At 44.7% G+C, this 144,179-nt stretch overlaps 1 protein-coding gene across 1 annotated transcript; it reads right to left on the minus strand.

Moving 5' to 3' along the window:
• Positions 1-15,174: 15,174 nt before the first annotated feature.
• On the minus strand, positions 15,175-110,531 carry SERTM1 (serine rich and transmembrane domain containing 1). Its single transcript, XM_073662556.1, has 3 exons — positions 110,394-110,531; positions 110,102-110,265; positions 15,175-15,847 (listed from the first exon to the last, which is right to left on the minus strand). Exon 3 carries the CDS (start codon positions 15,722-15,724, stop codon positions 15,389-15,391), a length of 336 nt encoding a protein of 111 aa, XP_073518657.1. The 5' UTR covers positions 15,725-15,847; positions 110,102-110,265; positions 110,394-110,531; the 3' UTR covers positions 15,175-15,388.
• Between the last annotated feature and the right edge of the window lie 33,648 nt (positions 110,532-144,179).

The raw sequence follows: 144,179 nt of genomic DNA on the forward strand, positions 1-144,179 counted from the left end.
TATGGACGGTGAATAACCAAAGAACTCTCCATTGTAAATAGTTGCACTTGTTAAAGTGCCCCTTCTTGTTTTGTGCCACATTAAAAGACCACTGAACAAAAACCCGTTTGAGGTGGCCAAAGACGTGGTCCAACACCTGGATCATCTATGCCCTGCAGCCACCCCAGGGCCTACATAGAGGGTTTTCGGACGGGTCCTCAAATTGCACTGTGCTCAGTGGAATGGACACCTGGTTGCAGATTATGCTGTAACCTGTTAAAGACTGTAATGTTTATAATTTTCTATATGCCTTGTTGTTGTTATTTGTTACTTTTGGAAAAATATTCTCAGTCCCGGAGTACTGAAGTTAACTAGGGGGGAAAGTGGCACCCCAGAGGGTCCGGTAGCCACAGTGGTATTGCCTCCTTCAAAAGAGGTACTGCCATGCCTGGAAGCAAGCAGGGGTCCTTTTAGTCAGGTACACTACACATGCAACACTTTCCTGGCTCCAGACCAGCAACGGGAGTCCCCTCCACTTGGCAACTGGGATCTGGAGGCGGGGTTAGTTAGTCTCAGTGTGAGGAGTTGAGTTTAGGACATTGAGGAGAGAGGAGCTAGGGACTGGAGCTGAGGAAGCTCGTCCTAGCTGAAATACACAGAGGACCGGACACCGGAGTCCGAGGCTGTGGGAGCACTGCAGGCTCAGCAGCAGATACTGTAGGGCAGGAGATTGCAGGTCTCCTGGCCCCATCAGACGCCCGGAGGCTCAGCAGCACAGAGGGACCAGCACCGCCACGGAGGAGCGACGCATGCACAAGGCCCGGGCTGCCAGCCATACGGGTGAGCACAGAACGTCACACTCAGGGACATGGGCTACAACTGAGCTACAAGTAGTAAAGCCAAAGAGTATAGTGAGAAGGGCAGGCCTACAACTCCATCTGGCAAGGAGGACTCTATGTTTGCTTCCAGGCTGACCGGACTCTTAATTCTAGCTAGTACTCCAGTCCAGGCTTGTCTAATTGTCATCAGTAAAGACCCTGGGACTGCACTATACTGACTCTGTGGTTATTACTGACACCCTGCACAACCACCATCATCCACACACTGCCCTGAAGCTAACTCTTCCTGTGGGGAGTTATACCACCCTTGCTGCAAAACCACCAGCTTCAGAGGACTGTTCCGCAGCGGCGGTCTCCATTGGCCTCATTCCACAGGTGGCGTAGTCGGACATTAACACCTATACATATAAATTCCCCTTGGATTGACTGCCCTGGGTCACGGACCGGGTCACCGCCACAGTGACTACAACCCCCAGCATCTACCGGCCCGGCACCGGGTACCTATATTTATGGTTCTAGGTTAGGGCTTATACTGCATATAAGAGACTATGTATGTAAGGGCTCATATTGTATATAGGGAGGCTTTTTTGGGGCTCACGCTGTGTATAGGGGGCTATGTGGGGACTCATACTATATATTAGAGGTTATGTGGAGGCTCATACTATATAGTTGTGCTCAAAAGTTTACATACTCTGGCAGAATTGTTCCTTTCTTGGCCTTGTTTCAGAGAATATGAATGATAACAAAAAAAAACTTTTTCTCCACTCATGGTTATTGGTTGGGTGAAGCCATTTATTGTCAAACTACTGTGTTTTCTCTTTTTAAATCTTAATGACAATCAAAAACATCCAAATGACCCTGATCAAAAATTTACATACCCCAGTTCTTGATACCGTGTATTGCTCCCTCTAACATCAATAACAGCTTGAAGTCTTTTGTGGTAGTTGTGGATGAGGTTCTTTATTTTCTCAGATGGTAAAGTTGCCCATTCTTCTTGGCCAAAAGCCTCCAGCTCCTGTAAATTCCATGAACTGCGCTCTTGAGATCTCCCCAGAGTGGCTCAATGATATTGAGGTCAGGAGACTGAGATGGCCACTCCAGAACCTTCACTTTGTTCTGCTGTAGCCAATGACAGGTCGACTTGGCCTTGTGTTTTGGATCGTTGTCATGTTCGGACGTCCAAGTACGTTCCATCTGTAGCTTCCGGGCTGATGAGTGCAAATTTGCCTCCAGTATTTGCTGATAACATGCTGCATTCATCTTTCCTTCAACTTTTACCAAATTTCCTGTGGCTTTGTAACTCTCACATCCCCAAAACATCAGCAATCCTCCTCCGTGCTTAAGGCTGTGTGCCCACTATGCGTTTTTTAAGCATTTTCGCAGCAGAAACGCTTAAAAAACGCTTGGTAGAAGGTCTGCCATGTTCCCCAATGAAAATCCGCATGTGCTATGCACATGCTGCGTAAATTTCCATTGCGGATTATCATTGCGGAAAAATACGCAGCACTACCAATTATTTTGCGGAAGCGCGGCGTGTTCGTCGCCATTGACTTGCATTGGAACGCATCTGTACATGTGGATTCTATGCATTTCAATGTGCGGATGGTACCCGGGTTTGGAGAAGAGGAGACTCTCCTCCAGACCCGGGTACCATAGTACCCGTAAAAAAAAGAATAAAATAAAAATATACATTATACTTACCTTATACTTACCTTCTGATGGCCCCCGGTGTCTTTATCCGATGCGTCCTGGCTTGCCGGCAGCTCGCGGTGGACTCAAGTACCTGCCATGACGTCATTTAGTCATGTGATGGGTCACACGACTGCTGACGTCTGCAGATCCTTTAGTGTACTGCGAGCTGCCAGCAAGCCAAGACAAGGACACCGGGGGCCATCAGAAGGTAAGTATAATATTTATTTTTTATTTTTTACCATTCTTTCGGTCACACTATATAAATCCATGCCGGTTGATGCTAAAATCGCTTGGAAAGCGCTTGACAACCTGAATGCGGAAATGCATGTGAAGAACGCTTCACATCCGCTTGCCCCTGGCAGGAAAAACGCATGTACAATCCGCATGCGTTTTTTCTGCCAGGGAGATGCAGAAACGCTCAGGAAAATATCCGCAGCATTTCTGCATCGTGGGCACATAGCCTTATTGTAGAAATGGTGTTCCTTTCATCATAGGCCTTGTTGACCTCTCTCCAAATGTAACGTTCATGGTTGTGGCCAAAAAGTTATATTTTGGTCTCATCACTCCAAATGACCTTGTTCTAGAAGTTTTGAGGCTTGTCTCTGTGCTGTTTGGCATATTGTAGGTGAGATACTTTGTGGCATTTGTGCAGTAATGGCTTTCTTCTGATGACTCGACCATTTTTCTTCACGTGCCTCCTTATTGTGCATCTTGAAACAACCACACTGCTAGTTTTCAGAGTCCTGAATTTCAGCTGATGTTATTTGTGGGTTTTTCTTTGCATCCTGAACTATTTTCCTGGCAGTTGTGGCCGAAATCCTTGTTGGTCTACCTGACCGTGGTTTGGTTTTTACAGAGCCAAAGATTTTCCATTTGTTAATCACAGTATGAACGCTGCTGACTGGCATTATCAATTCCTTGGATATTTTTTTGTATCCCTTTCCTGTGTTATACAGTTCAACTACCTTTTAATGTAGATCTGTTGACAATTGTTACACGCACGCGACCTAAGTTCAGAAAGGGGTGAGACCGGTTACATGAATTCGTTGGAATCCTGGGGGAACCGTTACTCCGGGCGACCATAGGCTGCAGCTTCTATCAGGAACACGACAGATTCAATTGCTGACCAGACACATTTGACAAGAGTCCTCATAAACGGTAGAACAGTAACATTTAATGAGGCACGGTCAGTGCAATGTAAATGTCTCTTTGAGCAACAGGCTCCAGTAATAACAGTACAGTCTCCTTTGCAGCACAGCAGTACATAGTCTATTATCCAGTAGCACAGTACAGCACAGTTTTAATGCATACACAACCACAGGCTTTTCCTTCACAAGGAATCAATTGTACACAGCATTCTTTATCCTGCATGGAGATGGAGGGGGGGGAGGGTTTGATGAGGGAGATAATCTCCGACAGGCTTCCTTCCAGTCCTTGCCTTCTTGCCCGATAATACTCTACACTGTTAGCTCAGGGAGTCTAACTGACCTTTGTTTAGCTTCCCTCCTTATCTGAATTCTGTTCCCCTGCCTTCTGTGAGATTCAGATAACAAGCCACCTTTCTCTTAGGCTCCAGCCAGAACTGTAAACAACTTCCCTGTGGGACTCTGCTAAAACACTCCCTCTCTCCTGTGACTGTGTTAACCCCTCTAGTTGCTAGATGCTTTTAAAGCAACAGCACTACTTCTGCATGTCACACAATTCTTTTGCTTTCCCCATGACTCACAATCCAGAAACGTCAGTGGCTTGATGAAAGATGCAAGAGTCTGTCTGGATCCCAGAAACTCAGTCAGCTTTTATGCACACACACTGACTACAAGCAAACAGGTCACATGTGAGGCTGTTACCTTTAGAAGTCATTCAAACCCATTTGTGTCAAATTCTGTGCATGTTATCAGGCCAAAATCACCAGGGTATGTGAACTTTTGGGTCATTTGGATGTTTTTGGTTGTCATTAAGATTTAAAAAGAGAAAACACAGTAGTTTGACAATAAATGGCTTCACCCAACCAATAACCATCAGTGGAGAAAATTTTTTTTTGTTATCATTCATATTCTCTGAAACAAGGCCAAGAAAGGAAAATTTCTGCCGGGGTATGTAAACTTTGGAGCACAACTGTATATATGGGGCTCATAATGTATATAGGGAGCTATGTAGAGGCTCATACTGTATATAGGGGCTATGTGGGGGCTTATACAGTATATAGGGGGCTATATGGGGGCTCATACTGTATACAGGGGGCTATGTTGAGGCTCATACTGTTTATAGGTGGCTATGTGAGGGCTCATACTGTATATAGGGGGACTATGTGGGACTCATACTGTATATAGGGGCTATGTGAAGGCTCAAACTATATACTGTATAGGGGGACTGTGTGTGGGTCAATACTGTACATAGGAGGGCTTTGTGGGACTCATACTGTATATAGGGGGACTGTGTGTGAACTTATATTTTACATAGGGGGCTGTGTGTGGGCTCATACCGTATAAAGGATGGTGTCAGCATACTTAATTCTGCTCAATATTAAGTGATACAATTGATATTAATATAAAATAATAATTAATATGTTATTAGGTTTAATTAATCAGCATATTAGTTCGGCCTCAAAAACAGTCACAGTCTCTCATGTAGCCCCTCTAGGAAAGTAATCGCCTACCCCTGCTTTATAGTATATATGCTTTCCTATTATATATCCTATTCTAAGCAATCCTATAGGTCACATATTTGCTGATTTCCCACCGTTGGCTCTGTAAACTTTTATCCTTACAACATATAAATTGCATATAAATGAGATAGTCAGCAATGGATATATTGCATCTTTAAAGGATATGCTTAAAATAAAGATTGAACTTTCAGAGAGTATTTTTGCTTTTCATCCCCTCATGTTTCTGTGCACTGCCCATGAGAGCACTAACATTATATGATGGTTTATTTTATCAAGCAATTTCTGCTACTTTTATTGGCAACTTTAGTGCTTCCTTAGAAAGGCATCAACTTTTATGCTGGCATACAATTTATTGGCTCAGGCAAATATTATGCTTCTGAAGAACATCAAGGCCATTTCTCTATAGCAATCCGGAAAGTCTAAATATATAGGAAGTTTTAACAAATAATAAACAGGAATCTTCCCTGTTGCTATCCCCTACCATACTCTCATGTTCTCCAGCAGGCATCAAATATCTGCACATTATTCTGAACACTAATTGCCCTGATTTTATGCTTTCCAGTATCCTTACTCTTACGGACTCTCCAATGTCCATTTCTTGGGGTACCTTATTATGGAGTAATGTGAATGCAGCTTGAAGAAAGGTAGAATAGCCATAATTCTTCATCCTTAACGGGATAATCTCAAGTGCTTTAATGGTTAAAACGGCAAAGTGTTTATAACAGAAAGCAGCTAAAGAGCTTGTTAGCGCTACTCTGAAGCTGGCTGGATCAAAGCCACTGCTCCTCCAATGCTGCAGAGACAAAGTTGCTTCTGCTTGCAGCACTGGAAAGTGCATAGTTCAGACCAGTGGTGTCGCAATGCCACTAGTCCAAACTGTCAATCATTAACAAACCAAACAAAATGCCCCCAGTCCCTTTGTGCACTTTTGAAAAGCAAGATAAGGCAACCCCTCTATAGTAAAAGTATGGGGAATTTATCAAGACAGGCATTTTACATGCTAGTCTATAATCAACAGCCGGCTGGAGTACAGTAAGCTCCGTTCACTTTATTAAGAGGTGCATGCCATAATAAATTTACTTTTTGAAGCACCAGAAAGTGAAATCTGCTTTAGCTTTCTGATTTACGGGACTGATTTTTTTTTGCCTTTTAATTTCATTGTTATATTTTGATAACGTGTTACATATTTTGTATTATTCCGTAGGGTGATGTACTACTGTACACAACTGCACCATGATGATATGTCATAGTATCTGTCAGCAGTATAGAGGACGTACTGGCTGTGAACTACAGCAGGAGTTGCCGACATCATTGTAGATCCTAGAAGCTGGCTTGATATTCATGAAGTGTAGCTTGTCTGAAGGTTAGGGTGGCTTGTTCATCACAAGAGAGCGTGGGTTTGAGAGCTAAGTGACTGGCAAGTAACCTGTGGAGACACTGTATAGTGAGTCACTTAAAGGGGTTTTCCGACTTTGGGGTGCAAGTCTGCAGTCACGTTATGTGATTACAGACTTGTGAATCGTCACAGTGCGCACACTGCATGCTATGAGGATTCTTCAGTTCTGATGCTGAAAGCAGGAGGTCAGGTGACTGCAAAAATGTGATTTGCATACTTCTGGCCACATTCCTACAGTGTCCATTTTAGGACATGGTCAGATATCAAAATCAAACATCAGAATGATGTTAGTTTGAGGCTAAATACCCTGTCTGAGAACTGATTTTGATAAGTGATCCTGACAAGTGATTCTGACTAGTGATGAGCGAGTATGTTTTGTTAACCCTTTCGCTGAGTATGCTCGGGCGAGCTTCGAGTAGTTACAGCTGCTCGGTGTTATGTTTGAATCACTCCCGGGTGCATGATTTGGGACTGTTTGACAGTTTTAATACATGTGAGGAATGTCTATTTCTTACACAAGTGTCTGAATCACTTGTCAGGATGACTTGTCAGAATCACTCATCAAAATCAGTTCTCAGACAGGGTATTTAGCCTCAAACTGACATCATTCTGATGTTTGATTTTGATATCTGATCATGTCCTAAAATGGACCCTGTAGGCCAGAGCTGCCATCAAGAAATTGTCTATCAAGGCTTGCAGAAAGTCATTGGAGCAGACATTAGGCTGACTGGGAAAACTGTAGTGGGCTGGGATAATGTAGCGGTCAGTATGGGATAGCTTGCAGGACTATATGTGGGTTGTCCTGTAGGTGGAATGGACTGAACGTGCTATCAACTTTAGTAGATTCTTCTGCGGAGTCTTCTGGGTCTTTGAGAGAGATGTCAGCCATAGGGAGCGAACATGGGTTGAGTTGTAGTAATAATAACCATGGGATGGCAACAGCTGGGTGTATTAAGAACTGTGGGATATTAGCCTGAAAGAGGCCAGCAACCTGTATATGTAGCAGAATACGGGCTGCCCTGAGGCATGTGAGGACTTGATGGTTCGGTCCTGTGGTATAGCATCAGGAACTGGGCTCTAAGGCTTCTTTCACAAGTCCTGATACTTCCGGTACTGGAAAAAACAGTATTGGAGATATCCGTGTCCGGATGTGGGATACGTGTGGCAACCATGTGCCACCCATTTGCCACATAAGTATAACACTTATTGGCGCCTGGGAAACAGCGGAACAGTTTGCGCTGTTCTCTGGCGCTGGGTGCTGGAGGCAGCTCTCATCATTTTCCCCTGCTCGCGCTGAGATCAGCGTGAGCAGGGGACAATATTGAGAGTTGTATTCATCCCCCGCTGTCTACATAGAGTGTAAAATTAAGAATAAAATAAAAAACACATTATACTCACCTTCACACCTAATCCCCTGAATCCATTGTTCTCTGTAAAAAAAACAAAAATAAAAAACAACAATCTCCCTCAACTGTCCATCGTAGCCCAAGCCGTAATCCATCTGTGTGACATTTGCTTATCAGCATGAGCGGTGACAAGAGGCGACCACTCACGCTGAAAAGCAGGGCAGAATGACTCTCTGCAGCAAGTGGGTCCCTGAACTGCGATGATCTCAGTGAGGTCACCGCAGTTCACGGGCCCGGTCGCTCCAGTAAGTCATTCTACCCTGTTCTTCAGCCTGAACGTTTTTTGGCCGCTGCGGTGTGCAAAAAAAGGATATGTCAGCTTGTTTTGTCCACGGACACACGGTCCATAGAAACACACTGACATGTGCGCAGATGAATGGGTCTACTTGTGTAAGTGTCTCCAGTACGTGTGAAAACTGTCACCACACGTACTTCAGACACTGAGTTGTGAAGGAGGCCTAAGGAACATGGCTGGGTGTGGAGACTAAGCCTAATGTTTAACTGCCAGAAGTTAAGAGAAGCGAGTTGCTATTTAGTTGTTACTGTGTGAAGTTTCAGTACACAATGTAAGGAGAAATCAGTAGAGGATTGTATGAAGTCATCAATAACCAGTTCTGAATTGACCCATAAAGGGATTTTCTGAGTTTAACATAAGCTTAAATATGCAAATCACATACTTGTGGTCACAAAACAATGACTCAAGCTGGAAATAGAGGGGAATCCTGACCGTGGGCGTATTGCCACCTGTTACGATTTGTGAAGTTGCATAGAGTGACTACAAAAAGTTATGTTTAGCTTAGAAAACCCTTTTAGCGGTTGTCATTCAGTTCTAGAATATTTAGGTGTTTTCAGCTGCAAGTGTGAACAGCAACCTTCAGATGTATGAGTCCACCTACAGTGGCATGTATTGATCCCGTGTATCGCATCCCAAAGTGTGAACAGAAACCATTAAGCATGTGGTGACATTGTTACTTAAAGAAAAGTCAAATCTTCCTGATAAATCAACTCTGGCCTGCAACCACCTCAAGGTTTTAGGGCCATAGCAGCTGCTTTTGGGATTAGAAGCTGGAGGGGCTCAAAGAAATGTGGCACTGCGCCAGCCCCAAAAGAGAAGCAACTGCACGACCACGGAGTTAAAGCAGATCTATCACTGTAATATTTGTAAGGGCAGCATATGGGAGCAGAATTGGTTTAAAAAAATTTAATTCTTGTTACTGATGGGAGTCCCAATGGTTTGACCCCCAAAAATCTACTACTACTTATTACCTATACTAAGAATAAGGGAAAACTAGTAAAAACTTTATAACTCGAATATTTTCATCTCTCGCTGTATGTACATATGAAGCTTGACTAGGGGAAGAAGCACTAAGTCCTTTAACTTGATTAACAAGCACTCACACCATTACCGATAAATCATTCAGATATCCATCCTTTTATTAACAAGATCCTGCACTGATCATACAGATATCTGTAGAATACACGAGAGCGCCCTCTAGTCTCTATATGGTGGCATGACTTTCTTGGGGGTTTAGATCGGCTCGTACTCTAGTCTAAACCACCCCTTGTATCAATGTGTCATATAGTAACTTGTAGAAAATTGGCAAAAACATTTTGAAAACTTTGTATAATTGTGTCATATAGTAAGTTATAGAAAATTGGAAAAAATGTCGTAGACCTCTAAAAAGCCTGTGTTGCCTATTATTTAGATCCCCTATGTGGATGCTATTTTGTGCAGAGGATCTGATATATGACACTACTATCAGTACTTGCTGCCCGCTGAAGTATAACTAATTATGCTACTGTTTTTGCTACTAGAGTTCAGCTTGCTGTCAACAATGTGTGAAGTGACCAACCCTCATTTTGGTATAAGTCTCTAGTTTTTCCGTTTTAAGACTGTATCAAAGTTTTTTTCAATTTTTTTTCAATGACATCAATGACTCTTCAAAAACAATGCACCTGTCTAGTCCAGTAAGGTTTGGAGCTGCTGGTGATGAGATGTTGCTCCATATATTCCGCATAGACAATCCTCTTTCAAGTGTGTACCGGCCAACTTCAAAACAGACTGCCGTTGCCTTTTGAGAGTTTAATAAAAAATCAATAGCTGTCTCCGAGACGGCCCTGTGTGCTCAGTGTGGACAACGCATTCGTCTAACTCAGACACTTCTCTATTTATTTCCAGATAGGACATTATGTCAGGAAGGTTTTAATGACTATATCATAAAAAATGAGACAGTAAAATAACTAAACTTTCCGTAGACTGATGTTTTAGACTGGTTGGCAAGATTTTCAGTCACCTACTAATATTTTTATTTATTCAAAGTATCAAGAAGATGAATTCCATGCTCCATATGTGGTGGAGCTGAACAGGAGGCAGGCTGCTCTGTCCAGAGATATTTGCTTTCATCATTTTCTAGGACATGTACTTCTTAAAGGGAATAAGTCCCCAGGTTTTTGACACCTAATCTAACAGCAGCATAATGTAGAGACAGAGACCCTGATTCCAGTGATGTGTCACTTACTGGGCTGCTTAGTATAGTTTTGATAAAATCACAGTTTTATGAGCAGGAGATTATCACTAGAGGACTATTAAACTTGCTGCCAGGTAGTTCTCCATATTCATGAGATCTGCCCCCGCCACTGATTGGCAGCTTTCTCTGTACACTGTGCAGAGGTAGAACTCTGCCAATTAGTAGTGTGGGCGGGATTATACAGATCTCAACCTTCAGAGAACTGCTAGATCTGCAGCAGATAAAACAGTGATTTTATCAAAATGACAAGTAGCCCAGTAAGTGACACATCTTTGGAATAATTGTTCTGCCCCTTCATCAAGCTGCTCTCAGATGAGGGAGCAAAAACCTACTGATAAATTCCCTTTAAATTGAGTGAAATGCTTGTTCGTCAGAGGAAATGATTTTTAAGTCTGATTAAACATAGTCGTTCTCGGCAGCATATTGTCTTGTGTTAACATGTGCTGCCGAGAACCATGACAGTGTATGCGCAGAGAACAATTGTATTACTGACTGCTTTGTGCACATCGGCCAGTGTAACCACACCATTAAAGACTAGTTGTAAGTCATATATTAACAAATTGGAAATGTGATCTCTCCAAATCATTGTTAATAAATTGTTTGGGGTTTTTTGCGGAAGAGGAGGTGATTATGTTTTTACTATTTGCGTGTATGTATTTTTTATTTCAATAAAATGTATTAAAATTAATAAAACAGAAAATATTCTAGATTCTGCTTATTTACTAGAATTGTACCACTTTACTTTGCAAAAAACTTGATGCATGTTAAGATATCAGAGACTTTTCCTTTACTTTGCAGAGATAAACTTCACTGTGGGTGGAGTATAGCATCTGTGTTGTCACCCATACACAGCTCACAGAGGGAAGAGAAGGTCCTGCTCTCCTGTCTGTCTGCGCCCCCAGACGAAGCAACAGCATAAAGGATATTACACAGCATAGAGAAAAATGATGCTGTAAACCTGGCACTGGGTTGAGATAAGGTTGCTCTTGGGTGAGTCTGTGATTGGAGTAAGATTTCTGGTGTAATCAACACCCCAGCTTGCCATGTCAATGCATGTCAAAATTACTCATTACTTTATGGATAGAGTTTCTAGTATTCAGTCTGACACTAAAAAAAATAACATCAATGGCAATATTTAAACCTTAAAGCACCACTCCAGCATTTCTTTTTTTTATTTCAATGCTGGAGTGGTGCTAAGTTCCCTGCCCCTAGTAAAATACCAACTGCCGTCTTCAGATCTTCCTGGCACCACTTCGGTCCCCTGTCGCCATCTTGTGACTGCAACTTTTGACTGACCTGAAGTCACAGATAGCAGTCACAAGCTCTCAGTGTAAGTCTATGACAGCCTCATTCTGACCTCGTTCTGGCTCTCATAGACTTCCACTGAGTAGTGTTCCAGCAGGTCACAACTTGCAGCTGGTAAGTATAAGACTAGGGGCAAGGAACTTAGATCACTGACACCACACCAGCGCTGGAGTGGTGTTTTAACTCTTTGGTAAAAATTTGATCTGCTAAGTGAACAAAATACAAAACAATCTTCCAGTGTCTCTGCAGAACAATATGCAGCCTGGACCCAGGTCCGGCATCACTCTTGCAGAAGTTTCCTGACTTGCTTGTTCCGGCAATCAAGAATATAGTTAATGGTTCTGTGCAATGTGGGATCTTCCCCGAACTACTGAAAGAATCAGTCATCACATTCCTTTTTCAGGAGCTCTTCATGGATCCAGATGCTATTGTCAAAATGACGGAAAGATTAAGTGCAACACGAAGGGGAGAGGGGGAGGAAGCCCAAACACTAGGGGAAGGGGGAGCGGAGACCCCTAGGCAGATCTAATATCACCCTGCCTACCCTATTGTCCCTATATAGGTTCCACACCTATCGGCGAGCAGGAACTTAAGCCCTGAATCTCCCTAGAGCTTGGCCCTAGATAGCGAGGGGACAGGGTGAGCACAAGTCAAGCCCCATTAAAAACTAAAGAAAACAAGGTAGACAAACAAAGGGGATACACTTAGCTTGAGCAGAAACCAAAGGGAAAATACCAACTGTCCTCCTAGTGCACCAAAGAAGAAACTAGCCGACTGCTAGTGCTCCAAGCCTACACAGAAGTACATAGAACTATCACCGACGACTCTCTGGAGAAACTGAGACTATTTAACTACCCAGCAAGGGTGTGTCAATCAGCAGCAGAAGGTGGAGGTTGCTGCTGGGTCCTAAAGGAAGAAGGATAAAACTATACTCCAGAGATGAGGGAATCAAGAAGATGTCTGCAATGCCAAGCGCAGTGACCTTCTACAGCCAGCTCCAGAGTGACTGTCTGTCACACCTGACACACCCGTGACAGCTATGAATAGTTACAGACCTGTCTCTAACCTACCCTTTTTGGGGAAAGTCATACTAGATACCTATCCAAATAGATAACCGACAGTCTGTATTGAGAAAAATAAAATATAGCACTAAATCAGCATGTATAAGAGTACTAAATGATCTACTCATGGCAAGAAACAGGGGTTAATGCATTATCCCAATTCATCAAGACCAGCGATTTTCTCGCCGGGTGTGTTGAAGTCAGATGCTCCTGATTCATTATGAGGTACAATAATGTAATATGCGCAACTGATAAGTGGTGTGCTCCTCCCTGACTGGAGTAAGATTTCTGGCGTAAGGAACGCCACAGCTCCTCATGAATTAGACAAGCTTCGCTTATTTTGGCGGAGCTGGGAAAAACTGGCGTGAAAATACAAAAAGTTGCAAAATTTTTGCCCAACTCTGAGTTGTGCAAAAAATGTGCAACTTTTCAAAGGAATTTACTTCGGAATTCTGGTGAAATTGCTTTGCTGAATCGGGGCTAATGGTTCTCTTTCTTCCCTGATTTTTTGTGCGGAATGACAAAATTATAAAGTTCTTTATGGAAAAATAGTATGGGTAAGTCTGAACAGGACAATATTTGTAGAGTTAATTGAAATGTACACATCATAGGAGTTGTTGGTAACCTTTTACATTTTTTAAACACATTGCTGTTAAAAATGTAGTCCCTAAGTTGAGCGTTTAGGGACCACATGTCCTCAAAATTGGAACAGTGAAGGTAAAGATATACATTCTCCATGGTAACCTTGAAGGATCAGGATAATACAAGTGCTATTTATGGCAGACTTTATTCTCTGAATGCTTTATAACAAGGGCTGTCACTAAGGCTGTCAGTATGCTGCTCACAGAATACAGACTGACATCGCAGGTGCCTGTGTTCAATTGCTGCTCAACTGCATGTATATAATCTGATCAATCCATCTTGCAGCATAGGGAGTGATTTCAGTGACAGCAATATATTATGGAAAGACTCATATTGCATTCTTTGCAGAGTTTGCTCACTTTCTAACCAAATTTCTAAAATTTTCTAAACTGTTGTGCTCTAACACACGTATCAGCAATATAAACATTGGCGGAAGTCAAAGTGCTCAAGATAGTAGCAGTCATGTGATTTACCCTAGACGCTGCTTCCCCGGTTCCAACCCACACTTGCGCCACTAATATTTTGCTAAAAAGTGGCCAACCTCTTTAATGTCATATCTAAAATGGCTTCGTATTGGAGCTTCACTTTAACCCCATCCCACCAAAGTCATTCTTCATTTTTGCTCTTTCGTTTTATTCCTCCCCTTTTTCCAAGAGCCATAACTTTTTAATTTTTCCATAAACATAACCATGTGAGCGCTTGTTTTTGCGTAGCAAGCTGGAGCTTTTATTGATACCATCTTCAGGTTCATACAACACTTTGATTACTTTTTTATTGTTTCTTTTTTATTGCAGCAACAAAGAAAGCTGCAATTATAGAGTTTTGATTTTATTTTTTTAACAGCATTTACCATACAGGTTAATTTGAAAATGTGATAGATTGGTCTTTTATGGATACAACAGTACCAAATATATATTTCCTTGTTTATAAACTTGGAAAAAGAGTGGTGATTCAAGCTGTTATATTTTTTAGGGGTTTTTTTTAAACTTTTTTTTTTTTACTTTATTTTTATTCTAGGTGACTTGAACTTGGGATTGTCTGATTGCTTTTTCTGTATATTGCAGTACTGCAGTTTATAGTGAAATTGACGTTCTCTATAAAGTCCAGCCATAAGAGGACTTGGGTAGCAGTAACAGTGGCCTTCAGCAGGGTATCATGACAAACAATTGGCTCCTTGCGATTGTGTTCAGGTGGGCTATAGGACACGCATTGGCAAACAGTCCATTTATATACTGTTTGACAGTGGCATTTAAATGGGTAAACAGCAGCAATTGGAGCTAGCTCCGGTCGCTGCTGTTACAGGCAAATGCTGGCTGTATAACACATCCGTCATGTAGGTGTGGGTTTGTATACACATTGAGATTTTCTACATTGGATTTGTATCTTCTCATTTCATGTTTGCGTAGATTTCCACTAATTATTCCTGCCCCTGCTCACAGTACAACATACTGATGGGTTAATTAATATTTGCTAATTGTAAATTTTTACAGTATTTACAGGTATGGGCAACAAGTTTTCCAGTTGTAGATCCTTGTAAAGATGCAGACGTGCACAGTATACAAACTACCAAGCTGTAAAAGGCTGAGGTTGGTGTTTAGATTAAGGGATCTATAGTACAAGCGGCTTTGATCTCTGTGAGAGTCCTGATTAGAGGCATTACATTTGCTTTATGGGTTTATTTAACAAGAGAAACATTCAAGTAGTCTGAAATTGGGCACAAAGCAGATGAAACGGATGAATGACAAAAGCAAAATTGAGTTAAAAAGTAGCATGATTTCAAACAGAATAAGAGATGACTACTCGGTTTCAAAGGTGTGAGCTACATGCAATATTTCCAGGTTTTTCTGTCTTTAGTAATTCTCTTTGATCACTTTCCTACGAAGAAAGGTTAGAAAAAGAAGACCTCTGGGAAGATATGCTACAAACTTCTAAATTAGTGAAGGAGCTCCCAGCATCACTTGTATATTCTGGGTATGAGGATGTAGAGGAGATAATATTTTTGAGTCTCTGTAGAGCAATGATCAGCAGCAAGAGAAGGAAAGCCAGGAGGCTAAGAAAGATGGACACATACACATAAACGTTTGATAAGCGGTTGGTTGCTGATGATGATGAAGAATCCACTGATGTTGAAAGAGAGGTCGGGAACAGTTCCAAAAAAGTTCCATTCCCAGCTTCTTCTGGTAAAGCGACTGAAGGACCAAGACCTGACATTTTGGTTTCAGCAGTGTGGTCCACCTTTTAAAGACCTATAATGGGATCAGTTTATGACATCTTGGAAAAACACTAGTAATATCCTTTCTTTGAATTCTTTCCAGACTTCTGCAGAAGGTCGATCTGAAATAGATAAGTAAAAGTAATTTCAAAATGCAAAAGTAAAAGTTATTAATTGTACTAGTAACTTAAAGAGGACCTGTCACCAGGACAAAATTGGGCAGTTTTTGGTCTTACTTTGCACCCATGAGTATTCCATTTTTTTTAAATTCACCCAATGGTTCCAGAGATATGGGCCTTTTTATTGAGTGCTAATTTTTATGTTTTTAACCAGGGGGTGTTATAGCATTCTATGGAGGCATTTCTTTAGGCTTGTTCTGCATTATTACCCCATGAGCCACATGCCCTTGGTAAAGACCACAAAAATTAGCACTAAATAAAAAGGCCCATACCTCGGGAACCACATGGTGGATTAAAAAAAAAAAAAAACGGATTACTCAGAGGAGGACCAGGTATAAAATCTGAGCAAAAAACGGTCCTCTTTAAAGCGAATCTGTTATCAGAAAATGATCTAAAATAATTATTTGTTATATACATTTTGCAATATTTCATATTTTTGAAACCATTTGGTGTTTTTTTATTTTTCTTGACACTATATTTAATTTTTTTTAAAACAGTGCAATAACTTCATGTAACATTTTTAATGGAGATGGCTTCAGTTTGTGCTAAGGACATTGAAAGGAAGAGTGCACATATCACAGAGCATGCACACAACAGTCTGCAGTAGAAAAAGTTAATGTTATTCTTATGTCTAGGTGTCTATGTGTAAATCTCAGTCAAGAGCTCGGACAGGCTGCTTACCCCATAATCATATGAAGAAAATTAAAATTCTATATACAAAGTGTATATATATATATATATATATATATATATATATATATATATATAATAAAAGCATATAATAAAAGGTTTCAGTATGTAAGAGTGAGCTGTGTGGACATTGCTGCTTTATCAGCCTCCGGCCACCAGAGGTCCCTGTTGCCGCTAAGAGAAAGGAATTTTTTGGTGAACTTATTGGTGTGAGTCAGCAAAAAGAGGAGCTAGAGAAGAAAGAGGAGAGAGATGGTGGAGCTGCACTCCCAAGAGGTTGGTGTGTGCAGCATGCTGAGATCGTGATAGAGCTTTGCCTGAAGGAGAATCTTTTCCTGTGACTCTGGCCAGAGAGAAGGAGCTACCTTTAAGGGACAACCGTTATTGGATGCAGAGCTGGATTCCTCCCCCGGGCATCTGAGAGATGTGAAGGATCCTCTGCTAGCCTTACAGACTAAAACCGCGCTCCTGTGATAAGTGCAGGACCCTCTCCTCAGACTCCAGCTTCATCAGAGACCAGTTACCGGCCGGTAAGATCTGAGCTCAGATATCACCACAGGATCCTGTTGGTACATGCAAATAGCAGGAATAGTTTGGCGCCAAACACCAATTCTCAAAAACATTGGTTGTAGGTTGGTCTTGGGTGAACCTTAGTTAGAGACTCCCCCCTGTGGTGAGATGGTGTATAGTTAGTATAACTGTATTGTAAACATAGAGATTGGTTAAGTTTGTTAACTCTTGCGCTACACCACTGTACGGGCTGCCTTGAGCACCCATCCGTTTACATCATTCCTTTGGGCAACGCTCGGTTACTGCATTAGGTGGAACCACTGGGTAGGCAAGTTCTGTATAGTATAGTTCTGTTGTTAGTACATCCAGGGCCTGCTGGTTGCGTAGCGCAAGGGCCCTAACTATATTAAGCTAGGTGTGTGTGAGATTTATTGTTGTTCCTTATTTGCATTGCTGGGGTAACCCCGTTCCAGTCTTTAGTAAAAAGGTGTTACCCCCAACAAATTGACTCTAGTATCCTTTGTCCTCGGTCCGCTATGCTCTGTGAAAGACCCCCACGGTACTCGGTCTACAAGTATATAGTTGTTTCTTTTTTATTATTATTTAGCAAGTGGATATGTTTCTTGGCATTGTAAAAAGAATACAAGAATCAGTTAATATAGAAGAAATGTTTTCAGATGGTAAATATTTTTGTAGATCTGTTCTGTAGACTGAAATTTCATGTCCATTTTTCTTTACAGGATTCAAAGAGTGCTAAATCATCCAAACCAAAACAGACTCAATCTGAAGAGTTTCGGTCAATAAGCTTTATGTTCCGATGTATAAAAAGAACAATACCGGCATCATTGCAACTGGCTCCCTATCACAAAACAAGGTCAAGGAGCCAAAACAAGCCTTGGTTCAGGAACAGAGATTATATTTCAAAGTAATAATGGGAAATCTCAGACAAATCCCAAGATTCAAGACTTTATTAGAAAAATAGATGAAAAGTAGAAAAGTAAACCCTTGTTTTGTTTTTTTTTACAGTGCCTTTCCTATTAGAAAAATGTGCAGTGCAGCTTAGAAAGGACCTGTCACCAGGTCAAATGTGGCCAATTTCTGCTCTTATTTTATTTCTGATTTTTTTCTTTTAATTGGCAAATTGGTTCCAGAGATATTCACTTTTTTATTCGGTGCTTACTTTTATAGTATTTATCAATGGGGCTGTGCCTACAGGTTAATAAAGCAGCCCGTAGACCCCCCCCCCAGAGAATGCTATGAGCAACACCCCCTTGTATCTCTGGAGTCATATGGTGGATTTAAAAAATAAAAACTGGATTACTTAGTGGATCAGCGGGAACAAAATAAGAGCAAAAACTGGCCACTTTTAACAAGGTGACAGGTTCTCTTTAGAGGGAGTCTGTCAGCACTAAATGACTGTTCAAACTAAGCACAGGTGCTCAGTGCTGCCTTGGCAAAGCCAAACAGTTCAGTGTATCTTGTCACCTTCTTGTTATCAATATATTTCCACCCTCCTCTTCCTTGATTGACTGCTGTTGGCTTTACATGAGCCAGCGGATAATAGAGATAGATGGAAAACAAGTAAATTGGAAAGTGCACTGAACAGTTTGTGTGCAGCAAGGGTGCTCTGAGTGCATGTGCTTGGTTTGAACAGTCATTGTGTGCTGATAGACCCAATTTAATGACTGTAGTAGCTTGATTATCCTCTTGGCAGATACCTAAATATCATGTATTAATGGAATTATATGAACTTTTGAGTTTTCACACGTGCTTATATCAAATGGTCAAACTAGTAAAAAATTAGCTTATACTTAAATCCAAAGTAGCCACTTCATTATCACAAGTAGGGTTCAGTCACACTGGTGTATAACTCGGACAAGTGCAATCCAATAAAAAATCGGACTGCACTCGAACCAATGTTATTCAATAAGGCAGTGCAGATCTGCGTATTTTTTCTCAGCTGTATTTGGCGCGAGAAAAAAATCAATGTCATATGGACGATAGGAATGGTATGGTATGACTTTTACTGATACATTGCAATTCTGTAGCATAGGAAACTGTAAATAGTCCTGTAAGTGAATAATAGTGGCTGAGTAAAAAAAAACAGATTGCATACGGACAACACGTGGATGACAAGTGAGAAAAAAATCGTCCCACTGTCCTGGATTAGAATGGGACCGATTTTTTTTTTTTATACGCAAGTGTGAGCGAACCCGTACGCTGATAAACTGCAGTTTAAGGCTGCGTGCCCACGTAGCGTTTTTCAAGCGTTTATGCTGCGAATTTCCGCAGCATAAACGCTTGTGAAACGCTAGGTAATCCGCACCCCATGGCCCCAAGGGGATTCTGCATGTTCTATGCACATGCTGCGGATTTTTCCGCAGCGTTTATGCTGCGTACAAAAATCCGCAGCATGTCATTTAATTTTGCGGTAGCGCAGCGGAACTCCCGCCATTGACTTGCATTGAGACGCATAGAAACCGCGACTGTACATTTCTACAAGTGGCTTCTATGCGTCTCTATGTGCGGATGGTACCCAGTTCTGGAGGAGAGGAGACTCTCCTCCAGACCCGGGTACCATTCTACCTGTAAAAAAAGAATAAAATAACAAATAAAGTTTATACTCACCTGTCCGGCGGCTTCTCTCTGAATGCCGGCATCGCTTGAGGACCTGCGGTGACGTCACAGTCATGTGACCGCAGGCCCTTCACCGCTCTGTCTCGCGATATGCCGGCAGCCGGGAACCAGACAGGAACGAGCGCTGCAGCCACGCCGGGGCCTCGGGGGTGAGTATAGCTTTATTTGTTTTCATTTTTACGTTTAACACTATATAAATCCATGCTGTTTGCATGGATTTATATAGTGTGACCTAGTTGTCAAGCACTTTCCAAGTGATGCTATCGCCTGGAAAGCGCTTGTCAATCTGCATGCGGAAACGCATGTGAATCCGCATGTGGATCCGCATGTATTCTGCAGGAAAAACGCATGCACAATCTGCATGCGTTTTTTCTGCCAGGGAGATGCAGAAATGCTGCAGAAATTTTCTGCTTCATTTCTGCATCGTGGGCACATAGCCTAAAGGGAATTTATCAGATCATTTTCAGTGATGTTACTAATGTACTCCTAGCATTTTGGTAGCCTTTTCTGAACATGTAATTTTTATTATTGTACTCAGTCTTTTGCGTTAGACGCTTTAGTGCCGCAGATCTATCTAGTCCGCTCATTATAAGTCGCATGCTTTCTAGTCCTCCATGTGGTACTGAGTGTGGAGGAGGGATACTTTTCACAGTTGATAATTAGTGTTGAGCGAGTATGTTCTATTAACCTTTTCGCTGAGTATGCTCGGGCCGAGCTCCGAGTAGTTACAGCTGCTCGGTGATATGCTTGAATCGCTCCCGTGTGCATGATTTGCAACTGTTTGACAGCTTTATTACATGTGAGGTATGTCTATTTCTTACACATTCCTCACATGTAATAAAGCTGTCAAACAGTTGCAAATCATGCACACGGGAGCGATTCAAGCATATCACCGAGCAGCTGTAAATACTCGGAGCTCGGCCCGAGCATACTCGGACAGAACATACTCGCTCAACCCTATTGATAATCTAAAGTTACACATAGTGCTACGCATGCGCTGTGTGATTTTCTCGTGCAAACACCCACACTATGTTTCTGCATGTGCTTCTCCCCTTGACACTTTAGAACTGGAAGTATTCGGATGTACAGCACTGATGGGCAGTGTATATGCAGCAGCACGCTGAAACCAGTGTCCACAGAAGGGCACCTTACAGCTCAAGCGGGGGACCATTGAAATGTGAGCAAATGCAAGATTTCCTGCCCAACACCTGACGTCAGGAGACAGCCAGCAATCAGTCAAAAGAGGGATGCAGGCCTAAGTATGTAAATTACCTGGGAGGAAGCGTTCAACCCTTGATTTGCATATTTCCAAAATCATGGATTCCTCAGGAATAATGCTAATAGAAAAATATGAATGCATTTATCTTTCAATTACCTACATGAGCATGCAAACGGTTAAGGGGAGTTACACTTGCAGACAGATTCCCTTTAAGGCTATGTTCCCACATATTGTGTTTTTTTCAGTCAGAAATCTGCAGAAAAACTGATCTCTGGCAGGAAATCAGCTGTGTGAAAAACACAGGTTTTGCTGCTTTTTTTGGTGCGTTTTTGATGCGTTTTTTTCACTGTTCTTCAGTCTCTATTTATGCACATACATAATGTTCTGTGAAGAAAAATCTCATTTGGATTTTGTATTGGGGGAGGTAAATTGTTCAGTAATAGTTTTGACACTATTGAGTTTGTGTAACACTATTTACTTTCACACTATGGGGTCTGCCATTCAGGCATTGTTCAATTTCACACCTGCTTGGGCCACAGGTATTGATCAACCTCACATGTAGGTCAGCTAATGTATACAGTGTACACATCACTAATTTAATTAAACTCTCCAAAAACAAACAATCGTCTCAGTGACCAAGATAAGATGGTTAATCAATCACAAAATAGAACCCCATTCTATTTTGCCATCAAAAACGCTGAAATAATTTACCTGCGTTTTTTGGTGCGTTTTTTGAGCATTTTTTTTTCACCACCCATTACTTCCCATGGGTGAAAAAACGCTTAAAAAAACACTGAAAGAAGTGACATGTTCTATTTTCCAAAAACCCAACCAAGTCAGAAAATACGCAGAAAAAAAAACACAAGATGTGTGAACAGAGAATTCTGGTTTCTCATAGACTTTGCTGGTACTTCAAAACGCAACTGAAAATTTGCGTAAAAATCTGCAACAAAATACACAGCAAGACCCAACGTGTGGGAACATAGCCTTAAGCAGTCCACCATTCAGATAACAATTTCAAATGATATCATATAATGTGAACAGTTTAAATGGAGCTTATTGTTTAACATTCTTGGTGCCTTTTCTGAGTAGTAGTGTGGTATCCCAGTACCCGATCTACTGCTGCTGAGTGAAACAGTAGTCGTGTTCCAGTGTGCCAGACCTACTTTGGGCACTGCAAGTTAGAAGATGTAATAAATTGAGTGTTGTAATGTAAATTGAACTTTGCTGCCATCTACTGGTCAATGTATGCGTATGAAAGTTAGGTGTTTACTCACAAAAAGCTACCATAGAAACGGCTGGGAGGAGACTCCCAGCTCCGTGTCCACACTTCCTGTGAGCTGGTACAAATTAGTCTAGTTCAAAGCAGAGAAAGGAAGATCCACTTCTTCCTGAATCTATTCCAGTCCACGCTGAGTGGACATCATCCTCCACATAGTCACCTCCACAAAGGAGTGAAGTCTCAAACAACCAGGAAAGAGAAGAATGAATAAGGGCTTTCATGCATACTGGTTCCAGCCCAAATCAGTTCTACCGAGCCTTCCACGCCACAAACTTTGTCTGACCTACCCCCTGCAATAGGGAATGGTAGAGAGAGAGACTGTACCCTGTTTCCGCCTTCAGTAAAGTATTATGTTTACATGTTCACAGGTGTGTCTGGCTGCTTGTAATTTCACAAACATCATGGGCGCTCCAACACCTGCACCCAGGCACCACCTCTACAGGAGCGCCCACAAGGGGGTCTTATACCATCTTCATAAGTGCCAACTTGATAATTGTTGTGGACACGAGGGGAACTGTTTAGGGGTCCAGCAACCCAGGTCAGCTGCTGTGAAATTAAAATCTGCTGCCAGTGGAGCTACATGTCCCAACTAGCCCCTCAGTAACATCTGACACCTGCCCCATGGCTCACCGCAGTAGGCCCCAACGATATCATGTGTGCAGTGCGCTACAATGGTGCCTACTAATCTGAAGTGGCGCCAGGGATGTTGCAGGTAGTAGAATGTTTTGCAATGCTTTGGTCCATGGACTACCAACGTGGCCACTGGACCAGAATCCTGTGAATCTTTGATGTATCCTCAACATTGAAATTGCAACACCAAAAACGAAAATTCATGGGATTATTAAAATCACCGGATCAAAGGACATTGTGACAGGGTCACTGGCGATGTATGTGAGGGGAGATATGTGTTACAGTGGTTGCTATCTTCCGTGATGTGAAACCCAGAAGCTTTTCTCCAGCATGTTAGGTGCTGAAGAGGTTAATCAGCCATGTTTGGGTTTCGTTTTTTGTGAGTAGGTGTGAGATGGGTGAGACGCCTACTCACCATATCTACACCTCAAGGGTGTGGCTGCAGAAGTGAAATCTCCAGCTACTCTGTTATGTGTTTGGAGACCAGGAAGTCTCCTGTGTGGAACTTCAGTAGGAGCTGAAGTGTGTTGCAACCTAAGTGGGCGAATCCCGCGTGCATATGGTCTATGCTATCATTTATCTTTTGCTTTGCCGTTTTTCTGGAAAGGCCATGTTTATGCTGTTTTCTGGTTTATCAAAATAAAAAAAGCCACGGACTTTGACCTCAATTGTTCCTGTGTCTACCTCTGAGAGCAGATTAGGGAGTCAACCTACCACAGTTGGTGGAGAATGCGGGCATCGATCCAGGAACACGTGTAGCTGCGAGAGGAAATGGTATATGTTCTGGGTGAAGGCCACCACCAGCAAGGAATGTCCAGCAGCATGGAGGATGTAATTAAGCACCTGGTCCAGCCAACAGGCTGTTGCTACAGCAAATCCAATAGCACCAGCAGGAGCAGTGGCAGCAGATGCAGCTCCTGGCGACCGCCATCCAGGGCAGGATGAGCTCCCCACCCCCAAGTCTGGCTGATGATTCCCACGTCCGGAAGGTGATAAGATGGGCCATGCAGAAGATGACCCCTAGGGATGATTTGGAAGCCGTTCTTACAGTTTTCGAAAGGGTGGCTGATTGGGAGAAAAGTTCTGCCAGAGCAGTGGGCAGAGGTGCTGGTGCCTTATTTGATGGGCGAACTCTAAAAGGTGCTGATATCTCCTTATTTCTAAACTCCCTCCTGATGGACTGACTACTTCACTGAGATATTTATCTCCATACAACCTATATCTGCAGATACACTGATGAAGGTCCTTTTGGACCGAAATGTTTTTTCTCTGTACATACTCATCATCATTAAATTGATCAAGAAATTGCAATATCTTTGAGTGCCAAGTTTTCTTCTTCATACCAATCCAACTGAGGGTCACGCAAAGGCTGTTGTTAAGGACGTGTTCTGTTGATGATGTCACAATCCTGAACACATAGCCGCTCGGTGTCATATGTCCCCCGAATCGATGGACTGCAGCCTAGGCCGATGTTGTTCCTATTATCCCAATTTCACCTGTAGTGTGGACTGCCAACCCGGCGAGGGGCCGCAGGTGTACGCCATGTCCATTAATGGGTAGATGGTGCTTGGACTGTTGGACTCGGGGAGTCTGGTGACTCTAATCAGTGCTACCCTTCCCCACCAGTTGATCCCTGCAAAAACCATAGGTGTTCACTGTGTACACGAAGACACCAAGGACTACCCTGTGGCCAGAGTAACCGTGGGAACAGACTGTGGTGCAGAGTCCCATGAGGTTGGGGTAGTTAAGGACTTGATACATCCCATCATATTGGGGAGGGATTTTCCTTATTTTGGGACTTGTGAAAAAAGGTGGCCGTGTCTCAGACAAAAGCCAGATCCCTTCGGAAGAAACCCCACTAAAATCAAAGGTGGAGGAGTTCCCCCTGTGTGTCCTTGCTGGGAAGAGGACGAGACGTTGACCGAGGAGGCCAACCTCCCTGAATTAGAAGTGTCCGGAGAGAACTTTGGGACTTCTCAAGTTCGGAACCTGACCTTAAAGGGGGTGTTTGACAATGTTACTGTTTGTAATGGGGTTGCTCAACAGCCGGGAGCAGACACCAAATTTCCCCACTTTGCCATTAATGGGGACTTGTTGTATTGGCTAACCAAACTGGGGGGTGGTGAGATAGTGGAGCAGTTGTTAGTTCCAGGACTCTACCGGCAGAGAGTTTAAGACATGGCCCATTCACATGTAGAGAAAACTTAGGAGAGAATAATGCGGAGGTTCTATTGGCCCGGATGTTACCGGGAGATCCAAAATTATAGTAGGTCCTCCCCCACCTTCCAGATAACCGCTCCATCTTCTCACTTCCACAGTCCCTTAGTCCTGTTACCTGTGATAGAGGTCCCATTTGAGAGGATTACCATGGCCCTAGTGGGTCCCTTAGTTAAATCGGCATGGTGACACCAATACATTCTAGTGGTCATGGACTATGCAACCCGGTACCCAGAAGCAGCACCACTAAGGACCTCATCAGCTAAAGTATAGCCAGGGAACTTGTCCATACTTTTGCCAGGACGGCCTGCCAAAGGAGATATTGATGGATCAAGGAACCCCCTCCATGAGCGAGGTGAAGGAGCTGTGTAAGGTGGTCCAGATTGCCCAGCTCCGAACCTCAGTTTACCATCCATAGACGAACGGCCTAGTGGAGCACTTTAATAAGACCTTAAAGGCGATGCTCAAGAAGGTCATTGAGAAGGATGGTCTAGACTGGGACTATCTACTTCCGTTCTTGCTCTTCTCGGTCAGGAAAGTTCCTCAGGCCTCTACTATCTTCTCCCAGTTCGAGCTTATATATAGTCGACATCCTCGAGGGCTCCTAGATATCGTCAAGAAAACCTGGGAAGCTGAGGGTACATGACGCGCCCCCTGGGCGGTGGGGTACTCGGTGCCGGGCCGGTCGGTGCAGGGGATGTCACAGTGGCAGTGACCCGGTCCATGACCCAGGGCGGTCAATAAAAGGGGATTATAGTTTTTATAGTTTAATGTTCATGATGCCACCTGTGGTATGCGGCTATATGGGGCCACCGCTGCGGTGCAGATCCTCTGGAGCTGATGGTGACGCAGTAGAGTTGGGACAGCTCTCCACAGGCGGAGCTTAGCTCCAGGGCAGGAAATGGTGATGTTATAGATGTTGCTAGGCAGTGTAGTGCAGGGGATGTCGCAGATAATAACCAGTCCACAACTTAATGGAGGTTTCCTCTTATCTTTACTTGCGGTGGTTAGGCAGACCGGGGCACGCGTACTAGGTGGTAGTAGAGGTCCGGGCGGCCTGGAAGCAAGTTGGGAATCCACCTTGCCAGGTGAAGTAGTAGGCCTTCCCTTTGCGCTAATCTCATTTTCCCTGCTGCTTATAGCTGTGCTGTGGCCCTCGTCCCTGAGTAAAACATCTTTGTGCTCACCCATATGGCAGGCTGCTCGGGCCTTCCTGGAGTGTCGCTCCCACGTGGCGGTGCTGGGCCCTATGTTCTGCTGAGCCTCCGGGCGTCTTATGGGGCCAGGAGACCTCTTGTCTCCTGCCCTCCGGTTTCTGCTGCTGGGCCTTCAGTGCCCCACAACCTCGGAGTCCGGTGTCCAGTTCTTCTGCGCTGCTTCTGCGGAGCTCCTGCTGCTTTCACTGTTCACACTCTGACAGCACCACACTGAACTGAACTGAACTCACACCCAAGATGGCTTCCCGTTTTTATATCCTCCTTCTCAAGTGCTCCCCTGAACTGCTTCGTTCACCCACACCCACTACATGGTTCCCCCTCTCTTGGTTCTGTCCACTCCAGCCAGGGGCAGGGCTCAGCAGCGCAGCAGTGCATCTTGCCCCTCCTGCTGGTCTGGAGTGGTGTAGTGTTGGGTGCAGGTATTTGGGTCCCGAGCAGTACTCCATCCTTACCTGATAGTGGGATACTACACCTCTGGGTGAGATGCAGTACCTCCGTGGCAACTGAACCCGCAGGGGCGCCACATACCCCCCTGGTAATACACAGCACGTCCCCGGGCTGGAACAATGTAAAACACAAAGTATTTTAAAGATATGCAAATTCTTTTAGAATGCATTCACATAGAAGAATATTCAAAACTTTTTCTTCCCTTTATGGGAGGCACATTTTCTTAAACGTTACAGGTTTCTTATTAACTTACTAACATTATAAAACCTTCTTCCAATAAAACATTTTCCATATAAAACATTTTCAATAGACTACAGTGAAATCTATAGCCGGGTGTCCATTTCACTGAACAAGGTTCAATCTGATGAACATGAGGGACCCGTCCGAAAACCCTCAACGTAGGCCCTGGGCGTGGCTGCAGGGCATAGGTGATCCAGCTGTTGGACCACGTCTTCGGCCACGCCAAATGGGTTTTTGTTCTGTGGTCTTTTCTAATATAAAACCAATAAGAGGCTCTTTAATAAGTGCAAACTATATACAGTTTAAAAGTTTTTGGGCTGCTCACAGTCCTCAGCCTGTCAGTTCTTATACCCTTACCGGGTAACTAGGTAAACACACAATAAGTACACATAAGTTCTTCAAACACACTAACTGATTCAATACCCTTCCGGGTAACTATTTACAGTACAGTTTCATTAAATGGATTGCTCAATAGTGGTGCTCCCTCCTGGGAGACACCTGTTTGCTGTAGGCTGGCCCAGCCGGGTCATCAGCCTTGGACTGCAGGGGCATGTCCTCCTCCTCCTCCACTACTCGGTGTACACGGAGAGCATACCAGCCCTGCTTCCCTCTGTGCTGGGTATAAGTGACTCGATCACCGGGGTACAAATCTCGATCGGGATTTCCCTGTTGGAGATGGGACTCCATGTCCCGCCGGTTGACAAAAAGGTCGGTGCCATGCTGTGACTCGCGGATGAACCCCCATGCTCCATCTAAGTCGAACTTGAGCACCACTCCTTTGGCACGTGGCTCGGGCTCGGCCGGCTTTGCCTTGCTGGCCCGGGCCTTCTCCTCCATGTTTTGGGCCTCCATTCTCTCCTAGCGCACCTGCCTGATGCGCCGCTCCTTCTCTAGCTACAGGAGCTCCCGCCGGCAATGCTCTTCTCGGCGTGCAGCCTCCTTACGGGTCTCCCGGGGAAAACCCATGAGGTCCCCCCCCCAGGTTATCCCACAGGAATTGGTCTCCTTCTTCCCCATGGGCGACTGACGACACGTGAGCGGGCAATAAAGGGAGGCTCTGATCTTCCACCTCCGCGGACCAGTCCCAGACCGTGCGTCCGTGCATCCATTCGGGTGTGGGGGCAGGTGGCTCTAGCAGGGGACCTAGGAGCAGGTCTGCGTCACCAGCGCCCGGGGTAGATGGTTCTGGGCCTAGGAGCAGATCTGGGGCGTGGGCGCCCGGGGACGGAGGTTCCTGCAGGGGGACCAGGGACGGAGCAGCGCCAGCCGTGTCTGGGACAGGGATGTCACTCCTACCTGCTTCCGCGACCGCTTCAGCTCGGCCTCACACCTCCCCGTCCATGCGCAGCTCTGCCAGGGCTGGGGCGCTGCCGGTCACATGCAGCGCCGACTGTTGCCTGGTCAGCATTTTCTTCAAAAGCTCCACTCTCCAGGTGGCAATTGCTGCTTGTTGGGCCTCCTCCATTCTCCTGCCCAGCTCCTGCACTTCATCTCGGAGGAATCCAGTATCCTCCAGGGACAGTTTCATCAGGATCCCCTCCAGGGTGAGGGGTGATGCGCTCCCTTGCAGGTCACAAGACGGAGCTTCAGGCTGTCCTCTCTCCATCTTGCCTGCCGGGTGCGGTCTGTCTAGACTGCTGGAGACTCCGCCCTGTCTCCAAGGTTTCTTCTCTCCTCTCCCCTTTCTGTGGCGGTCCCATCGCTGCTTGCTGTCGGCCAAACCCGGAGGCGGCTTCCCCAGACTGATGGACAGATCCAGGTATATGGCCACAGGCGCATGAGGCGGGTCGCGCTTTGGGAGCCATTCTGGGACCCGGCCCACGATGGGAAGTTCCTTGTTGTCCTTGATCACGCACATAATGGCGCCCATTCTTCTCGGGCGGGCACCACATTCAGTATACAACACAGTCTCTAGGCGCACAATACCCGGTGATAATGGGTGGGTTCATATCCTGTTCGTGACACCAAGTTGACGCGCCCCCTGGGCGGTTGGGTACTCGGTGCCGGGCCGGTCGGTGCAGGGGATGTCACAGTGGCATTGACCCGGTCCGTGACCCAGGGTGGTCAATAAAAGGGGATCATAGTTTTTATAATTTAATGTTCGTGATGCCACCTGTGGTATCCAGCTATATGGGGCCGCCGCTGCGGTGCAGATCCTCTGGAGCTGATGGTGACGCAGCAGAGTTGGGACAGCTCTCCACAGGCAAAGCCTAGCTCCAGGGCAGGAAATGGTGATGTTATAGATGTTGCTAGGCAGTGTAGTGCAGGGGATGGCGCAGATAATAACCAGTCCACAACTTAATGGCGGTTTCCTCTTATCTTTACTTGCGGTGGTTAGGCAGACCGGGGCACTGGTACTAGCTGGTAGTAGAGGTCCGGGCTGCCTGCAAGCATGTTGGGAATCCACCTTGCCAGGTGAAGTAGTAGGCCTTCCCTTTGTGCTAATCTCTTTGGCCCTGCTGCTTATAGCTGTGCTGTGGCCCTCGTCCCTGAGTAAAACATTTTTGTGCTCACCCGTATGGCAGGCAGCTCGGGCCTTCCTGGAGTGTCGCTCCCATGTGACGGTGCTGGGCCCTATGTGCTGCTGAGCCTCCGGGCGTCTGATGGGGCCAGGAGACCTGCAGTCTCCTGCCCTCCGGTTTCTGCTGCTGGGCCTTCAATACCCCACAACCTCGGACTCCGGTGTCCGGTTCTTCTGCGCTCCTCTCTGGGGTGAGCTGCCATGCTGCTCCACTCCCCAGGTCTTTCCTTTTCGCTGTCCTGACTTCAACTCCTCTCTTCAGTCAGTCTCACCTGCTGGGCCTCTCTCACTCAGGCCCGCTCCTCCTGAGCTGAGCTCCTGCGGAGCTCCTGTTCCTTTCACTGTCCACACTCTGACTGCACCGCACTGAACTGAACTGAACTCACACCCAAGATGGCTTCCCGTTTTTATATCCTGCTTCTCAAGTGTTCCCCTGAACTGCTTCCTCCACCCACACCCACTACATGGTTCCATCTCTCTTGGTTCCCCCCACTCCAGCCAGGGGCGGGGCTCAGCAGCGCAGCAGTGCATCTTACCCCCCCTGCTGGTCTGGAGTGGTGTAGTGTTGGATGCAGGTATTTGGGTCCCGGGCAGTACTCCATCCTTACCTGATAGTGGGATACTACATCTCTGGGTGAGATGCAGTACCTCTGTGGCGACTGAACCCGCAGGGGCGCCACATACACCCCACCGGAGCATCATACAGCATGTCACCCAGATGCTGGAGAGAATGGCAAAAGTGATGCCTATCGTGAAGGTGCATCTCCTCCAGGCACAGGAGGCACAGGAAAAGGTGTATAATCGATCAGCGAGGCTGAGGCAGTTCCAGCCTGGGGACCGTGTTCTGGTGCTTATCCCCACAGTCAAGAGAAAGTTATTGGCCAAGTGGCAAGGCCCGTATAAGGTGGTGGAGAAACTCAGCAAAATGAATTACAAAGTCCACCAGCCAGGTCGAAGAAAGCCGCACCAGGTATATCACATGAACTTGCTCAAGCCGTGGCAAGATCACTAAACGCTGGGAGTTCCTTGCCTGGAAGCCTTCCCGAAGCAAAATTGGATGATGTCACAATAGCAGAGACTCTATCGCTGGCCCAGAAGCAAGTGTCGAGAACTACTGCAACAGAACCGTGACCTGTTCTCGGAGTTGCCAGTGCGTACACAGGTGTTGGAGCATGATGTGCTGATAAAGCCGCATATAAGCCATATAGGACTCCTGAAGCATGCTGTGAGGTGATCTCAACTGAGGTGAATAGAGGAGTCAAAGATTGGATGGTCAAGTCCCATCATTCTTGTGCCAAAGCCCGACGGGAAGTGGAGATTTTGCAATGACTACTGCAAGCCTAATGAAGTGTCCAAGTGTGATGCACACCCGATGCCCCGCTTCGATGAACTTATTGAAAGACTTGGACCTGCGAAGTACATTACCACACTCGACCTGACGAAGGGCTACTGGCAGATCCCATGTCCTACAGGGCCAGGGAAAAAAAAGGTTTCTCGACTCCTGATGGTTGTTTTCAATACACTAGAATGCCTTTCAGACTGCAAGGGGCCCCAGCCACTTTCCAGAGGGCCATGTATAGGAACCTAGCTCCACATAAGAAGTATGCCACAGTCTACCTTGATGACATTGTGGTCTTTAGCCCAGACTGGGGTAGTCATCTACCAAAGGTACAGGCGATTCTGATCACAGTGCCCCAGAGAATAATTTGCTTTGTGAATAAAAAGTCCCCCATACTGCAATGCAGACTACAAATGTGCACCCTTTATTAATATATAATTAGCCATTATACAACTCACCATTCAAAATATACACTGCTCAAAAAAATAAAAGGAACAATTAAACAAAAGAATATAACTCCAAGTAAATCCAACTTTTTTTAAATCAAACTGTCCACTTAGGAAGCAACACTGATTGACAATCAATTTCACATGATGTTGTGCAAATGGAATAGACAATAGATGGGAATTATTGGCAATTATCAAGACACCCTCAATAAAAGAGTGGTTCTGCAGGTGGGGACCACAGACCACATCTCAGTACCAATGCTTTCTGGCTGAAGTTTTGGTCACTTTTGAATGTTGGTTGTTCTTTCACACTCGTGGTAGCATGAGATGGACTCTGCAACCCACAGAAGTTGCTCGGGTAGTGCAGCTCATCCAGGATGGCACATCAATGCGAGCTGTGGCAAGAAGGTTTGCTGTGTCTGTCAGCGTAGTGTCCAGAGGCTGGAGGCGCTACCTAGAGACAGGCCAGTACACCAGGAGACGTGGAGGGGGCCGTAGGAGGGCAACAACTCAGCAGCAGGACCGCTACCTCTGCCTTTATGCAAGGAGGAACAGGAGGAGCACTGCCAGAGCCCTGCAAAATGACCTCCAGCAGGCCACAAATGTGCATGTGTCTGCACAAACGGTTAGAAACTGACTTCATGAGGGTGGTATGAGGGCCCAACGTCCACAGATGGGGGTTGTGCTCACAGCCCAACACCGTGCAAAGCGTTTGGCATTTGCCACAGAACCCCAGGATTGGCAAAGTCGCCACTGGCGCCCTGTGCTCTTCACAAATGAAAGCAGGTTCACACTGAGCACATGTGACAGACGTGACAGAGTCTGGAGATGCCGTGGAGAGCGATCTGCCTGCAACATCCTTCAGCATGACCGGTTTGGCAGTGGGTCAGTAATGGTGTGGGGTGGCATTTCTTTGGAGAGCCGCACAGCCCTCCATGTGCTCGCCAGAGGTAGCCTGACTGCCATTAGGTACCGAGATGAGATCCTCAGACCCCTTGTGAGACCTTATGCTGGTGCTGGTGGCCCTGGGTTCCTCCTAATGCAGGACAATGCCAGACCTCATGTGGCTGGAGTGTGTCAGCAGTTCCTGCAAGATGAAGGCATTGAAGCTATGGACTGGCCCGCCCGTTTCCCAGACCTGAATCTGATTGAGCACATCTGGGACATCATGTCTCGCTCCATCCACCAACTTCACGTTGCACCACAGACTGTCCAGGAGTTGGCGGATGCTTTAGTCCAGGTCTGGAAGGAGATCCCACAGGAGACCATCCGCAACCTCATCAGGAGCATGCCCAGGCATTGTAGGGAGGTCATACAGGCATGTGGAGGCCACACACAATACTGAACCTCATTTTGACTTGTTTTAAGGACATTACATCAAAGTTGGATCAGCCTGTAGTGTGTTTTTCCACTTTAATTTTGGGGGTGACTCCAAATCCAAGCCTCCATTGGTTAATAAATTTGATTTCCATTGATGATTTTTGTGTGATTGAGTTGTCAGCACATTCAACTTTATACAGAACAAAGTATTCAGTGAGAATATTTCATTCATTCAGATGTAGGATGTGTTATTTGAGTGTTCCTTTTATTTTTTTGAGCATTATATATATATATATATATATATATATATCTATATATATATATATAGATATATATATATATACATATGTAGGTTCGTTATCCACCGTACTCGTTCCCTCAGTTCATTACCAGTCACTCTTCTGTGTCCTCAAACCCCACCATGCTTCTCCCGCTCCCCCACTTCATTATATTTACAGTCCTCTCTCACAATTTATTATAATTACATGTCCTCTCTGCATCACCCTGATGAATGAAAGCATAGATATGTTCATTTTATCCCATAGCCCCGTCTCCAGTAAGGCTGATAGGCATGATTTTAACACTACTAACCTGAAAATTAACCCAATACCTTCAGTTAAATAATATTTCTGGACATTACCGGTTGCCTTTAAATTTTAAATCATCATTTACATTCTTTACCTTGGCGTAACAGTGAATTTGAAGCCACTTTTCCTACCAATAATTTTCTCTTTTTTTATCGGCATGCCATTTTGTATTTTATTTGTTTTTTATACTTTATTTGAAATGTATATATTTGGTATCAGTTTTGCATGCCCTGACATCCTCAGAAATAATTCCAGAGCTATTTGTCTTTCATTCCACAGGTCTCTCCAAGTTCACTGACTGCTGAATTTCCTCATTACAAACAGCCCCATCTCATTGCTTATTGCGTCTTCATGCAGCCTAAAGGCCAAACTCATCTTTTGCAATTGTCACTCGAACAAATTAAGTATTCAGCGTGAAGGCTCCGTGGGTTCTGTGCGTGTGCACTGAATTCTAACCTCTCACTTTACAGTCAGCATAAAGTATAACAAATTTACAAATATTTGTTGGGATTGGTATATTAGTATGCCGTGCTACAAAAGCTATGTGCAGCTCACAGAGCACAACTAGGGCAGTAAAAAAGAAACATAGTAGACCCAGGTCTGCATAGAATTTTTAGTAGGGGCGTACATAGAAATCATGGGGTCTCATAGCAGATGTCCTAATTGCACTCCCCAAAGAAAAAAATATTCGGGGGGGGGTCACAGAAAAGCATTTCTCACAACTATGCAACCCTTACAAAATAAATTGGCTCCTTCTGGAGCCCTTTAGTGTTCTCATGCACTAAAATACCCCTTTTATTGCTCTCATAAAGTATGATGCCAACAAACGTGCCCCCCCAAACACAGTATGATATCCCCAAAGTGAATTCCACCACAGTACCCTCCATGCACTCAATATGATGACCCCACAGTACACCCCCTCACAGAGTATGATACCCCCACAGTGACCCCAACCCAATATGATGCCCTAACAGTGACCCCCAGCACATTATGATGGTCTCCACAGTCCCCCACACAAAGTATGAAGGCACCCAAACACATTAGGCTGGCCTTCACATAGTCCTCCCACACTGTATGAGGTCCCTTATGCACAATATGATGGCCCCCACACAGCCTTCTAAACAGTATGATTGCCCTCCATACAGGATAATGGCCCCCACACAGAATAATGGACCTCACCCCAAAAATCCTCCAAACAGTATAAAGCCCCCCCGCATAGTCCTCCAAAGAGTACGATGCCCCCCACATAGCCCTCCAAACAGTATACTATCCCCCACATAGCCCTTCAAACAATATAATAGCCACCACATAGCCCTCCAAATATAGTTGCCCCAACATAGCCCTCCACACAATATAATGTCCCCCACAAAGTACTCATTGATTTTAAAAAAGAAATACTCACCTCTCCCTGTTCCCCTGCTGCTCCAGTCTTTGCAGAGTGTATTTTGAAGCTCTGCATAGTGGGCGCAATGTAGTGATGTCAGACTCAGATTCAGAATGCAGATATAGTTGACAGTATGATGCCAAGTGAGGTCCCAGTGCCAGCACTGGCACCGGGCCCCCATCAACTCACGGGTCCCATAGTGGCCACGTGGTCTGCCACTGTTAGCAGTATGCTACTGTCCAATAGTCTTCTGGCTTGTCCAGGTGATATAGTAAACTGCAGACAGACAGCAATGTTCTTTTGGTAAGTAGTAGCTTTCGCCATACAATCCTGCCATGCACAACAATGTTCAGTGTCTTCCTGATGTTGGATTCAGGATCTTTAACATTAGTTAATGTGAGAAATGCCTTTAGTTGCTTAGAAGTTACCTTGGGTTCCTTTGTGATTTCGCGGATTGTTTTATGACTTGCCTTTGAAGTGATCTATGTTGGTCAACCACTCCTGAGGAGGGTAATAATAGTCGTAATTTTCCTCCATTTGTACAAAATCCATCTGTCTGTGGGTTGGTGGAGTCCAAACTTTTTATCAATGGTTTCGTAACCTTTTCCAGACTGATGAGCATCAACAGCTCTTCTTCTGAGGTCCTTAGAAATAACCTTTGTTCCTGTCATAATACATTTCCACAAACGTGTGGTGAAGATCAGACTTTGATAGGTCTGTGTACTAAAATAAAACAGGTTGCCCACTCATACCTGATTGTCATCCCATTGATTGAAACACTAAGTTCTAATTTTACCTTCAAGTTATCTGCTAATTCTAGTTTGTCATACTTTATACTTTTGCCACTCACAGACATGTGACATTGTCAATTTTTATATATGAGGAAAATGATCCAAAGTCTTAATATTTTTATTCAGTTATTATGTTTGGTTCTTTTTATCTACTTTTAGGACTTGAGTGAAAATCTGATGTAGTATCTCTCTCTCTATCTATCTATCTATCTATCTATCTATCTATCTATCTATCTATCTATCTATCTATCTGCCATTGTACATTCTGAGCTTACTGACATTTTGTTGACATTTATTTAAAATTAACGTTTTTAACGTCCATTTGCATAAAACATACAATTTGCATGTCTGAATGTTAAATACCAGATATTATAATTAGCTTATTTAGTTATTCTGCAGCTAATGAACTAATGAATGTGTGCACCCCAGATATTATTGAATAATAAGCTTTTAATCACTATTGTGACTATAAAACACACAACTGACTGTTTCAGATGTATTGTTAAATAACCTAAACTTAAGAAATGCTACTTGTTTTCTTTGATTTGAGAAATATTTATGCTTTTAAGTTTTTTGCAGCTAGTCTTCCAAAAAAAAGTGAATTAATCTTCATGAAGTTTCCCCATTGCCCAGTAGATGGCAGTACAACCTGTATTCACACATGACCATATTGCTTTTCAGGTTTGGGGTGAAAATTGATTTGTTTGGCAAATAGTGATATATAAACAAAATAAACATCTCTGTCTGGAGATGAGTTTTCCCCTTTTTACTCCAAATTCCACATCCTCTCCCTTCCAGTGAAGAGAGATTCTCGCGTTTTTATGACTTCTCAGAAAATCTTGCATAGCTATTCATGCTCAGATTACACCCACAATTTAAAAATGGCTAGAGCTGTGTAAAAAGTCACAAACTTTGCAGGGGAAAAAAAGATGTACAACAAAATTCATGACTTTTTGATTTCTAAAAATTGGAGCAAAAGACATAATACATCCCCCTACAGTAACCAGATAACTGCCATTAGTAAAGGCTTTCAGGGACCATTTCACGCCGTGATTTACATTGTATACATAATATTGCCATACTGTTATCATACACAACTTATGAGAAATATCATATAACACATATAGTATGTATACATATAATGATATCATTGAATAAGAAACATTGGAAAATGTTTATTTCCCTTGCAGCATTTTACAAGAAGGTAAAATGCGCAAATGGTGCCTAACTGACCATAATGGTGCACCATAAATGTGTCATATCTGGCAACACATATAAACACATTTCACAATATACATTGGGGAAAATAAGTATTTGATACACTGCCGATTTTGCAAGTTTTCCCACCTACAAAGAATGGTACTCTTCACCTGTGAGAAACAGAATCTAAAAATAAAAAAACAGAAAATTACATTGGGATTATCATTTGCTTGGGGTCCCATTGCTGCCCTCCTTACACTCACCAATCACAGAAATGGGGCACTGAAATGCCACATTGGATTGGAACAGTGGCCATTAGAGATGATCAAATCTTGTTAAATTTGAATTTGCCAGGCTCGACAAATTTCTCACAAAAATTTGATTTGCAGTGAATTGATTTGCAGCGAGTTGCAATATTGCAAAGCCTCCAATTTCCCTGAAAAGATATATGTAACACTCTAAGTGCGCACTACTCTCTCAAAAAACGATGAACAACCACTCAATCATTTTAAAATTATTCATTTAATAAATATACACATATAGATCAAAAAGACATAATTACAGGAAAACAGACTCCGGGATATATAGTATATACTCCTTGAGAAAGCCATCCGGCGAAACGGCGTTGGAGGTGGTGGGGCATAGCCATATGGTATTTATATTGAATGTATTCCCTTCTATGTGTTTACTCTAGCACTTTTTGATGCATCCTTTAGCACTTTAATATATATATTTTCCACTGTGATTTAATTATCTATTTTTTGGGTTGCTATTATATGTATCTGTTTGCACTATGCACTTTAACACATAGTCTGGATTTGTTATTTATGATTTTCCCCTACATTGATTTATGCCCCACAACAAATTTATTTATTGGGTATTTATTATACAATGTATCCCGGAGTCTGTTTTCCTGTAATTATGTTTTTTTGATCTATATGTGTATATTTATTAAATGAATAATTTTAAAATGATTGAGTGGTTGTTCATCGTTTTTTGAGAGAGTAGTATATTAAAGACTAATGAATTACCTGGTGTAATATATTGTGCCATATTTTGGTTAGTTGTGTTGCTGACTCTAAGTGCGCAGTCAGACGGCCATATTACTCGCACGAGGATCACATCACAATCCTCGGACTGGCCGTCCGCTCTCCTGACCTGAGCGTGACTGCTGCATAGAAATACATTCTGTCACGCTCAGGTCAGGAGAGCCGACGGCCAGTCCGAGGATTGTGATGTGATCCTCGTGCGATTAATATGGCCATCTGATTATGCCCTAACACAAACAGTCTTAGTAATGTCAAAGTGATCTCACCATAGAAATGGATGGCAGTAACCAATAGCGTAATTATTAACACAGCACACTGACAGATTTTTAATAGTTTTTAAAATTATAGAACGGTCAAAAAATTATCCCTCTTAGTTATTTGTGATCAGGCAGACTGTTGACTAAAACTGATGGTGGCGCTGAAAGAGGTAACATCATCTTTCTTTGATTGCCATGAGTGATATGCCAATTTGCATATACACTGCTCAAAAAAATAAAGGGAACACTCAAATAACACATCCTAGATCTGAATGAATGAAATATTCTCATTGAATACTTTGTTCTGTACAAAGTTGAATGTGCTGACAACAAAATCACACAAAAGTCATCAATGGAAATCAAATTTATTAACCAATGGAGGCCTGGATTTGGAGTCACCCCCAAAATAAAGTGGAAAAACACACTACAGGCTGATCCTGTTAGAACCTTGCTCTTAGGTTTTTTTTTCCTTTGCTGGTCACATGACCTTGTTGGCCTATTTAATCCTGCTCCGCCCTTCTGGCTTTGCTGGACTTCATTGTATATCTACTTTCTAGCTAGCCTGTGCTCTGTGTCTTGCTCTGTTAGCTTGCTTGGTCTACTGACCTCTATGTTCTATATATTTTGTTTGTTCGTCTGTCTGCTACTATTTCTGTTAGGAGGTGTCCCATATTCCTCCCAGTCCTTAGTACTTTTAGGGATTCCTTCCCCACATCTATAGGTCTCCGTACAGACTAGCTTAGGACTTTAGCAGGTCTGATCGCAGGATCAGGTCCCCTGTTACATCGTAGGGATTAAGCTGAGTTCTATCGTAGGGACAGATCTCCTCTCTTTCCTTAGCTCTGGTAGCAGAACATAACAGTAAGTCCAGCCAGCAAATTCTCTAAGGAAAGATTTTTCTGTTCCATCATGGTGTCGGTTCAGGATTTGGTTCATCGCCTGCAGGGACTCTCTCTGGAGGTGGCCGAGCTCCGTCAGCACGTGAGTAACTGTCCTGGAGCACATTTCTTGGAGCCTAAGGTATGTTTGCCGGATTTATTTTTTGGTGAACACCGAGAATTTTTTTCATTCAAAAATGCTTGCTTATTGTATTTTCGTTTGAGACCTAAGTCCTCTGGGGATGAATCCCAGCGCGTAGGGTTCATAATGTCACTTTTGCGCAAAGAGCCTCAGGAGTGGGCCTTTTCTTTGCAACCTAGTGATACATGCTTCAGATCAGTGGATAGTTTTTTTTCTGCTTTGGGACTATTATATGATGATCCTGACCGTGTCGCATCAGCTGAGACTGAGTTGAGACGTTTAAAACAGGGATCAGGTAATGTGGAAAAATATTGTACTCATTTCCGTCGTTGGTCTACTCAAACAGGGTGGAACGATTCTGCTCTGAAAAGTCTATTTCTTGCTGGGCTCAGTGAAAGGGTTAAAGACCTGCTAATTGCTTATCCTACACCTGAAGATTTGCAACAGGCTATGCAATTAGCTATACGGGTGGATAGGAGACTGCGTGCTAGGGTTAATGAGAGCAAATCCTCTGCTATGTCAGTTTCTGGTTATGAGAATGTGTGTACTAACAGTGGTGAACCGATGGAGATTGGATCGGTGGCACCTCGCTCTCAAGAAAAAGACCGTCGATTTTCTGAAGGCTTGTGTTTCTATTGCGGAAAATCTGGTCATTTGATTAAAGGCTGTGAGCTTCGTATGAAGAAAGAAAAAAAAATGGTCAGTCACGCCCGTATTGCCTGTTTAAATTCCAAGGGTATATTTTTAGCTGCTTGTACGATTGCTCAGAAAAAATTAATGGAATTTTGGGTGTTTGTTGATTGCGGGTCTACTCTGAATGTAATTGATGGGGGATTCGTGGAAAGACTCAATTTAAAACCTGAACCTTTATCATCCCCCATTGCTGTGGTTTCTGTGGATGGTTCCCCTTTGAAGAATATTACTCTCAAGGTCTGTGAATTTCCTCTCACTATTAATGGTGTTCACCATGAGAAATTGGATTTGGTAGTGTTGAATAACTTGCCTTCTCCAGTAATATTGGGATTGCCCTGGTTAAAATTTCACAATCCTGTACTGGATTGGTCTACCAGTGAAATTAAATCCTGGAGCCATAAATGTTATGACAAGTGTTGTAACGGGCGTATTGCAGCTTTGGATAGGGGAGAATTGCCTGTTCCTATTCAGGATTTTTGGAGAGTTTTTTCTGAGAAGGAATCGCAGGTTTTGCCTCCCCATAGAGACTATGATTGTTCTATTGAATTTGTCCCTGGAGCGACTCTTCCTAAAAGTCGTTTATTTAACCTTACTATTCCTGAGAGGAAGGCTTTGGAGGAATACATACAGACAAGTTTGGCCGCCGGTCTGGATTTTCGTGAGATTAACAAAATTACTGTACGCAATCCTTACCCACTGCCATTGATTCCTGATCTGTTTAACCAGTTAATGGGGGCCAAGTGGTTCTCTAAAATTGACCTTAAGGGGGCATACAATCTGTTGCGCATGAAGGAGGATGACGAATGGAAGACTGCTTTTAACACTCCTGTGGGTCATTTTGAGAATCTGGTTATGCCTTTTGGTCTTAATAATGCTCCTGCATTTTTTCAGAATCTGATTAATGACATCCTTAGACCTTTGATCGGCAAAAATGTGGTTGTGTATTTGGATGACATTTTGATTTATTCGCCGGATCTGGAGTCTCATTGGCGGAGCGTGCGTGAGGTATTACAGTTATTAATGGACAATTCGCTTTTTGCTAAGCTGGAGAAATGTGAGTTCGCTGTACAGAGAATTAGTTTTTTGGGCTACATTATCTCCAGCAAAGGTTTTGAGATGGATCCGGTTAAGGTTCAGGCTGTGCAGGAATGGCCTAGGCCTATTGGTTTGAAATCGATACAGAGGTTTTTGGGTTTCGCCAATTACTACAGAAAATTCATAAAAATTTTTTCTAGTATTGTCAAACCTCTGACTGATCTCACCAGGAAAGGTGCTGATACGGTTCAGTGGTCTTCTGAGGCCATTGAAGCTTTTGTGTATCTCAAGGAGAGGTTCACCTCTGCTCCCATCCTTATGCAGCCTGATGTGACTAGGCCGTTTTTGGTTGAGGTTGATGCTTCCTCTGTGGGGGTTGGCGCAGTATTGTCTCAGGATAACGGGGATGGATTACATCCCTGTGCCTTTTTTTCAAAAAAATTTTCGGAGACTGAACTGAATTACGATATTGGTAATCGGGAATTATTGGCTATTAAACTCGCATTTGAACACTGGCGCCACTTCTTGGAAGGTGCGGAATTTCCCGTTCAGGTTCTTACGGATCATAAAAATCTGATATATCTTGATGCTGCCAAGCGCCTGAATGCCCGTCAGGCTAGGTGGGCACTGTTTTTCTCGCGGTTTAATTTCTCCGTTACTTACATCCCTGGTACTAAGAATGTTAAGGCGGATGCCTTGTCTCGCAGTTTTTCTCCCATAGTCGGTGCTGAGAAAGAGGAGAACATTTTACAAGAAGGTGTTGTGATAGCTGCTTTGGACTCCGTTTTGGAAAATGAGATTCTTAAAGCACAGGAGAATGCCCCTTCTAACACTCCTCATGGGAGGTTGTTTGTGCCTGGGACCTTTAGGAGAGATTTGTTTGTTGAGTGTCACGAATCTCGGTTGGCAGGTCATCCCGGAATCTCTGAGACCAAGAGACTGGTGGGTCGCAGTTTTTGGTGGCCTGGATGGCAGAAGGAAGTCATTAAGTGGGTGCGTCAATGTACTATATGTGCTAGATCTAAGTCCTCACATACTCCTGCTGCGGGGTTGCTTTGTCCTTTGGAGGTTCCCAGTGCTCCTTGGACACATTTGGCTATGGACTTTATAACTGACCTTCCCCCCTCTGAGGGTTTTACTGTCATCTGGGTGGTCGTGGACCGTTTTAGCAAGATGTGTCACTTGGTTCCCTTTGTCAAACTGCCCTGCGCTAAAACTCTCGCTAAGGCCTTTGTCAAGGAAATTGTCAGACTTCATGGCGTTCCTACTGACATTGTTTCTGATAGGGGTCCTCAGTTCGTGGCTCGTTTTTGGCGTGCCTTTTGTGACAGGTTGGGAGTTCATTTATCGTTCTCGTCCGGATATCATCCTGAATCTAATGGCCAGACAGAAAGGAAAAACCAGGATGTTGAGCAGTTCTTGCGTTGTTTTGTGGCAGACAATCAAGAGGGGTGGTCTGAGTTTCTGCCACTTGCTGAATTTGCTCTGAACAATCATACATCTTCTTCTGCTGGTTGTTCGCCTTTTTTTTGTTGTTCTGGGAGACATCCGTCGTTTGGGTCGTTCTCCAAGTTGGGATCTGCCGTGCCTGAGGAGGAGAATTTTTCCGGTGATTTGGAGAGAGTTTGGACGGATGTGCGTGGTAATCTTCAGGAGGCCAACAGAAAATCTAAGGACTACTTTGATAGGAAACGACAGGAGGTTTTGTTCGCTGTTGGTGACATGGTTTGGTTGTCCTCTAGGAATCTGCGGTTGAGGATTCCTTCTAAGAAATTGGGTCCCAAGTTTGTAGGGCCCTTTAAGGTGCTTCAGGTTGTCAACCAATCTGCTGTTAGGTTGGAGGTTCCTACCTCCTGGAGAATTAATCCGGTATTTCATGTCTCTCTGTTGAAAAAAGCTGTTGTATCGGATTGTGACGCCTCTGCCTCTGTTCCTCCGGTGGTGGAGGACGGGGAATATGAAATTTCTCGCATCCTTAACTCTAGACGGTATAGAGGTAGTTTGCAGTATCTTGTGGCCTGGAAAGGTTTCGGTCCCGAGGATAACTCTTGGGTGAGGTCGGATGATGTTTCCGCGTCCAGACTTATCAGAGCGTTTCACAGGAGATTTCCTGATAAGCCTGGTCCTAGGGGATCCGGAGGATCCTCTTAGAAGGGGGGGTACTGTTAGAACCTTGCTCTTAGGTTTTTTTTCCTTTGCTGGTCACATGACCTTGTTGGCCTATTTAATCCTGCTCCGCCCTTCTGGCTTTGCTGGACTTCATTGTATATCTACTTTCTAGCTAGCCTGTGCTCTGTGTCTTGCTCTGTTAGCTTGCTTGGTCTACTGACCTCTATGTTCTATATATTTTGTTTGTTCGTCTGTCTGCTACTATTTCTGTTAGGAGGTGTCCCATATTCCTCCCAGTCCTTAGTACTTGTAGGGATTCCTTCCCCACATCTATAGGTCTCCGTACAGACTAGCTTAGGACTTTAGCAGGTCTGATCGCAGGATCAGGTCCCCTGTTACATCGTAGGGATTAAGCTGAGTTCTATCGTAGGGACAGATCTCCTCTCTTTCCTTAGCTCTGGTAGCAGAACATAACAGATCCAACTTTGATGTAATGTCCTTAAAACAAGTCAAAATGAGGCTCAGTATTATGTGAGGCCTCCACGTGCCTGTATGACCTCCCTACAATGCCTTGGCTTGCTCCTGATGAGGTTGTGGACGGTCTCCTGTGGGATCTCCTCCCAGACCTGGACTAAAGCATCCGCCAACTCCTGGACAGTCAGTGGTGCAACGTGACATTGGTGGATGGAGCGAGACATGATGTCCAATATGTGCTCAATCGGATTCAGGTCTGGGGAATGGGCAGGCCCGTCCATAGCTTCAATGCCTTCATCTTGCAGAAACCGCTGACACACTCCAGCCACATGAGGTCTGGCATTGTCATGCATTAGGCGGAACGCAGGGCCAACCGCACCAGCATATGGTCTCACAAGGGGTCTGAGGATCTCATCTTGGTACCTAATGGCAGTCAGGCTACCTCTGGCGAGCACATGGAGAGCCGTGCGGCCCTCCAAAGAAATGCCACCCCACACCATTACTGACCCACTGCCAAACCGTTCATGCTGAAGGATGTTTCAGGCAGCAGATCGCTCTCCACAGCGTCTCCAGACTCTGTCACGTCTTTCACATGTGCTCAGTGTGAACCTGCTTTCATCTGTGAAGAACCCAGGGCGCCAGTGGCGACTTTGCCAATCCTGGTGTTCTGTGGCAAATGCAAAGCGTCCTGCATGGTGTTAGGCTGTGAGCACAACCCCCATCTGTGGACGTAGGGCCCTCATACCACCATCATGGAGTCGGTTTCTAACCATTTGTGCAGACACATGCACATTTGTGGCCTGCTGGAGGTCATTTTGCAGGGCTCTGGCAGTGCTCCTCCTGTTCCTCCTTGCACAAAGGTGGAGGTAGTGGTCCTGCTGCTGGGTTGTTGCCCTCCTACAGCCCCTTTCACATCTCCTGGTGTACTGGACTGTCTCTTGGTATTGCCTCCAGCCTCTGGACACTACGCTGACAGACACAGCAAACCTTCTTGCCACAGCTCTCATTTATGTGCCATCCTGGATGAGCTGCACTACCTGAGCAACTTCTGTGGGTTGTAGAGTCCGTCTCATGCTACCACAAGCACAACCAACATTCAAAAGTAACTAAAACATCAGCCAGAAACATTGGTATTGAGATGTGGTCTGTGGTCCCCACTGTTATGATCTGCAACGAGTACTAAGGAAATATAGAGGAAAGCTGTCCCTACAGTAAGACAAAGCTGAATCCCTACGATGTAGCGGGCTGACTGTTCCTAGCGAACAGACCCGCCTAAGTCCTCAGCTAGTCTGAACGAAGACCTACAGCATAAGGGGAGGGGTCCCTAAAAGAACTAAGGACTGGGACAAAAAATGGGACACCTCCTAAACAGAGAAGTTGTTGAAGAACACAAAAAAACAAACTGACAAAAAGGTACTAGAGGTCCCAGAAGGACCAAGCGAGCTGACAGAGAAAGGCACCGAAGCACCTGACTAGAGAAACAGTCAAACACTGAAGTCCAGCACAGCCAAAAGGGCGGAGCTGGAATATAAAGGCAGATGGTCACGTGACCGCAAAACACAAGATGGAAAAAACAAACAGGAGGGTTCTAACAGTACCCCCTCTTTTATGAGGATCCTCCGGATCCTCCAGGCCCCGGCCTATCCGGAAACCTCTTGTGGAAAGCTTTAACAAGCCTAGGAGCAGAGACCTCATCCGTCCTTACCCAGGAGTTGTCTTCGGGACCGAAACCCTTCCAGGAGACAAGATACTGTAATCTCCCTCTATGCCATCTAGAATTCAAGATACGAGAAATTTCATATTCGCCGTCTTCCACCACAGGAGGAACTGTGACAGTGGCGTCCCTATCTGATACATCAGCCTTTTTCAACAAGGAAACATGAAACACAGGATTAATCTTCCAGGAAGTAGGGACATCCAACCTAACAGCAGATGGGTTAACAACCTGAAGCACTTTAAATGGACCCACAAACTTAGGACCCAGTTTTTTAGAGGGAATCCACAACTGCAGGTTCTTTGAGGACAAGCAAACCATGTCACCCACAGTAAACAAAACTTCCTTACGTTTCCTGTCAAAATACTTCTTGGACTTCTTGTTAGCCTCTTAAAGGTTGCAACGTACATTAGTCCAAACTCCCTCCAAATCACCGTAAAAATTCTCCTCCTCCAGCACCGCCCACCGCAAATTTGGAGAACGAACCAAAAGACGGATGTCTCCCAGTACAACAAAAAAAAAGGAGAACACCCAGCAGAGGAGGATGTATGATTGTTGAGAGCAAATTCTGCGAGAGGCAGAAACTCAGACCACACCTCTTGATTGTCCGCCACAAAACAACGCAAAAACTGTTCAACATCCTGGTTCTTTCTTTCAGTCTGTCCATTAGACTCAGGATGATAACCAGACGAAAATGACAAATGGACTCCCAACCTGTCACAAAAAGCACGCCAAAAGCGAGCCACAAACTGAGGTCCTCTATCAGAAACAATATCCGTGGGAATGCCATGGAGCTTGACAATCTCCTTAACAAACGCCTTAGCGAGTGTCTTGGCGCAGGGCAACTTAATGAATGGAACCAAATGACACATCTTACTAAAACGGTCCATGACCACCCAGATGACTGTAAAACCCTCGGACACAGGAAGATCAGTAATAAAATCCATTGTGAGATGCGTCCAAGGCGCACTAGGAGCCTCCAGAGGGCAAAGCAACCCCGCAGCAGGAGTATGTGAAGCCTTTGACCTAGCACACACAGTACATTGACGCACCCACTTGATGACTTTCTTCTGCCATCCAGGCCACCGAAAACTGTGACATATATGTCTCTTAGTCTCTGAAATTCCTGGATGCCAACCAAGACTCATGGCACTCCACAAACAAATCTCACCTAAAGGCTCTAGGCACGAACAACCTCCCATGGGGAGTGTTAGATGGAGCATCATCTTGAGCTTTCAGAATCCCATTTTCCAAAACGGAGTCCAATGCCGCCACCACACCTCCTTTCTGTAAAATGCTCTCCTCCTCCTCGGCAACGACCATAGGAGAGAAGCTGCGAGATAAAGCATCGGCTTTAACATTCTTAGTACCAGGGATATAGGTAACAGAAAAATGAAACCGAGAAAAAAAAAGTGCCCACCTAGCTTGACGGGCATTCAAGCGTTTGGCAGCATCCAGATAGATCAAATTCTTATGATCTGTAAAAACCTGAATAGCAAATCTAGCGCCTTCCAAAAAATGACGCCAATGTTCAAACGCAAGTTTAATAGCCAGCAACTCCTGATTCCCAACATCAAAATTCAGTTTGGTTTCCGAAAAAATTTTTGAAAAGAAGGCACAAGGATGTACTCCATCCCTGTTCTCCTGATACAAAACTGCTCCGACCCCCACCGATGAAGCATCGACCTCGACCAAAAAAGGCTTGGTCTCATCAGGCTGCATAATGATAGGGGCAGAACTGAACCTCTCTTTGAGATACTCAAACGCTTCAATGGCCTCAGTAGTCCACTGGACCGTATTTGCACCTTTCCTGGTGAGATCGGTCAGAGGCTTAACAATTATAGAAAAATTCTTAATGAATTTCCTGTAATAATTGGCAAAACCCCAAAATCTCTGTATAGATTTCAAACCATTAGGCCTAGGCCATTCCTGCACAGCCTGAACCTTCACCGGGTCCATCTCAAAGCCCTCGCTGGAGACAATGTAGCCCAAAAAACGAATTTTCTGCACAGCGAACTCACATTTCTCCAGCTTAGCAAAGAGTGAATTATCACTCTATAACTGCAAAACTTCACGTACACTCTGCCAATGGGACTCTAAATCTGGTGAATAAATCAAAATGGCATCCAAATACACAACCACATTCTTACCAATCAAAGGTCTCAGGATGTCATTAATAAGGTTCTGAAAAAATGCAGGTGCATTGGTAAGACCAAAAGGCATCACCAGATTCTCAAAATGACCTACCGGAGTGTTAAAAGCAGTTTTCCATTCATCACCCTCCTTCACTCGTAACAAATTGTATGCCCCCAGGAGATCAATTTTAGAGAACCACTTGGTCCCCACCAACTGGTTAAACAAGTCAGGAATTAACGGCAATGGGTAGGAATTGCGTACGGTAATCTGATTAATTTCACGAAAATCCAGACATGGACGTAAACCCCCGTCCTTTTTTTTAACAAAGAAAAATCCAACTGCCACAGGCGACTTAGAAGGTCTAATGTGACCAGTAGCCAGGCTAGTCTGTATGTACTCCTCCAAGGCCTTTCTTTCAGGAATAGTCAGATTAAACAAGCGACTCTTGGGAAGAGTAGCTTCAGGAACAAACTCAATGGTGCAATCATAATCGCTATGAGGAGGTAAAACTTGCGACTCCTCCTCTGAAAAAACCCTCCAAAAATCTTGAATAGGTACAGGTAATTCCCCTTTTTCCACAGCCGCAATGCGACCATTACAACATTTATCATAGCACTTTGGACTCCAAGACTTAATCACATTAGTAGACCAGTCCAGTAAAGGATTGTGCAGTTTTAACCAAGGCAAACCTAAAACGACCGGAGAGGGTAAATTATCTAATACAACCAAGTCCAAAATTTCTTGGTAAACTCCATTGATAGTGAGGGGAAATGCAGCAACCTTGTGAGTAATACATTTCAAGGGAGTGTGATCAATTGCAATCACAGAAATAGGTGATGACAAAGGTTTAGATTTCAATTTAAGGTTTTCCAAAAACCCTTTATCAATCACATTAAGTGTTGAACCACAATCCACAAATACCTGAAATTCAATCAAATTTTCCTGCAAAGTAGTACTCCCAGAAAGAAATACTCCTGCAGAGCGTAAACAAGCTATACGGGCGTAACTGACTTTTTTTCTTTCTTTACTTAATCGAAGCTCACAATACTTAATCAAATGGTCAGCTTTACCACAATAAAGACACAATCCCTCGGCGAACCTCCGGTCTCTTTTCTGAGAGCGAAGTGACATTGCCCCAACCTCCATCGGTTCTCCGCCGTCAGAGCAGATTTTCTGGGGACTAGGACCTGACATTACAGGAGTCTTTACCATATTCACCCTGGACCTCAGTCTCCTGTCCATTTGAACAGCTAATTGCATGGCATCCTGCAGAGTCTCAGGTGCGGGGAATGCAATTAGCAGATCCTTAACTCTTTCACTCAGACCAGCAAGAAATAAACATTTAAGCGCAGGATCATTCCATTTGACTTCTGGAGCCCATCTCCTGAAGTGTGTGCAATAATTTTCAACATCACCTGACCCCTGATTCAAACGCCCGAGTTCTGCCTCTGCAGATGAGATTCTATCAGAATCATCATATAATAGCCCCATAGCAGAAAAAAATTCTTCTACAGACCGTAAACACGGATCATTAGGTTGGAGAGAAAAGGCCCACCCCTGTGGTTCATTGCGTAAAAGTGACATAATAAAACCAATGCGCTGTGATTCATTCCCAGAGGACCTTGGTCTCAAATGAAAATCTAACAAACAAGCATTTTTAAAGAAAAAAAAAGCTTGCTGTTTACCATAAAAAACATCAGGCAGTCCTACCTTGGGTTCCACAAAATGAGCTCCAGAACAGCTACTCACTAGTGTTGAGCCACCCCCGTAGTGTTCGAGTTCGGTTCGGTTCGTCGAACAGCCGTGTGTTCGCCGAACTGTTCGTCGAACACCTTCGAACACCGTTAAAACCAATGGCAGGCGAACAAAAACACATAGAAACACATAGAAAACACCTTCAAAGGTGTCCAAAAGCTGACAAACTGCTCAGAATACATAACTAACACATGGAAAAGTGACAAGTACATATAGTCATGCGAAAAGAAAAGAGGTGGAGGAGTAAAAGGAGGGGGAGACACAGATATAGGCATGTCATGGCCTTCTAAAATCCAAAAAGTGAGAAGCCGACACGGCCAGTCCGTTCCTGCCCGTGCCACCTCTGTGTCGCCGGGTTTGTACCAGAGCCGCGGTGGACCATGACGGCCAGCCCCCCTCTCCCAATACTGGTGCCTGTCCGCTGGTGGGTCGAGCGAGCCCCCCTGTGGTGGAGGCAGCTCTAAGCTTTTTAATTTAAATTGTCTCTCTAATTTTAATGAATACACTTTAAATCCTTTTTTACAAGGATCTATTGGAGGGCAAGTCTCATGCCAGCAATAGCGTAATTCCAGCTCCAGTAGCGTCCACTAAAGCTGCTGCAGTTAAAAAGCTTTTATAAAGATCGAGCTCAGCTGTCCACCGCAAGGTGTCCTACCGCCAGTCCCAGCCCCTATGCCTTGGGGTGCCTCCTGATGCTCTTCACTGAGTATCCTGTGATCCCGAAGCATTTCCTTTGAAAAAATTGAGTGTCCAAACTACAGGTGGTGTAGCTTGCTTAACAGCCGGGATAATCCGCTGACTAGCATACACTGCTACTAGGCACAAAGTATTTCCTGGGATAGATGCAGTTAAAAATTTGTAATTAGATACTCTCGTTGGATGCTGAGAAAGCATTCCATAGAGTCTCCTGGCACGCCATATATTATTCTCTTAAAAAGCTTGGGGTAGGGGTCTAGGGGACCATTTTATAGCCAAAATCACGGCCCTGTATCGCAATACGTCACCTAGGCTGAAGATAAATGGAACTGTAGCACCCTGAGGGCTCGGTTGCTACAGACGTATTGCACCTCACCCAGAGGTGTGATATCTCACTCTCAGGTAAGGATGGAGTGTGGATCAGGACCCGACACCTGCATGCATTACACCACATTGCCGTGGGGCAGGGCGACCAATATGCCCCTGAGATGGGCACGACAGTCCTTTTCACTGGCTGGAGTGGGGGGAGGGACACTGAGGAAGGGGAACCCTGTAGTGCAGGAGCAGGGAGGAAGCAGTTCCTGGGTGCATTGAGAAGGGAGTATAAAAGGTGGGCACCATCTTAGTTCAGTGCAGAGAAGTCTGAGCAGAAGTGACAGGGAGCAGGGGCTCTGCATGAGCTCTGCTCCGGAAGCGGGCCTAGTAACAGAGGCCCAGGCCTGGAAGAGGGAGAAAGAAGGAAGAGGAGCGGAGAAGGCTCCAGGAACGAGGAACAAAGGGATCCCAGGGGTGAGGACGGGCGAGTCGCCACCGGACGCCCGAATCCACCTGCGTGGAGGGGTCAGGCCAAAGGGGGAGACTGGTCCCCGAAACTAGTGGAGGCGGGAAATGACCCTCAGCTAGAAACCGGAGGCTGTGACATTTTATGTGGCGCAGCCCCTCGCTACACCTGCTAGGAAGGCACCACATAGGGTCAACTGTGAGTAATGGCCCTGGACTGCATCACTGACTCCGTGTCGTTACTGCTGCTGCCCTGCACCATCACCCCTATCCTCCGCATACACTGCCCTGAGGCTATACTCCTCCCGTGGGGAGTTATGCTACGCTCTGCTGCACCCACAACACCAGCCTCAGCGGTCTGCCCTGCAGCGACGGTTCACTCTGACCGCAATCCACGGGTGGCGTAGTCGGACATTTAAACATCAAAACCACATAAATAGTTCCTCCACTGGTTTGACCGCCCTGAACCACGGAACCGGGTCACCGCCACGGAGACTACAACCACCAACATCCACCAAAAAGGGTCCGGCTCCGGGTGTCTCAAGGCCCAGGGTGCGCGTCAGAACATTTTCATCACCTTTCATAATCACCAATGGGACAAGGCAGGGATGTCCTCTGTCCCCTCTCTTATACATCCTAGTGATGGAGCACCTGCTCTCATCAATTCGCCATAACCCCAATATTAGGTGTATTGAGGTGGGAGGCACCGAGTACAAGTGCTCTCTATTTGCTGATGATGTCCTAGTATATATCACTCAATCACATATATCCATCCCTGCTGTTATGGCTGAAATAGATCACTTTGTTACATGGTCAAATTTTAAAATCAATGCAGCGAAGTCTGAGGCCCTCGATGTCTCCCTCCCCAAATCCATACAGGATTCCATCCAGTCCAACTTTCCCTTTGCCTGGCCCTCACAGGGTATCAAATACTTAGGAATTCCTATTCATAGAGACCTCTCCCGTCTATATTATCTTAATTTTGGGCCCTTTATTGAACAACTCCATACAGACAACGGTTGGCAAGTTAGAACTGTAAGATTCACTACGTGAACCACTGGTGTTTTGTGGAAAAGCACATGTACACTGTGTTCCAAATTATTATGCAAAAAGTGCTTAGGAGTGATAAGGGAAGAATTTGTTTGTTTGTCAGTTAAACTCATTGATGGTGATGTGTGTCAGGGCTCTTTATACCACTGTAAGCAATTGCAGACACCTGTGCTAATTTGTTTGGCAGGTGTGTCCAATGAAAGTCAAGACTACTTAAGAAGGCTGTCCCACATTATTAAGCAGCCTACATTTTCTGCCAAAATGGGAAAGAAAAAGGATGTGTCGGCTGCTGAGAAGCAACAAATTGTGGAGTGTTTAGGTCAAGGCATGACTACAATCAACATTGTGCGATGATCAGGATGAAGTGTCTTGGCAATCAAGAAGTATGTAGCTGATTCACAGTACACACGTGTGCGTGCTGATAAGGGCAAATTGAGGACTCTTTCCTACAGGCAATTACGTCAGGTTAAAAGAGCAGCGGCAAAAAAGCCTTGTCATAGCAGCAGACAAGTTTTTGAAGCTGCTGGTGCCTCCAACGTCCCCCGAACAACAAGATGCAGGGTCCTTCAGAGGTTTGCAGCTGTGCGTACGCCATCCTGTCGACCTCCTCTATCCACTGCACACAAGCAGAAACGGCTCCAGTGGGCCAAACAATACATGAAGACTGACTTCAAAACTGTTTTGTTCACGGATGAGTGCCGTGCAACGCTCGATGGTCCAGATGGATGGAGTGGAGGATGGCTGGTTGATGGACACCCCACGCAAACACGGCTACAGCGCCAACAAGGAGGAGGTGGAGTAATGTTTTGGACTGGAATCATGGGGAGAGAGATTGTCAGCCCCTTTAGGATCCCTGAAGGGGTAAATATGAACTCCATAATGTATGTGGAGTTTCTCAAACAGCACTTCCTGCCATGGTTCAAGAAGAAGAACCGTGTATTCCACAGTAACATCATTTTCATGCATGATAATGCACCGTCTCATGCTGCACATAACACATCTGCATCTGTGGCTGATATGGGCATAAAAGGGGACAAACTTATGGTGTGACCCCCATGCTCCCCTGACCTCTACCCCATTCAGAACCTCTGGAGCATCATCAAAAGGAGTGTCTATGATGGCGGGAGGCAGTTCACATCTAAGCAACAGCTCTGGGAGGGTATTCTGTCCTCATGCAAAAAGTTGAAGCAGAAACCATCCAAAACCTGACAAATTCAATGGACGAGAGAGTTCAGAAGCTCCTTTCGAACAAGGGGTCCTATGTGCAAATGTAACATAGCCTAGAATAAAGTTTTGAGTTGAAAACTGTTTGATTTCAGTTTCTAATAACAAGCTAATGCTTATAATTTCAAAAATGACCATTTTTTTGGTCTTTATTAAAATGAAAAGGTTGATCGAAAAGTTTGGGCTATCTAAGAGTGTGGCAACCCAGTAGTCATGATTACTTCGAATTCTGACAATATGAGGGTCATGCTGCAGGTAGTGCAGCAAGAAGGCACTTATGTGTCTTGCGCATCTCGGAGCCCCAAAATTATTTTCCGGGCTAGATGCAGCTAAAAATTATTATTAATTTTAAATCTGGTGGAGCTTAGTATAGATGGCCTAATAGAATCAGTACTGCACACTGCTACAAAGCCCAAATTATTTTCCAGCCAAGATACAGATAAACATGATTAGTAATTTTAAATCTGGTGGAATTTAGTATAGATGGCCTAATAGAATCAGTAATGCACACTGCTACAAAGCTCAAATTATTTTCCAGCCAAGATACAGATAAACATGATTAGTAATTTGAAAGCTTAAAATGGTTGGTGAGGTGATTTTAACCAATCATCAAGCTTTTACTCTCCCCAGGATGACACAGGGGTAGAAAAGTCGTTTCGGATCCATGATTTGTTCATCTTTATGAACGTGAGTCTGTCTACATTATCAGTGGAGAGCCGCGTGCGCTTATCTGTCAGCACACCACCAGCAGCGCTGAACACACGTTCAGACAGAACGCTGGCTGTGGGGCATGACAAGATCTCCAAGGCGTAAGTGGCGAGCTCCGGCCATTTATCCAGATTGGAAGCCCAAAAAGAGCAAGGGTCCAGTGACACAGTCATGGCTTCAATGTTTACTTGGAGATACTCCTGTACCATCGTCTCTAGGCGTTGACTATGTGTCAGACTTCTTGTCTCCTGTGGCCTTGCAAAGGATGGGCTAAAAAAGTGGTGAAATGATTCCGCAAAATTGATGTTACCAGCAGATACTGTGTTTCTGTTACGGTTTGAGTGCTGAACACTCGACGGTCCCACGGTTGGCAAGTTGGAACTGTGAGATTCACTACGTGCACCACTGGTGTTTTGTGGAAAAGCACATGTAAGATTCTGCAACAGTCTCTGCTAATACTCCTGCATGCGTGCATCCCTTTCTATTGCAGGAATAATTTCTGCAAATTTACTTCTGTACCGGGGATCTAACAGTGTGGCAACCCAGTAGTCAGGATTATTTCTAATTCTCACAATTCGAGGGTCATGTTGCAGGTAGTGCAGCAAGAAGGCACTCATGTGTGTTGCGCATCCAGGAGCACCAAGTCCCTGTTGTGTTGGTGGCGAGGTAACAATCATGCTTCCTTCCTCTGTCCTCTCCCCCCAACCTCGCACAACAGAAATGTGATCAAGGTCTCCCTCATCTGATGAGTCTTCCATCAGTTCGTCCTCCACTTCTTCCTGGGCTCCTGCACCTTCCTCACTAGTTTGGCTGCTACCATGCGCCCTGGTAAAACCATCTCCCCCACCCTCACATGCCTGCCGCCTTGGTGCTGCCGACCGTCTGGACCTTGCAGATGTTAGCCCTTCCGCATACAACTCCTCCTCCTCTACTTCCTCCACCTCCTCTTGTGCCACCACCTGACTCCGAATTCTGTTTAACATGTGCTCCAGCATGTAAATCACCGGAATAGTCATGCTGATAATGGCATCGTCAGCACTAAACATCTTCGTCGCCATTTCAAAACTGTGCAGAAGGGTGCATAGGTCCCTGATCTGAGACCACTCCTCCAGCGTGATTTGCCCCACCTCTGGATCTCGTTGGCCCAGGCTATACATCAGAACGTATTGCACCAGGGCTTGTCGGTGCTGCCACAGTCGCTGCAACATGTGCAGAGTTGAATTCCACCGGGTAGGCACATCGCATTTTAGCCGGTGAAGTGGCAGGCCCAATGACTTCTGTAGAGAATGAGATGTAAGTCGCTGAGCTGCGGGATGCGAACGGCGGAAGTGAGCACACAGTGACCGTGCCCTCTGCAGAAGGCCATCTAGTCCGGGATAGTGGGCTAAAAATTGCTGGACAACCAGGTTCAACACGTGAGCCATACAAGGCACGTGTGTGACATTGCCCCGGCGAAGGGCCGCACCCAGGTTTGCAGCATTGTTGCACACGGCCTTCCCTGGTTTCAGGTCCAGTGGAGACAACCATTCATGAAATTGGTTCTCCAGAGCTGACCACAACTCCTCAGCTGTGTGACTCACATTCCCCAGACATTTCAAAGTAAAAACCGCCTGATGACATTGAGCCCTACTGCCAGCATAGTAAGGAAGTGTGCAGGATCCCTTCTGCGCAGTTAGAAAGCTTGTGGCATGAACAGACAGGCTTTTGGTGCAGGTGGAGGACCGAGAGGTGGTTGAGGAGGCAGAAGCAGTGGAGGAACTTTGAGATAAAGAGGATTGACGCACAACTCGTGGGGACGGCAAGACTTGGACAGCAGCCCCTTGTCCTGCTGTCACCATAGTTACCCAGTGCCCAGTCAGTGACATGTAACGCCCCTGTCCATGCCTATTCGTCCAAGTGTCTGTCGTGAAAGGTACCCTGTCGCACAGAGTTTCTCAAAGAAGCGGTGATGTTGTGTGCGACATGCTGGTGGAGCGCAGGCACACCTTTCTTTGAGAAGCAGTGCCGACTGGGCATCTGGTACCGGGGCACTGCGACGGACATAAGGTCTCGAAAATCCTCTGTGTCCACCAGGCGGAAAGGCAGCATTTCTGTAGCCAAGAGCTTGCAGATGGTGAAATTCAACCTCTTAGCTTTCTCATGGCTAGGAGGAAATGGTCTTTTACTTGTCCACATCTGAGGGACCGAGGGCTGGCTGTTGTGCTTAGACAGGGTTGATAAGGGTGTCCCCGGCAAACTGCCGGTCTGTGAGGAAGATGCAGGCGGATATGTTAGGTTGCCTTGATCCAAAGGTGGTGCTATCGATGTCGGACAGCGCTCGACACCAGCTGGTGTTACCACCTCCAAAGAAAATGATGACCTGCCAATCACGCTGGCTGTTGCGGGTAAACAGGTGGCAGGTCTGCGTCCCAAAACAGGTGTGACTGCTGTCCCCCCAGTCACAGAGGATGAAGAGGCCGCAGATGCACAAGATGGGGCAGACGGTGGTTGGCCCGGCCGGCTAGGCCGCATTGTAGCACAGTGAGCTTCCCACTGCAACTTATGCTTCATGTCCATGTGCCGGTTCATGCATGAAGTACTCAAACTATGTATTTTTTGGCCTCTACTTAGCTTTTGTTGACAAATGTTACAGATAACACGAGTTGGGTCATCTTTATCGATCTGAAAAAATGCCCAGGCTATGCAAGGCTTAGCACCCATGCGACCTGAAGAGCCACCACGACTTGTGGTCAGAGGCAGAGTTGTGTTTGAGGATGCAGTTGTTGACATGCTTCCAGTACTACGTCTCTGTCCAGGAAGGCGCAACCTGACCTCGTCGTCACTAGCATCCTCCTCCACCTCCTCTGCTGACCTCATCTCTTGGCTGACTGTGGGTTGACAGTAAGTGGGATCTCCAACCTCATCATCATCACCCTGTGTGTTATCACACCCGTCGTCCTCAGAGCCAACCTGTTCCTGCCCTGACAAAAAACTAAAGTTGTCGCTCCAATCAGGTATTTGAGTCTCATCATCGTCTTCCTCATTGTCTCCACCAACAGGAGTTACAGTTTGGGAATGAGGGTCTACGTTATGGTCAGAACCTTCCTCGTCTGGATTCACAGAAGCGCTGGAGCCGACTTCTGTTTCCCAGGCTATAGTATGAGTAAACAGCTCTGCAGACTCAACCATCTGTTCTACCTCATACTCAGATGGGCAGCTGGAGATTTGGGAGCTGTGAGGAAGCAAGTGCGATTGGGGTGACACCTCTGAGGACTGGAGTATTTGTGATGTTGAAGTTGATGTGGAGGAGAGCCCACTTAAAGGAGCACTTGATATCCGTTGAAGCACCTGCTGTTTTTGTGTCTCATCTGGAATTTGTAGCAATTGGCGTGGCCGTAAGAAAGGGATCTTATCACATTGTCCGCTAAAAGAAGTAGACATTTTAGTTTGGCTGAAAGATGGTCTTTCTTCTGCAGATGTTACTGTTGCTTTAACACCTAGCCCACGGACACAACCTTTTTTCCCCTTCCCAACACGCCTATTCCCCTTTCCACCAGCAGCAGGCCCTTTTCCACTCATTTTGGTGGTTAACTAATTCACAACTCTGGAGTTGTTTGCACAAAAAAACAATGGATGGGAACCGAGCAGAGCTGAGTGGCCAGACTGTGTTATTAGGCCAAAACTATTGTCTGGGTTAGATGCAGAAAAAAATTATATTCAATTTGCAACCTGATGGAGGTCAGTATAGATGGACTAATAGAACAAGTCCCACACACTGCTAGAAGCCCAAATATTTTTTCAGAGCTAGATGCAGATAAAAATTATTTTTAATTTGCAACCTGATGGAGGTCAGTATAGATGGACTAATAGAACAAGTTCCACACACTGCTAGAAGGCCAAATATTTTTTCAGAGCTAGATGCAGAAAAAAATTATATTCAATTTGCAACCTTATGGAGGTCAGTATAGATGAACTAATAGAACAAGTCCCACACACTGCTAGAAGGCCAAATATTTTTTCAGAGCTAGATGCAGAAAAAAATTATATTCAATTTGCAACCTGATGGAGGTCAGTATAGATGGACTAATAGAACAAGTCCCACACACTGCTAGAAGGCCAAATATTTTTTCAGAGCTAGATGCAGATAAAAATTATTTTTAATTTGCAACCTGATGGAGGTCAGTATAGATGGACTAATAGAACAAGTCCCACACACTGCTAGAAGGCCAAATATTTTTTCAGAGCTAGATGCAGATAAAAATTATTTTTAATTTGCAACCTGATGGAGGTCAGTATAGAAGGACTAATAGAACAAGTCCCACACACTGCTAGAAGGCCAAATATTTTTTCAGAGCTAGATGCAGAAAAAAATGATATTCAATTTGCAACCTGATGGAGGTCAGTATAGATGGACTAATAGAACAAGTCCCACACACTGCTAGAAGGCCAAATATTTTTTGAGAGCTAGATGCACAAAAAAATTATATTCAATTTGCAACCTGATGGATGTCAGTATAGATGGACTAATAGAACAAGTCCCACACACTGCTAGAAGGCCAAATATTTTTTAAGAGCTAGATGCAGATAAAAATTATATTCAATTTGCAACCTGATGGAGGTCAGTATAGATGGACTAATAGAATGATGCTATGCCCAAAAGGTTTTACTTCACTAGGTGCAGTAAAAAAATTGGTATTCTATACACAGGTGGTATAGCTTGCAACACAGATAGGCTACTCCACTGACTAACACACTCTGCAATAGGCCAAAAAGGATTAGCTTTGCTAGATTTAGCCAAATGCTGTGAAAAAAACTTGGACAGCACTGGCACAGACCTGCCTGGCAAAAACTGATAGGAACTGATCTAACTTAGTCCTGAAAAGGACTGCAATTACAATTAGTCTTTACTCCCAACCAATCTATTTAAGAGCACAGACCTGCCTGTTAAAAGTTGTAGGAAATGCTGTAAACTAGTCCTTAAAAGGACTGCAATCACAACTATTCCCTACTCCCAAGCTATCTGTAGATTTGTGCGAAAATTGGCTTTAAATTAACAAGGTATAGCGCACACAGCAACAGCGGTGCCGTCTAACACGCAGCTGCAGCAGTGAGAAAATGGTGGCGATGGGGAAAATGGCTGGGTCTTATAGGGCAAGGACATGTGGCATACACTGCCAATGACACATGCCCTTGCTTGTGTGAAAAAAAGCACTTCGCTCCGTGTGTGCGCTGCTGATAGGCTGACAGACTGCACCTCCCCACTGTAAATGCGGGAAAGAGAAAAAAAAAAGGAGATCTTCATTGTTCCTGCAGAGATCCATCCCCTGCCCCTCCCTCCGCCCCACTGTACACTCAAACTGCGTATTAACATTAATTTTCAGCATTACTGAGAAAAAATCCAGTTATGATTTTGGTGCACGAACAGTTATCGAACATAACCTCGAACAGCCACATTTTTTTCAAATCGTTTGTATTGCCGAATGGCTCGAACACCGCCCAAAACAGCTCGAATTTGAGATTGGCGAACAGTTCGAGTCGAACAAAGCTCATCTCTACTACTCACGTGTTGCTGTAGCTCGGCCACCTCCAGAGACAATCCCTGCAAGCGTTGAGCCAAATCCTGGATGGAAACCAGACTGATCCTCGAATTTCTTTCCTTTTAGTTTTTTGGGCTGGACTTACTGTTATGATCTGCAACAAGTACTAAGGAAAGATAGAGGAAAGCTGTCCCTACAGTAAGACAAAGCTGAATTCCTACGATGTAGTGGGCTGACTGTTCCTAGTGAACAGAAATGCCTAAGTCCTCGGCTAGTCTGAACGAAGACCTATAGCATAAGGGGAGGGGTCCCTAAAAGAACTAAGGACAAAAAATGGGACACCTCCTAAGCAGAGAAGTTGTTGCAGAACACAAAAAGACAAACTGACAAAAAGGTACTAGAGGTCCCAGAAGGACCAAGCAAACTGACAGAGAAAGGCACCGAAGCACCTGGCTAGAGAAACAGTCAAACACTGAAGTCCAGCACAGCCAAAAGGGCGGAGCTGGAATATAAAGGCAGATGGTCTCGTGACAGCAAAACACAAGATGGAAAAAACAAACAGGAGGGTTCTAACACCCACCTGCAGAACCACTCCTTTATTGAGTGTGTCTTGATAATTACCAATAATTTCCATCTATTGTCTATTCCATTTGCACAACAGCATGTGAAATTGATTGTCAATCAGTGTTGCTTCCTAAGTGGACAGTTTGATTTCACAGAAGTTTGATTTACTTGGAGTTATATTCTGTTGTTTAAGTGTTCCCTTTATTTTTTTGAGCAGTGTATATTCCATAACACACTCCACTGCCTCCCCACTTATATGCTTGTCAGAGACAAAGAAGGTTAATTCTGACTTTTTATGTGGTCACAATATTTGATAATATATTATGTTTTTATGAATACCAATTGTTATTTTGAAAATAAATGTCTTTTATATTTGTTGATGATTTTAATGTGCTTTTAACAAGTGAGATTTTTCACAAGGTGTGCAGGAGTGTTCCCACTTGTAGGAGGTGTTTATATCGCATCAAGATTCCATTTTCATTTGAAGTTATGAGTAAGAAGTATGGCTTCGAAACTCATCAACCATAACAGTCTCAACAGTCTCTGTGGGACTTTTTCCTCTGTCTGTGATCTTGTCATTTTTTTTATACGTTTTAGTGGATTAAAATAAAGAGTGTTTTTTACCAAATTGCTGGATCGCCTGCTGTCTCGGATTGCCTTTGGATTGATTTGGTAGTATTACTGCCCAGATGGCTGGTGCCAGTGGTGGTAGTGCTTCTGCCACTGTTAGCGGTTTCCATATTCTTAACCATGGCATGTTTTTTTTTGTTCTTTATCATTACCCCATCCATTGCTACTTTTTTTTATACATAACATTATAATTTGCTTTAGACAATCTTTTCAACCCCAAGTATTCAACTTTTCCCAAAAAGGGCATAACAAGAAATGTTAGGTAGGTAGATAGGTACATGATTGTTTTGTGGCTTGCTGCTTTACAGTGCATTAAGAATGAAGAAAAAATGTATAATTGTAAATGAAATTCAGCAGGAAAAAGGCCAACCTTCAAGGTCGTAATAACCATAGTAGCAGTGGTTGCGATCCTGACCTGGCTCTTGGGGTGTGGGGACCCATTAAACCAGAGAGCCACTAGCTCCCTGCTCCACACTTTCTCTACAGTTGCAGGCTTATCAGAGGCCCACAGCTGCAGAGCACGTTGGCTTCATGAAGTAAGCAGCCTATGATGCCAGCTTGACATAACTGCAGTACCTGAGCCATGATGAGGGCATTTTTTCTAGGTGGGGGCCACATAGGGGGCAATATTAATTTACGAGGGTCACATAGGAAGACATTATGACTACTATAATTAGCCGCATAGGAGGGCATTATTACCATATGTAGCCACATATGGGGGCAACATTACTAAATGGGGCCACAAAGGGGGGCATTATTAATGTATGAGGCCACATGGGGGAGTAATTAATGCAAGAGGCCACAAAGAGGAATATTACTACTATATTGGGGCCACAAAGACCACAAAGAAGGACCTTGCACCTGAATGGGGATATTATAGGTGTACAACGCTAAAGCATGGTTGTCATGATGGGTGCACTTCTCCTGTATTTAGGCATAAAAGTGACATAAGCATTACTAATGTATGGGGGAAACATAGGGGAAAGTTACTACTATATTATATTTTCGGAAACTGTTATTAAGGAACAAAAAGAAGGTAGTGTTAGGCTGCCTGCCCATGATGTGGATTTAATGCATTTCCGCAGCTGCATTTCCGCCGTGAAAACGCATTAAAAACGCATTTTAAGATGTCTGCCATGTTTCCCAATGATAATCTGCATGTGCTGTGCAATGCGCGGATGGTACCCGGGTCTGGAGAAGAGGAGACTCTCCTCCAGACCCGGGTACCATAGTACCTGTAGTTAAAAAAGAATTAAAATTAAAAAATATATATATACTTACCTTCTGATGGCCCCCTGTCTGCTCCCGGTGGCGCTGCTGGTTCTTCGGCTGCTCACGGTGATGTAAAAGGACCTTTCATGACGTCATTTAGTCATGTGACAGGTCACGTGACCGCTGACGTCGGCGGTCATGTGACCTGTCACATGACTAAATGACGTCATGGAAGGTCCTTTTACACCACCGAGAACAGCCGAAGACACCGGACGCACCGGAAAAGGAGACCGAGGGCCATTGGAAGGTGAGTATAATGTTTTTTTTTATTTTTCAACATTTTTATTCTTTTTTTTACTATTGATGCTGCATTTGCAGCATTGTAACTTGGTCACACAGCATAAATCCATGCCGGTTGCATAGATTTATATAGCGGGACTAAGTTGTCAAGCACTTTTCCAAGTGATGCTAAAATCGCTTGGAAAAGCGCTTAACAACCCGCATGCGAAATCGCAAGTTCAAAACGCTTCACAAACGCTTCTACCTGGCAGAAAAAATGCATGTAAAATCCGCATGCGTTTTTTCTGCCAGGGAGAAGCATAAACGCTCCGCAGCATTTCTGCATCGTGGGCACTTAGCCTTATTGTGGAATTGTGGGGAGGGTGCTCTAGAAACGCTCAACCATAGATGTCTGTGTGTTAGATTTTTCAAAAACGAGTCATGGCTGGAAGAGGTCATATTGGTCTTCACCGGATGGAGAAAACCGAAAATGAACTACTTCAATTGGAGATGTCACTTGTGAGTATTAGGAGTTATCTCTACTGTATATACAGTGTATATATTCTACTATACAGTTATTGTATGGGAGTATTATTAGTATTAATACTGTTTTTTTTATTATTAATAATCAGTATGGTGGTATTATTTGGTCACCATCTCCTCCTCTCCTCCTAACATATGGTCATGGTGTGGCAGCATTATATGTTTTTTTGTATGTGGTATTATTGGTATATTGGTCTTGAGATAGTAGACTTTGTTCATAAATAGTATGTAATTATTCATTGTTTTTTGTTAACTATTTCATTATATTATTTAGAAGTATTACTTAGAAAATAATTTTATTCCTGTCAGATGTATAAATTGTACTGTATTTGTATTTGTATTTTTATTTTTTAGAAGCGGCTAACAAATACTCTGTCAACACTACCGTGGCCCACGTGTCTGAGCAACATACTGTTGGGGGTGACAACCGGGTCCAAATGTTGCCCTAGGGCTCATAGAGATCTAGTTAAGCCACTGTCAGCTACACCATATGGGCAGGGTCACACGACCATAGATTCTCTCATTTGAGAGAATCTAGTCAATTATGCAAATGACCCTCTGATCGAACTCTGGTGAGAGTTTGATTAGAGTGTTAGCATAGTGTGATCCGATTTTCTCGCATGAGTGCATCAGAGCACACTGTAAGGAGCAGGTGGAGAACAAAATTTCTCTATCTTCTCCATTGTGTCAATGCGTGGCAATCGGACTGCACTCGGATGTTATCCGAGTGTAGCCCGATGTTTTCCATGCACTCATTGACTGAATATCAGATCAAACTCGGACATGCTGTGATTTTTTTTCCTCAGACTGGCTCAATCAGAAGGAAAAAATCAGACATGTGCGCTGCCTCATAGAATAACATTGGTCCGGGTGTGATCCAATGTTTTGTTGGATCACACTTGGACCAAAAATACGGTTGTGTGCAACTGGCCTACCACTGATCAGTCACACATGAGTCTGGCACCTTTCCAGTATCTTTCTCCTGCTGTCAATTGAATCTCTGTGTTAGGCCACATTCACACGTTCAGTATTTGGTCAGTATTTTACATCAGTATTTATAAGCTAAAAAAAGATGAGGAACAATCAGAGGAAAAGTATAATAGAAACACGTCACCACTTCTGTATTTATCACCCACTCCTGGTTTTGGCTTACATATACTGATGTAAAATACTGACCAAATACTGAACATGTGAAGGTGGCCTTAATTGCACAATACTACTCTCATCTACTTCACTGCTGAAGTTATGTAACACATTACTGTCTCGAGTATTTCTCCATTGTTATATGGCTTTCTCTTTCTGCCTCTATTGCTGAGCTTGCGCTCTAACGTCCTCTCACTATCATAAATCACCCTAAAATGGATGCCGCATTCCTTTTTATTATTACATTTTTTTTCAAAGGGTAAAAGTACAACAAAACATTATCATTATAAGAGAGAAAAACAACATCTTTAGAATATCAGTGTATAGCCCAGATATACACAATAGACATTTTTAAACAACTGATTATTATTCATTAATAATAATGCATAAATAGGTAAATCAGAAAGTAATCAACAAGAAAAAGAACAAGTGAGAGGGGGGGGGTTGGTAGATTAAAGGCGGGGGGGAGGGGGGGTTGGTAGAGCTAGGGCAGGGGGAGGGGAAAAAACAAACAAAAAAAAACACGGAAAAGGGCATGAAAAGAAAGACATGGAAAGAGAGAGAGAGAGAGAAAAAAAGGAAAAGAAGAAAAAAAAGGGGGTACAGTTTTGGGCGGAATAGTTAGGTTTTCAGATGTATGTTAGGTGGGTTAGATTTAGATATTAGGAAATGTGCTAATAAGTGAGTTATCTTTTGTGTCAGTATGTGAGCCTAAGACCAGGCGTTATTATTTCCTGGTAGTCTTAACGTTCTCGTAATTAGACCAATGACTTTCAACTTTGTCTCTGGTTAGGGGAGGAATATAACAGTTGCATCCTCAGCTATGAGCATTTTTGAAAAAAGAGGCGCCAGGGGGACCATATCTCCGTAAAGAGAGAGTGTTTCCTAATCTCCCAGGCGGTTAATTCTTCTAGTCTATATATCTGCTCCACCTTCTGTTCCCATTGGTGTAAGGTAGGGGGTAGGTTTGATTTTCACATTGTGGGTATTAACAATCTAGCAGGAGCCAAGAGATGTCTTAGTAGAGAGATTTCTTTCCTGGAAAGATCACCTGGAAACAGATGGAGCAGACATATCTCTGGTAATACAGGTAAATTAATTTTAAGAACCTGGGAAACAACCTTGAGGACATCCGTCCAGTATTTTTGGATAACATTACAAGACCACCAAAGATGAAAATACGTGCCGGGTTCTGAGAGGCATCTCCAGCATCTATGGTCATATGAGTTGTCAAATTTGTTGAGTTTAATCGGCATCATATGCCATCTTCTGAGAGTTTTGTAGCCACTTTCTTGTAATCTGACACATTTAGATGAGAGTTTTGGGGCGAGCAGAATTTTTTTCATTTGCAATTTCAGAAAATGTTTTACCCAAATCTTTTTCCCACTTCATAATAAAGGGGTGCTTTTTTGGTATTTTAAGGGAGGCAATCTATTTGTAGGAAGTAGCTACGATCTTCTTTTGTGGCTTAACTTGAGCTAGTAGTGTCACAAACCATGTAATTTGTCTATTAATATCTTCTTTTAGTAAGATATGTTTGTAATAAAGTAAAAAACGGTGTTACAGAAGGGGGTTTAGGTTCTCGACATTCAGGCTTTCTTTTAATTCTTTAAACAAGGGTATCAGCCCTGTATCCGTAAGGGTCTGTAGCATGGCATCGGACTCTCATATCGCTTGGGGTATTGCTTCGGTTAGTTCTGGTGTATTAGATAGGAAAAGACCCCTGATTCGCATCATCGGTGAGGGGAAGGGAGCACATGTTTCTCTAATGTGTTTTAGTGACCAAATTTTGGCGTGACTGGAGTGAAAGGGTTCGATATTTGAAAATTAAACGATTTCTCTGGTTTGGAGAATATAATTTGTTTTAGAGAGAAGGAGACATTTTCCTCCTCTATTTGGACCCATAACTTATTTTCTGGTCTCCTTATCCAATCAACTATTCTTTGCAAGTGTATGGCTTGTTGATAGTGTAGTGGTGATGGAAAATCAATGCCTCCGTTTTGATGGGATAAGATAAGCACCTGCTGTGAGATTCTAGGTTTTTGCTTGTTCCAGATGAATTGTGAAAGAATTCTTCCAGATTCCTTGAAAAAGGAGCCAGGGAGGTGTATAGGGAGGGACTGTAATAAGTACGTGATTTTTGGCCATATTATACACTTCATGAGGTTTTTCCTACCCAACCAGGATAAATAGGGAGCATTCCAAGAGGACAATTGTTCAGAAATTTTAGATAGTAAGGGTGGAAAATTGTCTTTGTATAAATCCTTAAAGTTAGGAGAGATTACAATACTTAGGAATCGGATTGAAGGAGACCATTTGAAGGGGGAGTTTTGGATTATTTTTGCTTTTACATGTTTTGTGATGTTAATGTCTAAGGCTTGAGACTTGTCCATGTTAATTTTGAAATTGGATATATCTCTAAACCTATCCAGTATATCAAATATGATTGGCAGGGCTTTTTGGGGATTGGTAATAAACAGCAGCAGGTTGTCCGCGTAAGCTGCAGTTTTATGTTCCCTCCCTCCACACTTCACACCCTCAAATCCCATCTCCTCCCTTAATTTATGTAGCAGAATTTCCATTGTGAGAATAAAGAGAAGGGGTGAGAGGGGGCATCCTTGTCTGGTGCCATTAGTGATGTTCAATGGTGGAGACAGCGAACCATTGACCAGGACTCTAGCAGACGGGCCCGCGTACATTGAGAAAACAGCAGCAATAAACGGTTCAGGAAAATGAAAAGCTCTCATAGCTTCTTGAATAAATATCCAATCGACCCTGTCAAAAGCCTATTCGGCATCGGTACTAAGTAGCATGAGTGACGCAGAGGTAGACTGCGCATAGTGTATTAACTGGATAGCTTTATAGACATTGTCTTTGCCTTCTCTGTTGGGTACAAAACCCACCTGGTCAGGATGAATAATATTGGGCAAAATTTTCCTTAGCCTTGAAGCCAATATTTTTGCGTATAATTTGAGATCTGTATTGAGGAGGGAGATGGGTCTATAATTACTACATAAAGAAGGATCCTTATTTTCTTTTGGGATTATTGTAATGGTGGCTGTCAGAGCTTGAGTATGTAACGGGGTACCTTTCAGGGCTTCGTTATATAATTTTGTCAGGTAAGGTAGTAATTTTTCCTTACAGGTTTCATAATAAAAGGGGGTGAGGCAGTCATGACCCTGGAACTTATTTTTTGGGGATGAAGATATGGCTTCTGAAATGTCTTGTTCCGAGATGGGTGTGTTTAAAGTTTTAGCTTTATCTTCTGAGAGAGTGGAAAGAGAGATGTTTTTCAGAAAAGAAGCTATGTTCTGTTTTTTTGAACTGTTAGTAGAGTCTGAAGACTGTGGGCCAAGATTATATAATCCTTCATAGAACTTTTTAAGCTCAAGGGCTATATCCTTTGTTTTATATAAGGTGACATTTCTACTGTTCTTAATTCGGTTGATAAAGGATCTTATCTTATTGCGTTTTAGTTGGGTTGTCATAAACTTAGTAGGCTTATCTCCGTGAGCATAATATTTAAATTTTGTGTGAAGATAATTATTTGCAGATTGTATGTTCAGGAGGTTGCACAACTTTGTTCGTAATGCAGTTAGTTGGGATAAATGGTCAGGGTCTAGATTTTTTTATGTAGTGTTTCTAGTTTATTTATTTCTTCTAGAAATGATGACGTTTCTTTTTCTCTTTTTTTTGATAAGCAGAAATTGCTATGATCTCTCCTCGTGTATATGGTTTGTGGGCTTCCCAAAGAGTTTGGGGCGAAACTTCGCCGTTGTCATTATGCCGAAAGTATTCAGACAGTTTGTCTTTTATCCTGGATAGATTTTTGTCAGATTTTAGTATAATATCATTCAATCTCCAATTATTTTCTGTTTTTGAGATAGAGGGGACAGTGAACGTAATCTCAATCGGAGAATGGTCCGAAAATATATGGGTTTTAATTTTTGGGTTTATACAGTATTTTATATATGGTGTTTGGAGCATTAAGTAATCTATCCTTTGATATGTTTTATGTGGGGCCAAGAAGTGTGTGTAATCTCTTTCTTTAGGGTGTGCTAGTCTCCAAACGTCAAGCAGTTGGGCAGTTTGTAATCTCTTTTTAAGTTTTATAAGTGATTTGCGTGATATAACAGATTTACCTGTAGAAGTGTCTATTTCGGGCTCTAGCGCAACGTTGAAATCTCCCCCAAGAATCAACATTCCCTCCGAGAACTCAATAAGAAGTTCCAGAGTGGCGATCAGCCAAGTGACTTGGTTCGTATTCGGTGCATATATATTACCTAACGTGACACATGTGTTCCCCAAGGGCCCTTTGACAAAAATGATTCTCCCCTCTTCATCAGCGTAACTGTCTGTTAGTGTAAAGGGTATTTGCGAATTTATGCCAATACTTACTCCCTTTGAGTTCCCAGATGAGGATGGACTGTGAAACCAGGGGGAGAAGAAAGTCCTGGAGAGATTAGGAATATGCGATTTCCTGAAATGCGTCTCCTGGAGGAGACAAATGTCAATTCTCTCCTTTTTAAGATATTTGAAAATCTGTCCTCTTTTTGAGGGAGAGTTTAAGCCTCTAACGTTGTATGAAATGAGTTTGACATGGGCCATATTAGGGGGGTGGGGGGGTTGTACGGACAACTCTATTAATATGCTCACTGATACAGAAGGGTTGGCAGGATTTACTCTGAAGACTCTGATAACCCATAGTGATTGGGAGTGGGGGTACGGGTGGAGATTTAAACAAGAAAACCTTTAGATGGGGGAGGGAAAACAAAGTGTTGGCTAAAAAATTGGTAAAGTATATGAGAGCAAGGTATTTATATGGATGTAACAGGCATCCTAAAACGGAATCAAACAACATTTAAATTTGGTGAACAAGAGGTAACATTATTAGGTAGAACTCTGCTTTATGCAAAGATAAAGACTACAAGGGAAGAATACAAGGGAAGAAGAGGATTTTCTAAGAAAACCCTTTCCTCTATTTCTTAATCTCGTAACTTGTCAAATCTATTACAAAAACAAGCAAAAAGAGAAGAAAAATAAAAACAGATTTAACATCCTTCTCAGTGTAGAGACTGCACACTATATAGTTAAAGTTAAAGCTAATTAAAGATGATAATACGAATATTAAACAAGAATTGTTATGATCTGCTACAAGAACTAAGGAAAGAAAGGGAATCTGTCCCTACAATAAGACTGAGCTGATTCCCTACGTTGCAGCGGGCGACCTGTTCCTTGTGAACAGACCCCTCCTTCGTCCTCAGCTAGTCTGAACACAGACCTATAGAATAAAGGGAGGGGTCCCTAAAAGAACTAAGGACTGGGACAAAATTGGACACCTCCTAGCAGATGTTGTAGCGGAGCAAAAGACAAACAAACAAAAAGTACTTAGAGGTCCAAAGGACCAAACGAACTAGAGAGATAGGTACAAAAGCACCTGGCTAGATAGAGAGTCAAATAACACTGAAGTCCAGCAAAGCCAGAAGGGCGGAGCTGGAATAAATAGGCAGCAGGTCACATGACCAAAGCAGAAAAAAACTAACAGGAGAGTTCTAACAAGAAACAGTGTTAGAATTCGATGTACAAATTCCTATGGTGTGAGTCTGAATGTCTCTACTAATGAAAAGGTAGTAATATGAATCAAGTACAATTTATGTATGGATACATGAATTCAGGTTTAGTCCGGGAATATCCGTTTTGGTGTAAGTTTGCCGATTTTTTTCTTTTGTCTTCCCGCTTTGTTTGAAGGGACCGTTTCCCAGGGTGTTGGCGGAGTAATCAGCAAGGTGGTAGTTAAGTCCTGAACAGTAGACCAGTCTTCTATTTGTAGATCTGGGAGGTCAAGTATGGTCAAGATAGATTGGAGATCATGTTTGGAACGAATTTGGTGCCTTTGACTTACAATTGAGAAGGCAATCCCGAAAGGAAAAAGCCATGAATATATAATCTTTTTTTTCCCTTAGTATCTCAGTGAGCGGTTTCATAATTCTCTTCTTTTGTAACGTATGAGGAGATATGTCCTGGAAAATATTAATTCTGAAATCTTCAAAAAATAACCTCTCGCTGTTTCTGGTTGTTTTGAGAATGTCCTCTTTGGTTCTGAAGTTCAGTAATCGGCAGATAATGTCTCTGGGCGGTTCTGAGGGCTTCGGTTTTCTTCTAAGCGCCCTATGTGCCCTTTCAATAGTAATTTCGCCTTGGTAGTTGGCCCCTAGAATTGAGATGAACAGGTTTTTAACTGTGGTGAGCAGGGTTTCCGCCGGGACCGATTCTGGCCGGCCTCTTATTCTGAGGTTATTACGGCGGCTTCTATTTTCCTGGTCCTCTAGGGCATCAAAGGCTAAGTTAAGGTGTTGTTGGCATTTTTGAAAGTTCTCAATTACTGCAGAAGAGAAATTACAGAGAGATTCCTGAGTGCTTTCCAGAGATTCGACTCTTCTGCCGATCTTACACAGATCTTGTTTAATGTCTCGAACATCTTTTACAAGTGGTTCTAAGGCATTTTTAAGCGATCTTTGTGTAAAGGAACGGGAAACTGGTGGCTGGTCTCCGGACATATCCTCTTGATCACTTTCATCTGTATCTTTCATAAGCGCGTTTGGACTTTCTGCAGCTCCTCTATTTAGGGCATTTTTGCTAGAAGGAAGTTGTTGTGTGGATTTTTTTATATATTTGTCCATTTCTCCACTATTTGAGAACTTCTGGGCGATAGAAGTGTCTTTCGATGGACCCCCACCTATCTTGACCATTTTGGTATATAGAAGAGATAATTATACTCAGTTCAAATGTATGCTGTCCTTCCCCTTCTTCCCTACAGTATTAAGTGTTATTTTTTCAGAGTGTCTACCATTTTGGTAGTTTTACATTATATTTGATATTTTGTCCATCAGTTAATGTTGTTGAAGATATATAGCAGGTGCAGGATTAATTGGGCACTGTATTTCAGAGCTTATGAACACTGTTGTAGTGTATGAAAAAAGCCACCAGATGTCGCCCTGCACCTGTGCAACGTGTTTTGATAGATAAATTGCGGACAAAGTCTGTTTACTCTTTCTCTTTTTTTTTTTTTATAACAATAGTGTTGAGTAGAGAGAGTCAGAAGTTAGGGATTAATCCCCAATACAGTCAAGACACTTGTTCACTGTTTATCTTTTATGAGGGAAAGATTGCTGTCTGGTTGTTTCTCTCCTTTAAAGCAAAAAAAAAATCTTCAACCCCACAGTTTCAAGGGATCAGTAGAGAAAAATAAGCCCCTCTCATTCTCTCCTATCTCTTTATTGGGGTCCAAGAGGTGCAAAAAGAAAAGAGAAAGAGAAAGGGGACTCCAAGGAGGTAGAGGAGCAGGGTTTCTCTCAGGACTGTCTCTCTATACCGCGGTCCTCTGTTCTATATGAGACCTCTTGTGAGGGGGAGTAAAATGGCCGCCGGGGCGATCGGTGTTATAGATCCCTCCGCCACCTGGTAGCTCGTACCTCTCTCACTCACCGGGGCCTTCTGGTCTTTTTGGTCCTTCCACGGGTCCCCGGGTACGGTATCTCCCGTAATCAAAAGCAGGGAGCCTCCAATCGATTCCCACTGGAGGCCCGTCTTGTGCCAGACACAGAAGAGGGGAGAAAGGGGGAGAAGGACACCGCAGGCAGGAAAGATGGCTGCCGTCGTCTCCAGACACAGCAGTACTGGAGGTGAGTGACTCTCTCCTCTTCGTCCCACTGAGCCTCCGGCAATGTCCAGCAGCCGTGCGGGCCGACGTCTGCGCCTCCTCGCTTACTTCTCTGGTTTTGCGGCCACAGGATAAGGTGAGAGAGGGGAGGTGGGGAAGGGGGGGAGCGGAGCGGAGGGGAAAATGGCCGCCGGAGCACGCGTCTGTGTTCTTCACTCCCCTCATGCATCCGGTCTCCGCACCTCCACCGTGGAGCCCTCTTCCCCAGGAACCAGGGTGCAGTGGTCCCGCTCCGGCGATGATCCGGGGAGGCAGAGGGAGAAAGCCTCCGTGGAGAGGAGAGACGGCCGAGGCTCTGTATGTCCTGCAGCTCCGACGGTTCAAATCAGCACCGGATGCTGCATTCCTTGTCTCTACTTTTATACAGACTGATAGTCTCTTCTGATTAGTTGCGCTATTCCATGTGATGTGATAGCTGCTAGGCATTATGGGAAAGCCTGTGCGGTTGTCAAGGCAGCCTTTTGTGTAATCTTATGAAATGTGAAAAATTTAATCTCAAATTGTTCAAGACCTGCAAATTTAATAAAATTCGGCAGGAATTTGAAACTCATTGAATCGATTCGATCATATCTAATGGCCGCGAATGCGTACAACCACTTCATTCATTGTCAATAGTACTCAGCTATTCCCAGCAGCTCCATAGATATTTATAGTGTGTAAGCTTGGCTACCGGTCCATTCCAATGGGGCATTTGAGAGCTCCATTCTCAGGATCAGTTGGGGGCCATGTTGGGTATAATCCAATAAATTGGTTCTATATTACAATTACTGCTTAGGTAACTGAGCATATATAGGCCCCAATCAACCAATAACTCATATTATAAGATGCCCATGATATCTATGTAAGTCTCATACTGTAAACTGGCAGCTGGATGTACTTAAAAATCAAAATAAAATTTTCTTCATTCATTGCAACACAAATCTTAAATAAAAATGTAAATATACAAGTGGATATAATCTGGCAGTTTTCGAGCAAAGGTGCGTTTAGTATGGTAGGGTGGTGATATATGATGATATTTATGCTTCTGACAAGTAGATTCCCTTTGGAATTCATCATAAATGATTAATTAAAAGATGTGCAGAAAGACAATCTTACCTCAGCTTGCTCCAGAGAACATGGTAGTCAGAACAGGTCTGAATGAAAATGGTTCTGCTACTGAATGTAAACTCTGCTCCTGACAAGAAGGTTGTAAATTGATGTAGAATTGATAATTGCAGATAAAATAAGAAATAAAATAGATTTAACATTAATAGGATTCGTGCCTTAGATTGTGTCATTCCTTCTAAGGTGAGGTTCAGATGGCCATATTGAAAAGTGAGGGAGTCACACATATTGCGGATATGACTGGTTCCGTGTACAGCTCCATGTGCTCTTCCACATGGCAGATGAGTGCCAGATCGGCCATCCATTACATACACTATGGTAATACTGTGATTCATTTTTTTTACATCATTCTGCGGGGGAAATAATACCATGTAAGACACGGTGTGGGGACATCATTCTGAGTGGTTGGCTGTGTGGGTACATAATACTGTGTAAAGGAGCTGTGTGGGGGATATAATGCTGAGTAGGTGGCTATGTGGGTACATAATACTGTGTTAAGGGGCTATGTGGAGGTATCATTCTGAGTGGGTGGCTGTGTGGGGGACATAACTAGCTCACCCCGAAGAAGCAGTTACCGGACACCGGGTCCGAAGCTTGCTGGGATCTCCACGACCCAGTAAGATAAACCGGAATCCCTGGAGAATTACAGGTCCCAGGATCGCTAAAGTGCTGATACGTACCAGAACCAGGAGACACATAGGCCCCGTAGGTCGGGAGCGTCCACTCCAAGAGAAGGCTCTACCACAAGGTCAGCCAGCGCAGGACAGAGACAAAGTTAGACCTAGCTCCAGGCAGGTCAGAAACTTATTACGCAGCAGCAAGAACCAGGAGGCCCAAAACCCGCTCATTGGGGAGGATCCGGACATACACCCTTCACCCTACAGTGCTCCGGGACGTGCCTGAATTAGCATCAGTAAAAGGTACTGAAGTGACTATTGTGTCTGTCCCTGTTCTTGCTCTGACCCGGCGGGGTCTCTTCATCCTGCTTTCCCCATCCATACACTGCCCTGAGGCCTAGCTCCACCTGTGGGGAGCTATACCATCAAGCTGCCCTATCATCAGCCTCAGTGGACTGCGCAGCGCTGGTGATCCTCACCAGAAGCCACAGATGGCGTCACGAACTCTTTTATAAACTCAACCAAAAACACCAACCCTTTTACAGGAGAGGCCCAGGGTACGGGCCCGGGAGCCGACCACCGCGACATCCCTAAAGGCCAGGCTAAAGGCCCGGGTACCGAGTCATCCCCATTCCTCTGGGCTAGTCACACACTAACTACTGTGCGCCCTTGTGCGGTCTGTCGTGCACAGAGACTAAATAAACAATTGTCTATTGCTGGAGGTCACCATAGATTGCAGATGCAGAAGTCACCCTGCAGAAAAAAATAAAACCAAAATACTAAAAATCCTATAAAGCTATTGTAAGGTAGATTCAACAGATTGTACAGCAACAATGCTACTGGATCCCCAGCTAATTAAATCCACAGGGTCCATAATGCAGGTTCAGGCACAAAAATATCATCTAATCAATGTGGATGAAAAGAATTTAAACAGCCTCCTGTATATTATCCATATGTCCTAAGACCACATACGAAAGGCATCCAGGATTTCATCAGATACCGTACCAGACGATACAATAGATGTGAAACATATCATAGCAACAATATTTTCACTGGATCTACAGGATAGTGTAAATTTTTTGCTTATTTTCAATAATACACGGTTATAACATGAATAAGAACATGACATCTGAAAAGACAAAAAGAAACATGACGTATGAAAAAAGAATTTTTTGGGAATTGTATTAAATTAAATGGGAGAAATAAAAGATTCCCACAATACAATACTCAAATATACCAGAATAGCATCTACTAAAGAACTAAACTAGAAGCTAGTTGAAGGGACTTTTGTATAGAGTAGCTATAGCATAAAGACAGTGGTGTACATAGAAATAGTGGGGTCCCTTAGCAAGAGTCTGTTTTGGGCCACCTTACAGAAAAAATAAGGAATATGCTGTGTCACGGCACATAGGCACAGAAGGGCATACCTGATAACATTTAAACACGGAGAGAGACATGTATTGTTGCATGTACACAGAAATAATGCCCCTTCTGAAGCCCCTTAGTGTTCTCACTGACTACCATACCCTTTTTATAGCCCCCATACAGTACAATAAATGCCCCCCACACAATATGATGCCGTACAGTGAATTCCCCCACACAATTTGTCTCCACAGTACCCCCACATGTGCGATATGATGATATAAAAAAAGGAAATCACCACAGTATGATGCCACTAAAGTGCCCCCCGACAGTATAATACCCGCACAGTGACCCCCCAAAAGTATAATGTCCCACAGAGATCCTTCCCCACAGTATGATCCCCCCCCAGTCCTTCCAAACAGTAATATGACCCTACAGTACCCCAAACAGAATGATGGCCCCACAGTCAGCCCACACAGTGTGATATCCTCCAGTCTGCTCACACTGTAGGATCGCTAGACAGTCCCCGAACACAGTATTGTAGTCTTACAGGCCCTAACACAGTCTGATGGCCCCACAGTTCTCCCACACAATATGATTGCGCCCACAGATGGCCTTTACAGACACCCACCCTGCACAGTATAAAGCACCCACAGATCTCCACACAGTATAATGCCCCCTCAATCCACCACTGCATCTAGCCCCGCAGCCCTCCACCCAGTATGGTGCCCACATAGCCCCCCCCTCACAAACACAGTAAATTGCCTCCACAGCTTCCATGCAGTATAATGGCCAGCACAGCCCTACATTTGACAGCCATCACAGCCCCGACTGAAAATGATGGCTCCAAAGCCCCCCATGTATTATGATGGCCACCACTGCCCACTCACACAGTATGGTGGCCCTTACAGCCCCAACACACAATGTGAATTCCCCACACTCCCCACAGACACAGTATGATGCCCACCACATCCAACCCACACAATATGATGCCCCCCACATCCAACACACACAGTATGATGGCCCCTACACACAGTGTGATGCTACCACATTTCTCCCACGCACACACAGTATGATGCCCCACAGCTCCCCATACTGTATGGCTACCTTAAGTAATGACTGACAAAATATTAAAAAGAAATACTCAACTCACTTCCTTTTTCCCAGTGTGCTGCTCTGGTCTGTGCAGCATGTGGACTGAGGCTCCACACAGCAGTGTATTGTACAAGCCATCAAGTGATTCACTGGTTCATGTCGAGGATTTAGGACTGGAACCAGTGAAAAATATTTAAAAATATATATATAAAAGTTCATATCACCCCCTTTTTCTCAGAATGTAAATAAAATCTAAAACTAAAATAAATATTTGGTATTGCTATCAAAAGCTGAAGTGGAAAAAAATCTAAAATGCAAAACCTCTGTTTTCTGGTCACTTTGCCTCCCATTTTTGGACTAAAAAGATACCAGAAAATAATTTGATGTCCAAAATGGTAATGATAGAAACTGCAGCCCTGATGAAACTCTTTCATCAAACAAATAAAAAAGTTATAACTCTTGGAAGGCATTAAGGGGAAAATCAAAAGCAAAATTGGTCCACTCGGACTCTGTCGTCAAAGAGTCCACATAAACTTGGAGCCGGCTCTGGTATTATACAGTACATTACACTTATGGCAGTATACATTAGGTTTTTTTTTTACTGAAACTGTGATTGATCTTTTGTCCTGAATTCCTTGTTAAATCAATTTCTCACGTCAATGGCCTCGCCTGTATATAGCTATCATTACGTAAAAACATTTGTCACAAGTTCCAATGCATGAACAATACTTTCCGTAAGCTACAGTATAGCATTGCATTGCTAGTATCTAAAGTGAACTGCTTTCAGAGGTTAAAAAGAAATAAAATATATTGCTCCTCGTGACATTCTCTTCACTGCCAGTGCCTGTTCCTTCAGGTGATTTACAGACTACAAATATGTAACCCATTGGTGTCGCTGTTTTTATGTGTTCTACAGATTAGTATTCCCTAGTCAGTGGTTTGAAGCCTCCTGAATGGACCTCATAGGCTGTTGACAGCTACAAGTATTAATATTCACCAGAATAAGAAATAGATGAAGAATACGGCCAACTAGGGCACTATTGAGTGTGGTGGCAAATATAGTGATCAGTTGGGAAATATGCTTGAGGATTTTAGGGTATGATGCAAACTTTCCTTTAGGCCGGCATTACACATTCGTGTTTCATGGTCCGGTACAGACCACGATGTATGGACTGACCGTGGGACTCCAGATCAGAATGCAACAGCCTCATATATTGTTTCATTATGAGAGTATTGAGTCAATCCGTACGTCACGGCTTGTACCCGGATTGTGAAACACAAATGTGTGAAGTCAGCCTAAGTGAAATGATGAGAGAAACCCCTCCACTAACGAGGATAGATATAGTCTTACACATTGTACCACTGAGATCTCTTGATATAACAATTTAATTTTATATGAATTATATAGGAATAGAGAATAGAAGCCTGGGCATAGAAACTCACAAATAACAAGTCCACAAGTGATGTCAGAAAGTCCAAACCAATCCACATGTCCAAAGATGAGCATTATCGATTCTGACCTGCTAAAGGAGGAGAAGCAAGTGTGTCCACAAGCTGTTGTAAAGGTAGTGGACAATGACTGTCGCGTTCCTACCTCTCAAGACACCAATCGCATCATGTGTATTATGTCCTGCGTCTTCTGTATATATACTGTGTCATGTAATGTGCTTTGATGTTTGCCTGTGTAATGTATAGTAATGTAGGATGTGATAGAGTAACGTATAATATAAGTATTGTTAGTCCAGTGTGTAGTGTAAGGAAGTTCTGCCCAGCAACAGACAGCAGGGTGAGAAGTAGTTAAGTGTTGGGACTAGTCCACAGGAAGAGGAGTTAGTGTTAGGGAGAGAGACAGAGTTCCTGTTAGATAGGCATCAGTTGGAGAGTAAAGTGAGCAGCACTGCCAAGGGGTGAGCTGAACAGCAAGGGAGAGTACACGACGTTCCGGATAGTTCGAGGCCTTGCTAAAATTTCCCTGGGTGAATATACTCCTGTAACATTTAGAGCATAAGGCTCAAATCTGGTGCTATGGCAAGAACTTTGACCCCTTTCATACCAGGAAACTTGATGTGGAGATGTGTGTGGGAGTAATAATGGACCACGGACGTACTGCGGGACTGGGCTGGAGATCCCTGGGACCGACAGAAGCAGGGCTGGCAGGGATAGTTCAGGCAGAATGGAAGGAAAAGCTGAAAGTGTACTATGCTTTAGAATCAAGAAACAAAGTGTTGTGCCTGATATTATGAGTTGCAATATGATGTGCATGGACGGTTGAGTAAAGTTCTGTGTGAAGAAACGAACTGGGTGTCCCCTGATCCATGTGTGGCGACTTCTGAAGCAGAAGACTTGGAGGCAGCTGAAACCTGTTGCCTATAAGTGAGTGCAATACACCCCACACACAACAGTACATGAGATCTGGGACACGAATTTCCTGTAAAGTGCCAGGGTGACATGGAGCAACGGTTTTCCCATGTTTACCGCCCCATGGCACCTTACACTGTCCTGATTTGTAATATGCAAATTGCCTCTTCAAAAAGGAAAAGGACTAGAACTCTAGTGTCGCCTATTGGAAGAAGCAATCCTAAAAGTCAACATCGACCCTTTAACGAGCCTTGCCACAAGACTTAGGATAAAAGCCAAACCAGAATCTTGATCTGCAGACGCAGTGTTTCTGGGTGCTGCGCCTCAATAATTCAAAGTGTGAGATTAGGTTTGGCTAGGTGAGAGGCTTCTGGCCAGGATCCAAGGGGTAATGTTTCTCCTTGAAGGGCAGCAGCCCTAAGCACCATGTTGCAAATTGAGAGTCTGGTTTGGCTTTTATCCTAAGTCAAGTGGCAAGGCTTGTTAAAGAGTCGATATTGACTTTTAAGATTGCTACTTCCAATAGGTGGCACTAGAGTTCCGGTCCTCTTCCTCTCTGAAGAGGCAATTTGCATATTTAATTTCCCAGAGGAGAATTGCAAGGCTTAAAAGCCTCCTCATATAGTCATGCCAGGCTTGGCATGTCACTCTCCACAAGGAGAAATGTTATCCATTAGATTATTCATACATTTTAGCAGTTTGGCATCAACCTGTTTTTTTTGCCATAACCGTAGGTAATTTATCATTATGGGCAGCATGGCGACTCAGTAGTTAACACTGTTGCCTTGCAGCACTAGGGTCTGCTGTGTTTATGTGGGTTTCCTCCCTGAAATCCGTTTTCCTCCTGCACTCAAAAAAAGACATACCGATAAGGAATTTAGATTATGAGCTCCAATAGGGACCTTGATTATGATGTCTATAAAGCGCTGTAGAATGTGATAGCGCTATATGAGCAAATCACAATAAATAATAGTAAAGATTCCCAGTTTAGACAATGAGATCCTCATGTTCACCCATATTCCACTGCACATTCCTTAAGTTGGTGAAAGGTTTTCATTTAACTATTCTCCTTACATTCAGTAGGGATTTCAATTATATAGCCCTGCATCCATCTTGTGTCTTTGCGTCATTCCTAATTTCACTTTTTATACCTTTTAATCTTTTATTTTTTATTGTATTCTGTTCTGAATGGTGATATATCTATCCCATCGTTAAAGGGGATGTCCACCGGAGGTATTGGCATCGGATGTAATTTTGTTAATGTTAGGATGAAGGTTTCTTTAAATAATTTATAAGATTTTGTTTTATGTATAGTAGTTAAGCACTCAGAGCCAGATCAAGGTATTAAATTTTCCATTTGGTATACCAATAAAATAAAGTGTGGGGGTGTGAGTTGGGGAGGAGTTACTGGGATTGGAAAGTTACTCCCATGAACAGTGTATTTGCAGGTTTGTTTGAAGATGTTTATCACTGATTTGAAGCTTGTTATCATTGATGTTTCAATAAATAAACATTTCTTTATTTAAAAAGGGATGTCCACTTCAAAAAAAATTATCTTTCAAATGTGTTGGAGATATAAACACAGACAACTTTCTCATATACTTCAATTAAAGGGAATCTGGCAACAGGTTTTTGCTACTCCATCAGATGACAGCATAATGTAGGGAAAAAAGACCCTGATTACAGTGATGTATGACTTAGCTTACTGGTTGCTGCAGTTGTGATAAAATCACTGTTTTATCTGCTGCAGATCTAGCAGAGCGCAGAATGCTTCGCTCTGTATAACCCCGCCCACACCACTGTTTTCTGTGCACACTCTATATTGACAGAAAGCTGCTAATCGGTTTACAAAAAACAGCAGGACTAGTAGGCTTGAGAAACCTAGTCCTCTAGTGATAATCTCCTGCTGTATGAACAATGATTTTATTGAAAAGGCAAAACACAGCCCAGTAAGTAATACATAGCTGGAATTGTGGTCTCAGCTCCTACATCATCCTGCTCTCAGATTGCATAGCAAAAAAACAGTGACAGACTTCTTTTAACAAAGGTGTCCTGATCTTTAGAAAAAATTGAAAGTCCTGGTTGGTCCACTTCCAGGAAGTATTTTCAGTGTCTGCACGTCATCAATGCTTTTTGCAAAGGGGGGCTTATATTAATAGCTAAACCAGCCCCTTTATTTGTCATGGCCAAAGCATAGACAGAAAAGGGTCCTAGTTTATTTTCTGAATTGATATAATCTGACACTGATGAGGAAGAAGGCTACAGAACAAAATAAGACAATAGATATGGACTGGTGCAGAATAGACAGCTCTTTGATATTGCTGGTTATCCATTTCATAATACTGCAAAAGTAATCAGTGTACTATCAACATCCATGTGTGATAGAGCATTACCTATGAAGGCAAATGAAACTTCAGCAAGATACTTCTGCAGTGGAACAAAATGACCTTCTTCAAAAAAATAGTCTCCATCTTGGATTCAGACCAGAAAGCCCTGCATGGGAGAAATGTTCCTTTTTGTCTCTGTGGCTTTGATTCTGGGCATCATGTTCTCATTAATATTGATAATGCATGTTTTGAACTTAAAAAATGAAAGCACCACAGGTAGAGATGAGCGTTGTTCTACTCGAACTGTTCGCCAATCTCAAATTCGAGCTGTTTTGGGCGGTGTTCGAGCCGTTCGGCGAACACGAACAATTTGAGAAAAATTCGGCTGTTCGAGGTTATGTTCGATAACTGTTCGTGCACCAAAATCATAACTGGATTTTTTCTCAGTAATGATGAAAATTAATGTTAATACGCAGTTTGAGTGTACAGCGGGGTGGGGGGAGGGGCAGGGGATGGATCTCTGCAGGAACAATGAAGATCTCCATTTTTTTTTCTCTTTCCCGCATTTGCAGTGGGGAGGTGCAATCTGTCAGCCTATCAGCAGCGCACACACGGAGCGAAGTGCTTTTTTTCACACAAGCAAGGGCATGTGTCATTGGCAGTGTATGTCACATGTCCTTGCCCTATAAGACCAAGCCATTTTCCCCGTCGCCACCATTTTCTCACTGCTGCAGCTGCGTGTTAGATGGCACCGCTGTTGCTGTGTGCGCTATACCTTGTTAATTTCAAGCCAATTTTCGCACAAATCTACAGATAGCTTGGGAGTAGGGAATAGTTGTGATTGCAGTCCTTTTAAGGACTAGGTTACAGCATTTCCTACGACTTTTATCAGGCAGGTCTGTGCTCTTAAATAGATAGATTGTGGGAGTAAAGACTAATTGTAATTGGAGTCCTTTTCAGGACTAGGTTACATCAGTTCCTATCAGTTTTTGCCAGGCAGGTCTGTGCCAGTGCTGTGCAAGTTTTTTTCACATCATTTGGCTGAATCTAGCAAAGCTAATCCTTTTTGGCCTATTGCAGAGTGTGTTAGTCAGTGGAGTAGCCTATCTGTGTTGCAAGATATACCAACTGTGTATAGAATACCAATTTTTTTACTGCACCTAGTGAAGTAAAATCTTTTGGGCATAGCATCATTCTATTAGTCCATCTATACTGACCTCCATGAGGTTGCAAATTGAATATAATTTTTTTCTGCATCTAGCTCTGAAAAAATATTGGGCTTCTAGCTGTGTGTGGGACTTGTTGTATTAGTCCATCTATACTGACCTCCATCAGGTTGCAAACTGAATATATTTTTTTCTGCATCTACCTCGGAAAAAATATTGGGCTTCTAGCTGTGTGTGGGACTTGTTCTATTAATCCATCTATACAGACCTCCATCAGGTTGCAAACTGAATATATTTTTTTCTGCATCTACCTCTGAAAAAATATTGGGCTTCTAGCTGTGTGTGGGACTTGTTCTATTAATCCATCTATACAAACCTCCATCAGGTTGCAAACTGAATATATTTTTTTCTGCATCTACCTCTGAAAAATTATGTGGCCTTCTAGCAGTGTGTGGAACTTTCTCTATTAGTCCATCTATACTGACCTCCATCAGGTTGCAAACTGAATATAATTTTTTTCTGCATCTAGCTCTGAAAAAATATTTGGCCTTCTAGCAGTGTGTGGGACTTTCTCTATTAGTCCATCTATACTGACCTCCATCAGGTTGCAAATTAAAAATAATTTTTATCTGCATCTACAGTACCTCTGAAAAAATATTTGGGCTTCTAGCTGTGTGTGGGACTTGTTCTATTAGTCCATCTATACTGACCTCCATCAGGTTGCAAATTGAATATAATTTTTATCTGCATCTAGCTCTGAAAAAATATTTGGCCTTCTAGCAGTGTGTGGGACTTTCTCTATTAGTCCATCTATACTGACCTCCATCAGGTTGCAAATTGAATATAATTTTTATCTGCATCTAGCTCTGAAAAAATATTTGGCCTTCTAGCAGTGTGTGGGACTTTCTCTATTAGTCCATCTATACTGACCTCCATCAGGTTGCAAATTAAAAATAATTTTTATCTGCATCTACCTCTGAAAAAATATTTGGGCTTCTAGCTGTGTGTGGGACTTGTTCTATTACTCCATCTATACTGACCTCCATCAGGTTGCAAACTGAATATATTTTTTTCTGCATCTACCTCTGAAAAAATATTGGGCTTCTAGCTGTGTGTGGGACTTGTTGTATTAGTCCATCTATACTGACCTCCATTAGGTTGCAAATTAAAAATAATTTTTATCTGCATCTACAGTACCTCTGAAAAAATATTTGGGCTTCTAGCTGTGTGTGGGACTTGTTCTATTAGTCCATCTATACTGACCTCCATCAGGTTGCAAATTGAATATAATTTTTATCTGCATCTAGCTCTGAAACAATATTTGGCCTTCTAGCAGTGTGTGGGACTTTCTCTATTAGTCCATCTATACTGACCTCCATCAGGTTGCAAATTAAAAATAATTTTTATCTGCATCTAGCTCTGAAAAAATATTTGGCCTTCTAGCAGTGTGTGGGACTTTCTCTATTAGTCCATCTACACTGACCTCCATCAGGTTGCAAATTAAAAATAATTTTTATCTGCATCTACCTCTGAAAAAATATTTGGGCTTCTAGCTGCGTGTGGGACTTGTTCTATTAATCCATCTATACAGACCTCCATCAGGTTGCAAACTGAATATAATTTTTTTCTGCATCTAGCTCTGAAAAAATATTTGGCCTTCTAGCAGTGTGTGGGACTTGTTCTATTAGTCCACCTATACTGACCTCCATCAGGTTGCAAATTCAAAATAATTTTTTGTCTGCATCTAGCTCTGAAAAAATATTTGGCCTTCTAGAAGTGTGTGGGACTTTCTCTATTAGTCCATCTATACTGACCTCCATCAGGTTGCAAACTGAATATATTTTTTTTCTGCATCTACCTCTGAAAAAATATTGGGCTTGTAGCTGTGTGTGGGACTTGTTCTATTAATCCATCTATACAGACCTCCATCAGGTTGGAAACTGAATAAATTTTTTTTCTACATCTACCTCTGAAAAAATATTTGGGCTTCTAACTGTGTGTGGGACTTGTTCTATTAGTCCATCTATACTGACCTCCATCAGGTTGCAAATTGAATATAATTTTTTTCTGCATCTAACCCAGCCAATAGTTTTGGCCTAATACCACAGTTTGGCCACTCAGCTCTGCTCGGTTCCCATCCATTGTTTTTTTGTGCAAACAACTCCAGAGTTGTGAATTAGTTAACCACCAAAATGAGTGGAAAAAGGCCTGCTGCTGGTGGAAAGGGGAATAGGCGTGTTGGGAAGGGGAAAAAAGGTTGTGTCCGTGGGGTAGGTGTTAAAGCAACAGTAACATCTGCAGAAGAAAGACCATCTTCCAGCCAAACTAAAATGTCTACTTCTTTTAGCGGACAATGTGATAAGATCCCTTTCTTACGGCCACGCCAATCGCTACAAATTCCAGATGAGGCACAAAAACAGCAGGTGCTTCAACGGATATCAAGTGCTCCTTTAAGTGGGCTCTCCTCCACATCAACTTCAACATCACAAATACTCCAGTCCTCAAAGGTGTCACCCCAATCGCACTTGCTTCCTCACAGCTCCCAAATCTCCAGCTGCCCGTCTGAGTATGAGGTAGAACAGATGGTTGAGTCTGCAGAGCTGTTTACTCATACTACAGCCTGGGAATCAGAGGTCGACTCCAGCGCTTCTGTGAATCCAGACGAGGAAATGATCTGCACTGATGCCCAGAATCTTTATGAGTCGGATCCAGGACCAGACGCAGAAGGTTCTGACCATAATGTAGACCCTCATTCCGAAACTGTAACTCCTGTTGGTCGAGACAATGAGGAAGACGATGATAAGACTCAAATACCTGATTGGAGCGACAACTTTAGTTTTTTGTCAGGGCAGGAACAGGTTGGCTCTGAGGACGACGGGTGTGATAACGCACAGGGTGATGATGATGAGGTTGGAGATCCCACTTACTGTCAACCCACAGTCAGCCAAGAGATGAGGTCAGCAGAGGAGGTGGAGGAAGATGCTAGTGACGACGAGGTCAGGTTGCGCCTTCCTGGACAGAGACGTAGTACTGGAAGCACGTCAACAACTGCATCCTCAAACACAACTCTGCCTCTCACCACAAGTCGTGGTGGCTCTTCAGGTCGCATGGGTGCTAAGCCTTGCATAGCCTGGGCATTTTTTCAGATCGATAAAGATGACCCAACTCGTGTTATCTGTAACATTTGTCAGCAAAAGCTAAGCAGAGGCCAAAAAATACATAGTTTGAGTACTTCATGCATGAACCGGCACATGGACATGAAGCATAAGTTGCAGTGGGAAGCTCAGTGTGCTACAATGCGGCCTAGCCGGCCGGGCCAACCACCGTCTGCCATATCTTGTGCATCCGCGGCCTCTTCATCCTGTGTGACTGGGGGGACAGCAGTCACACCTGTTTTGGGGCGCAGACCTGCCACCTCTTTACCCGCAACAGCCAGCGTGATTGGCAGGTCATCATTTTCTTTGGAGGTGGTAACACCAGCTGGTGTTGAGCGCTGTCCGACATCGATAGCACCACCTTTGGATCAAGGCAACCTAACATGTCCGCCTGCATCTTCCTCACAGACCGGCAGTTTGCCGGGGACACCCTTATCAACCCCGTCTAAGCACAATAGCCAGCCCTCGGTCCCTCAGATGTGGACAAGTAAAAGACCATTTCCTCCTAGCCATGAGAAAGCTAAGAGGTTGAATTTCACCATCTGCAAGCTCTTGGCTACAGAAATGCTGCCTTTCCGCCTGGTGGACACAGAGGATTTTCGAGACCTTATGTCCGTCGCAGTGCCCCAGTACCAGATGCCCAGTCGGCACTACTTCTCAAAGAAAGGTGTGCCTGCGCTCCACCAGCATGTCGCACACAACATCACTGCTTCTTTGAGAAACTCTGTGTGTGACAGGGTGCATTTCACCACAGACACTTGGACGAGTAGGCATGGACAGGGGCGTTACATGTCGCTGACTGGGCACTGGGTAACTATGGTGACAGCAGGACAAGGGGCTGCTGTCCAAGTCTTGCCATCCCCACGAGTTGTGCGTCAATCCTCTTTATGTCAAAGTTCCTCCACTGCTTCTGCCTCCTCAACCTCCTCTCGGTCTTCCACCTGCACCCAAAGCCTGTCTGGTCATGCCACAAGCTTTCTAACTGCGCAGAAGGGATCCTGCACACCTCCTTACTATGCTGGCAGTAGGGCTCAACGTCATCAGGCGGTTTTTACATTGAAATGTCTGGGAAATGTGAGTCACACAGCTGAGGAGTTGTGGTCGGCTCTGGAGAACCAATTTCATGAATGGTTGTCTCCACTGGACCTGAAACCAGGGAAGGCCGTGTGCGACAATGCTGCAAACCTGGGTGCGGCCCTTCGCCGGGGCAATGTCACACACGTGCCTTGTATGGCTCACGTGTTGAACCAGCAATTTTTAGCCCACTATCCCAGACTAGATGGCCTTCTGCAGAGGGCACGGTCGCTGTGTGCTCACTTCCGCCGTTCGCATCCCGCAGCTCAGCGACTTACATCTCTACAGAAGTCGTTGGGCCTGCCACTTCACCGGCTAAAATGCGATGTGCCTACCCGGTGGAATTCAACTCTGCACATGTTGCAGCGACTGTGGCAGCACCGACAAGCCCTGGTGCAATACGTTCTGACGTATAGCCTGGGCCAACGAGATCCAGAGGTGGGGCAAATCACGCTGGAGGAGTGGTCTCAGATCAGGGACCTATGCACCCTTCTGCACAGTTTTGAAATGGCGACGAAGATGTTTAGTGCTGACGATGCCATTATCAGCATGACTATTCCGGTGATTTACATGCTGGAGCACATGTTAAACAGAATTCGGAGTCAGGTGGTGGCACAAGAGGAGGTGGGGGAAGTAGAGGAGGAGGAGTTGTATGCGGAAGGGCTAACATCTGCAAGGTCCAGATGGTCGGCAGCACCAAGGCGGCAGGCATGTGAGGGTGGGGGAGATGGTTTTACCAGGGCGCATGGTAGCAGCCAAACTAGTGAGGAAGGTGCAGGAGCCCAGGAAGAAGTGGAGGACGAACTGATGGAAGACTCATCAGATGAGGGAGACCTTGATCACATTTCTGTTGTGCGAGGTTGGGGGGAGAGGACAGAGGAAGGAAGCATGATTGTTACCTCGCCACCAACACAACAGGGACTTGGTGCTCCTGGATGCGCAACACACATGAGTGCCTTCTTGCTGCACTACCTGCAACATGACCCTCGAATTGTGAGAATTAGAAATAATCCTGACTACTGGGTTGCCACACTGTTAGATCCCCGGTGCAAAAGTAAATTTGCAGAAATTATTCCTGCCATAGAAAGGGATGCACGCATGCAGGAGTATCAGCAGAGACTGTTGCAGAATCTTACATGTGCTTTTCCACAAAATACCAGTGGTGCACGTAGTGAATCTCACAGTTCCAACTTGCCAACCGTGGGACCGTCAAGTGTTCAGCACTCAAACCGTAACAGAACCACAGTATCTGCTGGTAACATCAATTTTGCGGAATCATTTCACCACTTTTTTAGCCCATCCTTTGCAAGGCCACAGGAGACAAGAAGTCTGACACATAGTCAACGCCTAGAGACGATGGTACAGGAGTATCTCCAAGTAAACATTGAAGCCATGACTGTGACGCGCCCCTGGGCCTGTGTCGCGCTGCGTTGCGCACGCGGGAGCTTACCCGGAGCCGGATCTGTTTAGGGTTGTAGTCTCGTGGCGGTGACCCGGTCCGTGCCCAGGGAGTCAAACTGGACGGCAGTCTGTTAGCGGTAGAAAATGGTTGATGACTACGCCACCCGTTGAATGCAGCCAGGGGGGCTGCTGCTGCAGGGCAGACCGCTGAGGCCGGTGGAAGGATGGTGCAGCGTGATAGTATAACCCCCAACGGGAGGGGTATGGCCTCAGGGCAGCCGACGTGGATGATGGGGGTAGCAGGAACCACTCAGAGACGGTATGGTAGCGTTCAGGGTCTTTACTGGTAACAACGATAGACCCTCCCGGAGTACTTGCTAGCGAACGGGGCCTGGTCAGTCCTTGAGCAGATGGGATCTCCCCCGGCCAGGCGCAGCTGCAGGCCTCCCAAGCTGACTGTACTCTTCTGGCTACCCTGCTAGAAGCCGATGCAAGTAGCCCACGTCCCTGAGTGTACCGTGTGGTGCCCACCCGCATGGCTGGCGACTCGGGGCCCTCCAATGGCTTCCGCTCCACGATGGCGGTGCTGGTCCCACGCGTGTGACCGGGCCCTCGGGCCTCTGGGCCAGGGGACCTGAAATCCCCTGCCTGACGGATTCTGCTGCTGGGTAGAAGTTAGTCCCCACAGCCTCGGACTCCGGGTCCGGTAAAGAATCTTCTTAGTCAGGGCGAGCTCTTTAGCTGCCAGCCCCTGACTCCTTGTGACTCTGCTGCTTCCTATGCTGCTCTTGTCTCTACTCTTCCTGGACTCACTCACCCTGCCTCAGCCCCGGGTTTATACAGGGGAAGTTCTTCCCCTCCCAAGGCTGGGCAGGAGGTGTGGCATGCACAGGATCCCTGACCAAAGGACCTCCCACCTGCTCTCAGACGTAATATCTCTATCACTGTGACAACCAGACCCCTGGGGTGTCACACTCCCCCCTAGTGAAATTTAGTACTCCGGGACTAAACACTTTTTAGAAAAATATAACAAGGTATATCAAAGAACAATAAAATACAATAAGGAAACACAATAAGATGGTCACGGATGTCCGCAACCGGGTGCAGTCTTTGAAGAAAAGCAAAGGTGTCCATTTCACCAACACAGGGAGACGTAACCAGGTAGGGGTCTGTCCTACCCCAAGTCCTTAACAGTCTCTAGTCCATCCTGGGTTACGCTCCAACTATATACAAAGGATTCCCGGTAAATCCACCGAAGACTCCTAAAAACAACTAGAAACACAAAATTACACACAAGCAACAATAAACAGGTAAACATTGTAAAACAACTTAAACATTTAGATCCTCCAACGTGCGGGTAACTGGCCTCTAGTGGCCCTAGTGGACCTACGGAGCTGACTGTCTGGCCCTGAACTACAGGGTGTAGGAGCTGTCAAGGGTAAACTGGGCAGCTGTCTACCGGCTCTTTGTCTCACTAGGGGTACGGCAGGCTCACTATAAGCAGAGGGTGGATTCTCCTGTTCCGCTTGGGTGGAGTCTTCTGCCTCCTGGACCGGCTGCTCTTCCAGCTCTACCCGTTGCTCCGTAGGTTCTTGGGATGATGGTTGGAGGAAGGTGAGTACGGGTACCACAACTGCACCATTGACTTGAGTCCAAGACCGAGGGAAGTCCCCGAGCACGGTACTAACCATATCTTCCCTTTCTTCCACGGGTCGATGGTCTTCCTGTTCCTCCTCAGGGTTCCTCAGTTGTTCGGGGCACTTCTTCAGGTGGTCCCGGGATACAATGGCTGTGGTTTCCCCTCCGTCTTTACTGATGGTACAGACCTTCGGGTTCTCGTGGCTTGAGGGCAGTACGGTGTACGGGTCCTTCTCCCACTGGTCGTCCAACTTGTGGAGCCGTCTCTTCCTCTTCAAGACCTGCTCTCCGGGTACCAGGGGAACAGCGGGAGCATACTGGTTGTAAGTCTTCTCTTGTCTTTCCCTAGCCTGACAGAGACTTCGCTCCACGCTCTCCTGTACTTTCCGGTACTGCTGCTGCCTCTCTGTGTCCCAGTCTGTTTCTGGTGAAGTGTCCTCGGGCGTCAGGACTCCCATTTCCAGGTCAACAGGTAACTTACCAGGTCTTGCCCTCATTAGGTAAGCCGGGGTACAGTTGGTGGAACCTACCGGGATGTGGTTGTATAGGTCCACCAGATCGGGCAACTTCTCAGGCCACAGACTGCGTTCTTCCAGGGGCAACGTTTTTAGAAGATCCATTACCACCTGGTTCATTTTCTCACAAAGTCCATTAGTTTGCGGATGGTAGGGTGTCGTCCTTATCTTCCGGCAGCCATACAGATTGCAGAATTCCTGGAAGACCTCCGCTTCAAAGGCAGGTCCCTGGTCCGTCAGCACTTGGTCCGGGTACCCGTGTGGACGGCAAAAGTGCTGCTGGAAGGCTCTAGCTGCTGTTCGAGCCGTTAAGTCCTTGACGGGGACGACAACCAGAAACCGGGAGTAATGATCCACGATGGTTAACGCGTAGACGTAGCCACTTCTGCTGGGGGTCAGTTTTACATGATCCAAGGCTACCAGTTCCAACGGTTGCCGGGTGACGATGGACTGCAGGGGAGTCTTCTGGCTGGCCCGGTCCTTCCTTCTCAGATTGCACGGGCCACAGTCTCTGCACCACTTCTCGATGGTTCCCCTCATGCCTACCCAGTGGAACCGCTCGCGCAGCAGGAACTCCAGCTTTTTCCACCCGAAGTGTCCAGCTCCGTCGTGGTATGCCTCCATCACCATGGCTGCGTCTCTTCGTGGCACCACTACTTGCCAGAGTAGTTCATGCGTCCTGGAGTTAACCATTCTGCGGCACAACTTCCCCTTGTAAAGGAACAGTCGACTCTTCTCTGCCCATAGTTGTTTGGCTTCCTCTGGAGCGTCTGATTCCAGGCTAGCCTCCGGGCGAGTCAGCATCTCCTTCACCAGTCGGACGGCAGGGTCGCTGTCTTGCGTTTCCGCCCAGTTGTAGTGAGGTAAGGGGTTCAACGTAGCAGCCTGCTTACTCCTTACCCGGTGGGAATACTGGATAGTCCCATGACGGTGGAACGCAGGGAGTTCAACTTCTTCCAGTCCCTCCGGATCTTCTCCTCCGTCCGGCAGGTTGGGCATCCTGGACAGGGCGTCCGCGTTGGTATTGGAGCGCCCTGCCCGGTATTTAATTGTGAACTCGTAGTTGGACAGACGGGCCATCCACCTCTGCTCCAGGGCACCGAGTCTTGCCGTGTCCAGGTGTGTCAACGGGTTGTTATCCGTGTATACGGTGAACCGGGAAGAAGCGAGGTAATGCCTAAAGCGCTCGGTGACTGCCCATACCACGGCCAGGAACTCTAGCTTAAATGAGCTGTAATTTTCGGGGTTCCTTTCGGTGGGTCGCAGTTTTCGGCTGGCATAGGAGATTACTCGTTCTCTCCCCTGCTGAATCTGGGACAGTACGGCTCCTAGCCCGATGTTACTGGCGTCGGTGTAGAGGATGAAGGGCTGGCTATAGTCCGGGTACGCCAAGATTTCATCCCCCGTGAGGGCCATCTTCAGCTGGCGGAAGGACTCTTCTTCTAGCTTTTCCCATTTGAAGGGCGGCTTCTGGTTCTTGGCCTTCCGGGACTGGCCTATCAGGAGGTCCTGCATAGGTGCTGCCTTTTTGGTGAAACCGGGAATAAACCTTCGGTAGTAGCCTACCAACCCTAGGAACTGCCGCACTTCTTTTACGCTGGAGGGGCTTGGCCATCCCTTAATTGCGGTGATTTTATCGGGGTCGGGAGCCACTCCGTCAGCGCTCACCACGTGTCCCAGGTATTGCACCTTTGGTTTCAGGAGGTGACACTTGGAGGGTTTCACCTTTAGGCCGTAACTCGCCAGAGCTTCGAACACCTCCGCCAGGTGTTTCAGGTGGTCCTCATAAGTTTTGGAGTATACGATGACATCGTCCAGGTACAACAGGACCGTCTCGAAGTTTCTGTGGCCCAGACAGCACTCCATTAATCGTTGGAAGGTTCCTGGGGCGTTGCAGAGTCCGAACGGCATGCAGGTGAACTCGCTAAGTCCCATCGGGGTGGTGAATGCGGTCTTCTCCCGGTCCGCCTCTGCTACAGGAACCTGCCAGTACCCGCTAGTGAGATCCAAGGTAGAGAAGAAGTTAGCAGATCTTAAAGCAGCCAATGACTCCTCTATCCTTGGTAAGGGGTACGCATCCTTGTGTGTGATACGGTTGATTTTCCGGTAATCTACACACATCCTCATGGTGTTGTCTTTCTTTTTGACTAAAACTAGTGGGGCTGCCCAGGGGCTACAGCTATCCCGGATTACCCCAGCCTCCTTCATGTCTCTAAGCATCCCCTTGGCGTGTTGGTAATGTGCAGGGGGTACGGGTCGATACCTCTCTTTTATGGGAGGATGATCTCCCGTGGGGATGCGGTGTTCTACCCCCTTGACTCGCCCGAAGTCTAACGGGTGTTTACTAAACACTCTCTCATACTCTTGAACCACCCGATAGACTCCTTGTTTCTGGTGTGAGGGAGTGGAGTCAGTACCCAGATGTAGTTGCTGACACCAGTCCTCCATGTCTTTCTTAGAGCCGTTACCTTCCTCCGGGTGAGATGGAGGCAAGGGTTCCACAGATTGTATAGAATTTTGATTAGTGGTATATAATTTGGCTAGCGTGGCATACCGGGGCAGGTACACTTCCCTCTCCCCGATATTTATTATGCGAACGGGCACCCTCCCATGGCGTACATTGACCACCCCCCGTGCTGTCAAAATGGTGGGCCTACTGTCTGAGTAAACTGGTTCTACCATTGCCTGGTAATCTCTACCTCTCAGACCAATAGCTGCCCGGCACCAAATCATCATTTCACTTTTTGGGGGCATGGCAATAGGAAAAGGGTCACACATTCTTACGCTACCAATCTCACCGCCGGAGAGTTCCACTTGTTGCCGTTGCATCAGTGCCCGGATCTCTTTCTGGAGCACCCGCTGCTCGCCGGAGCTGGCATTCTTGGCAACCTGCTGTAAAAGGAAAATCACCTCTGCAAGACAATTTTCAATTACATTAGTTCCTAGAGTTATTTTTGGGTGACTCTCATGTTTGTCAATATCTACAATGATCAGTCCCTGTGCGGCCAGTTCGACTCTACCAATTTTGATGGTCGCCTCTTTAAATCCGATCTGTGGCACGGGCTGACCATTGCTGGCGATGATACTCAAGTCGTCGTCAGGGTAGCGGGTAATATCCGAGTCATTCCAGTACTGCTTGAAGAGCACGTACGGGATGGTGGTGACCTGTGACCCGGTGTCCAGTAGGGCACTCATGGGAATGCCATCCAGTACCACAGGCAAGACTGGACGTCCTCCCACATATCTGTCGCGCCAGTTCGATGGGCCTGGTGATCTTTTTCCTGGGGGTTGGCCCTCTACCCCAGGTTGTGCCCGTTTAAAGAACAGTACCTTTCCATATGTCCGGGTTGATTGCAGCGGCGGCAGATGGGTCGTCCGTCCTCGCTGTATCGGTCACTGGGTCTTCCTCTGGCCGGTGGGGTCCTCCTTGGTCGACGCCACGGGATGTCCTCCGGTCCGGATGCCAGCTGGATCTTCCCTGGAGTGGAAACCTGTAAAGACTGCACAGTTCGGGTTAGCGCAGCAACGCTTTTAGCTAGCTCTTGGACCTGATGGTGTAGGTCTGGAGCCGGGTCATTGTCCAAAGCCTGCGCATCAGCTCCCACAGGCCCTGCTGACAAGGGCGCCGCCTCCTGGTAGTAAGTGGTAGTGGGGCGTCTGTGGGTCACAACGCCACCTGGTGCCGGTTCTCGGAGCACCCGGATGGCTCTGTCCTTGAACTGTGCAAATTCTAGATGAGGGTCCTGTAAGGCCATTGCCCGCAACTGGGTGCGGTGGGCATTGCAATATAAACCCTCTATAAATTGTTCGGTCAACAGCCTGTCCTCGTTTCCCACTCCATTAGGGTCGGTCTGCTTAATGGCCCTCAGGGCCTCTTGTAGGTTGAGTGCATAGTCCCTTATACTCTCATGCGCTCGCTGCTTGCACCCGTAGAATCTAAGTTTAATCTCGGCTGAGGTGCGGGTATCAAAGGTGTCCTTCAGCCGGGTTAGTATCCCTGCGACAGTCTTCCTCCCAGGTGGCCAGGATTTTACTTCCCTTTTGGCTGCCCCAGTTAGTTGGGCCACCAGGATGCTCACTTTTTGCTCTTCTGTGAGGGGGTACACCTGGAAGAGGCTATCCAGCTTTTCTCTAAAGTCATGCAGGGTATGTGACTCCCCTGAGTACTGGGGTAGCCAAGCTGCTCCCGGGATATAGGGCATGGTGAAGGGCATAACTGCAACAGCGGTAGCGCTGGCGGGGGTTGAGGCAGTGGAGCTCTCCTCCGTATCCGACATCTTCCTCCCCCCTAGTGGACCGTGGCCTACCTTGCGATGATCCTGTTCCGTAGGCCGCGGCTCCGCAGTGGATCGTCAGGGTTGAGGACCTTCCGTCGCGCTCCTGTGACGTCGGCGTCTGCTGGGCTCCTTCCAGGACCTTACGCAACGTCCAGACGTGAGGCGGGGCTTCAGTTCTCGCGCGCTTTCGGAGTCCACGCCCCTCTTCTTCCCGCGCGGCGTCCTCAAGATGGCGTCCAATGGCGGGAAAACTCCACGGATGGCGGGAAGAAGGCTGAAGATGGCGCCGGATGGCGGGAAACTTCACCGATGGCGGGAAGAAGGCTGAAGATGGCGCCGGATGGCGGGAATCTTCACCGACGGCGGGAATCTTCACCACTGGTAAGTTTGAACAGTCTTTGCTTTTCAGGCACGCAGTACCCGGTGGTTGCGGGCACGTGATCCTGCCGACTACGCCAAAGTTGACGCGCCCCTGGGCCTGTGTCGCGCTGCGTTGCGCACGCGGGAGCTTACCCGGAGCCGGATCTGTTTAGGGTTGTAGTCTCGTGGCGGTGACCCGGTCCGTGCCCAGGGAGTCAAACTGGACGGCAGTCTGTTAGCGGTAGAAAATGGTTGATGACTACGCCACCCGTTGAATGCAGCCAGGGGGGCTGCTGCTGCAGGGCAGACCGCTGAGGCCGGTGGAAGGATGGTGCAGCGTGATAGTATAACCCCCAACGGGAGGGGTATGGCCTCAGGGCAGCCGACGTGGATGATGGGGGTAGCAGGAACCACTCAGAGACGGTATGGTAGCGTTCAGGGTCTTTACTGGTAACAACGATAGACCCTCCCGGAGTACTTGCTAGCGAACGGGGCCTGGTCAGTCCTTGAGCAGATGGGATCTCCCCCGGCCAGGCGCAGCTGCAGGCCTCCCAAGCTGACTGTACTCTTCTGGCTACCCTGCTAGAAGCCGATGCAAGTAGCCCATGTCCCTGAGTGTACCGTGTGGTGCCCACCCGCATGGCCGGCGACTCGGGGCCCTCCAATGGCTTCCGCTCCACGATGGCGGCGCTGGTCCCACGCGTGTGACCGGGCCCTCGGGCCTCTGGGCCAGGGGACCTGAAATCCCCTGCCTGACGGATTCTGCTGCTGGGTAGAATTAGTCCCCACAGCCTCGGACTCCGGGTCCGGTAAAGAATCTTCTTAGTCAGGGCGAGCTCTTTAGCTGCCAGCCCCTGACTCCTTGTGACTCTGCTGCTTCCTATGCTGCTCTTGTCTCTACTCTTCCTGGACTCACTCACCCTGCCTCAGCCCCGGGTTTATACAGGGGAAGTTCTTCCCCTCCCAAGGCTGGGCAGGAGGTGTGGCATGCACAGGATCCCTGACCAAAGGACCTCCCACCTGCTCTCAGACGTAATATCTCTATCACTGTGACAACCAGACCCCTGGGGTGTCACAACTGTGTCACTGGACCCTTGCTCTTTTTGGGCTTCCAATCTGGATAAATGGCCGGAGCTAGCCACTTACGCCTTGGCGATCTTGTCATGCCCCGCAGCCAGTGTTCTGTCTGAACGTGTGTTCAGCGCTGCTGGTGGTGTGCTGACAGATAAGCGCACGCGGCTCTCCACTGATAATGTAGACAGACTCACGTTCATAAAGATGAACAAATCATGGATCCGAAACGACTTTTCTACCCCTGTGTCATCCTGGGGAGAGTAAAAGCTTGATGATTGGTTAAAATCACCCTACCAACCGTTTTAAGCTTTCAAATTACTAATCATGTTTATCTGTATCTTGGCTGGAAAATAATTTGGGCTTTGTAGCAGTGTGCAGCACTGATTCTATTAGGCCATCTATAATAAGCTCCACCAGATTTAAAATTACTAATCATGTTTATCTGTATCTTGACTGGACAATAATTTGGGCTTTGTAGCAGTGTGCAGCACTGATCCTATTAGGCCATCTATACTAAAGCTTCACCAGATTTAAAATTAATAATAATTTTTAGCTGCATCTAGCCCGGAAAATAATTTTGGGGCTCCGAGATGCGCAAGACACATAAGTGCCTTCTTGCTGCACTACCTGCAGTATGACCCTCATATTGTCAGAATTCGAAGTAATCATGACTACTGGGTTGCCACACTCTTAGATAGCCCAAACTTTTCGATCAACCTTTTCATTTTAATAAAGACCAAAAAAATGGTCACTTTTGAAATTATAAGCATTAGCAGGTTGTTAGAAACTGAAATCAAACAGTTTTCAACTCAAAACTTTATTCTAGGTGATGTTACATTTTCACATAGGACCCCTTGTTCGAAAGGAGCTTCTGAACTCTCTCGTCCATTGAATTTGTCAGGTTTTGGATGGTTTCTGCTTCAATTGTTTTGCATGAGGACAGAATACCCTCCCAGAGTTGTTGCTTAGATGTGAACTGCCTCCCGCCATCATAGACACTCCTTTTAATGATGCTCCAAAGGTTCTGAATGGGGTAGAGGTCAGGAGAGCATGGGGGTCACACCATAAGTTTGTCCCCTTTTATGCCCATATCAGCCAGAGATGCAGATGTTTTATGTGCAGCATGAGATGGTGCATTATCATGCAAAAAAATGATCTTGCTGTGAAATACATGGTTCTTCTTCTTGAACCATGGCAGGAAGTGCTGTTTGAGAAAATCCACATACATTATGGAGTTCATCTTTAGCGCCTTCAGGGATCCTAAAGGGGCCGACAATCTCTCTCCCCATGATTCCAGCCCAAAACATTACTCCACCTCCTCCTTGTTGGCGCTGTAGCCGTGTTTGCGTGGGGTGTCCATCAACCAGCCATCCTCCACTCCATCCATCTGGACCATCGAGCGCTGCACGGCACTCATCCGTGAACAAAACAGTTTTGAAATCAGTCTTCATGTAATGTTTGGCCCACTGGAGCCGTTTCTGCTTGTGTGAAGTGGATAGAGGAGGTCGACAGGATGGCGTATGCACAGCTGCAAACCTCTGAAGGACCCTGCATCTTGTTGTTCGGGGGACGTTGGAGGCACCAGCAGCTTCAAAAACTTGTCTGCTGCTATGACAAGGCTTTTTTGCCGCTGCTCTTTCAACCTGACGTAATTGCCTGTAGGAAAGAGTCCTCAATTTGCCCTTATCAGCACGCACACGTGTGTACTGTGAATCAGCTACATACTTCTTGATTGCCAAGACACTTCATCCTGATCATCGCACAATGTTGATTGTAGTCATGCCTTGACCTAAACACTCCACAATTTGTTGCTTCTCAGCAGCCGACACATCCTTTTTCTTTCCCATTTTGGCAGAAAATGTAGGCTGCTTAATAATGTGAGACAGCCTTCTTAAGTAGTCTTGCCTTTCATTGGACACACCTGCCAAACTAATTAGCACAGGTGTCTGCAATTGCTTACAGTGATATAAAGAGCCCTGACACACATCACCATCAATGAGTTTAACTGACAAACAAACAAATTCTTCCCTTATCACTCCTAAACACTTTTTGCATAATAATTTGGAACACAGTGTACATGTGCTTTTCCACAAAACACCAGTGGTTCACGTAGTGAATCTTACAGTTCTAACTTGCCAACCGTGGTCTGTATGGAGTTGTTCAATAAAGGGCCCAAAATTAAGATAAAATAGATGGGAGAGGTCTCTATGAATAGGAATTCCTAAGTATTTGATACCCTGTGAGGGCCAGGCAAAGGGAAAGTTGGACTGGATGGAATCCTATATGGATTTGGGGAGGGAGACATCGAGGGCCTCAGACTTCGCTGCATTGATTTTAAAATTTGACCATGTAACAAAGTGATCTATTTCAGCCATAACAGCAGGGATGGATATATGTGATTGAGTGATATATACTAGGACATCATCAGCAAATAGAGAGCACTTGTACTCGGTGCCTCCCACCTCAATACACCTAATATTGGGGTTATGGCGAATTGATGAGAGCAGGTGCTCCATCACTAGGATGTATAAGAGAGGGGACAGAGGACATCCCTGCCTTGTCCCATTGGTGATTATGAAAGGTGATGAAAATGTTCTGACGCGCCCCCTGGGCCTTGGGACACCCGGAGCCGGACCCTTTTTGGTGGATGCTGGTGGATGTAGTCTCCGTGGCGGCGACCCGGTTCCGTGGCTCAGGGCGGTCAAACCAGTGGCGGAACTATTTATGTGGTTTTGATGTTTAAATGTCCGACTACGCCACCCGTGGATTGCGGTCAGAGTGAACCGCCGCTCCAGGGCAGACCGCTGAGGCTGGTGTTGTGGGTGCAGCAGAGCGTAGCATAACTCCCCACGGGAGGAGTATAGCCTCAGGGCAGTGTATGCGGAGGATGGGGGTGATGGTGCAGGGCAGCAGCAGTAATGACACGGAGTCAGTGATGCAGTCCAGGGCCTTTACTCACAGTTCTTATTATCCAGACCACGTCTGCAAGTAACGGCTGCCCACGTCGTACTGTGCTCACCAGGTGAGGGGCTCAGACAACTCCCAGATAACTTTGGAGCGCTTCACAGGACCCCCTTTGTGTGTCCTTTGTCTGGCCTTTCTTACCAACCCTTCTGTCCGGCTGCCTCGGGCCTCCTCTTGGTAAACTTGGCGCCAGTTTCCCTGACCCTATGTGGTGCCTTCCTAGCGGGTGTAGCGAGGGGCTGCGCCACATAAAATGTCACAGCCTCCTGTTTCTAGCTGAGGGTCGTTTCCTGCCTCCACTAGTTTCGGGGACCGGTCTCCCCCTTTGGCCTGACCCCTCCACGCAGGTGGATTCGGGCGTGCGGTGGCGACTCGCCCGTCCGCACCCCTAGGATCCCTTCGTTCCTCGTTCCTGGAGCCTTCTCCGCTCCTCTTCCTTCCTTCTCCCTCTTCCAGGCCTGGGCCTCTGTTACTAGGCCCGCCTCCGGAGCAGAGCTCATGCAGAGCCCCTGCTCCCTGCCACTTCTGCTCAGACTTCTCTGCACTGAACTAAGATGGTGCCCACCTTTTATACTCCCTTCTCAATGCACCCAGGAACTGCTTCCTCCCTGCTCCTGCACTACAGGGTTCCCCTTCCTCAGTGTTCCCTCCCCCCACTCCAGCCAGGGACAGGGACTGTCGTGCCCATCTCAGGGGCATATTGGTCGCCCTGCCCCACGGCAATGTGGTGTAATGCATGCAGGTGTCGGGTCCTGATCCACACTACATCCTTACCTGAGAGTGAGATATCACACCTCTGGGTGAGGTGCAATACCTCTGTAGCAACCGAGCCCTCAGGGTGCTACAGTTCCATTTATCTTCAGCCTAGGTGACGTATTGCGATACAGGGCCGTGATTTTGGCTATAAAAGGGTCCCCTAGACCCCTACCCCAAGCTTTTTAAGAGAATCATATATGGCGTGCCAGGAGACTCTATGGAATGCTTTCTCAGCATCCAACGAGAGTATCTAATTACAAATTTTTAACTGCATCTAGCCCAGGAAATACTTTGTGCCTAGTAGCAGTGTCTGCTAGTCAGCAGATTATCCCGGCTGTTAAGCAAGCTACACCACCTGTAGTTTGGACACTTAATTTTTTCAAAGGAAGTGCTTCGGGACCACGGGATACTCAGTGAAGAGCATCAGGAGGCACCCCAAGGCATAGGGGCTGGGACTGGCAGTAGGATGCCTTGCGGTGGACAGCCGAGCTCGATCCTTATAAAAGCTTTTTAACTGCAGCAGCTTTAGTGGATGCTACTGGAGCTGGAATTACGCGGCTGCTGGCATGAGACTTGCCCTCCAATAGATCCTTGTAAATGGATTTAAAGTGTATTCATTCAAATTAGAGAGACAATTTAAATTAAAAAGCTTAGAGCTGCCTCCACCACAGGGGGGCTCGCTCGACCCACCAGCGGACAGGCACCAGTATTGGGAGAGGGGGGCTGGCCGTCAGGGTTCACCGCGGCTCTGGCACAAACCCGGCGACGCGGAGGTGGCACGGGCAGGAGCGGACTGAACGTGTCGGCTTCTCACTTTTTGGATTTTAGAAGGGCATGACATGCCTATATCTGTGTCTCCCCCTCCTTTTACTCCTCCACCTCTTTTCTTTTCGCATGACTATATGTACTTGTCACTTTTCCATGTGTTAGTTGTGTCTTCTGAGCAGTTTGTCAGCTTTTGGACCCCTTTGAAGGTGTTTTCTATGTGTTTCTATGTGTTTTTGTTTGCCTGCCATTGGTTTTAACGGTGTTCGAAGGTGTTCGACGAACAGTTCGGCGAACACACGGGTGTTCGACGAACCGAACCGAACTCGAACACTACGGGGGTGGCTCAACACTAACCACAGGGCATAAAGTAGAAACCTGTCTAGTATAAAAGAGCTAGCCTCCTGCACAACATGGTGAAGGTGCCAACTGATATACAGTATGTCATTTTGCTTTCTGGTAATTGTTGTCAAATATCAATAAAAATCAAATTCTGGAATGTTTTGTTTTTATCTTTCGCCAATGTATAAATATGCACAATTTCGACACATCATAGATCCAAAAGATCCACAATTTGCAAAATACATTTCATTCCAATTTCCAGAGGGGCATTCTGAATCCTTCGAGATTTGTTTTTGAAAATATTGATATATACTAAGGCAGGGATGAATAATAAAGTTTTCCAAGGAGCCACATGAGATACTGCGACTCTTGTGGAGAGCTGCACCTACCGGCCAAATTTAATTCCGCATATTATTATTGTTTTATATTCATTTTCATTACTTACGGTAATATTGAGCAGAATTAAGTCCTGTGACTCCCTGCTACTGCTAAAGCATGTTACGATAGGGCTTAATGTAACCTGTATTCTTATCTGTAGCAGCGAATCAACACCATATAATTCACTGCTTTTTATAGAGTTTATATAAAGTAATAAATCATACAGCACCTGTTATGCAGTCCTTGTACCTTGATCAACAGCTCCCCACACAATATAATGCCCTCACTGTTCTCACACACAGTATGAATGTCCTCAGATAATACAATGTCACCACACAGCCCCTAAAATAGTAAGATGCCCCCTCAAATAGTGTGATCTCCCCACAAAGCCCCCAACACATTATTATGTCTCCACACAATCTCACTACACAGTATTATATCCCCACACAGTCCCCTCACATAGTATCATGTCCCCACACAGCCCCCTTACACAATATTATGTCTCCACACCACCCCCATGCACTATGATGTCCCGCACACAGCCCCCATGCGCAATATGATGTCCCCCACAAAGATGATATGCGCAGTATGATATCCTCCACACAGACCATATGTGCAGTATGATGTCACCCACACAGCCCCTATGGGAAATAAGATGTAAAAAAAATGAAAAAAAAAATACTCACCTCACCATGTGCTGTGCCTGGATAATTGTTGGTCGTCGCTTGATACCACATTCAGCTTAGTTCTTTTATGTGTGAGTTTTGCCAACCATTTACTCCTTTTGATGGGAATTGCAACTGTTGTGAGACTTATCTTAACAAGGTTTTCCCACGAACAAAGGTAATTTTAATCAATATTTTAATCAATAGATCTTTGAATAATAATGAGTTCCACAATTGGATGTGTTTAAAAAAACGTTCCTGTGCTGAGATAATCTTATAAATGTGCCCCTGCTGTGTACTGTGTAATGGCTGTGTCTGACCATACAGGAACATGGTCTGATCATACCACATCTCCTGGGCAGGGGAGGAAGTAAAGGAGTATACAGACATTACAGAAGGGGATCACAGCTGATTCTTTCTGTGAGGTAAAACATTGCTTAAAAATAAGCAGCGAAATGTTTAACCTCACATAAAGAATAATTTGCGATTCCCTGCTGTAATATCTATATACTCTTTTGCTTCCTCCCCTGCCCAGGAGATGTGGTATGATCAGACCATGTTCCTGCACGGTCAGACGCAGCCATTTAACATATCAAAAAATGCAGCCAAAAATCAATAATTTGAGTATATTGCTGTTGCATATTTTGGTGTAGAGATCTTTAGAAAAAACATAGAGAAAAACAAAATGTGTTTTTGTTCATGGGAATATGGCATAAGAAACAAATCAATTTTTCAAGGATATAAAATTCAACCTCCTGCCCACGCAGGTGTCCTGTGGATGTACGTGAAAAAAATGGATAGAGGCACTGAAGGGAAATTTTACATGGTTTTACATGATGTGTTCAGCCTAATGCCGGTCCTGCTTGCATGTTGGGACACTTGTGGTCAGAAAATCCCTTCACACCTCATTGTTTTACTGATAAATGGTCTGTTATATAAACGTCTTATATGGTTAACTATTAGGCTATGTGCCCATGATGCAGAAATGCTCAGGATTTTTTCCTGAGTGTTTCTGCATCTCCCTGGCAGAAAAAAACGCATGCGGATTGTACATGTGTTTTCCTGCCAGGGACAAGCGGAAGTGATGCGTTCTTCACTTGCATTTCCGCATGCGGGTTGTCAAGCGCTTTCCAAGCGGTTTTAGCATCTCTTGGAAAGTGCTTGACAACTTGGTCACACTATATACACTGTGTTCCAAATTATTATGCAAATAATATTTTCTCAGATTTTCCCAAATTACCTATATGAATTGCAGTCATTGTAATTTTCCAGTCAAATAACTATTAGAGTACAATTGAAAGGTTTTTGTACAAACTGCCTATGATAACAGTATATTTTTAAAAAAATAAAAAACTCAAACTGCACTCAAAATGCATGTTCGAAATTATTATGCACAGCAGAGTTTTCAACCTTTTCATTTTAATAAAGAACCAAAAAAATGGTCATTTTTGAAATTATAAGCATTAGCAGGTTATTACAAACTGAAATCAAACCGTTTTCAACTCAAAACTTTATTCTAGGTGATGTTACACTTGCACATAGGACCCCTTGTTCGAAAGGAGCTTCTGAACTCTCTCGTCCATTGAATTTGTCAGGTTTTGGATGGTTTCTGCTTTAATTGTTTTGCATGAGGACAGAATACCCTCCCAGAGCTGTTGCTTAGATGTGAACTGCCTCCCGCCATCATAGACACTCCTTTTGATGATGCTCCAGAGGTTCTCAATGGGGTTGAGGTCAGGGGAGCATGGGTGCCACACCATAAGTTTGTCCCCTTTTATGCCCATAGCAGCCAGAGATGCAGATGTGTTATGTGCAGCGGTAGAGTGAAGGACCTGCCGACGTCAGCGTCGCGTGACCCGTCACATGACTATGACGTCAGCGCAGGTCCTTCAGTCCATCGCGAACTGCCGGCATGCGAGGAGGAGTGCAGCGGGGGCCGCCAGAAGGTAAATATATATTTATTTTTTATTTTATTCTTTATTTTTTACACTTTTCTATGGTACCCAGGTCCGGAGGAGAGTCTCCTCTTCTCTAGACCTGGGTACCATCCGCACATTAGAACGCATGGAATGCGCATCTACATATACAGTTATGCGTAATCCATGCGATCTAATGCGGCAAAAACGCAGCACTTCCGCAAAATAATTGGTAGTGCTGCGTTTTTTTGCGCAATGATAATCCGCAGCGGAAATTTCTGCAGCATGTGCACAGCACATGCGGATTATCATTGGCTGACATGGCAGGCCTTCTACCATGCGTTTTTAAGCTTTTCTGTAGTGTTTTTGCCGCTGCGGAAATGCTTAAAAAACACATCGTGGGCACACAGCCTTAAGCTGGTATCGATTCCTATCCAGAAAAAGAATGGTGTAATGTGTCTTGTTTCCATAATGGGGATGTATTGTGCATTCATGGGGCTCGCTTGAACTCAAATTGTTTTTTTTGTTTTTTTACAAATTTGCAGTGAAATATGAAGTCCTCGAACCCTTTGAGTTGTATTCTTCCAATAATGACAGTGACAGAGCATTTGCCTTGTCTTCGTGCTCATTATAAATTATTCCTATGATGTTGATTTGCTTACATTACTTGCCAAAAAGCCTTAATCTCTTTGCAAAGTTTCCAGACATCTGATCATCCTCATTAAATCAATGCTACTGAAGTCTAAGGTAGGAGAATCAGATGCCCCAATGTCCCCGCGCTCTGCGAGCCAAGGTTCTTTGCTCCACCACAAAGCAGCCAAGCAATCCTGATGAAAATGAACCAGTTTATTAGCATTAGCGATTGAACCTATAAGCTCCAACCACCAACTCTCTTGGGGGACCTTTTACGTAGAAATCCTGAAAGACAGCGCTTGAAGGGGATGTTCAGGTGTAGTCTTACGATGATAAGAAAACCTCTACCCTTGGGAAATGCTTACCTGCTCTAGATTGTGTTGGCTTTTTTCCATCGGGGCACAGCTGTTATCAGTGACAATAGTGTATTTGCATTGATTTATGTAGGAGGTTCTTGTAATGTATGGCTCTCTCTCTATCTGTCACAAAACTACAATTTCCAGCATGTCTGGAAAGGCAAAGGCTGTAGTTCTGCAATTGCTGGACAGCTACAGTTTGAGGATCATTGGACTAATGGAAATCTTATCTAACTTGAAATCCAGGCTCATCATAGGCTTGTGTGATTTTAATAAAGCTAAGAGACCAAACATCCTAACATCAAAGTCTTGGGCCTAATTGTTAACAAATAATTTTCTAAAATTTCCCTAAACTTTCATTGTATACATATATTATATAAAGAAATATGCTCAAAGGTGGTTTCGGGGCACACTGATAATTAACGTAATCTAAAGCCTATCTGAAATGAAGAAACTGTTGCTGTTAAAATTCTGCACTGTTCCTGAGTTGTGTTGATGTGACTTCCACGTCCTTACTTCTTAATAGACTGTTCAACTCAGAGAGCACAGAGATTTCCTGCCTGTGCTTTGAATGACTCAACCAACAGCTATGTGGTGATGTCATTGGGGGCGTAGCCAGTGATCCTCAGCAAGTTGTGAGTGACTGGAGATGTGCACAAGGAGGAAGTGCAACAAGAGGGATGGTAGAATATTACATTATAATAAATGAATACATTGTCTGACTCCCTTCTCTCCTGCAATACAATGAGTCTGGCAGTTACTGCAGGAGAGTTTCAGGATCGGACATAACAGGTGAAGTGGGAGGAATATTAGGAAAGAGAAACTTTATCACTGATATCACTGCTGTAGAAGACAGCAATGTACACTGACAGGAGTATAATATCACTTCTGTCAGTGTACATGGCTCTGCTGCCGTAGTGAGGTCACTTGGGTTTATCAGCTGAAGATCAGCTGATCAGCCCCAGTGACTCAGCATCAGTGGTACGTGAGATCACTCTTGAGAATGTTTGCACCCAGCATCGGTGCCGTAAAGTGAGGTCCCGGAGCTCTCAGCTGATCTTCAATGCATTATACTATATGAAGGACTATGGGGAGCATTATACTATGGGGAGTGCATTGTACTATATGGAGGACTATAGGATGCATTATACAACATGGAGGACTATGGGATGCATTATACTATATTGAGGACTATGGGGAGTCTTGTATATTATATAGAGGACTATGGGGAGTGTATTATACTATATGGAGGACTATGGGGAGTGCATTATACTGTATGGAGGACTATAGGGGGTTCATTATACAATATGGAGGACTATGGGATGCATTATACCATATTGAGGACTGTGGGGAATGCATTACACTATATTGAGGACTATGGGGAGTACATTATACTGTATGGAGGACTATAGGGGGTTCATTATACAATATGGAGGACTATGGGATGCATTATACTATATTGAGGACTATGGGGAATGCATTATACTATATTGAGGACTATGGGAAGTGTATTATACTATATGGAGGACTATGGGGAGTGCATTATACTATATGGAGGACTCTGGGGTGTGCATTATACTATGTGGAAGACTATGTGGAGTGTATTATACTACATGGAGGACTATGGGGCACATTATACTATATGGAGGCCTATGGGGTTTGCATTATACTATGTAGAGGTTTATGGGGGGCATAATACTTTGTGGAGGACTATGGGGTACATTATACTAAACAAGCAAAATGCTGCCTATTCATCGGGTGATTGGATTGTTCATGCCGGAACAAAAATCATTGTTCTCAGCAGCACATCGCCAGGTGAAAACTGCAGATATGCTGCTCATAACATGATACTGTATGGGGACAGATTGATCTACTAGTGATTGTTCTGTGCCCATCATTCTTCCTCAGCTGGTGTAAAGGTCGGAAAACAAATATCGAATGACTTCAATATTGTCGATTGTGCTCATTTAATGGCCTGAACTACTCGCATGCAAATACAACCGCGATTTTTCTGTGTGATTGTGCATTATGTTAGCATTTGAGGCCCCACTTTATACTTTTGTCCAGGGCCTCACTTTGTCTAAAACCGGCCCCGGATATGCCTGATTGACGTTTTTCCCGACCATCAGTCTGCCAGCGCCCCCATAGACAGTAGATCGTCATCCGAACCCGTCAATGTCGGCAGGTTCAGCCGATATTAGTCTAATGTGTATTGTACTCTACTTTGTAGCAGGCTCCCTTATCACTCCATGTGGCTTCAACCACCCACTGACAGTACTTCCTGGAATTGGCGTCTTATATACCTGAGCTGCAACAGAGCCACCTAGTGACAACTGCACAATTTACAGCACAGCGCAGTATAACAGATGTACATATCATATTTACATTTCTTACTCAGTTCTTACCTCCATAACAAAGAAGACCAACATTCCTGCAGTCAGCCACAGGTGGTGCTACAAACCCACAACCCGCTGCTTTGTAGACCCACAAATGAAACACTATTATGTATAGACAGGGGCAATTGGCTGAGCAGCCAATCAAATAACTTCATATGTCAATTTAAAGAAAGTCTCGGTCCAGGTGTAATAAATGGAGAATGTTCTTTAAAGAGAACCTGTCATCAGGATTATCCATGTTAAACTATAGGTATGGGAATAATGGCATTGTCATACTGATTTAATCGGTACCTTCATTATAGAAATCTGAAGCCTGGTTTTTGTTAAGTCATCATTAGAAATTTTGGATTCGTAAACTTTTTGTTCATCGGGGCGGGACTGTGGGTAGGGTCTTCGGCTCTTCTCCGACCCCTGCGCTGCCTCTGGTGTCTTTCTCTTCTTCCTCATTTAAATTTTGCATTGGCGTCATCTTAGCTGCAGGTAGCACTTGCACAGATTGATCTGGTGGCAGGCTTCAGGATTGATTGCAGATTGATCTACCTCCAGGGGTCTTCAGTAAAATGAGGCCGGTGGCGGGACATGTGCAGAATGACATCTTGACACGTCATTGAGCTGAAATCTAAATTAGCGCATGCGCTGCTACCGGCACCATTTTCCTGAAGCCCAGGCAGCGGAGGGACCGGGGCAGAGCCAGAGACCCTACCCACAATCCCGCCCCACAGTTACGCCCCGATGCACAAACAGTTGAGGAATCTGAAACTTCTAATGATAATTTAACAAAATACAGGCAGCAGATATCTACACTGAATGTACCTATTAAATCAGTATGACAGCGCTATTATACCTATACCTTTAGTTTAACATGGATAGGTTCTCTTTAAATGGAAAATCATCCAATTTCTCTTGTGCCTCTATGAGAGATCAACACTAACATTTCGATCATTTAAACCCTTTCTCCTGGAATCCATGGCAGTAACACCAGCTGTACCAACATTTTCTGAGCCAAGCTTTCCAGGCTCGTGCCCACTACTTAGAATCCAAGAAATTCAGATGAGTTAAGTATTAGTAATAAATAGAAGAAACATCGTTTTTGCATAAGATGTTTTGAATAAGGTTCTTCAATCCAAAAGTAGAGAAAATAATTACAATATATAGGAACCTGGCACTTAACTGTAGAATAAATGGCATCTGGATCGAAAAATTTGCCAACGATCGGACTTCAAAAACATTTACCATCTGTGATCATTTTTGTACTGATGGACCAATAGAAAATAAAATTCTGTAAAGGAAAAAGTTGATTTGTTTTCTATGAGGCTCAAAACAAGGCAAAGAGCCGTACATAGTATGACAACATTGATCCCTTTAATTGATTGCTGGGTTGAATTTTCGATCCGCTGTGTTCACCTTACTGTCTTCATGTGCATAACGTTCCCGTACTATTGACGCAGTCTATTAAACTGCTGATTATGATTTATATATAATGTATAAGTATTAATAGAGCCCTGGGCTAATCCAATATATCAGCAATGAAGAAATAAATATTTCACAGGTTGAAATCTATAAATTATCCAGGCACTCCTGACAATTGAACAATGTAAACATCACTGTAAAAGAAATGAGATTTTCTTTCTAGGTGGATTTGGGAGTGTTTCATTTTGGGTATGAAATGGCAATATTGATTTATAATATTCATACTAAAGGATGATTATGAGTATAGTCATTTTAGTGTAATGCGGCCATAAGAGTATGTTTGATTCTAATTCTTTGCTTAAAAAGTAACTATTTTTTTATTATAATCAGACTAAGGTGGTGAATTTTTTAGCTAAAGGATACAAGTTTTTGCCTATTTATTTTGTTGGAAAACATAAATTTATGGTTTAATTGTATGTAAGCAATGCCAAAGTGTATGCAGTAGACTTTATTAATTCCAGTACATAAGTTGAAAAAGTCATATAAAATGAATTGTCAAATATATATTAACAATATATATTAAACAGACCCTACCAGAAAGCATGGAAAATCGAATTCCAATGACTGACAAAATGTGGCAAATTTGAAACTCCTATCATAAAGTGTTATCAGCAAAGGTCAGACTAGAAAAAGGACTCTCAAACGGAATCTGTCAGAAGGTTTTCATTACCTCATCTGAGAACAGCACGATGTAAGAAAAGAGACCCTGATTCCAGTGATGTGTCACTTAGTTTACTGGGTGCAGCGATTGTGACACAATCAGAGTTCTTAGATGTAGGATTGAGCATAGCTGAGAAAGCTTCCCCTGCCCACACCAGGCTTTCTGTGTACATTATCTATTCACAGTGAGCTGCTTATCACAGGAGGGGGCGCAGTCGAACCAGTGCTCACGTGGCAGCTAGTCACAGCAATGATAATTTCCTAGTGATAAAACCTTCACTGTAAGTAAACAGCAGCTCACAGCTTGATAAGTGACACATTGTTGAAATCAGTGTTTTAATCCCTACCTCATGCAGTGCTCAGATTACATAGCAAAAACCTGCTGACAGATTTCTTTTAACATGTGTCCTTTGGGGAGGGTCTGTAATCTTGGGTGGGAAACCATCAATATTTGCTACTATTGTGACCAATAGAAATAAGTGATATAAATTTGCAGTCATAACTAAATATTCTTATTTTGAAATGAGCTCCATTGACCTTGCAGACTTCCATAACATAGAAAAGGCTAAGAACCCTACTCTAGAACATTCTTTACTCTCCTATCGATCATAAACCAATTATTTCAAGGTATCATTCCATTTATCCATAACCTTATTACAATTATAACCTGAAATAATACTTACATTTTATTCCTCTGCCACCAATAAATTATCTTTTTATACAGCCTGAACTATAAATTCATCAATCTAGAATTTGGATTAAAAAACAAAATACTCAAAGTGGTCCAGGAATCCCAGCACGGAGAAGAGGAGTCAATCCTTCTCTCATGTTCAGTATGAACCTTTTTGACCTCAACGACCCAGGAGAAAAATTCTGCGGTGTACAGAGTAGATGCCTCCGCTTCAACTCTCTTTTTTTTTTCTGTCGCCGTAGGGAGTCCATGGAAGACTATAAAACTAATCTATTACAACAAAGCAAACCGCCGCGGAAGCTAATTAGACCCAACATTCCCCGACAAGCAGATTAAAATCATATCTCCACAACAAAGCACATGTGTACAGTACCAGGGTACGATATGTCGTGTTTCATCGAGTCGTGTGCACCCCACTACTAACAAAAGGCAAAATGACTATTCATCTGTGTATGGATAAACCCAATCCCACTTCATCGGCGGATGGCGGAGTGCTCTATTTATATGTTACATGTGTTACAGTATCCCGCCAGGCTTTCTTCTCTAATTGCAGCAATTCCTTTCTACAGAGATTGCTACTAATACAAAAGATCTGTCTTGAATAATTTCAGGAGAGGAACACAAAAAGCCGAGAACATGGGGTGGGTATTATCCCGAACACCAGGAGCATTCAAAAAGCCTATTCTCTATTTTTAAGTAAGAGGAACAAGCCTATTGAGAAGTATGTAATGAGCTTGAAGCTAGTGGGATTATCAAGAGGAAACACAGTTTCTCAGGCTCGGAGACGAGATCCCGCACTCTATGGTCCCTTCCTTAGTTTTGATTGTTGCATATCAGAACATCCACCCTCTTCTATTCCACTCACATGGAAGCCACTTTTATAAGACACCTTGGATGGAAATCAATTATAGTCAAAGTTACTCCTGTCGTCCTTGCCAAGTGGCACCGATTCATTTTTCTTTTTTGTGGGTATAATGGAAGGGGAAAAGATGTTTGGTCAACATGTTGTGCTGTTTGTAATCTGATTGTCAGGAGGGAATACATACTCCCGGTAAAAGCTTGTAATTGATTCACAGAGTCTAACATTAAACCCATTAGCAGGATGGAGGAGATAGGATCACTTCAAGAAGCTTCCTGTAAGGCATCCATTTCCACTGACAAGTGTTTGTAAATAATTTACCAAAAAAAAAAAAGGAATGAAGAGTGGGATCATAAGACATCACTGATGGTCAAAAATCAGACTCTTCCTCACCTTCTTGACACTTCTGTGTCAAATCCGAAAGTCAAAATCACAGGACTACAATTGGTCCCATCACGAATCCTTATGCACCTTATGTGTCCTTGAAATCTAAATGGTATCATCGACAAATATAGCAGAGCAGTTTCTTTGGGATGAAGAATTTTCTAAGTGCATGGAAGCTACCTGACAAATTCAGCCCTGCTACATCTCTACCTTGTGAATTGTTCCTATTTTCAGAAGAGTTTTCCAACAATAGCAAAAAAAAAAGGCTTATTTTTAATTTAAAATGATTTCAACATTTTTTTTGCAATGTTTTACTAAATTGTTTCCTACAAAACGATGCATTGAGGATGCCATATAGTGAGTTACTTTGAGACTGATACTATGAAATAAAGAAAATAATAAACTACAAGGAGAGCAGAGATGATTGTATAGCAGAATTCTAAGCAGATTCTTACCTCTGGCTTCTGTTTGTGGAGCGTCTTATTCCTCTACAGATCCTTAGTGCAATGGATGGGGTCAGAGCATTAGACACAAGAAAGCATTGATCTGCACTAGCTTTCTCCCGGCAACTAAGAGCCCAGGATGATCAGTGGTTGAGTGATGGGAGGGTGGGTGATACCTAAGAGAACACGTGGAAGGAGAGGAGGAGACCAGAATTTACAGAGGGGCTTCTGCAGTATTAGTATAGCTGCCCCTGTATGAATAGGAGATGAACTTTTTAATATAAATCTGAATAATGCAGCTCACCATTGTGTAGATGTTGACTGATAGAGAAAGGCAGAGAACAGAGGCAGTGGAGAAGAGATGATGAAATGCGTCGGTGCACTTGAGCATGTAATGTGTGAAGAATGTGTCCGCGCAGATATTCTCGCTACTGTGTCACATCTTGTATGTTATGAATGGGGGAAAAGAAAGTATGTGCATTCGTGAGATCATTGGCAAGGTCAATGGTTCATGACAGGTGTCCAAATCTGCCCTCTGGACCGGATTGTAATAGATAATTGATGCTCAATGTTAGTGTCAATCATTCAGATATATGTCCAAAATGAATATAATAAATGTCAATAGTACATAAATGAAAAGCTCATAGACTTGTGTGTAGTGCTGAAGATGCAAACATAAAATATACTGCATGGTAGGAGCATATTTGCAGCGTGTGCAGCTGTATAGGGGCCCTGGAGGCAAAGGGCCCACAGTCATCTTTATGGGAACCTGTCAGCAGATTTGTATTCCTTGAACCACGGCAGCTTGGATTAGAAACTGGCTGAATAAAAAAATACAGCTGGTTGCTGATTCATGCCGCCCATGGTTAGCACAGTATCAAAGAGCTGTCAGGTACGCTTTAAAGGGGTTCTCTGGAGCTGTAATATTAATGGCCTATCCTTACATGAAAGTCACTTTACGCATCACTAATTCCTCACCCATCAAGAATTCGTAGACGCTGAATTATGGAACTAGATTCATTTGCATCCTTCATTACTAGATTTCATTGAAAATTTCTGACTCATCTTAAAGGCCTTAAAGAGTTATAGTCCTGCAAAAATTGCAAATAATAATAATAATAATAATAAAAAAAAAATGTTTTTTTTATAGTGCCAACATATTCCGCAGCACTTTACAATTTTAGCGGGAACTTATACAGACAATACAGAATAAGCATATCTCAAATCAAAAGGAGTGAGGGCCCTGCTCGCAAGCTTACAGTCTATGAGGAAATGGGGGAGACACAAAAGGTAAAGTGTACATTGTATAATGCAGCCTTGATATACTAAATAGGATAAATAATAATACATGGACTGGTCGCCAGTCAGTATGTGTACAGTCTTGACCGAGGCTATTAAGTGCATGGATGGTATGAACCTGAAATTGAAGAAGATTTTAATATGGGGGAAAACTGGGACGGACAGATAGTGTGTTTAGGCGATACGCCAGTCTAAAGAAATGCGTTTTTAGGGTCTGCTTGAAACTGTGGGTATTGGGAATTAATCGAACTGTCCTGGGTAGTGCATTCCAAAGAATTGGTGCAGCACGCAAGAAATCTTGGAGACGGGAGTGGGAAGTTCGGATTATGGAGAATTTTAGTTTTAAGTCATTGACAGAACGGAGGGCACGTGTAGGGTGGTAGATTGAGACAAGGGAGGAGATGTAGGGGGGTACTGAAGCATGGAGCGCTTTGTGGGTAAGCGTAATAAGTTTCAATTGAACTCTATATTGGATGGGTAACCGATGCAATGACTGGCACAGGGAAGAGGCATCGGTGTAGCGGTTGGTGAGGAATATGATCCTTGCTGCTGCGTTAAGTACGGATTGGAGCACTTATGCAAAGTGCCAGTAAAAATAAGAAACTGCTATTTATTTATTAAAAGTCCTCTCTGTTCTCAAGAACAGTGTGATTTTTTATTTGTTAACTATTGGTTGCCTAGGTTAGTGGGCATCGCTGGAGTTTTTCAGCAGTGGTCAAGCATGGGCAATGCTTAAAGATGCCCTCCTCCTCCTCATATAAATGTTTTTATCCTCTTAATATATTGCAATCATCATATTATATAGCACTGTGCACTTACAATTGCTAATTTTCCCTTTCTACCCAGTTAATTCTTCTCTTTTCCATTAGATCTATGACATCGCGTGCTTAAAAACTGAGGAATGAATCTTTCTAAGCTCTATGTACAAACATGGGTTCTCTTTTCACTGTCATCACAACAAAAGCAGGTGAAAGGAATGGAATATCCGGTTCTGGAGGTGAAGAGAGGGATGAGACTTTGTGTTTCTACAAACAGCAGAGAAAAGAGAAGAATTAACTGGGTACAAAGCTAAAATGAGCAATTGTAAGCACACAGTGCTATATAATATGATTATTGCAATATATTAAGAGGATTAAAACTTTGATGGGAGGAGTGCTTCTTTAAAGCTTTTTCCACTAGAGCTTGTAAACACTGCATTGAAGCTGGCCGAATCACTGGATCACATTATTAGCTAATGATCCTGGCCAGCTTCTGTCCTCCTGTGCTCTTCTGATGGTGCAGTGGCAAAGCATGTAGCATAGAAGAGATCACAGCTCAGTCCTGCAATGCAATCATGTCACTGGTCCAAACTGTTAAATAAACAGGAGCACACCATCTTCCCGCAAATAGAAAGCTGGGAGGCTTGGGAGCAGTGTACTCCAGAAGAAAAACATTGAGAATAACCTTTTAACGTGCTCCTCAATAACTTACACCACATCCACCTCTCTTATATTAAAAAACATGGACCCCCTACCAAGTCTCATCACAAACCCTTGGGAAGTCACCTTATCTAAAACTTAGGTTATCTCCAATCTCTTAATTTGCCTTTGAGAATATATTTTATCTCCTCTTGGGAGCCTAACTATGGGTCTATACACACTGCTCGATCCTGGCAGCTAAATGACTGCAAATCATATATATACAAGCCAAACATCAGTCATTTAGTAGCCTGTTTAAGGAGAGTACCCAGAATTTTGTGCATACAGAAAGGTCATTAAAGACTTTGTCCAGTACTTTTGATAAATGCCCCAATGTCCCCCAATGTATTTACCTTGGGCCCATAAGTGCTTTTGTAATTACCTTGCTGTGTCTTTATGGCCTGAGAGCGGTGCTCACAGCTATCACGGGACCCCCGGCTGCAGCCTCCTCTGATGTCACGTCAAGTGAGGCATGACATCAGTGACGCGCTCCCCGCGGTGGATGCTGGGCTGTGGGCGAGGTTACCCCGCGTATCACACCCAGCATCCTTCGCGCTCTTTCCCAAAGAATGAGGAGAGGGAAAGAGTGCAGTGGATGCTGGGAGTGACGAACGGGGTAACCACTCCCACAGCCCAGCATCCACCGTGGAACGCAACACTGAGTCACGCCCGGCTGCAGCCGGAACTTGACGTGACGTCAGCGGATGTCAGAGCCGGCTGCAGCCGGGGGTCACATGATGCCTGTGAGCGGCCAGTGATAGTGCCGCTCACAAGCCATAAAGACACAGCAAGGTAATTACAAAAACACTTATGGGCCCAAGGTAAATACATTGGGGCATTTGTCAAAAGTACTGGACAACTCCTTTAATATAATTATTCTGCGTCCATAAAATACCATACAAATCAAAGCATGCAGCAGCACTCTGTAAGCACTAAGATGTATGCAAACATTGAAAGCTACACTTATAATAAAAATTGCCTAATTTGTGCCCTAAGTACCTTCATTTTATAAGTATATTCTGTATCGCAGTAATCCAGATTATATTTCATATATTCAATCTTTACATATACCGCTGGATGGTCACAAATTATCCCCTTATCTCTAAGCTCCTCTTTTGATTAGCCAGCTTGGAGTGACGTTGTGTGTGCATTACACCTCAATTATGTCACCATGCCAAACCAGCTAATCACAATAAGAGATGGGAATGCTGGAGATAAGGAGACTCGCAGGCCTCCCGACCAGCGGTCACAGATTACTAACCTGACCAATGGACCAGAGTCCTGCGAACAGATTCTTCCCTCTTTGAAAATTTAGCATATACACAGTGCTGTTGTTTTTTTTTTATATATCATGCATAATCCCTGCTCACACTTGTTTAATTCTGTTGGGAGGTGTTTCTCATAGAAAATCATGCAGCATTTATCTTATTTAGACAGGTGATGGGCAGCCGATAATGATGATTTTTAAGTAAACTTAAAAACCATCTCGACAGACAAGTGTGTTTCCTGTTCATTGGGTGTTTGTCAGCATATTCAGAAGGGCCTATAATCATGAAATGAGTATTTAATTGAAGGAATGCCCCTTCTTGATTATCAACCCGTCTAAATGGGCCATTAGACGTCACACTACCTCTAGGGCTCATGCAGAGGACTGTAAAAATTGGACGAGTGCTGTTATTTTGAAGGATATAAAAGGCTGAAGAGAAAAAATAGAGCAAAAAAATAGAGTCTTATCCAGTAATAATTGTCAAGGATAGTAATAAAACATGCTGACCTGTTCCCAGGTTGGCTGCTGCAGATCCACGGGTGATTTCACCAGAGAAATATAAAAAAATGGAAGTTTGTGGTCTGTATCTTCGCTTCCAACTGATGAAGTGACGTCAAATGCCAGAGATAATGTAAATAAAGGTTTCTTTTATTTTTCTACGCGTTTTGAAGTGTAACCCATGGTTTTGTTCCTGACGCAGAAGTGGGTTACACTTCGAAAAATAAAAGAAACCTTTATTTACATTATCTCTGGCATTTGACATCACTTTATCAGTTGGCAGCACAGATACAGACCACAAACTTCCATTTTTTTATATTTTGAAGGATAGCACTCATAACCATGTTATTCTATGGGGCAGCATGCACGAGTTGCATTTGATTATCGGATAACACTCGGCCATTCATGTCTATGGGTCCATGGAAAAAATTGGACTGCACTAAAGCTTGGCGGAAACTTGGTAATGCAACAGGACAATGTTCCCAAACACACCAGCAAATCTACATCAGAATGGCTGAAAATGAACAAAATCAAGGCGTTACAATTGTCCAGTCACAGTCCAGACGTCAACCCAATTGCCATGTGGTGGCAGGAGCTTAAAGGGGTTGTCCAGCCTTAAAACATACCAAGAAGAAAAACAGCCTTACCAATAGCAAGTCAGATTACAAATGCACTAGCAGGATGCAGAAGACCCCCATGATATAGGCGGGGGCAGAACAGGTGCAAAATACTGAAGGAAACAGCCACTTACAAACCTGCCAATTCATGGAGGGGGTAGCTGCCTAGTGAAAAATGCACACAAATAAGGCCTGCGTAGGACGCCAGTCACACAGGTACGTGTCATGCACAGTGTCTGGCTTACAGCTTAATGATGACGCCAATACTATTAGATCAGGCGGGCTTTCCAGCACTATGAGTGCACTCCACAAGGACAGATGCCCCAGTTCACCCAACCAACAATAAAGGGCCTGGCTGCATCCTGCAAAAAATGGAAAAATGTGTAATAAAAATAATGTATTTGATAAACACATTACATGCCTTAGGCTACAAGTCTGCAGTCACTTTGTGTGACTGCAGACTCCTGAATGCTCACATTATGTGCACTGCACACAGTGAGGATTCTCCAGTGCCAGGAGCGGCGGTTATGTGACAACTGTGGCACCCCAGGGGTCTGGTTGCCACAGTAATAGAAATATTATGTCTGAGAGCAAGTGGGAGGTTTCTCTGGTCAGTAGCCCTAAGCATGCAACACGGCCCACCCAGACCTGGGAGGGGAGGAATCTGCCCTTATAAACTGGGTCTGGGGCGGGATTAGAGAGTGAAGTCCCAGACAGAGACGCAGTCAGGTCTGGAGGACAGCAGACAGAGGGAAAGCAAGAACTAGGAGCTCTGTAGGAGCAGGAGCGAGTGCCAGAGGCTGGAAGCTAGAAAGCTCGCCTTGGCTGAAGACACTAAACCCGGACACGGAGTCCGAGGCTGTGGGGACATCCAGGTCCAGCAGCAGAATCCAACCGGAAGGGGATTCCATGTCCTCTGGCCTTAGAAGCCCGGAGGCACAGTCACAAGCAAGGGACCAGCACCGCCATCGTGAAGCGGAGGCTAACGGAAGGCCCCAAGTCACCGGCCATACGGGTGAGCACCACACGGTATACTCAGGGACGTGGGCTACTTCTACCCGCATAGAGCAAGGTAGCCAGGAAAGAGTGCAGATAGTCGGGGAGGCCTACAACTCCACCTGGCCAGGGGAGATCCTACTTGCTTACAGACTGACCAGGCCCCTACTGCTAACCAGTACTCCCGGGAGGGTCTGCTTTATACCATCAGTAAAGACCCTGAACTGCACCACACGTCTCTGTGTTTCATCGCCGCACCAGCACCATTATTACTGGGACGCCCACACCATCACTCCCATCTTCCACACTAGCTGCCCTGAGGCAATACTTCTCCTGTGGGAAGTTATCCCATACTCGGCTGCGCAAACAACATCAGCCTCAGCCGTCTGCAGCGCAGCGGCGGTCCCCACTGACCGCAATCCACGGGTGGCGTAGTCGGACATTGTTATTACCTAAGACTCCCAATGAATTGACCACCCTGGGCATGTACCGGGTCAACGCCACGGAGACTACAACCCCCAGCGATCCGGCTCCGGGTATTCCCCTGCACAGCACAGGCCCAGGGGGCGCGTCACAACCAGTATGTGATTTGCTTACATGCGGTCACGTGACGTCTAGACATGTGCGGCGTCACTCAGTACAAGTGTATTGAGCCAAACCAGACAAGTAGTCGGAATGTGGACGGAAATATGCAAATTGCATACTTGCGTTCACATGGCTGTCCGTTCCAGGTGCTGTCAGTCGAACACTCTCTGATCAGCTTACTATTGGGTTAAACAACTGAAGTCATAATTTACAAATGGTTTTGTGTTTACTAATTTTATTCTTTCTTTCTGATATTACAAAGTGTTCTTTCAATTACAACTGCACCTGTGTTTCCTGGCAGAAGACCACCAGGTTTCCTGAATGAGAAGAGACCGGCAGTCATAACTGGCTACCACCCAGGGATTGGATCAATTCAATGTGACATGGCTGAAAGCTTGACCTGTATTTTTTTTTTTTATTCTGCTTCCAGTCTGGGCTTCACCCTTCTCCAACATCTACTGCCAATTTAGTTTATCATCAGAATAGTTGTTTTTTCTTTTTATTTTGGTGCCAATATAGTGAATATATAGAGAGGAATCTATCCAGGCTTTTATGCCATATTTTTTGCATCCGAAAAGTTGCTGTTTTTCTGAAAAAAAATTGACTTTTTGCTATTTCACATGGCTTTCATAACTTTTAGATAGTGGGTGGGAGAGTGGACAGGGTTAGATATGCAAATATTGTTTAAAGGGTTGTTCAGGGTTGGAAAAACGTGGCTGTTTCAGAAACTGTGCAACTCCTGGCCATAAATTGTACATGTTATTGCAGCTCAATTCACTTAAGTGACCCAACCAATGGTGCTGTTTCTGAAGAAAAGCAGCAATGTTTTTCCAAATTTGGACAACCCCTTTAAGCCATATTGATAAATTGCCTTGAAAGTTAAATGGCAGTCTAAATATCTATAAAATTGGGTCAAATTTATGAAACATGATGTGACACGTTGATAAATTTTGACATAAAAAACCCTGCAGCTTAGCCTCAGGCAAAATTGTCTAAAAAAATAAATTCCCCTCATAAAGAGTTTTACCTATAGAGTTCTATGATATTAAACGGTATGTCTATTAAAGGGTTTTCTTGATTTTTTTTAAAATGACAAATCGTAAAACTATACAATGTTATGTTACTGACCTGTCTGATTCTCCTTAACTGTCACCACTCAACACTTTACAAACCCATGTGGTAACATGGCATTCTTTTTATAATTGTAAATATAAAAAGGTGCCCAGGTCCTGTGACTGCAAAACAAGCCCAAAATCATCCCCTTCCCACCACCGTGCTTGACAGTTTGTATCAGGTGTTTGTGTTGATAAGCTGTGCTTGGTTTTCTCCAAACATAGCTCAGGGCATTATGGCCAAACATCTCCACTTTAAAGACTTTTGGACAATTGTCCAGAAATCTTGTGTTGCTTTCAGATGAAATTTTGCAAACCTTAGCAAAGTTAGTTTTAGAAAGAAGAGGCTTTACCCTTCAAAACAAACCATACTTGTTTAGTCTTTTTCTAATTGTGTTGTCATCTTTTTTTTACAATTTCTGTATTGCGCAGTTTGATACTGGAGTAAATTTTCTGGGACGTCCACCCATTGGAAAATTGTCAGCGTCAACTGTCAACTTGTGGATAATCTTTCTCACTGTGGAATGATGGACTTCAAATTATTTGGAAATGGCCTTATAACCCTTCTTAGATTGATGGGCAGCAACAATTGCTTCTTTAAGATTAATGCATTCCTTGGCAAAGTCTTGACACTTGCCTGGATGCTCCAGACCAGCAAACTGTCACAACTTCTGCTTTTATAAACAGGTCATACTTTCCGATGAGCAATCAATCAAGTACATTTGATTAGCAGCATCTAGCTGCTACTTACCCTCTTAATTCAAATGGAAGAAGACAGGTTGTACTTAATTTTTCACAAACTACAGTACTTCTGCATTTTGGTTTAGCGTTTGTTATATAATATACACTGGTCCTACTCTCCGGATTATGGTGTGGGGTGGCATAATGTACTGTAGCCGTACCCCTCTAGTCTGCATTCTAGGTAAATTAATAGATTGGTGTTACATTCATTTCGAGATGGAATCAGTGGAGCAGCCATTTCTCTGAATTGTCTCAACTGCTTGTCAGGACTTCGAATATTTTTGATTACATTTTGGCCATTTTTGCCCTCTTTCAAGATGGTGTCTTTTGTCTCATGTGCCCCTTGTCTTCCTGCTTTATAACTCCACCCCAGCCTCTAGTCAGTGCTAGAGTATTCTGCCTGTGACCTGTTCCTGGTGGTTTCCTAGTTTCCTGCTCTCCCCTGTAAACCTGTGTGGATCTCCTGTTACCTGCTCTCAGAGATTCTGCTGCATTCACTTGTTACCAACATTCCTCCTTCTCCTAGCTGCTCCTGCTGCTTCCTCTGAGCCTCAGTCCTCACCTGCATTTTGCTAACAAGTAGGCTGGTTTCTGCTCTGACTCACCTTCATTAGATAGTTGCAGAGCACTTGTCTGTGTTGCACTATCAGGGACTTCCTACCCAGGCCTCCCTGGATTATCTAATATATATTGTATGGACTTCCTTGCATCTATATATATATATATATATGTGTATGGACTTGATAAAGACTTGCTTGTTTTCTAGCATTCTCTAGTGTGAACTGTGCTTTACAGACTGCTCTGCTGATTGCATTTTCCCGAGTGTTTATGGACTTTGAGTTTTCGTCTGCACTTGTTTGAAACACCATGTGTTTATAATATAAACTTTGACACCTATAAACTGTGTTCTGTAGTATCTTTGTTCCACGCAAAGTGACTCCTGTGGTATCCATTTTAATTATTACAGGATACTCTAGCCGCAAAAAAAAGGAGTCTGCTGGAACAATGTCTGCAGAAAGCCAATTAGAGCAGGTGTATTCCGTAATTAGATCTCTTCAGAAGGATGTGGAGGGTCTGCAAAAGAAACTTGGAGGCATTGAACGAAATGAACAAGCGTTTGGACAAACTTTACAGGACCTAAGTACCCGAATGGCGGCCCAGGAAAACAAACTTGTGGGCTTGGAGTCCCAGTACGGACGGGCTTTCCAGGACATTAGTACTCAAATGGCGGCACAAGTGACTTTACTTTCTGGGCTACCGCCACCAGCTAGCCCACCTCAGTTGCCTCCGTTCAGATTTAATGGTGATCGCGACAAATTTCGTGGCTTTGTGAATCAGTGTATGCTATATTTTGATGTACATGCTGACCGCTTCCTTACTGATAGATCCAAAGTATTGTGTGTAATTATGCTGCTGACCTCATGGGCGATCGCCTGGGCGAATCCGATTATCGAGTCTCGTGATCCACGGTTAAATAATTTGGATGATTTCTTAGCCGCTATGGCATTAATGTTTGATGACCCTAACCGCCGTGCAACCGCTGAGTCTGCTTTATTATCTTTACGCCAGGGTAAACATTCTGTTATTGAATATGCTACAGAATTTAGGAGATTAGCGATAGATACCAGTTGGGACAGTTATGCACAATTACCTATTTTTCTACCAAACCAGGGTCTAAGGAAAACCCAAAAATGACCAGAGTTGTGAGAAAATATAAAATAGTCTTTATTAAACAACACTTTTAAAACAATTTTATCACAGTACCACGGTGCTACACAATTAGGACAATGACTCAAACAGCCAGGAGAGCACAATCTGAAGTAAAGAAAGCCTCTGATAGTTGTCTACTATTAACCCATAAAGTGTCCAGTGCCTCTATCGTTGTGTTCCCAAATAGGAATCATGTATCTCCCCTACCATTAAAGGAGATATTAAGGCTGTGTACTTACTCTAACCTGCTGTTGAGTGGGTGTCCTGGTGCCCCTACGCGCGTTTCACCCTTACTTCTTCGGGGGGCGTCTAGCATTGTAAAAGATGAATTAGCCTGCTCTGAATCACCACAAGAGCTAGAAGCATTTATACAGCATTGTGTATGCATATACATACGCCTTACTGAGCGTAGGCAGGAGAAATTGGTTGTATTTAACCGTATGTCTAACTTTTCCCTTCCTCCCAAAGAGCCTGCAGGTAAAACATCTCAGGAGGTAGAGGAGGCGCCCATGCAAATTGATTCTGTGCAGAGGCGTGAGAGTAATGAGCGCTGGGAGCACTGCCCTCAGGAAAGTCTATGTTTCTATTGCGGCCAATCTGACCACTTTCTAATCAACTGTCCCAAGCGGCCTAACAAAGTGTTAGCAGCGGTAAGAGAGTATGATAACTGTGATGGTGAATCTGACATCTCTGAATGTAGCCTGCCATTAAATGCTGTATTCCATTCTCTCTCTATGACTACACTCCCAGGGAGTTGAAGGAAAAGAACTCTCACTGTTCACTCCCTATTAAGATCCTGTTCAGGACAGTGGATTTCCAGTGCAGCTATGATTGACTCTGGCGCAGGGGGCAATTTTATGGATATTACATTTGCCAAAGAACATGGTATTGAGATACAGCGAAGAGCCTCTCCAATTACCATGGAAACAGTGGAAGGGTCACCTTTAATCTCCGGGCCTGTGGATCAGGAGACTGTAACTCTTAAGATTTTGTTGGAGCCTAATCATCAGGAGCAACTTTCTTTCTTGTTAATTTCTTCTCCTCATTTCCCTGTGATTTTAGGCATCCCTTGGTTGCATTCTCAGGACCCGACTATAAACTGGGAGACCAAGGAGATTATCTTTCCGACTACGAGCAACCCAGCGATAACTGAAGCTGTCCAAGTCCACGGATACAAAATCTACTGTACAGGTATTCACTTTCCCTTCAGCGTATAAAGCATTCTCTGACATCTGTGACAAGAAGAAGGTGGATCAACTTCCTCCACGTAGGCTATTCCTTTTAGCAACGTACAGTGGTGGCCAAAAGTATTGGCACCCCTGCAATTCTGTCAGATAATACTCAGTTTCTTCCTGAAAATGATTGCAATCACAAATTCTTTGGTATTATTATCTTCATTTAATTTGTCTTCAATGAAAAAACACAAAAAGAATTGTCCTAAAGCCAAATTGGATATAATTCCACACCAAACCTAAAAAAGGGGGTGGACAAAAGTATTGGCACTGTTTGAAAAATCATGTGATGCTTCTCTAATTCATGTAATTAACAGCACCTGTAACTTACCTGTGGCACCTAACAGGTGTTGGCAATAACTAAATCACACTTGCAGCCAGTTAACATGGATTAAAGTTGACTCAACCTCTGTCCTGTGTCCTTGTGTGGACCACATTGAGCATGGAGAAAAGAAAGAAGACCAAAGAACTGTCTGAGGACTTGAGAAACCAAATTGTGAGGAAGCATGAGCAATCTCAAGGCTACAAGTCCACCTCCAAAGACCTGAATGTTCCTGTGTCTTCCGTGCGCAGTGTCATCAAGAAGTTTAAAGCCCATGGCACTGTGGCTAACCTCCCTAGATGTGGACGGAAAAGAAAAATTGACGAGAGATTTCAACGCAAGATTGTGCGGATGGTGGATAAAGAACCTCGACTAACATCCAAACAAGTTCAAGCTGCCCTGCAGTCCGAGGGTACAGCAGTGTCAACCCGTACTATCCGTCGGCGTCTGAATGAAAAGGGACTGTATGGTAGGATACCCAGGAAGACCCCACTTCTTACCCCGAGACATAAAAAAGCCAGGCTGGAGTTTGCCAAAACTTACCTGAGAAAGCCTAAAACATTTTGGAAGAATGTTCTCTGGTCAGATGAGACAAAAGTAGAGCTTTTTGGGAAAAAGCATCAACATAGAGTGTACAGGAAAAAAAATAGAGGCATTCAAAGAAAAGAACACGGTCCCTACAGTGAAACATGGCGGAGGTTCCCTGATGTTTTGGGGTTGCTTTGCTGCCTCTGGCACTGGACTGCTTGACCGTGTGCATGGCATTATAAAGTCTGAAGACTACCAACAAATTTTGCAGCATAATATAGGGCCCAGTGTGAGAAAGCTGGGTCTCCCTCAGAGGTCATGGGTCTTCCAGCAGGACAATGACCCAAAACACACTTCCAAAAGCACTATAAAATGGTTTGAGAGAAAGCACTGGAGACTTCTAAGGTGGCCAGCAATGAGTCCAGACCTGAATCCCATAGAACACCTGTGGAGAGATCTCAAAATGGCAGTTTGGAGAAGGCACCCTTCAAATATCAGGGACCTGGAGCAGTTTGCCAAAGAAGAATGGTCTACAATTCCAGCAGAGCATTGTAAGAAACTCATTGTAAGAACCACCGGAAGTGGTTGTTCGCAGTTATTTTGGCTAAAGGTTTTGCAACCAAGTATTAGGCTGAGGGTGCCAATACTTTTGTCTGGCCCATTTTTGGAGTTTTGTGTGAAATGATCAATGATTTGATTGTGAAGTTGTGATTGCAATCATTTTCAGGAAGAAACTGAGTATTATCTGACAGAATTGCAGGGGTGCCAATACTTTTGGCCACCACTGTATATCCTTTGGCAGCACCTGAGCTTCAAGCCTTGAAGAAGTGTATTGATGAAAATCTGGCCAAAGGCTTTATATGTCCTTCTTCCTCACTAGCAGGGGCGCCTATATTTTTTGTATGAAAGAAGGATGGGACCCTAAGACCCTGTATTGACTATCGGAATCTCAATAAGGTAACCATACGGAATAGTTATCCTTTGCCTTTGATTCCCGAATTATTGGAAAGAGTCCGCCATGCCAAGGTGTTCTCTAAACTAGATCTTCGTGGGGCTTATAATTTGCTGCGTATTCGTTCCGATGATGAATGGAAGACAGCATTCAGATGCCGGTATGGACACTTTGAATATCTTGTGATGCCCTTCGGACTTTGCAATGCCCCTGCGACATTTCAACATCTGACTAATGACATTTTTAGAGATTTATTGGATCAGTTTGTGGGGATCTATTTGGACGATATTCTAATTTTTACTGACTCTCTACAGGAACATGAAGAACATGTCAAATCTGTTTTGAAACGTCTGAAAGAGAACCATCTGTATATTAAGCCGGAGAAGTATGAGTTCCATCGTTCTGAGATTCAGTTTTTAGGTTAGGTCATCTCTCCTCAGGGGCTGAACATGGAATCTGGTAAGATTCAGACAATCCTTGGCTAGCCAGTACCCAAGATTGTTAAAGAGGTCCAACTTTTTATTGGTTTTGCAAATTTCTATAGACGTTTTATTCAAAATTTTTCTGACATTGTCCGTCCCATTACTTCCTTGACAAAGAAGGAAAAGCCCTTTAAGTGGTTATCACAGGCTCAAGAGGCTTTTGATCGGCTTAAGACCTGTTTCACCTCAGCACCGCTGTTGATCCACCCAGACCCAGCACATCCTTTCATTGTGGAGGTGGATGCTTCTGATAATGCTTTGGGGGCCATTCTCTCCCAAAGAACTGGAGAAAAGGGTCTGCTACATCCTTGTGCTTTCTTTTCCCGTAGACTTACATCAGCTGAGATGAACTATGATGTGGGAGACAAGGAACTGCTAGCTATTATTGTAGCTTTCAAAGAATGGAGGCATCATCTGCAAGGAGCCACACAACAGATCGTAGTGCTGACTGACCATCGCAATTTAGAGTTCCTCAGATCCACTAGATGTCTTTCTCCTCGGCAGGCTCATTGGAATCTATTTTTAAATCAATTTAATTTTGTTATTTCGTACCGTCCAGGTTCTCGTAATGGGAAGGCTGATGCTTTATCCCGAATCCATGCTGCGGATTCCGTACCTGGAGCCCCATTCAAGACTATTCTATCTGATGCCAACTTCATAGGAGTTATCCACGAGCAGGACTTGTGGAAGGAGTTCAAGGAGGCCTATGACGGTGATGTATTTCTGGCCAATCCACCTGTTGATATTAATCTTGTCCTTAAGGGTGGCATGTGGTTCAGAGATCGACGTATCTACGTCCCTGAGGCCGTCCGTCTGCAGATCCTCAAGTTGGTCCATAACTCCAAGGTGGCTGGTCACAGGGAGGTACAGAAGACACAAGAGTTCCTAAGCCGATTTTTCTGGTGGCCGACTTGTCTGAAGGATACTAAGGACTATGTTCTCTCTTGCGAGGTATGTGCTCATTATAAGACTCCTCGTGTGTCACCTACGGGTCTTCTTCAACCATTACCCGTTCTGTCCCGCCCATGGGGGTCTATCCCAATGGACTTCATTGTGGACTTGCCTACATCAGGTGGCATGAATACGATCCTGGTGGTAGTGGATCGCCTGACTAAGGCCACTCATTTTGTTCCTTGCCCCGGCCTCCCCTCAGCTAAGGATACAGTGAACTTGGTTATACAGAATGTTTTTCAGCTGCACGGGGTCCCGGATGAGATCATTTCTGACCGTGGAGTGCAGTGCACCTCAAGATTCTGGAAGGGGTTTTGCTCAGCACTCAATATTAATGTCTGTCTTTTGTCCGCTTATCACCCCCAGACGAATGGTCAAACCGAGCATACCAACCAGACTTTGGAACAATATCTACGATGCTATGTCAGCCATCTTCAGGATGACTGGTTGGAGTTACTTCCATTAGCTGAATTCTCATATAACAATTCTCATAGTGCCTCCACTAAGTTCACACCTTTCTTTGCCAATCTGGGTTACCATCCAAGTATCTTACCTAGGTCTCCGATTAATGCTCCGATTCCGGCGGTAGAGGAAAGGCTGACTGCGATGAGGCAAAATCTGGAGATTCTGAAGGAATCTCTGACCTCAGCTCAGGAACGTTACAAGAAATCGGCTGATAGATTGCGTAAACCGTCACCCATGTTCAAGGTAGGAGATTCCATGTGGTTATCCACTAAAAATCTGAAGTTGAACGTTCCTTCACAGAAACTTGGACAGAAATTCATCGGCCCTTTCAAGATCAACCTTATTGTGAGCTCTGTGGCCTGCCGTCTGAAGTTGCCTAGGACTATGAAAGTACACCCAGTTTTCCATGTTTCTTTACTAAAGTCTGCATCTCCTAATACCTTTCAGGGACGTGTTGTGCCACCTCCGCAGCCTGTGGTGATTGATGGGCAAGAACAATTTGTGGTGGAAGAAATTATTGATTCTAGGTTTCGCAGGAATTGGCTCCAATATCTGATAAGATGGCAGGGGTATCCCTCTGAAGAAGACTCTTGGGAACATGTGGAAAACATCAATGCCCAACAGAAAATTTCCCGTTTCCATCAGAGATTCCCTGAGAAACCAGGTCCAGGATCATCCTGAGGCTGCTTCTAAGGAGGGAGTAATGTCAGGACTTTGAATATTTTTGATTATATTTTGGCCATTTTTGCCCTCTTTCAAGATGGTGTCTTTTGTCTCATGTGCCCCTTGTCTTCCTGCTTTATAACTCCACCCCAGCCTCTAGTCAGTGCTAGAGTATTCTGCTTGTGACCTGTTCCTGGTGGTTTCCTAGTTTCCTGCTCTCCCCTGCAAACCTGTGTGGATCTCCTGTTACCTGCTCTCAGAGATTCTGCTGCATTCACTTGTTACCAGCATTCCTCCTTCTCCTGGCTGCTCCTGCTGCTTCCTCTGAGCCTCAGTCCTCACCTGCATTTTGCTAACAAGTAAGCTGGTTTCTGCTCTGACTCACCTTCATTAGATAGTTGCAGAGCACTTCTCTGTGCTGCACTATCAGGGACTTCCTACCCAGGCCTACCTGGATTATCTAATATATATTGTATGGACTTCCTTGCATCTCTCTCTCTATATATATCTATATATATCTATATATATATCTATATATATATATATATATATATATATATATATATATATATATATATACACATATATATATATATATTTGTGTATGGACTTGATAAAGACTTGCTTGTTTTCTAGCATCCTCTAGTGTGAACTGTGCTTTACAGACTGCTCTGCTGATTGCATTTTCCCCTGAGTGTTTATGGACTTTGAGTTTTCGTCTGCACTTGTTTGAAACACTGTGTGTTTATAATATAAACTTTGACACCTATAAACTGTGTTCTGTAGTATCTTTGTTCCACGCAAAGAGACTCCTGTGGTATCCATTTTAATTATTACACTGCTGCTGCCATATTGCTGAACTGTAGAGGGCAAAAGGTAAAAAAAAAAAAATATTGCTCACTTGAGTAATAGTGATCACAAAATAATACGTTTTCATATATCCATTAACACCTTCACGACTTTGCGACTTTCCATTTTTGTTTTTGTTCCCCTTCTTCCCAGAGCCATAACTTTTTTATTTTTTCGTCATTATGGCCATGTGAGGGCTTGTTTTTTGTGGGACAAGTTGTACTTTTGAAAGACACCATTGAATTTATTATATAGTATACTGTAAAAAATTTCAAGTGTGGTGAAATTGCAAAAAAGTGCAATTCCACAATTGTTTATGGGGATTTTTTTTTACCATGTTCACTAAATGCTAAAAGAGACCTGCCATGATTGTTATCCAGATCATTACGAGTAGGCAGATACCATGTATAGGTTCTTGTTTACTTAAGTGGTGAAAAATATCCAAAGTTTATGTAAAAAAAAAAGAAAGCCGCCATTTTCTGAGACCCGTAGCGTCTCCATTTTGCAGGATCTGGGACTGGATGAGGGCTCTTTTTTCTGGCGCACCGGGCTGACGTTTTAATTGATACCATTTTAGGGTAGATACGATGTTTTGATCGCCGGTTATTGCGCTTTATTGCAATGTTGCGGCGGCCCAAAAAAACACAATTCTGGTGTTTCAATTTTTTTCTCGTTATGCCATTTCCTGATCAGTTTACTTTAGTTTTTATTTCGATAGATCAGGCCACTGATCAGATGCACATCACTGATTGGCACCAGTGCTCGCTTTCGGCCAGGACTTTTTTTTTTCCTGTCTATTTTTTTTCTCCCCTTTTTGCACCACATCCGTGTGTGCATCCTACAGCCATTGAGCGCTGGTCGGTGACGCACATCAATGATCATCATCTGGTTGTGATTTTGCTTTTGTGTGTGAAAAAAAAGTGAATAAAAAATCATTTAGATTAGGGACAGTAAAAATATACCTTAGTAATCAGCGTCTATTACAGTAATTTTTACTGAATTTAATCAAGGTTAGTGTCAGATAGCAAAGAGGAAAAAAAGAACCACATTCGTGCATCCTACAGTCGTCAAGCGTTGATCAGCGACACATCACTGATCGGCATCCCGGTGTTGTGGGTTTTTGTTGTGTGAAAAAAAGATATTTTTTGTGGTTTATTTTCTCCTGTTACCCTTGTGAAAATAATAAATTTGGGGATGAAGTAAAATTTTTCTGAAAAAAGTAAAATGTTAATTTTTTCTTCCAACATTGTGTTACGGGTCCGGGTGGTGGAACCTCTGTGCCGAGGTGCAAGGAGGGACCCAGAGGGGCGTGACTAAGTATCCACCCGAACCGACCCTGGTCGTACGGCAGCTAACGACACCGTGACCAGGGAGGATCCGGGCTGAGGGACCAGGTGCTACTCTGGGGACGACCTTGTAAGAGAGCAGGTGGCTCCCACGGGTCAGATAGCTGGGACTGACCGGTATGGTGGATGGACACGGCAAGCAGGCGGAAGTCTCTGGTAGCTGACAGGAGGTCACAGTTCGAGAAAGCAGGGCAAGTAGCAGTCTTTAAGTTTACCAGGAAGGTGGTCACGGCAAGTGACGGCAGGGTCTCCAGGCAGGCTGGCAGGAAACAGGCAGGTGCTCCCAAGTGAGCGGACAGACAGACGAGACAGGTAACAGGCAGGTAACTGGTGGACGCTCCCAGGTGAGCAGGCAGACTGACAAGACAGGTAACAGGCAGGTAACTGGTGGACGCTCCCAGGTGAGCGGTCTGACAGATGAGGCAGGTAACAGGCAGGTAACTGGTGGACGCTCCCAGGTGAGCGGTCTGACAGACAGGGCAGGCGGATGCTCCCAGGTGAGCGGACAGATAACCAAGGCAGGTAACAGGCAGGTAACAGGTGAGCGCTCCAGGAGAGCAGGCTGGCCGGCTCGGCAGGTAACGGACAGATAACAGGCTGGCAGGCAGGACGAGAAGTCAGGCTAGCAGCGGGACCTGAGGGCTGAAGCACAGATCAGACACAGTGCAAACAACTTTGCTCGGGCACCTCCATTTTGGAGGAGGTGCCTTATATATGGGAGGTCCTCCGGCAATTGGCCGGGGACTCCTTAGGACGGCGCGCGCGGTCCCTTTAAGAGAGGGGGAGCGCGCGCGTGCCCTAAGCACACTGCCGGGGAAGGAGCGCGTGCCGGAAGCAGCGGGGAGAGAAGCGCTGGAGGATGCCGCGCCAGGAGCGGGGAGGTGAGAGGGACGGCGTCTCTGCCTAGCAAGAGGCAGAGACGCCGATGCTACAGTACCCCCCCCTTTAGGCCCCCTCTTTTTTAGGCCAGAAAGAAAGTTTTCAAGGAGAAGCGGGGCGTTGATGTTCTCCCTGGGTTCCCAAGTTCTCTCCTCAGGACCAAACCCCTTCCAATCTACCAGAAAAAAGGTCTTTCCTCTTACCTTCTTGGTGGCCAGAATACTCTCTACCTCAAAGACGTCTTCAGCGGAAACAGGAGCAGGGGGAGTACCTGGATTGTTGGAAAAAGAGTTAAAGACAACGGGTTTGAGGAGAGATACGTGGAAGGAGTTGGGAATCCGTAAGGTGGCCAGGAGTTTTAATTTGTAGGCCACTGGATTAATTTGCCTGAGGATTTCGAAAGGGCCGATGAAGCGAGGACCTAACTTGTAAGAGGGTATCTTGAGCCGTACATGTTTGGAGGAGAGCCAAACCTTGTCTCCCGGACGGAATAGAGGCGGATCCAGACTTCTCTTATCAGCATATTTCTTCATCCGCTCGGAGGACTGAAGAAGTGCAGACCTAGTACTCTCCCAAATGGTAGAAAACTCGCTGACAAGAGACTGCGCAGCAGGGTTATCCACAGAGGCGGAGACGGGAAACGGAATCCGGGGGTGCTGGCCATAGACAATAAAGAACGGGGACTTGGAATAGGATTCGCTCTCGTGGTTTTTATAAGAGAATTCGGCCCAAGGAAGGAGGTCTACCCAATCAGAATGGTGGGCATTAACAAAGTGCCGGAGATAGCTGGGAAGGATCTGATTGATCCGCTCCACTTGACCATTGGACTGAGGGTGGTAAGCGGAGGAGAAATACAGGGTGACGTCCAGCAGTTTACAAGTGGCTCTCCAGAAGCGTGAGGTGAACTGAACCCCTCGATCCGACACGATGTGGAGGGGTAGGCCATGGAGACGGTGGATAAAGTCCTTAGCCAGCTCAGGTGCAGACGGGAGACCAGGCAGGGGAATGAAGTGGGCCATTTTAGAAAAGCGGTCCGCGACCACCCAAATGACAGTACACCCGGCTGAAACAGGAAGATCGGTAATGAAGTCCATAGCGATGTGTTGCCACGGGGCAACAGGTATGGGAAGCGGCAGGAGATGACCAGCTGGTAAGTGTCTGGGAACTTTGTTGCGGCCACAAGATGAACAGGCAGAGACGAAGTCTACCACATCGTTATGCAGGGTAGACCACCAGTAATGCCGAGAAATGAGTAGGAAGGTCTTCTTTTGGCCGGCATGGCCAGCTAGTTTAGAAGAATGACCCCAGCGAAGAACCTTCTCACGGTCAGGAGGCGCCACGAACGTCTTGCCGGGTGGAAGACGAGTCAAATCCAAGGGGGCCACATTCATCACCTTGGAGGGGTCGATAATGTGCATAGGCTCCTCCTCTTGGTCGGAGGACAGGAACGATCGGGACAAGGCATCAGCTTTGACATTCTTGTCCGCCGGGCGGAAATGAGGGATGAAATCGAAGCGGGCAAAAAACAAAGACCACCGGGCCTGATGTGGATTAAGTCTCTGGCATTTTGGAGATATGCCAGGTTTTTGTGATCCGTGTAAATGATCATCGGGTAAAGAGCCCCTTCAAGCAGATAGCGCCACTCTTCCAGCGCCAATTTGACGGCCAGCAGTTCTCGGTCTCCTATGGAGTAATTGAGCTCAGAGGAGGAGAAGATTTTGGAGAAAAAGCCGCAGGTTACCATTCTCCCGGATGAAGACTTTTGGGTGAGCACCGCTCCGGCTCCAGAGGAGGAAGCATCAACCTCCAGGTAGAACTGTTTGTTGTAGTCCGGACGGTGCAGCACAGGGGCAGAGGAGAAGGCTTGCTTCAGGGAAAGGAAAGCCTCCTCAGCTTCGGGTGGCCATACCTTGGGATTTGCTCCCTTACGGGTGAGCGCAGATATGGGAGCAGTCCGAGACGAGAAGTGAGGAATGAAGAGACGATAGTAATTAGCAAAGCCCAGGAATCGCTGTATCGCCTTCAAGCCCTCCGGACGGGGCCACTTTAGGACAGCAGAGAGCTTCTCGGGATCCATTCACAAGCCTGTCTGGGAGATAACATAGAATTAAACACCTGAACAAGGAATGTATAAGCGGGGCCCAATTGCAAAACTAGACACCCAACAGAAGATTAGACCCCTAAAATATAACTTTTATTCGAATATGCTAAAAGGACTCAGTAGTCACCATAACAACAAACACAAAAACAAGACAAAATGCCAGGGAACAGGGATAAGTCACACATCAGTCAGGAAGGATTACGGGCTCTATCTGTACCTATTTTGTCCCTAAATTCTCTCCCTTTCTGACAGCGGAGGTTGGCACCCTAATTTTTGCTCCGTGGCGCCCCCGCTCAACGTCGGTGTCCCTAATATCCCTGGTAAATCTCTATCTTTATATTTAAAAAAACACAATCGTGAATAAAAGATAGAGAAAAGTGAACGTACAGATTAAGAAGCCGACAATTCATCATAGATATGCATTTAAGGAGACCCAAGTCTATATATTGCGACAATAATAATAGCCCTGGGAATTTTTTAGAAGGTAAAATTTGTCTCAAGATAGCTGGTTTATTACATTCATACACAAACCAGCATATACTAAATAACCAAAGCTAATAAAGCAGGTTCTGTTATATATGAGACTAATCCCCAGAAGTAATGCCCACAGACCGGTATCACATGTGCATCCTGCTCTATGTCATTCTAAGTTGTCAGAGCCAGAATGTGATAGAGACTGTAACACATACAAGCAAAACAAATGACCAATTCTAAATGCATTATAACAATCTCAATATCATTTACTAAGGAATAGCATTTATCATTGGTAATGCATTATGTCACATCTCATAAATATCAAAGAAATAACACAAATCATTAGTGATTCCTAATATCCTATGTCAGAAAATACAGGGATTTAGCACTTATCATAGATAGTCCCTTATATCATGTCCCAAATGCAAAGACAGTCTGATATCATATAAATAGACAGGGAGCAACACTGGGAGATAACTAGAGATGAGCGTTGTTCTACTCGAACTGTTCGCCAATCTCAAATTCGAGCTGTTTTGGGCGGTGTTCGAGCCGTTCGGCGAACACGAACGATTTGAGAAAAATTCGGCTGTTCGAGGTTATGTTCGATAACTGTTCGTGCACCAAAATCATAACTGGATTTTTTCTCAGTAATGATGAAAATTAATGTTAATACGCAGTTTGAGTGTACAGCGGGGTGGGGGGAGGGGCAGGGGATGGATCTCTGCAGGAATAATGAAGATCTCCATTTTTTTTTCTCTTTCCCGCATTTGCAGTGGGGAGGTGCAGTCTGTCAGCCTATCAGCAGCGCACACACGGAGCGAACTGCTGTTTTTCACACAAGCAAGGGCATGTGTCATTGGCAGTGTATGTCACATGTCCTTGCCCTATAAGACCAAGCCATTTTCCCCGTCGCCACCATTTTCTCACTGCTGCAGCTGCGTGTTAGACGGCACCGCTGTTGCTGTGTGCGCTATACCTTGTTAATTTCAAGCCAATTTTCGCACAAATCTACAGATAGCTTGGGAGTAGGGAATAGTTGTGATTGCAGTCCTTTTAAGGAATAGGTTACAGCATTTCCTACGACTTTTATCAGGCAGGTCTGTGCTCTTAAATAGATAGATTGTGGGAGTAAAGACTAATTGTAATTGCAGTCCTTTTCAGGACTAGGTTACATCAGTTCCTATCAGTTTTTGCCAGGCAGGTCTGTGCCAGTGCTGTGCAAGTTTTTTTCACAGCATTTGGCTGAATCTAGCAAAGCTAATCCTTTTTGGCCTATTGCAGAGTGTGTTAGTCAGTGGAGTAGCCTATCTGTGTTGCAAGATATACCACCTGTGTATAGAATACCAATTTTTTTACTGCACCTAGTGAAGTAAAATCTTTTGGGCATAGCATCATTCTATTAGTCCATCTATACTGACCTCCATCAGGTTGCAAATTGAATATAATTTTTTTCTGCATCTAGCTCTGAAAAAATATTTGGCCTTCTAGCAGTGTGTGGGACTTTCTCTATTAGTCCATCTATACTGACCTCCATCAGGTTGCAAATTAAAAATAATTTTTATCTGCATCTAGCTCTGAAAAAATATTTGGCCTTCTAGCAGTGTGTGGGATTTTCTCTATTAGTCCATCTATACTGACCTCCATCAGGTTGCAAATTAAAAATAATTTTTATCTGCATCTACCTCTGAAAAAATATTTGGGCTTCTAGCTGTGTGTGGGACTTGTTCTATTAGTCCATCTATACTGACCTCCATCAGGTTGCAAACTGAATATAATTTTTTTCTGCATCTAGCTCTGAAAAAATATTTGGCCTTCTAGCAGTGTGTGGGACTTTCTCTATTAGTCCATCTATACTGACCTCCATCAGGTTGCAAATTAAAAATAATTTTTATCTGCATCTAGCTCTGAAAAAATATTTGGCCTTCTAGCAGTGTGTGGGACTTTCTCTATTAGTCCATCTATACTGACCTCCATCAGGTTGCAAATTAAAAATAATTTTTATCTGCATCTAGCTCTGAAAAAATATTTGGCCTTCTAGCAGTGTGTGGGATTTTCTCTATTAGTCCATCTATACTGACCTCCATCAGGTTGCAAATTAAAAATAATTTTTATCTACATCTACCTCTGAAAAAATATTTGGGCTTCTAGCTGTGTGTGGGACTTGTTCTATTAGTCCATCTATACTGACCTCCATCAGGTTGCAAACTGAATATAATTTTTTTCTGCATCTAGCTCTGAAAAAATATTTGGCCTTCTAGCAGTGTGTGGGACTTTCTCTATTAGTCCATCTATACTGACCTCCATCAGGTTGCAAACTAAAAATAATTTTTATCTGCATCTAGCTCTGAAAAAATATTTGGCCTTCTAGCAGTGTGTGGGACTTTCTCTATTAGTCCATCTATACTGACCTCCATCAGGTTGCAAATTAAAAATAATTTTTATCTGCATCTAGCTCTGAAAAAATATTTGGCCTTCTAGCAGTGTGTGGGACTTTCTCTATTAGTCCATCTATACTGACCTCCATCAGGTTGCAAATTAAAAATAATTTTTATCTGCATCTACCTCTGAAAAAATATTTGGGCTTCTAGCTGTGTGTGGGACTTGTTCTATTAGTCCATCTATACTGACCTTCATCAGGTTGCAAACTGAATATAATTTTTTTCTGCATCTAGCTCTGAAAAAATATTTGGCCTTCTAGCAGTGTGTGGGACTTTCTCTATTAGTCCATCTATACTGACCTCCATCAGGTTGCAAATTAAAAATAATTTTTATCTGCATCTAGCTCTGAAAAAATATTTGGCCTTCTAGCAGTGTGTGGAACATTCTCTATTAGTCCATCTATACTGACCTCCATCAGGTTGCAAATTAAAAATAATTTTTATCTGAAAAAATATTTTATCTCTGAAAATATTTTATCTCTGAAAAAATATTTGGCCTTCTAGCAGTGTGTGGGACTTTCTCTATTAGTCCATCTATACTGACCTCTATCAGGTTGCAAATTAAAAATAATTTTTATCTGCATCTACCTCTGAAAAAATAATTGGGCTTCTAGCTGTGTGTGGGACTTGTTCTATTAGTCCATCTATACTGACCTCCATCAGGTTGCAAACTGAATATAATTTTTTTCTGCATCTAGCTCTGAAAAAATATTTGGCCTTCTAGTAGTGTGTGGGACTTTCTCTATTAGTCCATCTATACTGACCTCCATCAGGTTGCAAATTAAAAGTAATTTTTATCTGCATCTACTTTTGAAAAAATATTTGGGCTTCTAGCTGTGTGTGGGACTTGTTCTATTAGTCCATCTATACTGACCTCCATCAGGTTGCAAACTGAATATAATTTTTTTCTGCATCTAGCTCTGAAAAAATATTTGGCCTTCTAGCAGTGTGTGGGACTTTCTCTATTAGTCCATCTATACTGACCTCCATCAGGTTGCAAATTAAAAATAATTTTTATCTGCATCTAGCTCTGAAAAAATATTTGGCCTTCTAGCAGTGTGTGGGACTTTCTCTATTAGTCCATCTATACTGACCTCCATCAGGTTGCAAATTAAAAATAATTTTTATCTGCATCTAGCTCTGAAAAAATATTTGGCCTTCTAGCAGTGTGTGGGACTTTCTCTATTAGTCCATCTATACTGACCTCCATCAGGTTGCAAATTAAAAATAATTTTTATCTACATCTACCTCTGAAAAAATATTTGGGCTTCTAGCTGTGTGTGGGACTTGTTCTATTAGTCCATCTATACTGACCTCCATCAGGTTGCTAACTGAATATAATTTTTTTCTGCATCTAGCTCTGAAAAAATATTTGGCCTTCTAGCAGTGTGTGGGACTTTCTCTATTGGTCCATCTATACTGACCTCCATCAGGTTGCAAATTAAAAATAATTTTTATTTGCATCTAGCTCTGAAAAAATATTTGGCCTTCTAGCAGTGTGTGGGACTTTCTCTATTAGTCCATCTATACTGACCTCCATCAGGTTGCAAATTAAAAATAATTTTTATCTGCATCTAGCTCTGAAAAAATATTTGGCCTTCTAGCAGTGTGTGGGACTTTCTCCATTAGTCCATCTATACTGACCTCCATCAGGTTGCAAATTAAAAATAATTTTTATCTGCATTTACCTCTGAAAAAATATTGGGCTTCTAGCTGTGTGTGGGACTTGTTCTATTAATCCATCTATACAGACCTCCATCAGGTTGCAAACTGAATATAATTTTTTGCTGCATCTACCTCTGAAAAAATATTTGGGCTTCTAGCTGTGTGTGGGACTTGTTCTATTAGTCCATCTATACTGACCTCCATCAGGTTGCAAACTGAATATAATTTTTTTCTGCATCTAGCTCTGAAAAAATATTTGGCCTTCTAGCAGTGTGTGGGAATTGTTCTATTATCCACCTATACTGACCTCCATCAGGTTGCAAATTCAAAATAATTTTTTGTCTGCATCTAGCTCTGAAAAAATATTTGGCCTTCTAGCAGTGTGTGGGACTTTCTCTATTAGTCCATCTATACTGACCTCCATCAGGTTGCAAACTGAATATATTTTTTTTCTGCATCTACCTCTGAAAAAATATTTGGGCTTCTAGCTGTGTGTGGGACTTGTTCTATTAGTCCATCTATACTGACCTCCATCAGGTTGCAAATCGAATATAATTTTTTTCTCCATCTAACCCAGCCAATAGTTTTGGCCTAATACCACAGTTTGGCCACTCAGCTCTGCTCGGTTCCCATCCATTGTTTTTTTGTGCAAACAACTCCAGAGTTGTGAATTAGTTAACCACCAAAATGAGTGGAAAAAGGCCTGCTGCTGGTGGAAAGGGGAATAGGCGTGTTGGGAAGGGGAAAAAAGGTTGTGTCCGTGGGGTAGGTGTTAAAGCAACAGTAACATCTGCAGAAGAAAGACCATCTTCCAGCCAAACTAAAATGTCTACTTCTTTTAGCGGACAATGTGATAAGATCCCTTTCTTACGGCCATGCCAATCGCTACAAATTCCAGATGAGGCACAAAAACAGCAGGTGCTTCAACGGATATCAAGTGCTCCTTTAAGTGGGCTCTCCTCCACATCAACTTCAACATCACAAATACTCCAGTCCTCAAAGGTGTCACCCCAATCGCACTTGCTTCCTCACAGCTCCCAAATCTCCAGCTGCCCGTCTGAGTATGAGGTAGAACAGATAGTTGAGTCTGCAGAGCTGTTTACTCATACTATAACCTGGGAAACAGAGGTCGACTCCAGCGCATCTGTGAATCCAGACGAGGAAATGATCTGCACTGATTCCCAGAATCTTTATGAGTCGGATCCAGGACCAGACGCAGAAGGTTCTGACCATAATGTAGACCCTCATTCCCAAACTGTAACTCCTGTTGGTGGAGACAATGAGGAAGACGATGATGAGACTCAAATACCTGATTGGAGCGACAACTTTAGTTTTTTGTCAGGGCAGGAACAGGTTGGCTCTGAGGACGACGGGTGTGATAACGCACAGGGTGATGATGATGAGGTTGGAGATCCCACTTACTGTCAACCCACAGTCAGCCAAGAGATGAGGTCAGCAGAGGAGGTGGAGGAAGATGCTAGTGACGACGAGGTCAGGTTGTGCCTTCCTGGACAGAGACGTAGTACTGGAAGCACGTCAACAACTGCATCCTCAAACACAACTCTGCCTCTCACCACAAGTCGTGGTGGCTCTTCAGGTCGCATGGGTGCTAAGCCTTGCATAGCCTGGGCATTTTTTCAGATCGATAAAGATGACCCAACTCGTGTTATCTGTAACATTTGTCAGAAAAAGCTAAGTAGAGGCCAAAAAATACATAGTTTGAGTACTTCATGCATGAACCGGCACATGGACATGAAGCATAAGTTGCAGTGGGAAGCTCAGTGTGCTACAATGCGGCCTAGCCGGCCGGGCCCACCACCGTCTGCCATATCTTGTGCATCCGCGGCCTCTTCATCCTCTGTGACTGGGGGGACAGCAGTCACACCTGTTTTGGGGCGCAGACCTGCCACCTCTTTACCCGCAACAGCCAGCGTGATTGGCAGGTCATCATTTTCTTTGGAGGTGGTAACACCAGCTGGTGTTGAGCGCTGTCCGACATCGATAGCACCACCTTTGGATCAAGGCAACCTAACATGTCCGCCTGCATCTTCCTCACAGACCGGCAGTTTGCCGGGGACACCCTTATCAACCCCGTCTAAGCACATTAGCCAGCCCTCGGTCCCTCAGATGTGGACAAGTAAAAGACCATTTCCTCCTAGCCATGAGAAAGCTAAGAGGTTGAATTTCACCATCTGCAAGCTCTTGGCTACAGAAATGCTGCCTTTCCGCCTGGTGGACACAGAGGATTTTCGAGACTTTATGTCCGTCGCAGTGCCCCAGTACCAGATGCCCAGTCGGCACTACTTCTCAAAGAAAGGTGTGCCTGCGCTCCACCAGCATGTCGCACACAACATCACGGCTTCTTTGAGAAACTCTGTGTGTGACAGGGTGCATTTCACCACAGACACTTGGACGAGTAGGCATGGACAGGGGCGTTACATGTCGCTGACTGGGCACTGGGTAACTATGGTGACAGCAGGACAAGGGGCTGCTGTCCAAGTCTTGCCGTCCCCACGAGTTGTGCGTCAATCCTCTTTATGTCAAAGTTCCTCCACTGCTTCTGCCTCCTCAACCTCCTCTCGGTCTTCCACCTGCACCCAAAGCCTGTCTGGTCATGCCACAAGCTTTCTAACTGCGCAGAAGGGATCCTGCACACCTCCTTACTATGCTGGCAGTAGGGCTCAACGTCATCAGGCGGTTTTTACTTTGAAATGTCTGGGAAATGTGAGTCACACAGCTGAGGAGTTGTGGTCAGCTCTGGAGAACCAATTTCATGAATGGTTGTCTCCACTGGATCTGAAACCAGGGAAGGCCGTGTGCAACAATGCTGCAAACCTGGGTGCGGCCCTTCGCCGGGGCAATGTCACACACGTGCCTTGTATGGCTCACGTGTTGAACCTGGTTGTCCAGCAATTTTTAGCCCACTATCCCAGACTAGATGGCCTTCTGCAGAGGGCACGGTCGCTGTGTGCTCACTTCCGCCGTTCGCATCCCGCAGCTCAGCGACTTACATCTCTACAGAAGTCGTTGGGCCTGCCACTTCACCGGCTAAAATGCGATGTGCCTACCCGGTGGAATTCAACTCTGCACATGTTGCAGCGACTGTGGCAGCACCGACAAGCCCTGGTGCAATACCTTCTGACGTATAGCCTGGGCCAACGAGATCCAGAGGTGGGGCAAATCACGCTGGAGGAGTGGTCTCAGATCAGGGACCTATGCACCCTTCTGCACAGTTTTGAAATGGCGACGAAGATGTTTAGTGCTGACGATGCCATTATCAGCATGACTATTCCGGTGATTTACATGCTGGAGCACATGTTAAACAGAATTCGGAGTCAGGTGGTGGCACAAGAGGAGGTGGAGGAAGTAGAGGAGGAGGAGTTGTATGCGGAAGGGCTAACATCTGCAAGGTCCAGACGGTCGGCAGCACCAAGGCGGCAGGCATGTGAGGGTGGGGGAGATGGTTTTACCAGGGCACATGGTAGCAGCCAAACTAGTGAGGAAGGTGCAGGAGCCCAGGAAGAAGTGGAGGACGAACTGATGGAAGACTCATCAGATGAGGGAGACCTTGATCACATTTCTGTTGTGCGAGGTTGGGGGGAGAGGACAGAGGAAGGAAGCATGATTGTTACCTCGCCACCAACACAACAGGGACCTGGTGCTCCTGGATGCGCAACACACATGAGTGCCTTCTTGCTGCACTACCTGCAACTTGACCCTCGAATTGTGAGAATTAGAAATAATCCTGACTACTGGGTTGCCACACTGTTAGATCCCCGGTACAAAAGTAAATTTGCCGAAATTATTCCTGCCATAGAAAGGGATGCACGCATGCAGGAGTATCAGCAGAGACTGTTGCAGAATCTTACATGTGCTTTTCCACAAAACACCAGTGGTGCACGTAGTGAATCTCACAGTTCCAACTTGCCAACCGTGGGACCGTCAAGTGTTCAGCACTCAAACCGTAACAGAACCACAGTATCTGCTGGTAACATCAATTTTGCGGAATCATTTCACCACTTTTTTAGCCCATCCTTTGCAAGGCCACAGGAGACAAGAAGTCTGACACATAGTCAACGCCTAGAGACAATGGTACAGGAGTATCTCCAAGTAAACATTGAAGCCATGACTGTGTCACTGGACCCTTGCTCTTTTTGGGCTTCCAATCTGGATAAATGTCCGGAGCTAGCCACTTACGCCTTGGAGATCTTGTCATGCCCCGCAGCCAGCGTTCTGTCTGAACGTGTGTTCAGCGCTGCTGGTGGTGTGCTGACAGATAAGCGCACGCGGCTCTCCACTGATAATGTAGACAGACTCACGTTCATAAAGATGAACAAATCATGGATCCGAAACGACTTTTCTACCCCTGTGTCATCCTGGGGAGAGTAAAAGCTTGATGATTGGTTAAAATCACCCTGCCAACCGTTTTAAGCTTTCAAATTACTAATCATGTTTATCTGTATCTTGACTGGAAAATAATTTGGGCTTTGTAGCAGTGTGCAGCACTGATTCTATTAGGCCATCTATAATAAGCTCCACCAGATTTAAAATTACTAATCATGTTTATCTGTATCTTGGCTGGAAAATAATTTGGGCTTTGTAGCAGTGTGCAGCACTGATCCTATTAGGCCATCTATACTAAGCTCCACCAGATTTAAAATTAATAATAATTTTTAGCTGCATCTAGCCCGGAAAATAATTTTGGGGCTCCGAGATGCGCAAGACACATAAGTGCCTTCTTGCTGCACTACCTGCAACATGACCCTCATATTGTCAGAATTCGAAGTAATCATGACTACTGGGTTGCCACACTCTTAGATCCCCCAAACTTTTCGATCAACCTTTTCATTTTAATAAAGACCAAAAAAATGGTCATTTTTGAAATTATAAGCATTAGCAGGTTATTAGAAACTGAAATCAAACAGTTTTCAACTCAAAACTTTATTGTAGGTGATGTTACATTTTCACATAGGACCCCTTGTTCGAAAGGAGCTTCTGAACTTTCTCGTCCATTGAATTTGTCAGGTTTTGGATGGTTTCTGCTTCAATTGTTTTGCATGAGGACAGAATACCCTCCCAGAGGTGTTGCTTAGATGTGAACTGCCTCCCGCCATCATAGACACTCCTTTTGATGATGCTCCAGAGGTTCTGAATGGGGTAGAGGTCAGGGGAGCATGGGGGTCACACCATAAGTTTGTCCCCTTTTATGCCCATATCAGCCAGAGATGCAGATGTTTTATGTGCAGCATGAGATGGTGCATTATCATGCAAAAAAATGATCTTGCTGTGAAATACACGGTTCTTCTTCTTGAACCATGGCAGGAAGTGCTGTTTGAGAAAATCCACATACATTATGGAGTTCATCTTTAGCGCCTTCAGGGATCCTAAAGGGGCCGACAATCTCTCTCCCCATGATTCCAGCCCAAAACATTACTCCACCTCCTCCTTGTTGGCGCTGTAGCCGTGTTTGCGTGGGGTGTCTGTAGCGCTGGCGTCCCTGCCCTCTGCTAGGCAGGGACGCTGCTCCCCTCACCGCTCTGCTGTCAGCGCGCGCTCCGTCCCGGCGTCCTCTCCCCGCTCTGCTGTCAGCGCGCGCTCCGTCCCGGCGTCCTCCTCCTGCTCTGCTGTCAGCGCGCGCTCCATCCCGGCGTCCTCCTCCTGCTCTGCTCTCAGCGCGCGCTCCTTCCCGGCCCCTGTGCTTAGGGCGCGCGCGCGCGCGCTCCCCTCCTCTTAAAGGGGCCGCGCGCGCCGCCCTAAAGAGTCCCCGGCCAATGGCCGGAGGACTTCATCATATATAAGGCACCTCCTCCAAAATGGAGGCGCCCGAGCAATGTTGTTTGCACCTGTGTCTCACCTGTGCTTCAGCCCTCAGGTCCCGTTGCCAGTTACCTGCCAGTTACCTGCCAGTTACCTGCCAGTTACCTGCCAGTTTCCTGCCAGTTTCCTGCTAGTTACCTGCCTGATTCCTGCCTGAATACTTGTTACCTGTCTGCCAGTCTGAGGTCCGACGGTCTGCCTTACTACTCCTGTCAGTCTGTCTAAGGACCAGCCTGCCCGCTCACCTGGGAGCGCATATCAGCTACCTGCCTGCTTGCCTGAGGTCCGACGGTCTGCCTTACTACTCCGGTCAGTCTGTCTATGGACCAGCTTGCCCGCTCACCTGGGAGCGCTTCTCCGTTATCTGCCTGCTTGCCAGCCCGGAGGCTCCGTTGTCACGTGCTGTGACCACCAGCTATCTCAGAGACTCTTGCTCGCTCACCTGGGAGCGCATCTCCGTTACCTGCCTGCTTGCCAGCCCGGAGGTCCCGTTGTCACGTGCGGTGACCACCAGCTATTCCAGAGACTCTTGCCCGCTCACCTGGGAGCGCTTCTCCGTTACCTACCTGCCTGCCAGCCCGGAGGTTCCGCCGTCACGTGCCGTGACCACCTGCTATTCCAGAGACTCTCGCTTGCTCACCTGGGAGCACACATCTACCATCTGCCTGCTAGCCTACCCGGAGGCTCTGCCATCACAGGTCGTACCTACCCCTTACCCAGAGACTGCCCTGATCACTTGCCGTAACTCCCTGTCCGTTCACCCAGAGACTGCCACCCGCTCCCTTACAAGGGCCGCCCCCTTGTATAGTAGCTCAGAGGTTCCGCCTCCCGGACCCGTTACAGTTTGCTCGGGCCATGGAACCCGGTGGCACCCAAGCTCCCTCGCTCACGGACCTGTGTCATGAACTGTCCCGTCAAAGGTCCCAACAGGAGTCCATCCTGGGTCACCTGCGGAATGTCAATACTCGCCTGGATACTCTGACAACACCACCTGCAACTACGGCCAGTACCATGGTATCCTTTTCCGGACCCCGGCTCTCTGCACCTCCTCGCTTCGGAGGCGACTCCGTCCTGGCTCGGGGCTTCATAAATCAGTGCACCCTGCATTTTGAACTATTGTCCCACCAGTTTAACTCCGACCGAGCCAAAATTGCATTCATCATGTCCCATCTCACCGGGGAGGCTCTGGCCTGGCTAAATCCTCTATGGGAGAGAGGAGACCCCCTGGTGTCCGACTTGCCTGCCTTTCTCACGGCTTTCCGGAAAGCCTTCGACGAACCCGGACGGAGGACCTCATCCGCATCATCTCTGCTACGCCTCCGTCAGGGAAGCCTCACCGTGGGTCAATATGCCATACGGTTCCGTACCCTTGCCTCGGAGCTGGCCTGGGATAACGAAGCTCTGGTATCCGTCTTCTGGGAGGGTCTGTCCGGCCGTATTAAAGATGAACTTGCTGGTCGGGACATTCCTACCACTCTCGATGACCTAATAACTCTTGCCACCCGGATTGACCTACGGTTCCAGGAACGTGCCAAAGAGGTCACCCGTGAAAAGGGGCTTCCACGTCTGGTTCCTACTTTTCTGAAACCCGTCACTCCTTCCGTTTCTCCCCAGGTACACTCTCCTGAGCCTATGCAGGTCGACCAGACCAAGATGGTCAAATCCCGTCAGGACTTTCGCCGTGCCGAGGGGAGCTGCTTCTACTGTGGCAGTAAGGAGCATCGGATCCGTGCCTGCCCGGAGAGGTCGGGAGAACGCCTGTGTCTAGGTTCGCTCAGAGGACTTGATCTAGACAAAAATAAATCCTCTCCATCCCTGCTGCTGTCTGTCTCAATCATCTGCGGGGAGAATCGTTATTCCGAACTAGCCCAACTTGACTCTGGAGCAGCCGGAAATCTTATTTCACTGTCCCTGGTGGAGAAATACCGCATCCCCACCAAACCTCTGGCTGTACCCTTGTCTGTTGTTGCCGTGGATGGGGGCCTCTTATCTCGCCCCATCCAATTCATCACCGAATCCATTACTCTGCAAGTGGGTATGCTGCATTCAGAGAGTATCTCCCTTCACGTTCTGCCTGGACTCTCTCACGCCCTCTTGCTAGGTCTGCCTTGGCTCCAGAGACATGCACCCGTGCTTGACTGGCAAACCGGAGAAGTCCTTCGCTGGGGACAAGACTGTCATAAAACCTGTCTGGTTCCCGTCCATTCCGTCCGTCCCTCTCCTATCCCAGCTAATCTACCTGGACTTCCGATTCCTTATTGGTCTTGTGCTGATGTCTTTGATATGGAGGAGGCAGAGACATTACCACCTCATAGACCATGTGACTGCCCCATCGATCCCGCCAGAGTAATGCAGGTGGCTCCCGTGAGTCTAAATTGTCTCCCTCCTGGTAAGACGTTCGTATCGGTACCTGATCGGGAGAGGATCCTACACTGGGGTCATTCGTCTAAACTAGCTGGCCACGCCGGTCAGAAAAAGACCCTCCAGCTTATTACCCGGCACTACTGGTGGCCTAACCTGCACAAGGATGTTATGGACTTTGTTTCTGCCTGTGTGTCCTGCGCCCGCAACAAGGTTCCGAGACACCTGTCGGCCGGCCGCCTTCTTCCTCTGCCAGCACCTGCTGCCCCCTGGCAGCATATAG

Source organism: Phyllobates terribilis, unplaced genomic scaffold, assembly GCF_046119375.1.
Source record: "Phyllobates terribilis strain yellow unplaced genomic scaffold, ASM4611937v1 Scaffold_2__4_contigs__length_985480577, whole genome shotgun sequence".
Taxonomy (NCBI): domain Eukaryota; kingdom Metazoa; phylum Chordata; class Amphibia; order Anura; family Dendrobatidae; genus Phyllobates; species Phyllobates terribilis.

Bases quoted from the DNA above. Each gene is read 5' to 3' on its own strand.
- SERTM1 (XM_073662556.1), bottom strand. From the start codon at position 15,724: ATGTCAGGTCTTGGTCCTTCAGTCGCTTTACCAGAAGAAGCTGGGAAT.